At 44.3% G+C, this 130000-nt stretch overlaps 4 protein-coding genes and 1 long non-coding RNA gene across 7 annotated transcripts; all 5 read right to left on the reverse strand.

Annotated features, from left to right (window-relative positions):
* Nucleotides 1-33467: 33467 nt before the first annotated feature.
* sgpp1b (sphingosine-1-phosphate phosphatase 1b) lies at nt 33468-54206 on the reverse strand. The gene is made up of 3 exons (XM_023994419.2): nt 53019-54206; nt 50095-50184; nt 33468-38188 (listed from the first exon to the last, which is right to left on the reverse strand). The coding sequence occupies exons 1-3, from the start codon at nt 53883-53885 to the stop codon at nt 37637-37639; spliced, it is 1509 nt and encodes a 502-aa protein (XP_023850187.1). The 5' UTR covers nt 53886-54206; the 3' UTR covers nt 33468-37636.
* A 2375-nt stretch (nt 54207-56581) lies between these two features.
* On the reverse strand, nt 56582-58457 carry LOC111968338 (uncharacterized). Its single transcript, XR_002877871.2, has 4 exons — nt 58115-58457; nt 57237-57328; nt 56963-57081; nt 56582-56855 (listed from the first exon to the last, which is right to left on the reverse strand). It is a non-coding gene; the product is annotated as an uncharacterized lncRNA (long non-coding RNA).
* Nucleotides 58458-59075: 618 nt separating this feature from the next.
* syt16 (synaptotagmin XVI) lies at nt 59076-81828 on the reverse strand. 3 transcript variants are annotated; one of them, XM_023994421.2, is made up of 7 exons: nt 81572-81828; nt 73097-73333; nt 68107-68322; nt 66419-66681; nt 64746-65207; nt 64443-64632; nt 59076-63513 (listed from the first exon to the last, which is right to left on the reverse strand). In XM_023994421.2, exons 1-7 carry the CDS (start codon nt 81582-81584, stop codon nt 63200-63202), a joined length of 1695 nt encoding a protein of 564 aa, XP_023850189.1. In that variant the 5' UTR covers nt 81585-81828; the 3' UTR covers nt 59076-63199. The 3 variants fall into 3 exon arrangements, with proteins under 3 accessions (XP_023850189.1, XP_023850190.1, XP_023850188.1); XM_023994422.2 differs by having other exon boundaries at nt 73097-73276; nt 81572-81827; XM_023994420.2 differs by lacking the exons at nt 73097-73333; nt 81572-81828 and adding an exon at nt 72047-72565.
* A 1025-nt stretch (nt 81829-82853) lies between these two features.
* On the reverse strand, nt 82854-88720 carry snapc1b (small nuclear RNA activating complex, polypeptide 1b). Its single transcript, XM_023994424.1, has 10 exons — nt 88455-88720; nt 88107-88266; nt 87743-87883; nt 87426-87533; nt 87073-87228; nt 86907-86963; nt 86638-86700; nt 86113-86230; nt 85935-86000; nt 82854-83634 (listed from the first exon to the last, which is right to left on the reverse strand). The coding sequence occupies exons 1-10, from the start codon at nt 88583-88585 to the stop codon at nt 83594-83596; spliced, it is 1041 nt and encodes a 346-aa protein (XP_023850192.1). The 5' UTR covers nt 88586-88720; the 3' UTR covers nt 82854-83593.
* A 2679-nt stretch (nt 88721-91399) lies between these two features.
* Nucleotides 91400-115617, reverse strand: hif1ab (hypoxia inducible factor 1 subunit alpha b). The gene is made up of 14 exons (XM_023994425.1): nt 115248-115617; nt 99908-100101; nt 99445-99596; nt 99224-99308; nt 98596-98911; nt 98216-98322; nt 97898-98045; nt 97444-97727; nt 97123-97310; nt 96869-96991; nt 93113-93387; nt 92908-93004; nt 92664-92769; nt 91400-92545 (listed from the first exon to the last, which is right to left on the reverse strand). Exons 1-14 carry the CDS (start codon nt 115277-115279, stop codon nt 92382-92384), a joined length of 2271 nt encoding a protein of 756 aa, XP_023850193.1. The 5' UTR covers nt 115280-115617; the 3' UTR covers nt 91400-92381.
* Between the last annotated feature and the right edge of the window lie 14383 nt (nt 115618-130000).

Below are 130000 nucleotides of genomic sequence, written 5' to 3' on the forward strand. Positions count from 1 at the left end.
TGTGAAATGTCAGAATAATAGTACAGAGAATGATTATTTCAGCTTTTTTTTTTCATCACATTCCAGTTGGTCAGAAGTTTACATACACTCAATTAGTATTTGGTAGCATTGCTTTAAATTGTTTAACTTGGGTCAAACGTTTCAGGTAGCCTTCACAAGCTTCACAATAAGTTGGGTGAATTTGTGCCCATTCCTCCTGACAGAGCTGGTGGAACTGAGTCAGGTTTGTAGGCTTCCTTGCTCGCACACGCTTTTTCAGTCTGCTCACAAATTTCTATGGGTTTGAAGTCAGGGTTTGTGATGGCCTCTCCATCCTTGACTTTGTTGTCCTTAAGCCATTTTGCCCACACTTTGGTATGCTTGGGGTCATTGTCCATTTGAGACCCATTTGCGACCAAGCTTTAACTTCTGGCTGATGTCTTGAGATGTTGCTTCAAATATTCCACATAATTTTCCACCTCATAATGCCATCTATTTTGTGAAGTGCACCAGTCCCTCTGCAGCAAAGCACCCCATAACAGTGATGCGCACCCCGTGCTTCACGGTTGGGATGGTGTTCTTCGGCTTGCAAGCCTCCCTTTTTCCTCCAAACATAAAGATGGTCATTATGGCCAAACAGTTTCTATTTTTGTTTCATCAGACCAGAGGAACAGTTCTCCAAAAGTACGATCTTTGTCCGCATGTGCAGTTACAAACCGTAGTCTGGCTTTTTTTGGCGGTTTTGGAGCAGTGGCTTTTTCTTTGCTGATATAGGACTCGTTTTAGGATCGTTTTACTGTGGATGTAGATAATTTTAGTACCTGTTTCCTCCAACATCTTCAAAAGGTCCTTTGCTGTTGTTCTGGATTGATTTGCACTTTTCTCTCCAAAGTAATTCATCTGGTAGGAGCTGAACGCGTCTCCTTCCTGACGGTATGACGTCTGCGTGGTCCATGGTGTTTATACTTGCGTATATTGTTTATACAGATGGACGTGGTACCTTCAGGCGTTTGGAAATTGCTCCCAAGGATGAACCAGACTTGTAGAGGTCTACAATGTCTTTTCTGAGGTCTTGGCTGATTTCTTTTGATTTGGCCATGATGTCAAGCATAGAGGCACTCAGTTTGAAGGTAGGCTTGAAATACATCCACAGGTAACTCCCTTGACTCAAATTATGTCAATTGCCTACCAGAGAGCTTCTAAATCCATTACATCATTTTCTGGAATTTTCCAAGCTGTTTAAAAGCACAGTCAACTTAGTGTATGTAAACTTCTGACCCACTGGAATTGTGATACAGTGAATTATAAGTGATTTGTTTAAATAAAGTGGTGAACCTAACTGACCTAAGACAGGGAATTTTTACTAGGATTAAAAAACTGAGTTTAAATGTATTTGGCTAAGGTGTATGTAAACTTCCGCCTTCAACTGTACGTGTTCCTTTTATCCAGGTGGGAAAGGGCAGTGTAGAGTGCAATAGAGATTGCATCATCTGTGGATCTGTTGGGGCGGTGTGCAATTTGGAGTGGGTCTAGGGTTTCTGGGATAATAGTGTTGATGTGAGCCATGACCACCCTTTCAAAGCATTTCATGGCTACAGACGTGAGTGCTACGGGTCGGTAGTCATTTAGGCAGGTTACCTTAGTGTTCTTGGGCACAGGGACTATGGTGGTTTGCTTGAAACATGTTGATATTAAAGACTCAGACAGGGAGAGATTGAAAATGTCAGTGAAGACACTTGACAGTTGGTCAGCGCATGCTCGGAGTACACGTCCTGGTAATCCGTCTGGCCCAGCAACCTTGTGAATGTTGACCTGTTTAAAGGTCTTACTCACATCAACTGCGGAGAGTCATCAGTCATCCGGAACAGTTGATGCTCTCATGCATGTTTCAGTGTTACTTGCCTCAAACCGAGCATAGAAGTTATTTAGCTCGTCTGGTAGGCTTGTGTCACTGGCCAGCTCTCGTCCGTGCTTCCCTTTGTAGTCTGTAATAGTTTGCAAGCCCTGCCACATCCGACGATTTGATCTTAGTCCTGAATTGAAGCTTTGCCTGTTTGAAGGTTCGTCGGAGGGCATAGCAGAATTTCTTATAAGCTTCCGGGTTAGAGTCCCGCTCCTTGAAAGCGGCAGCTCTACCCTTTAGCTCAGTGCGAATGTTACCTGTAATCCATGGATTCTGGTTGGGGTATGTACGTACGGTCACTGTGGGGACGACGTCCTCAATGAACTTATTGATGAAGCCAGTGACTGATGTGGTGTACACCTCAATGCCATTGGAAGAATCCCGGAACATATTCCAGTCTGTGCTAGCAAAACAGTCCTGTAGTTTAGCATCTGCTTCATCTGACCACTTTTTATAGACCGAGTCACTGGTGCTTCCTGCTTTAATTTTTGCTTGTAAGCAGGAATCAGGAGGAGAGATATGGTTAAAAATTCTAATTAAATCTATAATCGGCTTCCTATTTCACAACACAGCATCCTTCTCTCATGCTGCCAAACATACCCTCATAAAGCTGACCATCCTCCCGATCCTCGACTTCGGCAATGTCATTTACAAAGAGCTCAACACTCTACTCAACAAAATTGGATGCCAGTCTATCACAGTGCCAGGCGTTTTGTCACCAAAGCCCCATATACTACCCACCACTGCGACCTGTATGCTCTCTTTGGCTGGCCCTCGCTTCATACTCACCGCCAAACCCACTGGCTCCGTCATCTACAAGTCTCTGCTAGGTAAAGCCCGCCTTATCTCAGCTCACTGGTCACCATAGCAGCACCTACCCGTAGCACGCGCCCAGCAGGTATATCTCACTGGTCACCGCCAAAGCCAATTCTCTCTTTGGCCGCCTTTCCTTCCAGTTCTCTGCTGCCAATGACTGGAACGAACTGCAAAAATCACTGAAGCTGGAGACTCATATCTCCCTCACTAGCTTTAAGCACCAGCTAGCAGAACAGCTCACAGATCACTGCACCTGTACATAGCCATCTATAAATGTGCCATCCAACTACCTCATCCTACAACACAGTCTCACATTCAATTCGCGCATATATGTACAAAATTATTTCAGCAGATTTCGTGCGTTTTTGTGCATTTTTGGGTGGTTCAATTCGTTTGAAATACACTAATTTCTGTGCTACTTAATTCGTGCGAAAAGACACGAATTTAACCAGTAGGCGACACACAAGCCGTTGCAACAACCATGTAGACGCGATAATTTGTATTTCATTTTTGTTCTTCTTAATGGCTAATTCAACGTCATGAATATACAAAATGTTGTCTTTGTTTAACCATGTTTTAAAATGTGTCGTTGTATGCCTATATGTACTGTTTAGACTTGCTAACAGAATTTTGAGAAAAGACGCACATTACGTGCGACTTAATTCGTTGGAAATATTGTTTATTAATGCCAATGCTGTTTCTTGTGCTGATTTCGCTTAATACTTTGGATACTGGTGCACTTGTAATCAGAACGCCTTTTTGTCATGTAGGCAACCATACACGATTTTCTTCATAACCCATTTCATATTTCGTGGAGCCTAAATTACACAATTTTCTTCATAATGCATGTATTACATGTTAAACAGGTTAATGTAAAATAATGAATTATGTTGGCTTACACTTATGGCCTTTCCAAGGCCTTTCCATACCTTAAGGGAACATTTTAGCACTCGCCATATGGTTAGTGAGAAACGCCACATTGCAAATGTACTAGACGTCCTGCTACGTTTCTAAAATTCGCGGACGGCGTCGGGCCGTGAGCGGGGAGAGATCTTTCAGGAAGTCATCAAACGAAATCTCTCAGACGTTCGGTTTCCGTTTTATAAAAATAACACATTTTGGTCATTTTTCCGCAGTCTCGGAAATTCCCACCAGAGGGAAAATAAATCATATTGCAAATGCACAAGTGTAACAGTATAACTTTAAACCGTCCCTTCGCCCCGACCTCGGGCGCGAACCAGGGACCCTCTGCACACATCAACAACGGTCACCCACGAAGCGTCGTTACCCATCGCTCCACAAAAGCCGCGGCCCTTGCAGAGCAAGGTGCAACACTACTTCTAGGTTTCAGAGCAAGTGACGTAACTGATTGAAACGCTAGTAGTGCATACCCGCTAACTAGCTAGCCATTTCACATCCGTTACACAAGCACATTGCAAATGCACGTGGCCTTTTCTCCTAAACTTATTTCGAAGACAAAACTTGGTAAGCGTAGGTTTGGCGTAATGGACAGTTGGCCCCGAACAAGATGGCGTCGAGGCCTCAACGCTTTTTGAGTTATGGCCATTTTTCTGGGACTAAAGGTCAAAAACGCAAAGTAGGGTGCTAATTTGACCGCTTCACGTCAAAGTACATAAGCATACGGTGTCAGGAAAAAAAGAACCAGCCGTTTATCTATCGTAATTTAAGAGAAATCGTACATTGACAAATTGGTAATGTTCACAAAAAGGAGTTAAAAAAAAAAAGGTTACAGATCCAGTTGCAGTGTGTTCAGATAAACATTTTTTAAGTGGGTCTCGAAGCTCTGCGAGAATTCTGTGATTTTATGTGATTTTATGAAATAACACACACTCATTTAACCCTCTGTAAATAAGTCAGTTCTTAACATAAAGACTTAAAACTCAATATTATATAAGAGCCTACCCCAAGGAGGATATGTGTTCACTTTCAGCTTCCTATGTCAACCCGAAGTACCTTAAAATGGTGCCATAGGGTCAGTTTCGAGGGTTAAAAAGGTCAGATCTTTTCAAAACTTCACTTGTGTGATTAGGCAACCCTCATGAACTGTAAATCAGTCCTTTCTCTCAACAGATGTCAAAGAAAAGCTCTCACACACACACACACACACACACAGCAAGGATGGAGTGAAAAAGTACGGTGCTTAAAGACACACAAAGCCTGCAATGGCATTACCATTATCTCCAGGCCGTGCCGAGTTCAACGAGATGCCCCGCTTGACCGTAGCTCGCTCGGTCTGAGTGCAGCGACAGGGACAAGAAGAAGGACCTAAATGACCCTTTGACCTCAATTTCATATTTTTTTGCTTTTGGGAGACAGAGAGAGAACCGTTAAGGTTAGAAGCACAATTTGACCTCAGGAACGTTCCAAAGGTCCTCCCGATCTGTGCAAGCCTAACATTGACCGTGTGGCATTAACCCTTAACAGTTAAAAGAAGGTGTTTACATCAAACAGTTTACAATGACATGTCTCCCCATAGGAATACATTGCCTGCTCCCCTAAATTCAACCTGAAGCCTATGTGGGTTAATAATGCCTTATGAACCTGTCTTCAATGACAATCCATCAGGCCACTATGAGGTCTACCTGTGTCGATTCTAAGCTTCCTGGAGCAACCGGAAGTGGTTCAATCACCCTAAAAGTGTTTGCCATACCCAACCTGCAGTTTGAGAGAAATAGTGCATTCAACCCTATGTAAATCAGTGAGTTCTTAACGTATAGACTTAAAACTCAGGATTCTGTAAAAGCCCACTACAATGAGGATATGTGTTTACTTTCAGCTTCCTGTGCCAACCGGAAGTGCCATAATTGGTGTCAAAAGGGCTGTTTCGAAGGGTTAAAAAAGTCAAATCTTTCCAAAACTTAATATATGTGAATAGGCAACCCTCATGAACTGTAAATCAGTCATTCATCCCATCAGATTTCAAGGAAAAATGTACACACCCACACAGAAAGGATGGAGTGACACACTGAGGGGCTTAGAGGCAGACAGTGCCTGCAATAGTTACTTTTGTTYGAACTTTTAAAGAACCGTCAGACCTAGAGTTCTGAAACTTTACAAACCTGTTCTAGAGCTCAGGTCGATTAAGCACGGTGAGTTGTGTGGCTCTAGAAGGTTCTTGGACCGATTAAAAAGCCTCGTGCATTTGCATTGACTTCAATTCATTTTGAGCATTACAAAATGGTGACATTTAGAAAAGTCCCAGAGTTGCAAGACTAGGTGCATTGAAACCGGCTCGGCCCATAGAGACGGACCACGACATTTCTGTCCGATAGCTCATTCAAGGACCCCGTAGCAAGGCATGGAAAAAAGTGGAATTTCAGCACCAATTAAGGTTTTGCTCGGGCACCGAATGACCTATCGAGCCGAAACTTGGGATTCGAGGTCGCCTCACATAGGGCTAAACATAATGTGARAACTGGACCCGCAGCTAGAACATAACTACGTATTATTTGTTTTATTATGGTTTAAATGGAAGGCGCTGTGAATTTTGGGCCTGCTCTGAAATATGTGATGAGTCGTGGCTCTAAACGAGTGGAAAAAGTGAGTTTGGAGTCAGATGGTATCAGTTTGGTGTCTGAAAATATCTAATTGGCTGATGGACACTGACTTGCTAGTTTGCTTTGTGCATTTGCAATATGTTTCAACAGTGAAAACCACCAAAATAGCATTCTGAAATCACCACTAAAAGACATCACCATAGTTCTCAGGCCGTGCCGAGTTCAACCGAATGCCCCGCTTGACCGTAGCTTCTCGGTCTGAGCGCAGCGACATTACAAGAAAGATGACCTTTGACCTACATTTCAATTTTGCTTTTGGGAGACAGAGAGAGAACGTTAAGGTTAGAAGCACAATTTACCTCAGGAAGTTTCTAAGGTCCTCCCGTCTGTGCAAGCCTAACCTTGACCTGTGGCATTAACCCTTAACAGTTAAAAGAAGGTGTTTACATCAAACATTTACAATGACATTCCCCATAGGAACCATTGCCTGACCCTCTAATTCAACCTGAAGCCTATGTGGGTTATGAATGTCTTATGAACCTGTCTTTAGACAATCCATCAGCCACATGAGGTCTACCTGTGTCGATTCTAAGCTTCCTGGAGCAACCGGAAGTGTAAATCACCCTAAAAGTGTTTCCATAGCCAACCGCAGTTTGGAAATAGTGCATTCACCCTTGTAAATCAGTCATTCTTAACGTATAGACTTAAAACTCAGGATTCTGTAACAGCATACCCGATAGATATGTTTTATTATAGCTTCCTGTGCACCGGAAGTGCCTAAACTGGGTTATAGGGTCTGTTCGAAGGGTTAAAAAATGTCAATCTTTCCAAAACTTTAAATGTGTGAAGGACAACCCTCATGAACTGTAAATCAGTCATTTCTCAAACAGATGTCAAAGAAAGCTCACACACACACACAGACACACACACACACACACACACACACACACACACACACACACACACACACACACACACACAACACACCACACACACACACACACACACACACACAACAACACACACCACACACACACACAGCAAGGATGGAGTGAAAAAGTATGGTGCTTAAAGACACACAGAGCCTTAAATGCTTTTAGGGGGGATCCAGACTTCCATACCCCGCTCTGGGAGCGCTATTACTACTGCCCCAAATCAATGGGTGCTGGCCTGAGTGATTTATGGAGGTTTTCAAAAAATATTTGAAGTCCAACTTTTCGTGCACCTGTATTTTTTTGGGTTACCAGGCGTCATTTTTCAAAACGGTTGAAATTGCTTTTAGGGGGCATCCAGAGTGTCACATGACCGGATGAGGTAAACTATTCTTGTTCTTCTTGTAACTTTCCGGTAGGCTAGAAGCTTCTGGTGTTTTGCTGCTCGACACAGGTTCGACGCAGGTATTGCACTTGATTTATCGTTATCGTAACCGTAGGTGCAGCCAAGTGGAAATACGAAGCTTTCTAGCTATTTCGCACTGACGGTAATTTGAACACCAAGAACGTTTCTAGTGAAAGGTGCTTACACTCAGAGCCATGTATTTTACACTCAGCCGACCCTAGCCCTTATTTACGGGTTAACGTTTTGGTTAATTTTGGTTGGCCAACAAAATGTAAGACTACAATGACTGCATACGTTTCCCCGCAAATGTTATACGAAAAAAAAATGTTTTGTTATTGATGGACAATGGCAAGGCTGCATTGATTTTCAGTTACATTCTGGTCAATAAAAATGTTTACACGTTTATTTTTTAAGATACATGGAACTACAACCGAATAAAACACCATTAACCATCATGCATTGCTTCATTCACTGTCTATACTGAAAAGTCTGTTCAGAAAAATCGAAAAACAGTACATATAGGCATAAAACACAATGTTTTAATAGGTATTAAAAAGACAATATATATATATAACCTCTTATGGTTATATGGTTAAAAAAAGACAAAATATCTATATATACGTTAAATTAATAAATACAGGCGATCGCGTCTATGGTTGTTGCAACAGCTTGTGTGTCGCCTACTGGTTAAATTCGTGTCTTTTCGCACGAATTAAGTAGCACAGAATTCGTGTATTTTCAAACGAATTGAACACACCCCAAAATGCACAAAAACGCACGAAATCTGCTGAAATACATTTTTGTACATATATGCGCGAACTGAATGTGAGGCTGGGCTGCATCTCATACTGTATTTATTTATTGATCGTGCTCTTTGCACCCCAGTATCTCTACTTGCACATTCATCTTCTGCACATCTACCATTCCAATGTTTAATTGCTATATTGTAATTACTTCGCCACCATGGCCTATTTATTGCTTACCTTCTTATCCTACCTCATCTTGCACACACTGTATATAGACTTTTTCTACTGTACTATTGACTGTATGTTTGTTTATTCCATGTGTAACTCTGTGTTGTTGTATGTGTCGAACTGCTTTGCTTTATCTTTGGCCAGGTCGCAGTTGTAAATGAGAACTTGTTCTCAACTAGCCCTACCTGGTTGAATAAAGGTGAAATAAAATAAAACATTTAAAAATAAATAAATGGTCAGATTTGCCAAATGGAGGGCAGGGAGAGCTTTGTACGCGTCTCTGTGGTGGAGTAGAGGTGGTCTAGAATATTTTTTACCTCTAGTTGCACATTTAACATGTTGATAGAAATTTGGTAAAACTGATTTGAGTTTCCCTGCATTAAAGTCACTGGCCACTAGGAACACGCCTCTGGAAGAGCGTTTTCCTGTTTGCTTATGGCGGAATACAGCTCATTTAGTGCGGTTTTAGTTCCAACCTCGCTCTGTGGTGGTATATAGACAGCTTTGAAAAAAACTGATAAACTCTCTGGGTAAATAGTGAGGTCTGCAGCTTATCATGATACTCCACCTTAGGCGAGCAACTTTGAGACTTCCTTAGACATCGTGCACCAACTGTTGTTTACATAAATGCTTTGCCCCCCCCCCCCCCCCCGTGTCTCACCAGAGGCTGCTGTTCTGTCTTGCCGACAGAGTATATAACACACCAGCTATATGTTCTTAATATCGTCGTTCATCTACGACTCGATGAAGCATAAAATATTACAGTTTTTAATGTCCCGTTGGTAGGATATACGTTCTTTCAGTTCGTCCAATTTATTTTCTAGCGATTTAACGTTAGCTAGCAGAACGGAGGGCAAGGGTAGATTAGCCACTCGTTGCCTGGTTCTCACAAGGCACCGTGATCTTTTGCCTCGGAATCGCAGTTTCCTTCTCCAGCAAATCATGGGGATCGGGGCCTGATCGGGTGTCAACAGTATATCCCTCGTGTCCGACTCATTGAAGAAAAACTCTTTGTCCAGTTTGAGGTGAGCAATCTCAATTCTGATGTTTAGAAGCTCTTTTCGGTCATAGGAGACAGTAGCAGCAACATTATGTACAAAACAAGTTACGAACAACGCAAAAAAACAAACAAAATAACATGATTGGTTGAGGGACGATAAGACGGCAGCCCTACCCACCGGCATCATCATGTTCTATAACTTACTTAGCTAGGCAAAGTATTTGTCATCTGCTCTCTTGGTGCTGGCATCAGCTGTAGCTGAGCTTCTAACGTTAACTAAATCCAACTCTTTGTTTAAAATCCTCTTCACTATATTCAGGTTAAAAAATGTATGGTTGAATGTCACCATGTAGCTATTAGATGCTCCATCGTCGAATTTGTGTTGATAAGAGGAATCACTTGAAACCATCGCGTCTGGTCAGTTCTTTCAGTTTTGCCCAAAGGATTGTTGTTAGTGTCCGCCTCCTTTTCAAAAAAGTCTGCCTTGGGGGAGGGACGGGTGCTAGAGCAGGAAGCAAAGCCCAACACAAGTTGTAGTCTATCAGAGACTGGAAAAACTGTTTCCTTGTACATTTAGCAATGAATCCGCCAATATGAACATTGCTGAAAGACGTGAAATGGCTCTATCGAACAAGGACAACCACATCTACACCCACAAAAACATGTAGTGCGATCAGTATTAACACAGAACCTTCGCGAAATGCCACTACCACCCCCAATTCCCCTTTAAATGATGAGTTATCCCGCTCTGTTGTTGGGATGACCTCTTTGGTACAGACTCTCCCATACATATTTTGGCAACCCGTTACGAAAACTAAAGAGAACGTTGGGTTATGGATGTAACCGTGGTTCTCTGAGTAGAGTAACGGGTCCCCAAGCTTTCATGTCGTTCCTCCGCCTTCGTGGGGTTCAAGTAAAGTAATAGCCAGTATGTCACGCCACACCGCCTTTCATAGTGATAGGTCATGTGGGTACAGTAAGAGTGTGACGTGACTGTAAACATCTTTGATATTAAGCATCTCAATCACATCGCATGAAGGGGAAGGAGTTCCCATAAGTCATTTGGAGAACCGTTACTTTACTCAGAGAACAATGGTTACATTCGTAACCCAATGTTAATGTTAGCTAGCTTGCAAGTGGAAAGTTGTTGAAGGGTTCACTCAGACAGTACACATTCTGTGGTTCACTTCTTGAAAGACCAAAATAAGTTTTTGCATTTTATTTAACCTTTATTTAACTAAGAAAGTCAGTTAAGAACCAATTCTTATTTACAATGACGACCTACCCCGACCAAGCCCTCCCCTAACCCGGACAACCCTGGGCCAATTGTGCGCTGCCTTATGGTACTCCCGATCACGGCCGGTGTGATCAAACCAGGATCTGTATTTACTCCTCTAGCACTGCCGTAGACCGCTGCGCCACTCGGGAGTAACATTTTAATTCAATGCCCAGTATGAACCACAAATACAAAAAACGGAAAATAATATCTGTAACATCTGCACTCTTGTGGACGTCACAGGACACATTCCCGGCGAAATAGTGTGAAGGATGGTTTTGTTATCTTTTTAACAAAAATATATGCCTTATAGAAATAGGACATGTTAATCACAAAACATAGCGTGACTGCAGAAAAGGCGGATATCTGGATCCTGTGTGCTGTGAGGCTGGGAGCAACCACGTATAAAATAAGATATCTGTACTATTTCAGTCAGTTCTCTGCTTTACCCTGCGTGGTGATACAGTGAACCCGTATATACGAAAATTGCATTTACCATTTATTGCTTATGTTAAATAAAAATACTTAAAGTATATTCGGTGACTTTGAATCACATTTTATCCTGATACCAGATTCGATTGACGCAACCTTTTACATGGTGACTCCGACGTGATCTGGTTGAAGGACTAGGCTGGAAACTGTCCGGTAGATTGGACATTACTGTTGTCGGATGGTGTTTCTCACAAAAAAGACCGGTCAACTAAAAAAAGGTAAGCAGAAACCTATTGTAAATAACTAAAGATCTGCACATTGGCATTATCCAAATTTATTTTGTGAGATACCTGTTTGATGTAAGTAACCAAATTGTATTAGTTTATATTGGTAAATGATCATAAGGAACACATAGTGGTGAATGCAATTTTGACTGGCCAGGTATTCTATGATATAACGAACAAATGTGATGTACTGGGTGAGATGCCAAGCGTGTATGAATAAGGGTGAGATGCCCAATGGGCTATATGTCCAAAAGCATGAGTGAGGGTGGGTATTAATACAACAGTGAATGAAGTGTGTTAAGGTGAGATGCCGAGTTTGTATGGTGTAAGTTGAAGCTTACTGGTGTGAATGAAGATTTAGAGACGCTCAAATCGTATGAAAGAAGTACACTTGATATTTCAGTAGGAGCTGGTATCAGTTTGAATGAGGTCAGGGACCTTCAGATGAGATGTCTACGTTGTATTAACTGAAACTGCCAAGTGACTGCAGTACATTAGATATTTCAGTTGGAGCTGGTATTGGTGAGAATGATTTTTAAAGGTCGCGGACCTACGGATGAGATGTCCGTAACAGAGTTATATCATTGAATATTGAGGTGTGCATGAAATACGAGAAAAGTGATACAGTAAAGTACGTTAGGATTGGCCCTGAATGTATACAATTTATACCCTCCATATTGTATGCGACTGTGATTAATTTGAATACATATTTGATAAACATCTCTTATATTAGGGATTGTTATTTTCATTTAGTAATAAGTACTATAGTTGAGGAGTTTTTAATTAAAGAGGGCAATGGTGTAAATGTAAATCTGTTGAAGGAATTCGTTACCTATATGTTCATTAACCAATTTAATTATACAAAGCAAACACTCTGTCCATTTATAAGAATTTGTAAAATCCTTATTTGCATAAAATAGACATAGACCCGTGGCCAAATGTAATCAGTAGTGTTTATTCTCGAAAGTGCTCAGACGTGCATATAAGAAAGGGCCGTTCTTTGTGTCCCTTCTTTTGCTAGCGCACATGCATACACACTAATCTTGATTGTCTCCTGAGGCTTTTTGCCAGTTTATTACCCCTTAGCTGACAGTTCCAGTCCCCCCCAGATACGGAAAACCCAGAGGTCTTGAACTATTCTCCCTTATCTCCACAGAATTGGAGCTGAGTCGGTTCAAACATAGGTTAACTATCAATTTCGTTTTCTTTAGAGACACACAGCCATTCCTTTCTACCCTCATAAAAGATCCAATACCTCTTCCTTATAAACTAACATTATTCATCCATATAGAAAAACAGTAATTCAATTAGTTATAGTTATAGCTGGATGGGTACATGGTTTGGTCATTTATTCATAAAATTCATAACAATATCCCTATGTAAACGCATATCCTGATTTGAACTGTACTAATCTATTAGAACATTAGACAATAATTACCAAATCTGTATATTTAACCACAACGTTGAATTTAGCATTGGGTATTGTGGGAAATTGACTTTTTAACTTAATTGATGAGTATTAAGTAAGGTACATATTAGATACGGGGAACGTGATACAATTTGTACATTCCCCACCGGGTGTGGCTGTGATTGACGGGTGGATTACCTTATTCTCCCGTGTCCAGTTAAATAATTACTGTTTCAGAGATATAAGTATATTAATAAAAATAATAGAAAAATTAGTTGAGCCCAATTTTAAGCCTTAAAAATATATTCCTATTTCAACATACTCCAGGAGATAAATAAAATCGTTACCATGGAACTCCAAAAAATTGAGAAGGTGTTGAAGACACTGAAATCCACATTAGAAATAAATGGTGGAAAAGAGGGAAAGGAATGGAAGTATACAGAGGAAAAAAACTATACAGAGAATGGACAGAGGAGGGCAGCATTGTCGCACCCTCCGGTCTCCCTGTTGAAGGAGAGCCGGGCAGAATACTAGACTCACTAAAAAGGAGAACATATAAAGCCGCATCTGAGTGGAAGCAACAGGGGGAACAGACGAAAGGGAAAGCAAAGGATGCGATGGAGAAGGCAAAATTGAAGGAACGCACCATCTGGATGCTCTTCTGGATGTCTATGTCACAGTCCAGACCTATGGACAACCAGGAAGTTAGAATCACAATCAACAACAAAAACATTGTCATTCTACAGTGATGACAGGCATTACAAGGATCATGGGACAAGGATTGACTATGTTGGAGAAACTCAAGAAAATGTGCACAGAAGATAACCCTCCAAAACCTCAGAGCGGTAGGTTGTATCCAGCGCTTCCTACAGAACCACCACCCTATGACGGTATGCGCATAATGGCTCCTGTGCTGGATCTCACAGCCACGGTGAACTACCACAAAAGACCAGATGATGGCAACAGTGTGCAGGCATGGTGCCCTGTAACTGAAGACAGAAAAGGAGAAGTACAGGCTCTAGTGGAAGCTGCCAGAGAGCTGAGCAGAGGGGTGACTGGGTTAAGTAAGATACAGATGGAAGGAGAAAATATGAGCATGGATGGGGGAAGTGAAAATGGATCCTCTGTCCATGGAGTCATATGGACTGAGACAAGCCTGACAAAAACACAAGAGGGAGAAGAGAGACAGAGAAGAGCATGGAAGGAACTCCAGGAAGATCTCAGAAAGGAAAGTGAAGAAGTGAAAATATTAGAACAGACCCTGAAAGATATGGAACAGGTTGAAAAAATATATAAAGGACTTGCCAAGCTGGAACAGTGCACAACAAAACCAGGAACCAGTGGTCATTTCATCAGGCTGGGTACACACAGCCAAGAAGCAGAGGAACATGAGGACGGTGTGCTGAGAGCACCCCTAGTTGGACCCCCACTGAGTGAACCTGAGCCAAAGTTCATATGTGGCATGTTTGAGGGAGACCTATGGGATCAACAGTCTGCCCCCGCACACCACACCAGAAGTAAGACCAGACAAGGTGGGGCTAGCATGATGCCGTTGAGACAACTACCTGGTGGACAGACAGTATACAAGCCCTGGGCTCACAGGGACTTGCAGACTCTAGTAGATGCCCTGCCTCTACCAGAAGAGTCCGGATGTAGATGGGTGAAAACATTTGAGAGCCTGACTGCAGCTGATGAACTGACAGTGGGAGACATGGTTGCTGCCATGAATAGGTGTATGGGGGACCAGGAGTGCCGAGAACTCATGAATGATGCAGGAATGCGAGGCAGGTTTGCAATACAAACCCCATTCGATCAATATCGTAATGGAATGTGGACTGCCATCAGGAGAAAATATCCAACTCAGCCCAGGCCTCAACTGATGAAGTCCCTAACCCTGGAGGACGATGAAACGGTGCCAGTATACATGAAGGAGGCCAGAATTTTGTGGAGACAAGCATGGAATGCTGAGCCTGACAAAAACGAGATGAAACACCTATTCCTAGAGCAGTGCCTGAAAGGTTTGCCTGAACATGTTCGCACTGAATGCAAAAAAGTTGTTGGTATCACTGCAAAAAATGTTATGGAATTCACTGAAATTGCTCAACACCATGTGGAGAGATAAAGGGAGGGTAAAAGAAAGGAGGAAGAGGCGCTGAAACAACTACAGAAGAAGGTGCTGAAGAAACAAACCTGCCAAACAGATTCCCCTCACTAGCATACCACAACCTCCTGCAGCTGATACCAACACCAATGACGCAGTTGCTGTGGTGGTGCAGACAATGGCTGGACTAATGGCGCCCCAGAGGAATGCCTATGGCAGACCTCCGCAAAACACAGGATGGACCCCCTACAACCAGGGGCCACCTGCATATGACATTTCAATGGTAAGATGTTATCGATGTGGAGGGAGTGATCACTATGCTAGGAACTGCAGTCAACCCCTTTCCTTCCAACAAGGCCCACAAAGGGGCGGGGGGATACTATGGACCCCGAAGGGGACGCGGTAACTGGGCACCAAGTGGGCGTGGAAATTGGGGCGGATATGGGGGTGGTCAGCAGGCCCAAACCCAACAACCATATTACCAACAGCAGTCACCCAACCCTGGGATGCCCACTGGACCCACAGTTCCGAATCCAAGCTTGATCCCAAGCATGGCCTGGCTGGGCCATGAAACTGGACCACACCAATGAAGCTGCCTAGAGACCCTAAACAGCACCAGTGCCACCATCTTCACTTTTCCACCAAGTGAAGAACCAGTAGTTAATTGTCAAATTGGAGTAAAACAGCAACGTATGTTGATTGACACGGGATGCACCTGGTCTTCTGTTCAAGCATCATACCCCCTAACTGACAAAACACAAGCTTTCTCAGGGGTCTCGGGAACAATTATGCGAAAGCCTTTTACTGTACCACTGGATGTTTACTGGGATGACCAGAAGGTCACCCATCAATTTTTAGGATTGATGGGGAGGGATCTGCTCTCAAAATTAGGATGCAGTATTTACTGCAATGGAAAAGGATTGCATGCCACCACTATTTCTCCATGTGAATTGATGCCTATACTCATGACTGAAAAGTTTTCAGACCCACCTAGGATGTTGTACTTAGGGGACACTCAGGAGGACCTGGAAGACGAAACCTATATCTACTGGCTGAAGCTGTTCCAAGATGGCGTAGCAGTCGGACGTGTGTTTGTCTTGTCCCGTGTAAATAGTCCTCGTTTTTTTTTCGTATGCATTTCGTATATATTTTAATTTCACTTTCCATTTAGGAACTGAATATACATTCCGCCTCACCCAATGTGGTACGGATCTGCTATTTCTTTTATACTTTAGAACCGTAACCCCAATCAGAAGCTAGCCAGATAACTAGCTACTAGCTAGTAGTCAGTTAGCCACTGCTGCGGTCTTCACCCTTAACTCGGACACCAGCCAGCTTCAGCTCGGGCCAATACCTGCCAGTCTGCAAGCGCGATATCAACCCAGAGCATATAGGACTGCTTTTTCACTACCACATCACCGGATTTTTTTTTCTTCTACTTCATCACCGGATTTCAGCCGCAGGCTCTGGACATTTGCACCTTGATTTCTGCAAACCGTGTGTCTATTGGCTTACGTCGATCCCGGAGCAAACGTAATTTATTCCGGAGCTAGCTGAGGGGCTCCATCAGCCATTCCTGGGCTACAGTCACCTATCCGGACCCGTTTTTATTTATTTTTATTTTTTTTGCTGCAGATACGGAGCCCCACCGGGCCTTCACGACTGACTGCCGACGTTATCTGCCCGAGGGAGTTATCCAACTGGCACCCGTCGAGTTACTGACGCTCATCTGGGGCCCGCTAATCGTTAGCTGTCTTATGGCTGCTATCTGAATAAGTATATCGCAATTATTATTATTATTATTATTATTATTTTTTTTTATTTGGGCCACTATATCTATTTTGCCAATTTGGATTGATCCCCTCTACCACACGGAACCCCACTAACCTACCGACGGAACGCACGAGGTTCTACAATTAGACTCTCATCCTATGCTATCTTGCTACCGATAGCTCTCCCCGGCCTACTGTTGGATCGCCGTGACCCCAACCAACCTCTACTCAGGACCCCTTATTGATCACTCGATTAAGCATGCCTCTCCTTAATGTAAATATGCCTTGTCCATTGTTGTTCTGGTTAGTGTTTATTGGCTTATTTCACTGTAGAGACTCTAGCCCTGCTCACTATACCATATCCAACCTCTCAGTTCCCCCACCACATATGCGATGACATCACCTGGTTTCAATTATGTTTCTAGAGACAATATCTCTCTCATCATCACTCAATACTAGTTTACCTCCACTGTATTCACATCCTAACATACCTTTGCTGTACATTATTCCTTTAAGCTATTTTATCGCCCCAGAAACTTCCTTTATCTCTCTGCTCTAGTAGCTCTAGACGACCAATCTCATAGCTTTTAGCCGTACCCTTATCCTACTCTCCTCTGTTCCTCTGGTGATGTAGAGGTGAATCCAGGCCCTGCAGTACCTAGCTCCACTCCTATTCCCAGGCGCTCTCTTTTGATGACTTCTGTAACCGTATAGGCCTTGGCTTCATGCATGTTAACATTAGAAGCCTCCTCCCTAAGTTTGTTTTGTTCACTGCTTTAGCACACTCTGCCAACCCGGATGTTTTAGCCGTGTCTGAATCCTGGCTTAGAAAGACCACAAAAATTCAGACATTTTCATCCCAATTACAAGATTTTCAGACAAGATAGAACGGCCAAAGGGGGCGGTGTGCTCAATCTATGCAAAGATTGCCTGCAGAGTTCTGTTTTACTATCCAGGTCTGTTCCCAACAATTTGAACTTCTACTTTTAAAATCCACCTCTCTAAAAACAAGTCTCTCACCGTTGCCGCTGCTATAGACCCCCTCTGCCAGACTGTGCTCTGGACACTATTATGTGAACTGATTGCCCCATCCAATCTTCAGAGCTCGTGCTGCTAGGCGACCTAAATTTGAACATGCTCAACAAGCCAGCCCTACAATCTAAGCTTGATGCCCTCAATCTCACACAAATTATCAATGAACTACCAGGTACCACCCCAATTCCGGTAAACACGGGTACCTCATGATATCATCCTAACAAACTTGCCCTCCAAATACACTCTGCTGTTTTCAAACAAGATCTAAGCGATCACTGCCTCATTGCCTGCATCCGTAATGGGTCAGAGGTCAAACGACCTCCATCATATTGTCAAACGCTCCCTGAAACACTTCAGCGAGCAGCCTTCTAAATCGACCTGGTCCGGGTATCTTGGCGAAGATATTGATCTCATCCCGTAGTCAGAGGGATGCTGGACTTATTTTTTAAATACCTTCCTCACCACTTGAATAGGCATTGCCCCATTGCAATAGAAATTTAGAAGCCAGGAACAGATTTACCCCCCCTTAGGTTCTCTCCTGACCTGACTGCCCTTAACCAACAGAAACATCATGCCTATGGGTCTGCATTAGCAGTCGAACAGACGCAGGAGCCTCGTGATATGCAACCTTAGGTATGGCCGTTACAAAATGCGAGCATGAGGTCAGTTAGAACAGCCAAGGCTAGTTTTTTCAAGCAGAAAATTTGCCCCCTTTCCTGCAACAGCCAAATCAAAAAAGTTACTGGAGACAGATCCGTAAGTCACTGGAGAAAATAGAGGCAACATATCTACTCAGCGTTTCCTACGCCGCATCTGAATGTAGATGAACAATCATGAACGTGCACGACCATGCGCATATCTCAACATATAGATGGTCGAGGATATGGGTATAGAATAAAATAAAATATGTCAAGGGCATCCTCATTATCTGATCTAGCGGCGTGAGTCCAGACTTACATAGCCTGGCTACCCTACCCCGCGAAGAAACAGCACTCGCGTCCATCTGCAGACTGTGCACGCTCCACAAACCTTGCCTAATTCTCTCTTGCTGTACATCCAAGCTTGGTCACGAGAGCAGCTGAGGGCTATCAGAACAGCTGGAGGAGAGAGGATGGGAACGCCTTGGGACAAATCAAGGTCGCTTCGTGTGGACCTCCTACACTAGATTATCGGATTCTGGAACGCGTTTCTTAATCGTAAAGACTAAAGCTGAATTCGTGGCCAGCCGATATTCACTACCTCTCAATCTCTCTCTTGAGATATCGTACTAGACACACAAGATTGTAAAGCGTGAGCGGTAGTGACCGCTCTGCAAGGAGGGCTCGACTCTTGACCCTAACAGCGTAATAAGTACACTATATATTGAGACGCTTACTCCCGCCTTTCTAAGGTCTTCGAAAGTACAGAAGCACAAACATGATTACCGAGCAGTTTCGATCCTCACCATACCTTTCCGTATGCAATCTGGTTTCAGAGCTGGTCAATGGTGCACCTCAGCCAGCTCAAGGTCATAAACGATATTTTAACGCATCGATAGGAAACAATATGTGCAGCCGTATTCATTGACCTGGCCAAGGCTTTTGACTCTGTCAATCACCACATCTCATCGGCAGACTCGACAGCCTTGGTTTTCTCTAATGATTGCCTCGCTGGTTCACCAACTACTTCCTGATCGAGTTCAGTGTGTCAAATCGGAGGGTCCTGTTGTCCGGGCCTCTGGCAGTCTCTATGGGGGTGCCACAGGGTTCAATTCTTGGACCGGACTCTCTTCTCTGTATACATCAATGATGTCGCTCTTTCTGCTGGTGATTCTCTGACCACCCCTCTACGCAGACGACACTATTCTGTATAACTTCTGGCCTTCTTTGAACTGTGTTAACAACCCTCACAGGCGAGCTTCAATGCCATCACAACTCTCCTTCGTGGCTCCAATTGCTCTTAAATACAAGTAACTAAATGCATGCTCTTCAACCGATGCGTGCCTGCACCTGCCCGCCTTGCCAACATCACTACTCGGACGGCTCTGACTTAGAATATGTGGACAACTACAAATACTAGGTGTCTGGTTAGACTGTAATCTCTCTTCCAGACTCACATACACATCTCCAATCCAAAGTCAAATCTAGAATTGGCTTCCTATTCCGCAACCAAGCATCCTTTACTCATGGCTGCAAACATACCTTGTAAAACTGACCATCCTACAATCCTCGACTTCGGTGATGTCATTTACAAATAGCCTCCAAAACCTACTCAATAAATTGAATGCAGTCTATCACAGTGCCATCCGTTTTGTCCACAAGCCCCATATACTACCCACCACTGCGACTGTAACTCTCGTTGCTGGCCCTCGCTTCATACTCGTCGCAAACCCACTGGTTCCAGGTCATCTACAAGACCCTGCTAGTAAAGTCCCCTTATCTCAGTCCGCTGGTCACCATAGCAGCACCTACCTGTAGCACGCGCTCCAGCAGGTATATCTCTCTAGTCACCCCCAAAACCAATTCTTCCTTTCGACGCCTCTCTTCCAGTTCTCTGCTGCCAATGACTGGAAGAACTACAAAATCTCTGAAACTGGAACACTTATCTCCTCACTAGCTTTAAGCACCAGCTGTCAGAGCAGCTCATAGATTACTGCACTGTACATAGCCATCTATAATTTAGCAAACAACTACCTCTTTACCTACTGTATTTATTTATTTATTTATTTTGCTCCTTTGCACCAATTATTTCTGTCTCTACTTTGCGCTTTCTTCCACTGCAAACCAACCATTCCAGTGTTTTTAGTTTTTATTTTACTTGCTGTGTTGTATTCACTTCGCCTCCATGGCTTTTATTATTTTTATTTATTTATACACATATTTGTTTGCCTTCACCTCCCTTATCTCACCTCACTTGCTCACATTGTATATAGACTTATTTTTTTCACTGTATTATTGACTATATGTTTGTTTTACTCCATGTGTAACTATGTGTTGTTGTATGTGTCGAACTGCTTTGCTTTATCTTGGCCAGGTCGCAATTGTAAATGAGAACGTGTTCTCAATTTGCCTACCTGGTTAAATAAAGGTTAAATAAATAAAATAAATAAATAAAAATAGACTGTGACCCTGATACCCCGAGAGTGTGTCGAACTTTCCAGAAGTGGAAACCATGGGAGAAGGATGAAATATATGATGAAGCATGGTATGAGGATATGGCAGACAGAAGGCCTATTGTACACAGCAATCATTTATATGTCCTTAAGGAAGGTGTGGCCACCAGCTGCGTGATGATGGACGGAGATGTGGATCTCAGAGTTAAATGGTTCACAATGGATTCTGACTCTACACCACATGTTACACTGATGGTGGGGTTTGGGTATGAGGCTCGTTCCCTTGGACCTGCTGTAAAAAAGGCTGAAGTCCTGACATGGACTAAGACCAACCTTCCCAATGTCTCCGCTGCCCAGATGGGTGAAACCCAAGTCTGGAGGATCAGGATCAATGAGGAGGACACCTCAATCCCGGAAGTCGTAAGAAGAGCCCGGTTCCATGGCAGGGAAATGACAGATCACCCAGACACTGAAAACATGCTTTCTCGGGCCCCTGACCACCTATGTACCACCAGTCCTGAAGATGTGGGCCTAGTTGATGTGCCGCCTATTCAAATCCAGATCAGGACCGATACATCGCACCGGTTACCTGTGTACAAGCATCAATACCCCCTGAGTGACGAAAAAGTGACGAAAAAGTCAGGGGTATTGAACCTACCATTCACGGTCTGCGAGGAAGTCAGGTATTGACGCTATCAACATCCCCATGGAACACACCTATCCTTCCTGTGAAAAAGGGGGATACTGGAAAATGGAGGATGATTCAGGATTTCAGACCCATCAATGATGTCACAGTTCCTGATGTCAGACCTGTTCCTGATCCCTACCTGGCACTACAGAATATCTCACCAACCCAAGACTGGTTCTCTGTCATTGATCTGGCAAATGCGTTTTTCTGCATACCACTCCATGAGGACTCACAGCCATTGTTCGCTTTCTCGTATCAAAATCAGCACCTTATGTACACGAGAATTCCACAGGGCTACAGGGACCCCCTGGGAATATTCAATTCCATCCTGAAAGAACATCTGGAAGAGCTCATCTTACCTGAAGGGGTAACCCTTCTCCAATACGTTGATGACTTGCTGTTGGCTGCTCCCACTGCTGAAACCTGTCTCCAAGCAACTGAACTCCTGCTTAAACATGTTGCAGATAAAGGTTACAAGGTAAAGAGGGAAAAAGTTCAATGCTGCCGCAGAACTGTACAGTTCCTGGGAAGAGTACTGTCAGGTAAAGGTCAGGCTGTATCCACAGCACAGCGTACCTCCATCTTGGAACATCCTAAACCCTCCACAGTTCAACACCTGTCTCTTATACACATCTAGATGTGTATAAGAGACAGGCTGAAACCTGTCTCCAAGCAACTGAACTCCTGCTTAAACATGTTGCAGATAAAGGTTACAAAGTAAAGAGGGAAAAAGTTCAATGCTGCCGCAGAACTGTACAGTTCCTTGGAAGAGTACTGTCAGGTAAAGGTCAGGCTGTATCCACAGCACAGCGTACCTCCATCTTGGAACATCCTAAACCCTCCACAGTTCAACACCTACTCTCCTTTCTGGGATTCACTGGTTACAGCAGGACTCACATCCCTGAGTATTGCCTTAAGGTTGACCCTTTGTGGGAAATACTGAGAGAAGCAGGAAACAGGAACCTTACTGCCAACCTCACCTGGACCACTGAGGGTGAGTCTGCATTCATCGCTCTGAAACAGACATTAGCACAGGCCGAAGCTCTGTCTCTGCCCGATTACACGCTGCCATTCAGGTTGGATGTTTCTGAGCAGGATGGTTATGTCCATTCCATCCTGTATCAGAAACAAATGGGGGAGAGGAGAGTACTACATTACTACAGTGCCCAATTGGATAACATTGAATGTGGACAAACTGATTGTGCGAGACACATTGCAGCCCTGTCCAAGGCAATTGGGAAAACTGCACATATTGTTATGAGACACCCTCTGGAAATCAACACAGATCATGGAGTAACAGCTTTCATTGGCTCTAAACTGTTTACTCTATCAAGCAAAAGAAAATCAAATATCACAAAAAGGATCACGGCCAAACACAGAGGTGACCAACATGACTGATGGGATGGGGAATGGAGAACCACACATCTGTGAGGACAGGGCAGCAAAACAAGTAAAGGTGAGAATGGACCTTGAGAATGTTCCACTGGAAGGAGCAGTGGAGACCCTTTTTACAGATGGATGCTGTTACAGATCAAAAGACCCAGGAGAAGGTAACATTGCTTCGTATGCAGTGGTGAAACAAGAAGGAATGACAGGAACGCACGAGGTGATGGAAGCAAAGAAATTGGACCCATCTGAGGCCTCAGCCCAGTTGGCTGAACTCAGAGCACTAAGGAGAGCTCTGGAACTGAGCAAAGGAAAAAGTGTGAACATCTACACAGACTCTGCATACGCACATGTTATTGCACACATAGATTGCCCACAGTGGATGAGGAGGGGCTATCTGACCAGTTCAAATGAACCCATAAAACACAAACAAGAAGTACAACGGTTGATTGAATCGATTCATCTACCAACAAGTGTGGCCATTATGAAATGCAAAGGGCACAATAAGGAAAACACAAAAGTGAGGGAAGGAAATTATATGGCGGATCAAGCAGCCAAAGAAGCAGGAGGATATACTGCACAGCAGATGGTACAGAGGACGGGAGAAATGCAAGATGAACTGACAATGGACACAGTCAGGCAGCTACAAGACGCCACAGACGTATATGAACAGACTGTTTGGAATAGACATGGAATCTGGAGATCACACATGGGAAAGACAGTAGCACCCATCAAACTGCTCAGGTCAATGATACGAGAAGAACATAACAAGGCACATGGGGGTTGGAAGAGCGTAGCTAAAGCTCTGGAAATTGTGTGGTGGCACCCCCACATGCAGGACATGACAAGAGAAGTTTCAGAAAGCTGTGAGATCTGCCAAGGATACAATAACAAGATCTCATTGGGAGCAGTAATAGGGAGTTTCCCTATACCTGATGCACCTTTCCAGGACATATGCATTGACTTTACTGACATGGGACAAGACAACCGAGTGGAAGGGAAAAGATACCTGTTGGTGATGGTGGATAGATTCACCAGATGGGTTGAGGCCATACCAACTGCCAAAGAAGATGCAAAAGCAGTCATCAAGTGGCTGAGAAGAGACCTTATCCCAAGGTTTGGAGTCCCTCGAATGGTCCGATCCGACAATGGCTCCCACTTCAAGAATGAACACCTGAAAGAGGTGGAACAAGCATTGGGGATCACCCACAAATTTGGGTCAGTGTATCACCCCCAATCTCAGGGCCTCGTAGAGAGAGCCAACCAGACTTTGAAACGAAAAATGGCCAAAATAATGGCAGGGACCAAGCTAAAATGGGTAGATGCGCTACCTCTAGCTTTAATGTCCATGAGAAACTCACCAGGGTCAGACACACACCTTACACCACATGAACTGTTGACAGGGAGAAGAATGCCAGGTCCACCTGCTGATAACATGAGTTTGCCTAGGCTAGACATTGCTAAAATCAGATACACAGACTACATGCAGGCACTAACCTCTCTTGTCGAAAGACTGTCCAAACAGGTGGTGGAGGTTCGTACTCCTGCAGTGGAGACCACAGACGAAAACAGGGACATCCTGGTTGGTGACTGGGTGAGAGTGAAGGTGCACTCCAGGAAGTGGACAGAGCCCAGGTGGAAAGGACCATTCCAGGTGAAAGAGGTAGCCAGTCACTCCTTGAGGGTAAGCACTGACCAAAAAGATACTTGGTACCACATGACCCACTGCACCAAGGACTCAGTCCCAGAGAGGAAGTTGGACCAGGTAGTAGTAGACCTGACTGAGGCTCAGCCCTAAATCATGACTTCCTGGGTAGTGGCATGGGTAGGTTTGATGTGGCTAACAACGGGGTGGGGAAAATCAATGGTAACAGTTAGATTACAAGAAGGAGATTCCAGTGTTGTAGTACTAAAAGCATGCGAAATCTGGGTCCAACAGGGCAGGAATCGAGATATCTGTGGAACTAGAAAGAATGACCCAAAATGTTTGGTACTGACATCATCCTATTAAAGGGAGCCAACGTATCTTTGCAATCAGGGAGGATGTCCATATTGGGATTACATGATAGCTAACGTGGGCCAAATGTGGGAATGGAGAAGAGGTTACCCATACAGTATAGGGCAGGGGTGTCAAACTCATTCCACGGAGGGCCTAGTGTCTGCAGGTTTTTGGTTTTTCCTTTCAATAAAGCCCTAGACAACCAGGTGTGGGGAGTTCCTAACTAATTAGTGATGTTAATTCATCAATCAAGTACAAGGGAGGAGCGAAAACCCGCAGACACTCGGCCCCCCGTGGAATGAGTTTGACACCTGTGGTATAGGGGATGTCTCCAAAGTAGATAGGATGTCCATAGTGTGGGGAGGGGCAAGTAGTATGCAACAACCCTGTAAAGGTGATGAAATCCTACTAACCATCCAATCCATCAAGCTCTCCGATGCAGGTACCTATACCCTAGGTTTGGAAAGAAACGGGGCTGACACGATGGGAATGTTTGCCATAGCAGCAGGGGCGAAAATCTGAGATCAACCTTGGAGGGGACAATTACATAACATTTTCTCAAGAGCAATTCCTGAGGGGGACACCAAAAGTAGTGCTGTAACACATAGCATACGTTGTTAAATGTATATTGAGGAACCATAATTCCTACAACTGGATAATTGATAGGTACAGTAGTTAACTGAAGGGTTTTCCCAACTTGTTCAAATGTTTAAATCATTATAATTCTACTACTAATAATAGTTATAGCAGTGCTCCTTACCAGTCCAGTATGTATGCAGGTATTCGTACTTACAACCAGCAATATCAAGAAAGGTCAGTAGGTGACAATGGTACTGTACACTGTATGGGTGTAGTTTTCATAAATACAATGAACATGGTGTGATCACATCTAAAAKAATCTCCATTGAGAACCATCACAAAGTTGGTCTCCGTATTGAATTGACCTTTTAATTTGACTTTTTCTGATACATTTATATAGTCATTAAATATGTGCACCTGGCCTGAGTCTACTACAATATCTTTGCAAAAACAAAAAGCTTAAAATAAGTACAGTTCTAAAAGCAAAATAACTACTTCAATGAAAAACCCAAATAAATCAAACAAAATATCCTTCAGTCAGTGTCTCAACTCTTCAAACAGCAGCTATGGACAAGTATGTCGCACAAAGTATGCAATTTTAAATAAAATAACATGAAATAAATCATTGTAAGTGTACTGAAAACTACTAAACAAAAGAACAACTATCAATTACACCATGGGTTCTCAAACAGGGTCATGGACTAATTGCAAGGGCCGTGAATAAAAAAGTGTAATGAATGTAGTCCGTACCACAAGGTTTCCAGTAAGTTTACAATTAATATAGAGGGGGTGGAGGTCCCTGAGGACGCTCAAAACCTTGCCTGCCTTGCCTCAAAATATGCAGGGGTTCCAGTACCCCAAAAAGGTTGAAACCACTGCTATACACACTACTGAACAAAGAACCGAGCATATGTTTGCGGTTCTCTCACAACACATCAGTTGGCACTTTCGCAATGCCCTCGCCTGTTGTCTCCGACACCCTGTATAGCCCAATAAACTCCTTGTGAGGACATGGTCATGGTCAACATAACGCAGACAGACTTCTCCTGTTCAGCACCAGAGACATCTTGAGTACCATCAACAATTAATGAAAATTGTACAATCGGAAGAGACCTAATCTCAGCTGCAATGCCTCGAATGACTATTGGCCATGATGTTCAGATTTCATTCTGTGCTTTGGGCCTGTGTACATTGTGGTACGCTCTGTTAACCACTTCAGTAAAATGGGTCATTCTTCTGCCCTAAGTTTCAAAATCTGTATAAATTCCACATGTCATCCGTGTGGCCTCTAAAGGCTTGTCCCTGTCTTACTACATGCGCACCGAACTAACAATTTTCATCAAGCAATGCTTGCGTCTCCTGCTGTTTACCCCACGCGCTGGACATAACTGGACACTGATTGGATTTAGCTGGTGTGCTGTTACAATTACAAAGTGGCGGTGGGTTTGGCAATTTTGATGTGCTGTGAATTTTTCAATGGCTTTTCTCCAGTTCCTAATCCTGCACTAATGAAGGCAAGCATCAGCTCTTTGGCAAAAGATGGCTGGTTGAAAACCCTTGGCTACAGTGAAAACACAACACTCCTTTTATTGTGGATTATAATGTAGCCAGGGAAATCGCGAAACAATCTCTCTGAAACGTCAACACTCTGTTGGCAAGAGTTTGCGGTTCTATAAATTGTGGGTGTGGTGTATATGGTTTTGTGCCATCACTGTGGTAACTGGACAATGCTGTGCCACTGTCCCCTATTACTGGTGCTGCCTGCAACAAGGGTGACACTTGGTCCTGCCGTGGCTGTGACACTGTCTCTGAAGTCTCTCTCCCTGGCTCTTTCCCTTTCACTACCCCTAACTGACTCAGTCTGTCTCCTAGAAAATAAATAAGGTGTTTGCCGTACTCCTAACTACCGTACCAAAACTACACAATTAATCACAACAGCAATACCATTGCCGTAAACAAATCTTAGTTTAGTCACACAGTTTAAGTTGAGAGTGGGGGTATCCATGGCATTTTCCAATTATGTCCCTATTTACAAGTCAAAAAAATTGAGAACCTTTCATATGTTGCCAACAAAGACTCAACAAACTTACCTGAGACTTCCCTGTCTGCCAGTCTGTCCTGCATACTGTCCCCAGCTCTGCTGTCTGTGTGCTCATCTGTTGCTGCTCTGCCTAATGACATCATTGTGAAACATTTCCATTAGCATTTCACTTCTTTCTTATGAACATTTTATCAACTAGTCTTTGAGATATAAGGATACTAGAGTTCTTACTTTGCGTTTTGGTGTACTGAAAAATACTCTTGATGTCCGTCTTCTTCTAAATGTTCGCCATTTTTCTACCTGGCTGGCTGGCTGGCCTAGCTGCACACACACACATTTACACAACACATGCTGCAACCTTTTGTAATTTAAATAGTTTGTTTGATATTGGCTGGCTTCCAACAATAGCTGAATTGTAAAGCTAGCGAGCACCAATTCCGTTTCTGTGTGTTTGCTATAATCTTTGCTACCTGGTTAAATAAAGGTTAAATAAAAATAAATTAAAAAAAGTTCACTAGCGACAATTTATCTTTTGCAACGAGACCATTATATATATTTAAGACAATGGTAGAAGAGAGTGTAGTTCTGTTCTGTTCAGTTTGGACTTCAGTTTATCGCTAACCTTATCACAGGGACGTCGAAGCACTACAGCTGCATGCTGATCTTGGAATAAACTGATGATAGCAAAGATTCCATCTTTGACGACGCCACATAAATGGAATAGGTACTAGCTAGCTTGATAGTTAATGTTTGCTTTAGTTTGCGCGCTAGCTCTGCAAATTCAGCTAGTGTGTGAACCCTGCCAACATAAAAATAAAATAAATAACATTGCTATGGACTGCTAATGGATTGACTGGATTAACCTCACGTCAGTTACGTACATGTCCCTTTCGGACAGTAGTTACGAACCCTCTATTACCTTGCCAGCTAAAGAACTGGCAGTGGATCAAACCATTGTGAGGCAAAGGGCGGGGGGGGTCGCAATCTTTTGAAACTTAAACGCGCTATTAAGTGTCTATAATCAGCACAAGTGCTTTCATTGCGTATTATTAATATTATTGAAATTACATAGTTATGTTTACAGTGATATATTGGGGGGGACAAATCATATTTTTCCCAAGATGGGGGGGTCGTGTCCCCCCCGTCCCCCCTGGGATTTCCGCCTATGCATAGCAGTACTACCAAAACCGCCACCAGCTCCCACCGGACAGGAACAGTCGAACGGTTCCACCACTCCAGGTCAACTCCAAATCCACCAACCAAAATATTGAACCCAGTACAGGTAATTAATGTAAAATATATTACGGAGAGTGATCAATTAGGCACTGAAACAGGATATGAAGGAAAGGAAAATATGTGGCTGGCATACATGCGCTACACAGCTAAGACACTTAACAGGAAGGACTGTTTTATTTTTGGTCATGCCAGGCCTGTTCTGGCAACACACCCATTTGCTCTAGGTAACGGGGAAGGTTGGATGTGTATACTGAAGGGATTTTATCATGTTAAACCTAACTCAACCCTGTGTCGAGCTTTGAGTCTTGTGTTCCCAGAATTTCATCCCCAGAAGGCCCCGTGGGGTGTTAAGGCATATGGGGGAAAGTACAGCTGTATCACTGGTACAGGTAGGGGTATAGACTATGGGCGGCTCCCTGAAGCTGATTGCATCAGTAATGTAACCATTAATGCTACCTGGCCGGTAGAAGGACTGAATCAAACTAGAGGCGTTGCTGATGGATTGGATATGTGGACCAAACAGGGCCTTAACACCTATTCTTAAAGGCGATTGGCAGGGTATATGCGCCTTAGCCAGTCTGATAATACCATTAACCATTATTGAAGTTACAGCTAACCAACTTCTAGGATCCACACAGGGGGGGCATGCACGTGACCCATCCATTAGGAGACAGATACGTAGTGCACCGTGGACTGAGGGGGTGGACAACATCCACACCAACCTGTTGGGGGTGCCGGTAGGTGTCCCACAGGAATTCCAAGCCTTGAGCAGAAATGATGGTTTATGGCATCTGTTACCCTTTATCGGTCCAGCAATTGTTGATGCTAGACAAACCTCCTGGATAAATTATATCTATTATAATCAGCAGAGATTTGTTAATTACACCGACACTGCACTCACAGGTATGGCTGAACAATTGGAGGCTACCTCTAGAACTGCCAGGCAGAATAGGCTAGCTTTGGACATGCTCCTTGCCAGTCAGGGAGGGGTCTGTAAAATGTTTGGGGAACAATGCTGTACTTTCATCCCTAATAACACCAGCCCTGATGGAAGCATTTCAAAAGCTCTAAGTGGTCTAGATAAACTATCTGTGGAAATGAAGGGCTTGGCTGGAGTGGAGGAGAGTGGACTGTTCTCCTGGTTGGGTGGCTGGTTTGGTAAGTACACTGCATTGATGGTTACTGGGTTTCTGACCCTCGTTGTTGTATTCCTTATGCTGATGTGCTGTGCTGCTTGCATCATACCCTGTTTGAAGAAATCTATTACAGATGTGGCACGGGCTTCAGGTATGATGCCATTGCTTGAGGCTCCGGAAGGAGATGCTGACACTGAGTCTAACTTCCGGAGAAAAATGGGGCTGACTGAGGATGACCCCTGGTTTGTTGTGGGTGAGGTTGTGGAATGACAGAAGTTAACAAACARCAGCGTGATGAAACTAACATACATGTTGTCCTCCCTTATATGAAGGTTTAAAGTTCCTGGGTGGCAAGGAGCCCACCTGGTACAGGATAGGTGTAGCAGGGAGAACCAGATGGTTTATAATGTTTTACTCTGTGTTTTCTAATATCAATAATGTGTTTTCTAATATCAATAATGTTTTATGTGTTTTCTAATATCAATAATGTTTTATAAAATTAATAATGTTGTTTTTGGTGAGTGACACCCTAGCGGGTGTCAAAAGGGGGAATCATAAAAACACCAATAAACTAGAGCTGTGTTCTGAATGGTCTTTAAGGGTTTAAAGTTCCCGGGTTTAACTACAACCTGGTATGTGTGTCTTGATCATTGAACGTGATGGTATCTTTTTCTTAGTATTTACACCCGCAAGGGGTGTAAAAAGAGGTATTGTGAAGGATGGTTTTGTTATCTTTTTAACAAAAATATATGCCTTATAGAAATAGGACATGTTAATCACAAAACATAGCGTGACTGCAGAAAAGGCGGATATCTGGATCCTGTGTGCTGTGAGACTGGGACCAGCCTGGGCACCACCGATAGACTAGCAAGTTTAAACCACGCTAAGCCTCTACTGTGACAGGCCAACTCTAAAGTTGGAACTACATCTGTCACAGTATAAAATAAGATGTCTGTACTATTTCAGTCAGTTCTCTGCTTTACCCTGCGTGGTGATACAGTGAACCCGTATATACGAAAATTGCATTTACCATTTATCGCTTATGTTAAATAAAAATACTTAAAGTATATTCGGTGACTTTGAATCACATTTTATCCTGATACCAGATTCGATTGACGCAACCTTTTACAATAGACAGGTTCTGATTTTCATGAGCACATTGTGACACGGTGTCGCCACAGATAGATATTTCACCAGATTTATAAATGTGAAGCATCCGGTTGGCTTTTTCAGTCCCTGAGAGGAGAGGAAACCCAGCGGCTGGCAGTGGGAGACGATGGTGTGAGATTTTATCAGACATTCTGCAAATTGTCTCATCGATTGAACATTTGATCTCCATACAGTTTTCTGTTTACAAAACTAGAATCTGTAACAAACAGAGTGGACTGCGTTTTGTAGACTTTACCCTTTGCCAAGTTTCAAAATATTGTAATGAATATTACACGCGCACTTCACAGAGTAGGCATTCCCTAGCGAAAATATGCAAATAAATGCTAGAGCACGCCAACAGGATCTCACTAGCTCGTGCTTAGCTCTGCCCTTCTCATTATTTGGTCTGCGCACTATGATTAATTTGCTACCATTGGAAACGAAAGGCTCTGCTCTATCTTGGGTTAGTTAAAAAAATATGTTAGGGAACGCCTACTCTGTGAAGTGCGCGTGTGCAATAACTCAATTCGCTCTTGCACTCCATCTGAACAATGTCGTTTTTTACAATTTTGGCGAAAGGTAAAGTCTACAAAACGCAGTCCATTCTGTTTGTTACAGATTCTAGTTTTGGAAACAGAAAACTGTATGGAGATCAAATGTTTTATCGATGAAAACATTTGCAGAATGTCAGCCAATATCCATCTCGCTCCATCTTCTCCCACTGACATTTCTGTGGCGATCTAGTGACAAGCTTAGGTGTGATCTTCATGGACTTGGCCACCTGGTGGGAGTAGACCCCTGCAATCTGGTTGCCTCTGCTGTTTACCAGTTTTGATAAACTCAACCAACGAATACAATGAATACTAGTTCTGATAATGATGTAAAAAAAAAAAAACACACAATGTGAGCTTTTGCTATACATCTTGTCTTTGTACACGTTTATATACATTTAACAATACTTTTAAACTGTTCACAGACCCCCCCCCCCAACAAATGTTCAAATAACATTTTACACATTTCTAGACAGGAAAGGTGGATGGCTGAATTAATTAAGAGCTACCACATGGGTGGAGTGCCCTACGAATCTTTAAGGGACAAGCAAGTGAGAGTCATACAGGCACACATAAACACACATGCACACACACAATTGTAAGAAGTCATTTGGTGAGTAAGTTAATGTTTGTGTGTGGGAGAAAATAATAGAGCCTTTTATCTGCATGGCTGTTCTCTGAGAGCCCTCATCTCTCCCACAGAGAGACAGATAGAGAGAGACAACGTTATTGTATGGGATGGTAGAAAGAAGAGGCTGTGGATAGTGACAAGGCTGTTATTGTCTTTTTCCTTTTTAGGCAAATGTACATCCTTTGTCCTCTCTCCTCTGTGACTCGGAAACTGATAAGTGGTCGAGGAGTGTCCATTTGTGAGTAGGCAAACAGAAGAGTGGATAGCCACCTTTCATTGAGGATAGTCATGTGTATCCTACCAGAGTCCTTTGCGGAAGAGTTTTGATAGGTGAGAGAGGCAGAGGAGAGGACACAGCAGTTGAGCAAACCAAATAAGAAAAAAGGCCGTTGTGAGCCACTTTTATTGTTGTTCCTCTAGCTGCCTGGTGAAATAGAAACAGAGGTGGTGTGTGTCAGTTGTGGCTGGTGTCACTTTATAGTAATGGTTGGAAGGGAATTAATGGATTGGTCTCAAACACATTAAACACCTGATTTTCCATGTGTTTGATACCATTCCATTCATTATGAGCCGTCCTCCCCTCACTACAAGTCTAAGTATTGTGCAGTTCTGGATATCAGATGAGGGTTTCCCAATGTGGGGCACAAATTATACAGCCTAGGTGCTATCCTACTGTCAATCTGTGACCCCGGCCCTCCCTCCCTTGGTTGCGTGATCGCATACTGCTGGTGAACTATGGACTGCTGTGAGGCTGGCTCGTAGCAGGTGGCCTAGCTGGCTGCTAGTGCAGTGTGAGTGTGTAAGCACTGCAGGCAAGGTACAGCAAGTGTTCCAAAACATTCAGCAAGGTTGACCAAGTCCCACATGCTTCGCTTGCATCAACATGCCTCACTGCAGAAGAAAATATATTTTATCTTGGGCCAGTGGTTTAAGCATGTTTTCACTGTTCCTGACAACCTTGGCAGCACATATTGGAAACTTTGCTGCATGTCTTCAGTGCTTAGAAAAACACATACCTCACCACGTCTACATAATATACAGAACCAACAGGGCTGAGGTAATGCAGAGAAAGGACACAAAAGAAAGACCCTTCAACATGGTAAAAACTAGAGCCATTTCAAAGTGAAACCACACAGACACTAAGTGACCAAAAATTACATCTCTTTATTGAAATTGTTAAAAATGGACTGGAGTGGACAGTCACTTTGTTTTGATTAGCTCACTAGATTATTTTGATTAATTCACTCATACAGTCTGACAGATCAGAGCCTCATATAATGAACATCCTCATCATAGATTGAACCCAACCATTAAAATGGACATACACATTTTTTTAGGTTGTAAAATAATTACCTACCATGTCAAAACTGCATAAAAAGGTCATTTCAAATAACATTTGATCAAACAAATAACTGAAAAATCAAGAGATTTTCCGGCGGACACATATAAATCTCAGTTTCACGAATATTTCTAATATTAAATACAGTTCAATATAAATATTTATTTGGTCTATAAAAAGATGATTCTGTAAAACAAGCAATTTGACATGGACATTTGTTGTAGCCATGTCAAAAATCATCACAAATACTGCATCTGTAAGATTTGGTCATGCAAATATCTTATATAATGCAGTTTGACAAATTAAGAACTAAGGACCAAATGCTTCAAATTAAAATGAGAAGCAAAAGGGAAACAAGTAACAGTGAAAAACATGGATAACTGTTTCAAACATCTGCTGTTTGAACAAAGTACTAAAGTAGTAATGACAATCAACCTAATCTGCAGTTACAAGTGCAAAGGCAAACACACAGTTTTTAATATAATTCAAATGGAATTGAAATAGGTTGAACCCAACAACACATTTTTTTACATGTCTCTCACCACTCTCCAATTCAATGGCTACAAAAAACATGAAAGGTTACAACTCCTTCCTGAAACACCGTAAAAGGCACTAGGGTAGTAAGAACAGAGTTCTACTAAAGCTACAGTACAGCTACATCACTGAACCCTTTTCATTTGGTAGAAAAGTTGAAAAGAAACGGTGATCAAATCACCATCCAAATGGAAAGTCATTGGGAGTATCTTGGAAAACGTCACATCTTCATGTTGAAACTAAATGCTTTGAAATAAGACATTGATAACACAACCCAACAGTTAACCATATAATTTCTTACATTTATCTAAAATATTTATTTAAAATAGTTTCTGATTAAGATTCACTTCAGAATTCGGCATTCAGTATAGAAATAACTACTGTAATCAGCATCAGGAAGTTGACCCCCCCCCCCCCCAATACACACGTAAATATTGGACTCCAAATTATACCTTCCTATATGATACTTACGCTAAAAAAATATACATACTCTACTGCTGTTTACTTTATGCTCGTAATCTTATATTTTCTTATTGTTGCATTGTCGAGAAGGAACACACATGCAAGTAAGCATTTTGATAGACGATGTATACCATGCGTATCCCGCACATACAACTAATAACACTTGAAACTTGAGTTATCTGCATCGATCTAATAAACTTATCGTTCCTCAATCTGCAGGGAGACTTCCTGGCCAAGATAAAATGGTAGTGCTAAATTAACTGACCGTCTAGGTCCAACCACACTGTTTATTAGAGGATCAGAATGATGTGCTCTATTTTAGTCCAAGTTTATTATCATATCAAAAATGACCTTCCTTCTCACTGAAATGGAAGGAGACAAGCACAAATAAAACACAAACTCGCACGCGTAAGACAAGGCCACAACATAGCTGTCTCCTGAGCGCTTCCGGTCAACAGTGGCCAGTAAGACACAGACAGACCAGCAAATGGACAGGACAACAACAGTGCATTGCGGAAACAGTGCATTCCCAGCTAGCACATAAAATTCTGAGATCCCCTACGTTTCTTAGAGCTTGGTGAGAGCGTGGTTGTCCTATGGTTATTTTGCATACAACCTTCCCACAACTTTCTGGGAATGGTGCAGGATAGTTGCTTGGCTTAGGAACATTCACAGCACATTTAAATAAGTTGACAAAAAAAGTTATTCTCTTGGTATTTCATTACTTTAACAGAACGTTTCCTAAGAGTTCAAACATGGTTACATTTAATTTTAATGTTGGTAATGTTCTAGGAATGTTCTGCAACTGGTTTGACATTGGGAATGTTCTCAAATAGTTCAGAGAACATTAAGAAACAATGTTCTTCTGTGGGAATTTCAGTACTTCAGCATAACATTTTCTACAAGTTTCCTCATGGTTCTATTTAAAGTGACGTTCTCAAATTGTTCCGAGAACTTTAAGAAAACTTTACATAAAAACCACAAGAAAACATTCAGAGAACGTTCTAAGAATGTTATTAAAAAACATACATTCCGTTTTCAGCATCAACAAAACTGTCTCTATCCTCCATCTTGTTAAGTTTGCTCAGGTGTGTTGGTTGCACCCACTAATTGACCACACCTGATCTTAATTAATGCTTGTTTCCTTTGAAATGGGGTCTGTTTGAATAGACTAAAATGAATAGCTTTATATACAAAAGAAAAAGGCATACTAGCTCCATCCTGGTGGCGCAGTGACTAAGTCAATGGATAGAGAACAGAATATTATAGGTTTGAATCTCACTAATGTGGTCAAAATAAAAATGTATTTGCATGATTAATGCCTCAGGATATTCCTTTCCATGTGTCTTATCTATGCTTGGAGTAAAAAAAAAAGTTAACCCACTACAAGCTAGCATTGTTAAGGAAGTTATTCAAAAAAACTCAAAATAGCATATAATTTCTGTTCTCAGAGCATTAATAAAACCTCCCAGGAAAACTTTCAAGGAACCAGCGTAAAACGTTTTCAGAACCTCCATGCAACCTAAAAATAAAAGTTCCCAGAACAGGCAAAATTTTCACTTCTGTTCTCAGAATGTTTAAAAAAAAACTTCCGTTTTAACAGTCAGGAAACATATGGCTTCGTTCCCAAAAACATACGTTCCCACCACTTACAAGGAACAAAATGTGCTAGCTGGGTTTCTATTAGGACAGTACTATAGACATCTATATATCATATGTATTCCATAACCACACTAGGATGTACAGTTTAGCTTTCTTATCAAGCCTCTGCCCCTGTGGGCCAAGATAAGATACAGTTCTGTTGTTTGACAGTTGGTCCAGGAACAATATTGTTTTTCCAATAATGGATGTATCTACAGTATATCTATATCAGTGTGATCAGCACAGCAACGGGCTCCAGTCCTTTCAGTCTTTTCTCTGCTAGTGGGAAACTGCTGGCAATCTTCCGGTCAGCACTCTTTTTTTGTTAAAAACAATCAAAAACAAACAAATCAATTAGCCAGACAATTTACAATACTATGATAGTATACCTATACTATATACCACATTAAAGCAGTGAAAGCCTTGGTCACTTCTGGAAAGAGATATAGTAAGAACACTGAGGTAAGAGTTGGGGTTGGTGTTATCTCCTCTAATCCTCCCTTGGCCCCTCCAAACACGAGACCCGCAGGAAGTGATTCCGTGCAGTCAGGTGCATCCCCTCCTATAAAACAGGAAGTTCCTCACTGTGTGTCTGAGCCAAGTCCTCCTGACGCTCAAAACAATCCCACTTTTAACCATCTGACTTATAGGGCTAATGTCCTGTCCTCTATATATCCCACAGTGACACCGCTGCATCACATGTGCCCAGCCCCAGTCATGGCTTTTCTCTCATCAGTACAAATCTATATATTCAAACCTCAACCGATCATCTTCAATAATAATAGATAAAAAGAGCCCTTTAGAAAAATAGATAAGAGAACACAACCAGGACGCAGGCTGAATTTATCAGATTAGAATTGAATCCTTATTTTCTCCCAAGTACAAAAAAGCAGAGAAAGTATTTTAAATAAATACTCAGGATAGACAATGTATGTACGGTTGGGGAAGGGGTGACTAATAAGAGAGAGAAAATTATTAGTCTGGTTAATCCATAACTTGCTCTGATGGCCAAAATCATTAGTGCATTTCCTTTAAAATTGAGACCATAAAATGGGAAATTAAGATAAACAGAGGTCAAATTCTGATTGACAAAAATAAATTGAAGTAAGATAAAGCGAATAGGATTTAGTAATCAGTGCTGACATCCTGTCAAATCAGTCTATAGGAGTTCCCTGATAAGAGGTTTCTGTCATTAGAACTGGCAGGGCCAAAGGTTAGTGGTATAGGGGGTGGATGTACAGGATATGTAAGGTGTGAATTTCCCATGTTCCTAAGGGCTTGGTTTTAGATGAGCAGGGGTGAGGACAGGGGACTGGGGGATCCACAGGGCTCTCTCATCAGGACAGCTGCAGGTAGGTGAAGAGCTGGGGCACCAGGAAGAGGGTGCTGAAGCCCACCGTGCTGTACACAATGTACCTGTAGGGCAGCTCCACCTCCATGTGCTGCCGGGCCTTCCTTACGTCTCCACTGGGGATGCCAGAGATACGGCAGGCCAGAGGGATGGTGATGGCCTTCATGAGGGCCCTGATGGCCAGCAGCACCAGGACGCCCAGGCACATCCTCAGCATGGCTACGGCTAGCAGGGCGGCGTTGAGAGCCGGGGGGGATAGGGGCAGCTGGTCCAGCGGGGGGTCGGGCATCAGGCCAAGGTAGTGGTTAAGGTGGGAGGCTAGGGCCACGCCAGCGCCAGTGCCCAGGATTTGAGCTGTATCGCCCCGCGAGGTGCTCCAGGTGTCCAGGGTGAAGGAGAAGAGGCCCATGCCCAGGTGCAGGGAGATGATGATGAGGGGGGCGTAGCGGTATGTCAGGTTGAAGTTGTCAATCAGGTCCAGCGCTGGCTGGAATACCACCAGGATCAGGAGGCTGTACAGGACGCCAGCAATGATGTCCTAGAAAAAACAACATCAACAACTTAGCAAAGTATACATTATACAGACAGCACTCCTTAATAAATGCATATAAATCTTAACAATGCTTTAATCATGTGAGTAATGTATGACAGATTTTCAAGTCTTGCTTAACCTGAGTTTTTTTTATTTGACATTGACACAATAGAGGAAGACATGGGGTTGTCACAGCAACAAAGTCAGAAGGTCTGCCTACCCGACCAATCAGTTGAGGGAGTGTGATGCCGGTTTGTGGAAAATGCCTAATTTTCGAAATGGCATATCTCGAGTTCAAGTTTGAGGACCAAATAACAATATAAATACATACAGGAACAAGAATTGCAAACGTCATTAAAAATGCATAACATTAAGAAATGACAAAAGTTTTTGGTAAAAGGGTAAGTTGTCCTTCCTAGTAGCTAACTTTCCCTATTCTTATCTAAAATGAGCTAGCTAGCTAGCATAAGGGGTTTCATTCCAAGCACAGAGGAGTAATTCTATTTGACAGAGCAACCTTCTTAGTTTCCCTACTAGTGTTTCATTCTAATAGTAATATCATATTCTTGACCTTCACTTTATATCATACACTTTTACAACATTCATTTCATTTTAATAATGAAGTACTAATTAACAATGGAATGTTCCTCAATAAAATTGAAGAAGGTGGGACCTTAAACGGGTGTCCCAACTCGGTGGTCACTAAAGATCCCATGTTTTCACTGGATGTGTATATCAAACTGTTTTCCTACCATGTAATACTGTGTATAAAAGTACCATATATGTGAAGTCTTTGAATAATGTATATGTAACAGAATATCTGTAAAAACCTTTTATTTTCATTTTAATTGTCCTCCGAAGGGGGGTGGATGGGCCAAAAACTAGCGAGGACCATAAAATGGTGGTGTGACATGTTGTGCAAAAAAAGTACTGGCTGAAGAGAACAACCCACCATTCTGAAAAGAATCAGGCCAGGGGTCATGAAGCAGGCTACTCTGTTTAACAGAGTAGCCTGTGCTCATGTGTGTGTTTTAGTGAAGTTGAAGTTCCAGATCACTTTATCATTTAGTGTGCGATTCCATGGAGGCCACCGAACAAAGACTATGCACACAAACAGCCTAATGTGACTCATGTCCAATAAACCTTAAAGCTCATTCTCTACAGTGATTATTTTCCTGGGAAAGTATGGGGAACGTATCAGCAGGGTCCAACTACATTTTTGTGAGACAGTGCTATAATCTACATTTGATTTTCACTTTAACCATGGTGAAACACCTCTTATCTACCTACGGTTCAGTAACCAGAGGGTTAAACTACGACGGAAGCTAGATCTACTCAGACTTTTATAAAGTTAGCTTCACATTCCAACTCAGGCTTCATCCATACTACGAAGGTGGATATTGATCATGCAGTTTCTGCTAACTCAAGCTGGCTTGTTACTGCCCGTGCATGTCGCACATGGCCAAACTATTAATTGAAACAATGCATAACCATCAATCCATGGTCTAGTTAGTGTCAGTTTCATTTTTCCCAGCAATCAACATGAAAGAAAAGTTATCTTGCAAATTCAGCAGGCTATGGTATGAAATAAGCTATTAGAAGTGCCGTCATTCATTTATTACGTATCGTTAATGCCGTCTTTGGTGTGCTTATCAATGCACAACCACCTTTCCCCCCCACTCCTATCCATACAATTATTTTATAAAGTCATACAAAGGTTTTACTGTGAGTGAACTTTCAATTGCATCCTGTCATTACTAAAGGTGTAATGTGGTAGAAATAGTATTATTAAAATATCTAACACAAAAAAAGTATATATTTAATCAAAGATGGTGGATAAATGAAGATGTCTCACTCAAGATGTTTACCATTGGAAAAAATAGGTCAGTTCTGGTCTGCTTAATGGGGTGGCTCTCCCATAGGCACCAAAGCAGTAGCGGCTGGGTCTGGTCTGCGTATTTCATTGACTGTATTTGAACCAGAAAAAAAAAGAAAAAAAAAGGAGTCGGATGTCTTGCGTACGCTTCCGTCTCTGATTTAATCGTCTTCCTGAAATGAAGGGGATGATGACGCAATCTTTGCAAGAGGGAGGGGAATCTGATTTCATTTGCTCAGTTATTTCATTCGGTGTAAGTAGAGTTAGCAGTGAGTTAGCCTGCCGCAGAGCAGGTCAGTTCTGAAGGATTCGTTGCCATAGAAACTTACCTGGCTAAAAGGTGAGCAACTTTCGTATGACCGGTTATCCCAAGTTGAACTCAGAGTTGACCCAGCCAGTTTCTTAGAGCTTGGTGAGAATGTGGTTGTCCTATGGTTATTTTGCATACAACGGTGCAGGATCATTTCTTAGCTTTGGAACATTCTCAGCACATTTAAGAAAATTTGATTTTATTGGCATTTCATTACTTTAACAGAACGTTTCCTAAAAGTTCAAATTCATTTCAATGTTGGTAATGTTCTAGGAACTGGTTTGCCATTGGGAACGTTCTCAAACAGTTCAGAGAACGTTAAGAAACAATGTTCTTCTGTGGGAATTTCAGTACTTCAGCATAACGTTTCCTACAGGTCACTCATGGTTTTATTTAGTCATGTTCTCAAATTGTTCTGAGAACATTAAGAAAACGTTCCACAAGAAAACTTTACTAATGTTCAGAGAACATTTTTAAAATGTCATTTAAAAACATACATTCCGTTCTCAGCATCAACAAAACCCTCTCTCTCCTCCATTTTGTTAAGTTTGTTCAGGTGTTTTTGCCATGCCCAGTAAATGGCCTCACCTGATCTTAATGAGTGCGTTCCTTTGAAATGGGGTCTGTTAGAATAGACTAAAATGAACAGTTTGTATGTGTCAAAAAACATGCATGCTAGCTCCATCTTGGTGGTGCAATCACCATCCTGGTGGCACAGTGGACTAATTTCATGGATAGAGAACAGAAGACTATAGGTTTGAATCTCACAATTTCTGTTTTCAGAGCGTTAATAAAAACTCCCAGGAAAACTTCAGGAACCAGAGTAAAACATTCTCAGAACCTCCCTACAACCTAAAAATAAATGTTCCCAGAACATGCAAAGTTTTCAATTCCGTTCTCAGAACATTTAAACAACTTTCAGTTTTACCGGTTAGGAAGCGTATGGCTTCGTTCCCAGAACCAATGGGAAATCAAAAACGTATGTTCCCACAACTTCCAAGGAACCAAACATGCTAGCTGGGGAACAAAGCTACCTCACTAACTCCTCATACAGTATCCGATTCATAGTATAGGGCTCAGGACAGTTAACTATTTACATTCCACCCACCGGACAAACTGGTTGAATCAACATTGTTTCCATGTAATTTCTACAAAAGAATTGTACATTGACTCAACGTGGAAAACTGATTGGATTTGCAAAAAGTCGTCAACATAAGGATATTTTGTCTTTTCACACCACTTTGAACCTAAATCCAATGACATGGCGACATTTGTTATGTTGATTTCACATTAGCTGACAACTCAACCAAAATTAAATAAAAAATAGATGTTGAAATGTCGTCTGTGCCCACTGGGCATAGATCATCCTACCTCTACCCCGCTCTCCATGCTGTCAGTCATTAACCCACCCCGGCCTACACGTGTCTACTATAGCCATGTCAAAGTCATTCCACGTTCACGTGTTGGCACTTGGCAGCCTCTCTGTATGACCTCAAGTGGTAAAATCACTACAAGGCCACATGTTACAATCAAAGGGACTTTCAGAGCTCCAGAGGCGAGATTGGCCAGAGGTACACAGTGAAATAGCTCTAAGAAGCACTTTCAGACCAGCTTCTATTTCCACTACTGACAGGGTTTCTGTTAGGAAAATGTGGCGCCGGACAACATGACCGGGAAGATTTTAAAGTTACCGCCATTTGAGAAATTTACCAGACCCATATGCATTGGCTGCATAACCCAGTAGGGTCCACCCACGGTGCCCAGAATTATAATCACATTTAGATAATGGTAATGCATCTAATGCATAAGCTTTTTGAAAAATCTTTCCAACAATCTACTCTCCCATAATCACCAATCCTCGGTGTGAAAGAGCAATGGAAGTTATAGGCCTACTGCTGCATTGGCCTGTAGGCTATGAGTTCCATGCCCTCATTTCTTTAGCCGCCAATCATTACCGTGTATCAATGTGTCCATATGGCAGATGCTGGTGATCTCTCATTAGTTCACTTTTAGGTTATCATTTTCATTCAGATTTTTAGAGTAACCAGTTGACAATGATTTTGAGAAACGAAAGCGTTATTAATGAAGTTAAATTGTTCCACGAAAATGCGCATTTGAAAATCATAACTGGCATGCAGAATGGTATTAATGGTAGGATAAATTGTTTGTTTCCCAAAACTTTAAACTCACGTGCCTTAATTAAGTAACCGGTTTTAAAAATGTATACTGCCTCCAGCTCACATTGTAAAGGGGTGGGTGATGTGCTAATAGCCTGTTGCCTACACTTGAATGGTGAATGGGAGACGCGCTTCAATTACAAGTTGAGAAGGAGGAAAAAATAGCTATTTTTAATCGTGCACCAACTGTTTTTAACACACTATTACATTTAGAATTGTTGTGCAATTAATGGTCTTATAAAAGCACATGTTTTACTCCAGCAGCAACCAGCTGAGGAGATGCAGGAGAAATCCAGCTCAAAATAGCTGTGTATGTGTGATAGTTGTGTTGGATAAATAAGAAACATGATGACTAACGAAAATACACACAGACCAATTTAATACCACAAATTGCAAGTGAACCTATAGTCCGATAAACATGACGGTGAAATGTATTTCCATTAATGAATAAAAAGCATTATTTTGGAATGGGATTATTTTTCTCCCAGTCATTTTGGCCGGCAACAGTTTTATTTCTCGGCCTTTCTTTCGTTCGTTTTTTGGCCCGGCTAACTGAAAACCTGTTACAGCCTCTCACAGTAACCTATGTACCAATACCGAATTGAATGTCAGAAGTGAAGGGGGAACTTGTCCATACAAGTTCAATATCTGTATTATTCACGATTGATTATATTACACTGTATTAATTTCAAATGCAGGGACTTAAAAATAAATCACAATATCCTTCAATGTCAATAACAGTGAAGGCTTTACCAGGCATGCCTCAGTACCAGGCTAGGAGAAAATGGGAGTCTTTGGCTCCTCTGGTCCAAAGTTTGACTGTTAACTGTGAAGTCAACAAAAATAAAAGTAGCAGGAAATATTCCATAGGTGGGGTCACGAGTTTATATCCTTATCAATGCCCTTGTAATGTTTTATCACCTTTTCTCTTTTAATCATTAAGAATTAGTCTCTCATTGTGAATGCTATCACTAGTCTGTCCCAACCGTTGTCTCCATTGGTCCAACTAGGCTAAACTCAGACACCCTGAAAATGTAGCTTGTGCTGACACTACACTAGAATTAATCTAGTGCTACTCAGTGCTCACTCCAACCCCAGCCAAACCAGCACTCATAAAGCCTATAGAGAAATACCGTGAACTGTGGCATACAACCCACAGAATCATTTATGACATAGGTCCTACATTGCCTACCATTACTGAAAGCCTGGGAGGAGGATAGAGAATAGACAACTCCTGGTCTCTTGTATTACCTCTTAGATCCTAAATGACTTAATAGGATCAGCTATCAAGCCTCATTAGTTCCAATGACCGTATATTCCCAGCTTAATGAGAGACAGGCCTGGAGGACCAGCCTTTGTTAGCCTCTCAGATGGTGGAGAAGATGGTGGTGGCATATCTACGCTAATTCCTTTAGCTACATTTCAAACCATTCCTGTGTAGGAAAAGAGGGGGAAGCGTATTCATTGAGCAAGATAAGATTTTAAGTTGATACAGAACACATTAAGCAGTGAAGCCTGGCAGTGGTCAGAGACCACAAATGGATGTTCTACACTCCAGCAGACCCCAGAATACAGTTTCTGATATAATTTCCCCAGACACAACATTTAGCCCCATTAACAGCGTTAGCTCTGCCATTAAAGAATTATATGAGCTGGAAACAAGCCCCCCCATGTCCTGTACAGAGAGACACAGATCAACAGTGTACATGAGGGGGTCAGTGAAGCTATAGAGAAGGAGGAGAGAGGCTACACAGGGTTACTGCCTGGGGCTGGGTAACTACTAACTCCCTTGCCTGTGCCTAGTTGACTGCACTGTATCAGTCCATCAGTCAACTCCCTGAGACATGATACAGGCATCACCAAAGCAACGGTTGCCCATGCGACCGGCAGTCAAACGCAACACTGCAGCCAACCAGGCCAATGACATCATACCAGTAAGCGACAACAACATCACCCCTTGGGACTTAATTGGAGCTGTGGAAACAAACGCACACGTTCTGAAAAACACAGACACTCTCACTCACAAACAGCCACTGAGTCAAACATGCACAGTTCTGTATCCCTGGTGCTTAGATGTAGAAATGGAGGCCAACAGGCATGTCCATATTAGGACAGACAGCATGCCTCATCGCTACTAGTCTGACTCTCCAGATGGGCCTACTGCCTGCCTGCCACATCTGAGCTGTGTGTTCTATTACATAAGAGAGAAAAACATTTTGGGATAAAAAGGTTGGAGAAAATACTAAAAATGGCCTTTACTTTCTTCTTCAAAGATGTGTGCTCTGGACACCATATGTGAACTGATTGCCCCCCATCTATCTTCAGAGCTCGTGCTGCTAGGCGACCTAAACTGGAACATGCTTAACTCCCCAGCCATCCTACAATCTAAGCTTGATGCCCTCAATCTCACACAAATTATCAATGAACCTACTAGGTACCACCCCAAAGCCGTAAACACGGGCACCCTCATATATCATCCTAAACAACTTGCCCTCTAAATACACCTCTGCTGTTTTCAACCAAGATCTCAGCGATCACTGCCTCATTGCCTGCATCCGTAATGGGTCAGCGGTCAAACGACCTCCACTCATCACTGTCAAACGCTCCCTGAAACACTTCAGCGAGCAGGCTTTTCTAATAGACCTGGCCCGGGTATCTTGGAAGGATATTGATCTCATCCCGTCAGTAGAGGATGCCTGGTTTTTTTTTTTTTTTTAAATGCCTTCCTCACCATCTTAAATAAGCATGCCCCATTCAAGAAATTTAGAACCAGGAACAGATATAACCCTTGGTTCTCTCCAGACCTGACTGCCCTTAACCAACACAAAAACATCCTATGGCGTTCTGCATTAGCATCGAACAGCCCCCGTGATATGCAACTTTTCAGGGAAGCTAGAAACCAATATACACAGGCAGTTAGAAAAGCCAAGGCTAGCTTTTTCAAGCAGAAATTTGCTTCCTGCAACACAAACTCAAAAAAGTTCTGGGACACCGTAAAGTCCATGGAGAATAAGAACACGTCCTCCCAGCTGCCCACTGCACTGAGGACAGGAAACACTGTCACCACCGATAAATCCACTATAATTGAGAATTTCAATAAGCATTTTTCTACGGCTAGCCATGCTTTCCACCTGGCTACCCCTACCCCGGTCAACAGCACTGCACCCCCCACAGCAACTCGCCCAAGCCTTCCCCATTTCTCCTTCTCCCAAATCCAGTCAGCTGATGTTCTGAAAGAGCTGCAAAATCTGGACCCCTACAACTCAGCCGGGCTAGAAAATCTGGACCCTTTCTTTCTAAAATGATCTGCAGAAATTGTTGCAACCCCTATTACTAGCCTCTTCAACCTCTCTTTCGTGTCGTCTGAGATTCCCAAAGATTGGAAAGCAGCTGCAGTCATCCCCCTCTTCAAAGGGGGGGACACTTGACCCAAACTGCTACAGACCTATATCTATCCTACCCTGCCTTTCTAAGGTCTTCGAAAGCCAAGTCAACAAACAGATTACCGACCATTCCGAATCCCACCATACCTTCTCCGCTATGCAATCTGGTTTCAGAGCTGGTCATGGGTGCACCTCAGCCACGCTCAAGGTCCTAAACGATATCCTAACTGCCATCGATAAGAAACAATACTGTGCAGCCGTATTCATTGACCTGGCCAAGGCTTTCGACTCTGTCAATCACCACATTCTTATCGGCAGACTTGATAGCCTTGGTTTCTCAAATGATTGCCTCGCCTGGTTCACCAACTATTTATCTGATCGATTTGACACACTGAACTCTGAGGGCCTGTTGTCCGGCCCTCTGGCAGTCTCTGGGGGTGCCACAGGGTTCAATTCTTGGACCGACTCTCTTCTCTGTATACATCAGTGATGTCGCTCTTGCTGCTGGTGAGTCTCTGATCCACCTCTACGCAGATGACACCATTCTGTATACTTCTGGCCCTTCTTTGGACACTGTGTTAACAACCCTCCAGATGAGCTTCAATGCCATACAACTCTCCTTCCGTGGCCTCCAATTGCTCTTAAATACAAGTAAAACTAAATGCATGCTCTTCAACCGATCGCTGCCTGCACCTGCCCGCCCGTCCAACATCACTACTCTGGACGGTTCTGACTTAGAATATGTGGACAACTACAAATACCTAGGTGTCTGGTTAGACTGTAAACTCTCCTTCCAGACTCACATCAAACATCTCCAATCCAAAGTTAAATATAGAATTGCCTTCCTATTTCGCAACAAAGCATCCTTCACTCATGCTGCCAAACATACCCTTGTAAAACTGACCATCCTACCGATCCTCGACGATGTCATTTACAAAATAGCCTCCAATACCCTACTCAATAAATTGGATGCAGTCTATCACAGTGCCATCCGTTTTGTCACCAAAGCCCCATATACTACCCACCACTGCGACCTGTACGCTCTCGTTGGCTGGCCCTCGCTTCATACTCGTCGCCAAACCCACTGGCTCCAGGTCATCTACAAGACCCTGCTAGGTAAAGTCCCCCTTATCTCAGCTCGCTGGTCACCATAGCAGCACCCACCTGTAGCACGCGCTCCAGCAGGTATATCTCTCTGGTCACTCCCAAAACCAATTCTTCCTTTGGCCGCCTCTCCTTCCAGTTCTCTGCTGCCAATGACTGGAATGAACTACAAAAATCTCTGAAACTGGAAACACTTATCTCCCTCACTAGCTTTAAGCACCAGCTGTCAGAGMAKCTCRCAGATWACTGCACCTGTACATAGCCCATCTATAATTTAGCCCAAACAACTACCTCTCCSCCTACTGTATTTATTTATTTATTTAGCTCCTTTGCACCCCATTATTTCTATCTTTACTTTGCACATTCTTCCACTGCAAATCTACCATTCCAGTGTTTTACTTGCTATATTGTATTTACTTCGCCACCATGGCCTTCTTTTTGCCTTTACCTCCCTTATCTCACCTCACTTGCTCACATTGTATATACTTAGTTATTTATTTTTCTACTGTTTTATTGACTGTATGTTTTTACTCCATGTGTAACTCTGTGTTGTTGTGTGTGTCGAACTGCTTTGCTTTATCTTGGCCAGTCGCAATTGTAAATGAGAACTTGTTCTCAACTTGCCTACCTGGTTAAATAAATGTGAAAAAATTAAAAATAAAATACTCTTCTCACACCCTGACGACAGCATTGCCGCTTATAGGACAGATGGGTCTGCACTGTAGACCTCAAGGCACTACACGAAGGCAAATATAAATCTGTAATGTTCACATTTCCCTAAAGCCCAGTGGCAGACAGACTAAACAAGTCTACTGTACAGTCATTTACAGTCTGCCCATGGAGTTGTGTGGTAGATGACACAGAGTGGAGTAGTGTTTATAAACTGTGCCTGAATGCATCCCATAGTAAGCCACTGTTTCAATCCAATGCATTTATTTTCGTATCTTTCTGGTGCTGGGACTAGTTATTTCTCCACTGGTTCCTGTTATGGGAGATTGGTGATAGTCCCTATGATCATAGAGGAGTAACCTAGAATATGTTAAATTACCAACAACAACCTCTCTCATGTTGTCCCAACTTCTAGCTGGAAGTAGTTGAGGGCCACCAGCACCAGCCTTTGTGGGTATGTGGTATAGAGAGACCACTTCCATAGACCAACATGTTGCCTGCCATGTGGGGGTCAGAACCCCTCTTCCGGCTTACCAGACCACCAGCTTCGTATCTGATAAGCCCTCTCTTCCCTAAAATGCCTATAATCATTTGATCTACTGCAGAATCACCCTCCCAAAGAAATCATCCTTTTTTGCAGTGTTGTAACTGTCCTATACAAGCCTCTACTGAGGTGTCTATAACCTACAGGCAGTCCGGGAGAAGACACTAGAGTAGAGCCAGCGCCTGACACCAAGCTCAGGACAAGGTGACATTACGGTTTAGATACTGTTTCACATAGGTTAGGTATCAAATTCAAGTGCTTTCAAGACATGCCAGCAGTGAACAGTCCTGAATCAACTAGCTGAGTGGTTGACAGTGGAGGTCGACCGATTCTGATTTTTCTGCGCCGATGCCGATTAAATCGAAGGACCAAAAAAAGCCGATGCCGAATAATCGGACGATTTTTATATAGATATTTGTAATAATGACAATTACAACAATACTGAATAAACACTTATTTTAAATTAATATAATAGATAAATAAAATGTATTTAGTCTGAATTAAATCATGAAACATGTTCAATTTGATTTAAATAATGCAAAACACAGTGTTGGAGAAGAAAGTAAAAGTGCAATATGTGCCATGTAAAAAAGCTAAAGTTTAAGTTCCTTGCTCAGAACATGAGAACATATGAAAACTGGTGGTTCAATATTCCCAGTTCTTCAATATTCTCAGTTAAGAAGTTTTAGGTTGTAGTTATTATAGGAATTATGACGCGTCAACTATTTCTCTCTATACCATTTGTATTTCATATACCTTTGACTATTGGATGTTCTTATAGGCACTTTAGTATTGCCAGCCTAATCTCGGGAGTTGATAGGCTTGAAGTCATAAACAGCGCTGTGCTTCAAGCATTGCTAAGAGCTGCTGGCAAACGCAGTAAAGTGCTGTTTGAATGAATGCATACGAGCATGCTGCTGCCTACCACCGCTCAGTCAGACTGCTCTATCAAATCATAGACTTAATTATAATATAATAAACACTGAAATACGAGCCATTGGTCATTAATATGGTCAAATCCAGAAAGTATCATTTCGAAAACAAAACGTTTATTCTTTCAGTGAAATACGGAACCGTTCCGTATTTTATCTAATGGGTGGCAACCCCATATTGCTGTTACATTGCACAACCTTCAATGTTATGTCATAATTATGTAAAAGTCTGGCAAATTAGTTCACAGTTCGCAACGAGCCAGGCGGCCCAAACTGTTGCATATACCCTGACTCTGCTTGCACTGAACGCAAGAGAAGTGACACAATTTCCCTAGTTAATATTGCCTGCTAAACATGAATTTCTTTTAACTAAATATGTAGGTAAAAAAATATATACTTCTGTGTAATGATTTTAAGAAAGGCATTGATGTTTATGATTAGGTACATTTGTGCAACGATTGTGCTTTTTTGCGAATGCACTTTTGTTAAATCATCACCCGTTTGGCGAAGTTGAAGTAGGCTGTGATTCAATGATAAATTAACAGGCACCGCATTGATTATATGCAACGCAGGTTAAGCTAGTTAACCTAGTAATATCATCAACCATGCGTAGTTAACTAATGATTATCTGAAGATTGATTGTTTTTTTATAAGTTTAATGCTAACTAGCAACTTACCTTGGCTCCTTGCAGCCACAAGGTCCTTTTGACACTGCACTCGCGTAACAGGTGGTCAGCCTGCCACGCAGTTTCCTCATGGATTGCAATGTAATCAGCATCCAAAAAGGCTGATTACCGATTGTTATGAAACCTTGAAATCGGCCCTAATTAAATCGGTCAACCTCTAGTTGACAGCCTGGTTGATATTAGTGTAAACGGCAGGTACCACCACAAATATGTGAAGTAAGGTAGACTTACCAGGATGGAGTGCATACCCATGTAGATGCGGCTTATGCAGACCAGCACACACCAGCACATTGCCAGAGTGAACCCAAACATGAAGGGGTACTGTAGAGAGAGAGAGTAAGAGAGGGATGAGGAAGGAGAAAGCATAGATGAAATTATACTTCAATAGAATACGTCAACCCCTGATCTATAGCAGGGATGTCAAACGCATGGTTTTTGTTTTTTCCTTTGAATTAAGACCTAGACAACCAAGTGAGGGGTTCCTTACTAATCAGTGAGTAAGTACAAAGGAGAAGCAAAAACCCATACACTCAGCCCTCTGTGGAATGAGTTTGAAACGTGATATATAGGCATATATACACTTCTCAGCAATGCTCATTGAAATTGATTTGACAGACCTTTGGGCTAGTACTCAAAAGAAGGGGGGCGAAACACACATCGTTCAGTCACACGAGGATTATGCATTTTTCTATACAGCATGCCACTTGAGTAATTTTCTTATCAGATGGAGTGCACTTGGTCCATAAAAAGAGAGAGATAGAGTGAATCATACTGGATTCACAGCGCACTACTGGTTCCTCTGCAGAACTGAACACACACATCATCATACTGGATTCACAGCGCACTACTGGTTCCTCTGCAGAACTGAACACACACATCATCATACTGGATTCACAGCWCACTACTGGTTCCTCTGCAGAACTGAACACACACATCATCATACTGGATTCACAGCGCACTACTGGTTCCTCTGCAGAACTGAACACACACATCATCATACTGGATTCACAGCRCACTACTGGTTCCTCTGCAGAACTGAACACACATATGGTCGGAGATTTCAGTGTCAAATGAAAGGTAATTAGTCCATCCAGTGAACAATGCCTCTCTGAAGGCTTTACACACAAGAGACTGAGAAACACTAGGGGAAACACTAGGGGAACAGAGAGCGAAAGAAGGAGGAAAAGCTCATTTGTGTGTGTAGTAGACACAAAGCCAGGCCACACACATAGCCTGCTGCCCTACTGCCTGCCCTCCTAAACTGTCCTGAGGTCAGTGTTTCTGTGGGAGCAGAGAGCAGGGGGTTGATGAAATCACAAGCCTTGTGGTGGAAGACTGTACAAACAGCCCTGTCAACACAAGGACTATCTGTTGAGGGGCCCCACAGGTCCACATCCATGTTAACATGCTCGTTTGGCTTGGAAGCCCACTGACAGACCTCTTATGCTCTGGTGTGTGGTCATACTGCGGCTAAGTCATGCAAACATTTATGGAGGTGGTGTGTGTACAGCACTATGCTGTGTGCAGCTTGTGGTTCACTGGCCGCTTGTCATTGAGAAGGATCTCTGCTGGGCTTGTAGCTCTGTGATCACTTGGTGGTGGTGGATCCCTACATTACTCAGTTGAGATGCTGACAGAGACGGGACTGGATTGTCAGTGCAAAGTCTACAGCAGCATTCTGTGTTATATCAACACAGCCAAAATAAAAGGTCACATCTGTAAACATGGTTTGAATGGTTGTCCTCCCGACCAGGCCTGTAGCAGCCTATTGCCAGGGAAATGTTTTTCTCCATGTATTAGATCTGTCCCACAGAGGACCTTGGTTGCCTCTCCCTCTGGCTGTCCTCTCACTGCCAGCTTCTTCATACAGAGAGACATCTGGCTCTAATTACTCGCGCAGGGCCGGAAAGACTGTGTTGGGAGGGGGTCTGCAGCACATCCCAAATACTTGCTCTGCTCAGGCAAGTCAGCGGCAGGCATTCCGCATGAAGACTACGGCATGCCAGAGCAAGTCAGAGAGAGAACTGTAAGGACGATACAAAAACAGCCTAATGAAAGAGCATGATAGGCCTATAATGTTGAGAGGACTGTCTTTTTGAGTCAAATCTGAAACAACACAATGGCTGGGCCCGTGGCATAACTCTAGTGCTGAGGCAAAAGATGTGAATGGCTTATCTGATGACCTGCAGGAGGCTTAGTTCCTCTCTTATCTCCAGGCAAACAGACCGTGAGCAGTGCACATACATCAATCCCTCCCCTGCACTCATGGCATGATTCAAACAGCATCATTGTCGCCTCTGAAATGATTCTCCAGCAGAGCTCTTTAGAACTCGGCTGCCAGAAGGAGGTCAAACTCTGAAACTCTTTTCCCAACATTGCTGTAAGTAAGAGTATGTTCTCTATCAGCTAACCTGGTAAATTAAAAGTAATAATAAGAGTAGGAACCATATGGCCAGCTGTATATGTAGACCTTACAGACTATTATGTCAACATTTGCATACTGTGCGAGGAAACAGGGAATGTATAGGAGGGATGTAGCCTACAGGCAGTGTAGGGGAAGAAGGCAGTGCACTGTCAAGGTAATGACAGTGGAGCCATGAAGCACGACTTTCTTTCCTTTGGCTCTTTCACGCTTCATGATGATTTGGTATGAGACAATGAGTAATAAGGCCAGGGGCTTACAAAAGACTATAAAAATTAGCACTGACTGTGGGAATAATGCAATAGCTTCTGCAACTGCACACGGAAAGGAATCATGTCTGAGACACTGTATAACTCTCTGATATAATTGGATAATTAACCCTTAGTGTAGCTAGGCTGCTTGGGGGAGATTGAAGTTCAATGTTTTGTCCCCCCAAAAATTACACTTCACAAGTGACAGTAACATCAATAAACAAATCCATAGAACAAGGGCTTCATATTTGCATGACTGTCAGCTGAAGCAGCCTTGAGGAAATTTGACCCTTACAACTGTAACAAGTTGATGACACCACTTATAGTGGGGTGACTAAGAGGAACTTGATGTTGAAACTTGATGTTTTCCTCAATAGCTGCCAGTTCCATGAAAACACTGCCAAGTGGGGAAGCAATTTGATCAAACTGTGCATTGATACTTCCTCCTCCTAACTGAAAACAATAACACAGCAAAACTTTACCTCCCAGCGGCCATAGGTCAGCAGTAACAGTGAGAATGGAATGGCCGTGCCTGACATGGCGTGTGTAGAGGGCATACTGTACTCAGAGTTGTAGAACATCTCCACCTTGACCACGGGCGGTGAGGCTGGCCTGGACAACCGAATGACATCCTTGGTGCTCTGGCCAAGGTACATGACCCAAACCCAGATGGCGATCAGTCGCCGGCTTACGTAAGCGTCCACGTTCCATATGATGAACGGGAAGAAAGTGATGTAAAACAGCTCGTTGCCCAGCTCAGTTCCTAAGGTGAACAGGTAGTACAAAAACTTGTTCTCGATTAAAAACTCCTGGCCCACATCACCTGTCAGGGAATTTTTGCGCAGCGGCTTGACAGTAGTCTTAGGACTGGGGTCCTCACTAATCCGTTCATCAGGTGTCTCAGAGGTACATTCCACCCTGGACCCGTTGACGCCACTTGAGCCGTGTTCTTTGAGGTCCCGCAGCCCGACATCACTGGATCTTGCGAGGCGGCAACCGCTCCCGATGTGCCCGGCCGTTTTCCCCGCAGGAGTGACCACTGACCCGTTCTGAGAAGAATTGTCTACTCCTTCCTGTTTCAAACTGTTCCCCGGCGAGGTGACTTTTCTCTGCCGAAGACTCTTGGTTTTCTCCCCTTCACCTCCGTTGACAGTACATTTCTCATTTTCACCCTGGAGATGGCTAATGCTGTTGTTGTGCAAGCGAGCTCGCTCCACTTCTTCGGTCTCTGCTGGGTTCCTTGAAAACGTCCCGCTCACACCGCAAATCTGCTGAAACCGTGCTACATGAATCGGGTCTTGGAGATAATTACAGAGTTGTCCAATTTGCGTTATAATATTGTGTGCCATGTTGATTCAATATAGAGCACTGTGTATTTACTATAAATTACCCGTTCCTAGCTAGCTAACGTTAGCCATATAGCAAGCTTCCTATGCTTTCAAGCAGCAGCTCGTGCATCATGAGTTATTGCTCATTCCATATAGCTTATTCCCATAAAATAAACACGTGTATCACGTTTTCCTGTCGAAGGCAGCAACAAGGCCGGTTAAAAGATCAGGTGATACATTACAATGCTCGGCAAACACGTTTTAGATGACAGAGGCTTTTTCTCGGAGCTAGTCGTCCTGGAACCTCCGCTATCTCAAGTAGTATCCGGTTAATGATAGATCTATGAAGTGCTCGCGAACGCGCACGCATGGGTGACGCACTCACGATTTCAACGGGACTGCGCTTGTATTCAGGTTAGTGCTTATCGATTCCTTTGGACGTCCCTACTCTAAAGCCTAACCCTAACATGAACCCCTACCCATAACGCGTACGTAACCATAACCCATACCTCAACAATTTAAAACGTAAACTTCAATGCGGTAGGGACGTAGATTGTGGATTCCAAGGACCCTTGTACTCGCGATTTCGCGGTGCTGTGGACGCGCTTCACAATTTAAATAGGGCAAATCATGGGTATTGACCCAAGCTTTTATCTAATCGTTTTAGCTTGTCACTTTAAATACATTTGCTTCCATAGAGTAGAAGATATACCTATGGATGAATGAAACATCATAATATCCCTGAATTGTCAGAGTCCCTCTTCTATCATAGTCTGACCAGTGGATGCTCTGTAGCTCATCAGAGTAACGTTACCAATAATCACTCCAACACGTAATGGAGGTGTCATTTTACACACTTTATTTTATAGCATTAGCAATCACCTGAAAAAAGACAGATTCATGGTGCTACTTAAGTCTTTTGGCAAAATAGCTTATCTTTAATAAGGAATAGGCCTATGTAAATTGTCTTCCAAATATACATTTCATACAGTAAAATATTGTGTTGAAAAGTAGCATTTAAAATTCTATTTTAGTCTGTAGTTTGTAAGACGTTTAACAATAATGGAAAAACAATCCTTACACTGAACACACTCAACTACCGATACTCAATTACAGAAAAAAATGGACAATAGCAAACGATATTCACATTGTTGCACAAATTTGAAAATAAAATAAAAACAAGATAATGAACAGTCAATCTATTCATAAATATGTTATTTACCTTAACATTGTTTGCCTGACACATAAAACTGAGAAATCTGCAGAAAAATATCAAAATTAGCTAGAAAAAACTGGGAATTGTTTGACATAGGCATAGTCAAAGAAAGCAATATGCCAATGTGCTCTTGCTGAATAAAGTTAGTGTATTCTTGGAGCATGAGTAACAAGCACTAAACAGGGTCATGTCTCTTTGAGAATGAAAATTATTTAATACATTAAAACTGGCACATTCAAGACGAGGCTGTGAAACGGCCTACTGTTCTGCTTTATTTTTCTTGGCCTGAATAGATTCAACCTCAAAACAGATGCTTGAGCTACAGAGAGCTAATTTAAACAGACAAGAAAATATAAATATTGATGTCAGAATGATGCACAGTACTGAATAGCCAGCCCCAAAATTCACACACTCAACTTGACCACTGGAGGGCAGCAAAATGTTGTAGGAAAGAACACAGAAACAGGAGGGGGTAAAAATGACATGCATCACTATGACAGAAATGTGTAACAATTGATTCGCCCAGAGAGTTGACTTACACCAAAACCTCTATATCAAATGCATAATGCTTAATTCTTCAACAAATATGCCATCATGAGATTCATTTGAATTAGTTTTTCCCATATGCATTTCAATCATGTTTTGCAAGCTTCTGATAAGTAGTCTATCATTTAACATTAGGGATATGTTTAGTGAAATATAATATTTTTCAAATACACAACAGAGTAGTTTGATTGTGGTCACACAAGCATACTAGCAGACATCCAAACCTCCAAACACAAACCTTGTCTGTTTCTCTACACTCTTAGAAAAAAGGGTTCCAAAAGGGTTCTTCGGATGTCCCCATAGGATAACCCTTTTTGGTTCCAGGTAGAACCCTCGGGTTCTACCTGGAACCCAAAAGTGTTCTACTTGGAATCCCCAAAAATATTTCAAAGGGTTCTCCTATGGGGACAGCTGAAGAACCATGTAAGGTTCTAGATAGCACCTTTTTTTCTTAGAGAGTAGTGTAGTGGCGGGGTGCATGAGTTGTACTATATGTATCCCTTAAGGTTCACATGTGCAAAGACCATTAAAACAAATTCCTGCAAGGAATTTCTGACTCTCACATCAGCTTGTAAAGGCAGTGACGCTGTAATAAAGATGCCCTTAGAAGACAGACCCTGATTTGGACTCTTGCTCTGTTGACCTAGTCAAAAATCACACAGGAGAAGCCGTAGCCTCCCTTTTGGATGTAGATAACGTCAGACTGCAGGATACAGAATGCAGCTCTGAGTGAATAGGGGGTTCTGTCACCGAACCACTCCCTGCCAATTACTTCGATGTGCATGGTCCATATCAATTTCTTCCCGTACTTTGGCAGCAAGTCACAGTCACCCATTATCATCCAGTTTGTAGAGCAGGACTTGAGCCCCGTGGCCAGGGGAGATGCTGGGACATGTGCCCAGGCCATAGAGGCATGTGGGGGAGGGGTAGGGAACCAGGTGGTAGTGGGGTATCTCCTCCAACCCAAAGGACTGAGAGCAGCAGTCTGCCACCACCACCTTCACACGTTTCCTTTCTGGGTAGAGCAGCCGCTGCCCGCCTGAGCCCCTGTCACAGGTCCCCTGCCTCTCCTCTTCCTCCTCCACCTCCTTCTCCTCATGGTGGATCTTCCTCAGAAGGTTGTTGATGAGCACAGAGCGTCGCAGGTACGCTTCAGGGTCCTCCAGGAATCTCAGCTTCTCCAAGGAGAGCTTGAGGATGCAGCTGCGGTCCTCCTGGCGTATCAGGTGCTGAAGAAAAAGAGGTTGTGATTATGAGACAGACACATCTAAAGTGTCATGTCATAGAACAACAAATTGATGTCTGAACATGTCAACACAAACAAAGCAGTTCGTACTTTTTGAAAATATCCATGTAGGTCGCCATGTAAATCCTCCTCTTCCGCATACTTCCTCTTGAAGTAGGCAACTTTCGACGTTGTTGAATGGTTTGATCTCTATTCAAGGGAATCGACTTCTTGAAGCACAATCAGGAAAAATGCAATTACAACCTCGATAAAGCTCTCCCTTTGAACACATTAGTGAGGAGAGATTATGTGGTTAAAGGAGTGACACAGAATTATATAACAGCCCCAGCAGTAGTGGAGTCATATCCACGCCACGGTACATTACCTGATGACAGCCCAGAGCCACAAATGAGTTGTCTGACTGGGGTCCTGATTGCTTGGGATGCTCTCTGAGCCTCACACATTGCCTTCAGGGGCCTATAGTGGAGGAGAATGAGATATAAAGAGAAAATAAGAGATTGGAGAGACACCTGTTTTATTAAAGTTGTAAATCACACACAACATGTTTTAATCTGTACCTCAAAATAACCATAAAAAAAATATTCTGCACAATTTGAAAATATGGGTTATGTTTTCTCAGCTGTCATCTCACTGCATAGGCTATTTACCATGGCCAGATTAAACACATTCTTTTTTAAATATCACAACAGCTTCTGGTCTTATTTCTGCAGCATGTCTTTGTAGGCGAAGCTGAAATCTTTACAGCCATTGCCATTTCCCCACACAAGGCTATTTACAAAGAAATTGGGTTGAGTACATGCGTGGGTAGTCTGTGTGTATCTGTGTGTGTGTGTGTGTGTGTGTGTGTGTGTGTGTGTGTGTGTGTGTGTGTGTGTGTGTGTGTGTGTGTGTGTGTGGTGTGTGTGTGTGATATTGCACTTATTAGTGAATTTTCAACTGAATGACACCTGCTATAACACGTTATTTTACTCCCACTGCAGTTAGGCACAGTGGAACTGTGATATTCCTATTCAAGGTATAAAACAAAATACCTGTAACACAAATAATGCATTCACCTGCTTGGACATGTGAAAAAAATATCATGCAACTGATTGATCTTTATGATTATGTTGATAATGAGGATACCATGCAATGATGATGTCTTAATACTACTTAGCTATCTCTATCAGTTTGGAATGTCACCTATTTGTAAGAATAACCCACACATTTGATCAAATATAATCAATCAAGAAGGAAAATTACCTTATGATGGCGATCTCCAACAATTCATAAAGCACTTCAGCAAATCAGCAGTCCTTTTATATGTAGGCAGCCTTTGAGGTAATGCGTTCTTCTGGATGTGTCTGTCCAATGTGTGACCGTCCGTTGCTGCGACATTTACCGTCTGTGCCAATTATCCCGCTCCAAGCTCTGGCTCCAAGCTCTGCCTTAAGTTTGCGCTTCACACCCAGTCACCGTATCTTCGTTTAAATAATCCCTTCAGAGTACGAAACACTCCTAGGGTCTTAAAATATCCTTTTCTGTGCAACAAGCAACAACACCATTCTCTCTACAACCTCATTGGTCTTCGCCGAAGCAGATGTTTCCTGTTGCTAGGAGAGTCACTAGGCAATGATGACGCTTCATCATCAGGCTCCATTATTTCTCACATCCTCTAAATGTGCTCCTTGGTTTCCAACCCCCCCCCCCCCCCCCCCCCCCCCCCCCCTCTTTATCTTATACCTAGGTGTCTCTCTCTCTCTACTTTGGTGTATGGGCAACCTATTGACTGGATGAGTAATTATTTGATGTCTGATTTAAATGTAGGCCTAACCTTTCTATTTTACAGCTGCTATGATAGCCCAGATATGACAAATAAACAATAGTGCCCTATTCAACTTGGCTTATGTACAAAACATAGAGCTCTCGTTTCCCCCTCTTAAACCTGGAATTATTAACTAAATCAAGCATCTGCTGGATTTCATTTATCTCATCCAAAAACACTTAGAAACCACAAGATTCTATTCCTAATCTTTCATAATCCTGCCTGTGAGCCTGATGATTTCCTTAGTGTTTTGGGCAAGGAGGTATTACAACTGAAAACCTTTCACACTATGGGACCAACTATGTACTGCTGATGACCATCATTAAGACACAGCCATTCTCAGAATTAAGGCATCTTAACAAACACGCTCAGAAGACTTAAAAACCAGATGGCAGACAGTTTTACTACAACATGGACCTTTATTTTATTAGCAAGAACAAAACTAATACGACCAGTATGTACAAAAGTACTATCTATGTCATTGTCATTCTTTGCATGCATGGTGCAGGCACTGTGTATATAGGCATGAGAACAAATCAACAGTCCGTGCATACAGCTGCATCTCACAGGAACATTAAACATGGTTGACTATACACTCATGCTCATTTTTATGCATCTATTTCTATTTTATGCATCTATCAATTTCACCCCATACAGGCATCAACTCTTACCCTTACGATACAGGCACTTCATTAGAATCTCACTGTGTGGAAGCTGAAAACTAGCATGCTGTGGTAGTAACATATACTTCAGAGGGCATCTTAAACATTTAAAATGTCAAAAATATAGAGGGATTATGTACAGCAACTCTTGACATGCATACAATACATCATAATTGGTTCAGCCGGTACAGTAAATAACATCTTATCACTGTAATGGTCATTCTGGAATCATTGGTCAAATCATTAACCATACAAACCTGTGTTATAAATATGACATGAACTGCACCTACCAGTCATATCAGGTTAGGTTAGAGTTCATCCACAGAGCAGAGGAAAGTCTCTCCAACTGTGGCATTCATAGTTTGTCATCTTGTAATGAAAAGCTCATCATCAAACGTAGTGCTATACTCTTCCCTGAATCAGTTACTTACTAAGTCAATGTTCTCGCTAAAAGTGAAAAAAAAGTGGTTTTAACCTTTGATACAAATGTAAACGTTTGACCAACCTGGGCAATTCTAAGACAGCCATTCAGTTCCAAGGAAGCTCAAATATATTTCTCCATCCATTCTTCTCATTGGAAGAATTCCATATGTGATGTAGGGGTGATTAGTTTGATTGGAGGAAATGGACAAGTTCATATGTAGCACAGCTCTCTAATTGAGTCAAACCCTGGTGTTTTGATTAAGACTATGATTCCCCTGTGCAACCCAAGGGACCTAATTACATCTGTTGTCTATCCAGGAAAACGGAGTGGTTGTGAAGGTTGCAGGTTCAATGCTCCATAACACCCCACAGGTCATGGACCATGGATAATTAACTCAAATGGCAGAGAATAATACTGATTTACATTCCACCTCAGTACTTCATTGAACAATCAATGACTGCTTAGATAGAGTTAATCAGACAGGCCCCATAGGAGTCCACAAGCCAGATACTGACTGAACTGTAGGTACACTAAGTTTGAAGACCAGTGGACTAGAAGGCCAGTAAACTGCTGTCCAGGGAGAGGTGCTTTGCAAAATATGCTTAGTAGGAATACAGTTGCTCTAAAGTGAAAATTTAATATTTTTTTAAAATCCATATCCTCCTTGGTGTGAGAAGCCCTCGACCTAGGGTGTGTAATAAGTGTAATCACCCAAAAGCAGCTACTGCCATAGGATATAATGAAGCTGATGCAGACTTGGCCATGAGCATCAGCATCATCATCATCACACTGTATGGTCCAAGGACTGTAACTACCAATTAGCAGAGAAAAATAATACACTGCCAGGGAGGGTCATTCATGGCATGATGTTATTAACAGATGCACTGGGATGTTTAAAGCCTATTTTCAGCTCAGCATGGATGGCTGTTGAACTTAACTTTACCCTGGGAAGTCACTAAGGGCCACTAAGTGAAGAGACTGAATCTGTCAGACAGAGTGGACAGATGTTCTCATCCAATAGAGTAATATAAAGAGTAATAAAGAGTCCTTTAGTTACTTGTCTGAGAGCAGGTCATGTCTTACAGTAGGAGAGGAGGAGTAAAAGTTGATGAAGATACAAACACGTGTGATAAAGAACAAAACGCATGCTCATTCAATGTGAAATTACCCTGAACTATACAGTTTCAAAACCTAGAAAAGTAGAAAGCAGGAAGAAATCTATCAAAACTGTTTTGAAATCCAAATGATTAAATGTATGTGTTTGGAATGATACAAAATAACAAAGATTTCAGTCTCCCTTTTCCCTCATAAAGGAAGAAATCATTCTAAAATATTTGTTTTCTTCACCTTGAAGTGTGGCTGAATAAAGTACGATAGTAATTCATCAAAAACCATTGTCCTTGGACAATCATAACAGTATACTCATTTTTGTATGATACAATGTTTGACATCTTCATATACATATACATATACAGAGAAGACCAACCAAACTTCTAGCTGTCTTTGACAACACAATGTAACTATAGTTGAAACCAATACTCAATAACCTTTTCTGAATTTAAACTTATAAAACCCCATCGAATAAATGCAACAATTTATCTTTTCTGTATATACATATCGGCATAATTGAAGCACTTTGTTTTTTGCTTTGTTTTGCTATGTAATATCCTTTTTTGCTCATCAATGGTGTAAACAGGTGTGTGGAGCTGTAGTTTGCAGATTGTAGTCATGATGGGGCCACAGTAGTTGTGTTGAGGCTCTCCTGCCTACATAGAGCAGGTGTCTGTCTGGGGACTGGGGACAGGATAACTCCCTCCACTTACCGGGAACAACCAGCTTAGTAACTAGGGGCCCGATTCCAACCCGAGTTAAGAGTGCATAAATGGAACGGAAATCCCTTTTTATGCACTTTTCTCTCTATGCGTATTCTGACCTTGAAATTAAGCATGAGAATAGCGTGCTATTCACCTGCTATTCGTTCAGGGTGGAGATTGACTAAATTAAGGCGTGGCTGAGGTGTGTCTACTGATACGCGATATTCTGACCTTGACTTAATTCCCTATAATAATTTAATCAACTTTGCGCGCAAGGAAACTATGAATCAGGTCTAGCGAACCTGCTGGTTCCAAGTGGAAAAAGCTACTTCATTTTTTCCAAAAGAAATAACACCATTTTCCATGTACTTTAATTTACAACTTGATAAGAGCTATTGATAAGAGCTAGGTATATGAGCAAACTGTTTGGATAAGGAAATTGTAAATATAAACTACACTTGTTTTAGATCTATTTTACCTTATAATCGCTGGGGGAAAAATGTGAAACCAGTCATATGGCAGCAAACTGAAGCATATCAACATATCAACTTTCCCACTGTAAAGTTTATGAAATGCTGTGCCATTATGCAGAATTTCAATTGTACTGCCTTTTAACTTGCAGGGATGGGCACTCTCGAATGTCTTAATTATGGGCTACCTCAACTTTCTCTGTCTCCTATTTCTATCATGTTAAATATTAGACACTATCAGCATTGACTGTCAGTAGAACTAATAACAACAACACACATTCTCCTGCCAATTTACTGTTAGTTCCCTCAATTGGTATAGCCTACATTATCATTCCATTTAATTACATTGTTTCGTTTACCTTCACCTGCTTCCTCTGTAAACGCTGCCACGGCCATGTGGTTGTTGCTGAGGATCATTAGTAACAGTTGATAATATAAAAATATATATGTAGGCTAATTAAATCATTACGGAGCAGGGCGCAGACCAAGCCGTAAGTCGCATGGCGCAATACCTGGCCGTGTCATCACACAGTTCCATGGTTAGTGCAGGCAATAAACATGGGTATAGCCTACTATTGTACACTATTCTCCCTATTATAATTCTATGTACACTAATCTTCCAACATTACCACGGGTTAACAATTTTAAGAATGAATCAAACCACCGTTTTCTTTCTTTCGTGCATAAAGGCTCTCCAAACCTGTTTTTTATGATTCATAAATACTTTCCTAACCCTAAATAATCTACAAGATCAGAGTATTTTTAAATCTACCAATTGGTGCTGAAACAGAGACGAATATGCATATATTTAGATGGTGCATATTTAGATGGCTTTCTTTCATTGATCCCTAATATTCTGAACCGTTCTCACTATATATTCTAGTGAGTCTGTCGACAAAATTCAAACTTAAAGGTACACCGTATTTAAAAGGATGGTTTAAGATAAATGTACAGAAAACCCTATTGAATGAAAACGTGCAAGGGAACCAAACCTGCAAATCCCTGTTCCCACCTTCATAAGGTAAGTCTGAATACCAACTACTGAGAAGTGCGTAGGAAAGCGGTGAGTAAGAAAGGCATAATAAGTCGGAATTGGGCCCTAAGTGACTGGGTAAGTGTTGGGGATTGCTTCCCATCCTCTCCATCCTGGCTTCTAGGCTTCCAGGAGGACGTGCCAGCGACAGACCTGCTGGCCTTTACACTCCTTCATGTCCAGCCAGTGCAGCTGCTCCTCCTCCCCGCTGCTGTTCTGGCCCAGGGCGAGCCAGCCTACCATCTCCTTACGCTTCATGCTGCGGCGGTTGTAGATGGACACCATGAGGGTGACGTCACACAGCTGGAACAGGGCAACCTGGAACACAAAGGTCTCCTTGTAGACGGGGTTGGGCTGCCCCCGCCGCACTGATGTCTTACACCTGGAGATCTCCTGGCCCACTGAGTTGAGCAGAGTCAGCTTCCCATAGGTGTCTGAGGAAAACAGAAAGAAAGGAGAAAGGCAAAGATAGAGGTAATGAAGTCAAGAGGGATAAACAAAAAAAGTATGATTGACTAAGTCATGATTGCATGGGGGTGCATTCTGTTTAAGGGCCATTTTGATAGGGTGTATGTCACAGGAGGTTGGTGGTACCTTAATTTGGGAGGACGGGCTTGTGGTAATGGCTGGAGCGGTATGAGTGGAATGGTATCAAATACCGCAAACAAATGGTTTGATGCCATTCCATTCGCTATGTTCCAGCCATTATTATGAGCCTTCCTCCCTGAGCCTTCCTCCCCTCAGCAGCCTCCTCTGGTGTATGTTTGTATAGTTTTGTCTGTTTTGGACTGTCATTTCTCACCACTAGAGAGCAGTCTCACTGAGGTTATGGGTCATGTGGTGGGTCAGGTGTATAAGGTCACCGGTAACCAGGTAGTGGTCATGCATGGGTGAACAGGAGATTCTTTTACCGCTATTCACAAGATTGCCTTTAACACAGATTACTGAACCACAAACCATCAAGGTGAATCATCAAGTATAATGTGTCATCATACTCTTTTATTCATTACATCACCCAACAATATATCTAAGTCTGGACATTACATAATTTAGTCCAAATAAAATAAAATAATTAGCGGCAGAGGAGGCTGGTGGGGGGAGCTATAGGAGGACGGGCTCCTTGTCATGGCTGGAATGGAGTAAATGGAATGGTATATGGAAACCATGTTTGACTCCATTCCATGAATTCCATTCCAGCCATTACAATGAGCCCGTCCTCCTATAGCTCCTACCACCAGTCTCTTCTGTTTAGGGCATCAGAAACATCACTCATGCATCAAGTGGTGAATTGGAACTGCCCTTACAATCTGATAGTCTGTATGTATAATGGTAAACATGGGTGTGTGTGAGGGTGTTTGCTCACCGGGCGGCCTGTTAATGGCCAGGTTGCGGAAGTGGCTTCCCTTGATGAGCTCCACAGAGAGGCGTCCGGTGGTGGCGTTATAGGACAGGCCCACCAGCAGCTCAGGGACGCCCCCGTGGGTTAGAGACTGGGTGGAGGACGCACTGTCACTCTGGGACACCCCAGCTAGACTGACCTGAGAGTCAACACTCTGGAGCACAGGAGAAAGATACACACATACAGTATAAGTTTACATCGTATACAGTAACATGTTAGCAGTGTTTTGTTGTGTCTTTGGGTGATGTTAGGTGTCTATTCTCTCACCTTCATGTTGCTGCGGGGCTCCAGCACCAGCGTGGTGTCCATATCTCCCCCCTCTGGGCTCAGCCCCTCAAGGCGGACCACCTTCTCACCCATCATGCGCTCGCGGGACATCCGGCCCCCCAGGGCGTAGAGCCGGAAGCGCAGGGCAGAGGTACCCAGCTCTGAAGGCTCCAGGTGTGAAAAGCGGAAGGTCTCGTTGAATTCGGGCACGGACCCCTTCTGGACGGAGGTCTTATGACGCTGCTTCTTTGCCGGGAGCAGGACCACGTGCACCTGCCACGAGTCCATCCCACTGCGCCCTTTGTCTGGGATGTCCCGCGCGGTCACAACGGTAACAAACAGCTTCTGAGAGGCGGCCTTGTAGTCCAGGGTGACCTCGAGGTCACCACATTTGGTGATAGGGGGGCGTGAGGTGGAGCTGGGGGGGCAAGGGAGGACCTCCTCTACAGGAAGATGCTCCTGCTGAGAGGAGGGGAAGCAGAAAACACAGACAGTTGCTGATATATGCTCCTTGCGAGAAGCCAACATATGAAATAGTCATCAATGTCATAATTCTAATCACATACTGTATTTGCTGTGTGTGTATCAGGCAAAGATAGAGGATGGTGTTGAAGAGAAAATTGACGCCAGCCAAGCAGCGCTCATGCGGTCAGTAAACACAGCATCGATTGGGTCACCATGTTGACAGAGCAGGCGGAGTGTTTGTGTTGGCACGGCAACCAGAGCTAAGATAATCGTAGTGGCGGCTACAATATACTGCACAGATTAGGCGACATGAGCTTCTTCAAGCTATATCCCTCCCCAACACTCCCTTCATTTACTGACACGACAACCTGACGCTCAAGGTTAGCCACGACTCAAATGATCCAAAACAAACAATATACAATGATGCTAACAATTTGCTTTCCTTCACGTATATCTGTATGTGTTGTTCCATTCACATCCATATATATATATATATATATATATACTGTATATCTCTTTCAATACATGTCGAAGGTATCTATTAGCTACCATCCACATACCAGGTTCTATTTGACAAAGTGAGTTGGATAAAAGGTGAAACAAAGTTAGTGGGATACTCATGCACAGATTGCTCCCCATTTCTCTCACACACACACACACACACACACACACACGCACACGCACACGCACACGCACACACACACAAGCTGTCGCAAAAGCACGTCTGGGCCTGGGCAGACAGTGAAATGGAAGCCTGCAGTGCTAGCCAGCATCACTTGCCCACTCGCTCTCACCTCACTCCAACTGGGCGCCTAAATCAAACATGACACATTAGTGCTTTAGCACAGTAGCACACAAACACAACGCTTATGCAAGTATTAGCAATACTCAGTAACGCTTTACAGCAACAGGTTGTGCCACATTTCATCAATATTTATGAGGCATAAGGAAGGAGTTATGTACTGTTTCCAATGTGCCCCTGGGCCTCATGTCAGCCTTTTCTTGGTATGCCCAAAATTCATCTGACAAGAAAAAACTGTGGGACAAATACAAAAGATCTTCTCCTTGTCAGGTTCCTCATCAGTGTGGCATGATGGACATAGCTGCCTCTTATTGCCAACCAACATTTCCCTTGAGAAAAAACCCTGATCAGGAAACCTTGGTTCACCAGGCCCAAGGTGACAGCGAGAGCTCGTTGGCTGCAGTACCTCTGGGCTCCATGTGGAGGAGCTGTCTGTAGGGTCGTTGTTGTCGTCACCCTGGTTGTCCACGGCTGTCTCCATCTCAAGGCTCCCCTCGGTGGCCTGGCGACTCATGTTGGGGGCCGGGCTGCCCCCTGTGTCCAGCGAGCCCTCCCGTGGTGGGCCGTCCAGACCCTCAGCCATTTCCTGGGACCCCAGGGAGCCCAGCTTCTCATCCCCGTACGACAGGGGGTTCTGGTAACTCAGCCTGCTCACGTCTCCGTCCACGTCTGGGGACGATCACAGCAGGGCTTCATAAAGACACAATATCACATGGAAACATACAGCACACACTCACACTGAGATATTTTGTATGGTATGCAGTCTGAAATGGAACAGGCTTCCCTTAATAAACATATCTGACAGAACAGACTTCTGCAATTAAACATTGTCATGAAACATCCTTGGGATATGAAATACAAGCCAGCCCTGTGTGTATAACATAGTAATTGAATGCATTTTATAAACATAAGCAATATAAAGCCTCCTATTTGAACAGAAATTGCATAACTTTTCAGAAACCTGTTCCTTCAATTAGTGTGGCTGGTATGGGGCTGCACCATGAGCTGATCAATGGCAATTACCTCCAATTCCGTATCATTAAGGGCAGACCGACAGTTATATCAACGACTACAGAGAGTGATCACCATGGCAACAGGGCACAGTGTGACTCATCAGTGTGTGTTGTGTGTTCCCAGGGTCGATCAGACCACTAGTTATATCATAACACCACCAGTCACATGCTCGCTGGAGGAAGGAAATGTGGTAGTTATTATGAATCACAGGTAGTTATTATGAGTCAAAGGTAGTTATTGTGAGTCACAGGTAGTTATTGTGAATCACTGAGGCATTGTGAACCCCCATGACAGGATGTCAGTCATACAAACAAATGGATTCTTTGTTCAATAAAATAATTGAATTCAATAACAGGGGCTTGATGAACACTTAGACTTTAACTGTATTCTTTATGTACCAGTAACTAGTGGTGGGAGAGGGGGTTGGGTGGGTAAATCCCCCCTTATCTTCCAGGGCCATGACATCTGTATAATGCCTGGGTCTGCTGTCACCACTTACACTGCTAATTCTTATAGCCTGACTTGAGTCCAAACAAGTCACTAATTAATCTAAAGACCCAGAGCGCTCTCTCACCATCTCTGTGTTGATCCCTCACAGAGTGGGCCAATCAAGCTCAGCCTGAGATGTTTACAGACAGCAGTCTGTGATGAAATGTTATTTTTGGGCTCTGGAGCAGTGGGTTGATTCATTTACATCCCATTGGATCAGATTAGAGGACATGTTTTGAGTGTGTGTACAGATGTAGGATCTAATTTTGAGCCAGTTTGCTACAGCAGGAAGATAATTCTGCAGCTACAGGAAATGTGAATTATTATGTGGATTATAATTAATGGACATTTTTGTAGGGCTTGATACATTTCCGTAAGAGAAAATCAAGTCTGAAATGTGGAAATTACAAACTTTAGAAGCCTTTCTAAACCTCAAATACACTACAAGTTTCAAATGTCCTGCGTTGCAAGAAAGCTCTCCTGCAACAGGGTGATCCAATTTAGATCCTCCAATTAATCTGTACTCTGTACTGTGTCAGAATGTGTGTCTCTGTGTGCGTTATGTATGTGTGTGTGTGTGTGTATGTGTACCTTCGCAGTCTGAGGGCTCTGTGCTGCCCTCCTCCTGGTCAGAGAGTAGGCGGGTGAACTTGTGGCGTTTTCCCGGTGCAGCCTGGGCTACAACCTCGGTGGTCCCTGTAGAGCGGAAGCTCTGAGAGCGAGACACTGAGATCTCAAACTGCTTCACTATCTCGTCCTCGCTATCCGATGAGCTGGACTGATCCTCACCATCCCCGTAACTGTTCACTGGATGGACCAGAGATCACACAAACACACACACGGAATACAGAGTTCACAAAGAGAAGGAGAAAAGGTGCAGGCAGGAGAGCTACTATAGAACCTAACGATTATAGTAGGATTATAGTAGGATTATAGTAGGAGAGGAAGAGGAGAGGAGAGGAGAGGAGAGGAGAGGAGAGAAACACATCAATAATAACAATGTGAATATGATCACATCAATATGTGTGCTTTTTAAAACTACTGCTGAGGGCAAGACAAACACAGGAATTAATTCAAAGAACATTTGATAAAATGATCACAAGCATGACCCGCATATCCAAATTAGATTGTCCTTGGCAGGTGAGTGTTGGATCACTGGGACTTTAGTGTCAACCAGTGATCTACCATGCTATGAAACCAGAACAAGGAGAGCAGGAGAGAAGTGCCAGCTGTACATCCCCATAGCGTTACAAAACAAATTAGCTGTCACCTGTTATCCTTTCATACACTCTCTCTCTTTCTCTCTCTCTCTCCCTCCCTCTCTCCCTCTCCACCCTCTCTCTCCCTCTCCCCCTATCTCAAAAAAGCATTTAATCTGAACACCATTAGTTCCACCAGTGATGGCCAGAAAGACAGTGAGTAACTTGGTTATGTAAGTGTCTGTTGACATATTGATTGAGGCTGTAATGGAGATGTATCACATGTCTCTGGCCCCGTCTCCCTCGTCAGTGTAGGTCACCCAGTACACCACCCTCTTTACCTGAACCATCCATCACCATGGTAACCCGGGATGGCTCTAGTGAGTGGGCGAGAGGCCGCTGATTGATTTACTGTGGCCCTGCCCACCTCGTGTTCAATGCGTCGCCAGGGCTGCAGTACCGAGAGCCATCTAACCCTTAGCCTTCTAATCACACAGGAGGGTTGAATGGCGGAAACCGGTTACCGTGATTTACCGCCCAAAACCACAGACAGGTCTACATCATCCATCACATCATGGTAACTTTTTTTCTTGTGACAGGTAGGCCTATACTTGCTGCAGCGTAGCCTATGTTGCAGTAATATGAAGACCGAATGTGCATCTAATTTACCCATCTCCATCTGGCTTTCGGGAGTCACATTTTTTTTTAAATTTTTGTAAAGATTTTTTTATATTTTTTATTGCAGCTGCAGAGTTTTAAAATAGCCTATCACTCGAATATCGTTGCTTTAAATCAGTGTACACGCGAGCACTCTCGCAGCCATTCTCTCTCTCCATCAACTCTATTCAAATTGCATCCAAAATAGATAATCCTGTTCTAGATTGATATATATAGCCCTCTATATATAGATTTCCTAGCCTACCTCTTCCAGGTAATAAATTCAATGCAGTTTTAGCCTAATATTTAGCTAACTAATGATGGGTTATGCATAACAAGCGTATAATTTATAGTCTCTGTCTCTTGCGCAATACACAAACACCTGTGCTCCTCTGGCCTCTCTTTAAAAAATGCTTCTTAGCTCTTGGAGTCCCATGCAGGAAAAGCTAGACTAGAATAGCTTGCTGGACATTATTTCTTTGCATTTCTTATACCAATAGACTATTCTAAGATGGATGCAAGCTCTTGTTTGCTGAATGTTAAATACAGCAGCCAATAGAACTCACGGGTAGTTTGAAAGAAGAGCAAACGCGCGATGGCGGTAGGCTATAGCATTCATTTATTCAGACCCATAACCATTCAATCTTCGTGAAGAGAAGTGAAAGCCGTCTGCATCTAATTCTAGTACTATATATTATATTAAGCATGTCATTAAAATGATGAAGATGAGGACAAACTTATTTCATTTAACTGTTGTAAGCAAGGAACGAATGAAAAAACAATAGAGAGAAAGAGAGAGTAGGCTATATATAACAACATTAGGGGAAATATTATAAAAGGTACATATGAGTCAGCCTACCACTAATTATACAAATAGGCCCTATTATATTTCAAATGTAAAATCTAATTAGCTAACCTACACTTGTAGCTTTGTAGGCCGCAAGTGCTGCACCCGAATCACATGTTCTCTTCTGCTTTATCATGGTTTGAATGATGTAAGTAGTACTAAATCCAGTCCATATAATAAAGTATAATACAATACAGTAATACAGTTCACACTAAAAAAGACTAGCCTACTGGAGCTAGTTTCATTTATTTACCCAAGAGAGCATATAGCTAGCTACATCTATCTGTCACACCCTGATCTGTTTCACCTGTCCTCGTTATTGTCTCCACCACCTCCAGGTGTCGCTTGTTTTCGCCAGTGTATTTATCCCTGTGTTTCCTGTCTCTCTGTGCCAGTTCGTCTTGTATGTCCAAGCCTACGAGTGTTTTCCTGCTTTGCCTTTTCTCCTTTTTCTAGTTGTCCCGGTTTTGACCCTTGCCTGTTCTGGACTCTGTACCCGCCTGCATGACCATTCTGACTGCCCTGACCTCGAGCGTGCCTGCCACTCTGTACCTCCTGGACTCTGATCTGGTTATGACCTTTTGCCTGTCCACGACCGTTCTCTTGCCTATTCCCTGTGGATTTATTAAACATCTTAAACTCCAACCATCTGCCTCATGTGTCTGCATTTGGGTCTCGCCTAGTGTCATGATACTATCGGCTTTTATATTTTTCTGTCGTGCGTAATGTGCAGTAGCCTATATCATATTATGTATTGGATAATGGCACAATAATTTGGGCTTTTTTGGGCTTGGGCTCATAAAATGTATTTAATGTAGGATTCATAAAATGTATTTAATTATGGCTCAACAGACTCAGGTAGCATCAGGTTTGAATTTTCATGCTGATCAAAGCTCTTATCAAATCAAATGCATTATAATGCTTTTGAATGACACTTCCGGTTTTGGCGGGAAATGCCGGGTTACCCGGGAGAAAAGTGATTTATCCTCTGGATGGAACGTTTGTAAAATACCGGTAAAATATTCAACCCTATCACAAAGTCATCACTACTGGAACATACTGACCGCAGCTCCCTGCCACTCCAACCTCAGTACTCCACCATTACATCAATCACTCCAAGGCTTATCATTCCTGTGCCCAGGACCTTTACCACATCCTAATAGTTATTCTTGCAGAGCTCTCATCACTTCACTAAAGCCTAGTGAGTGCACAGAAGAACCCTCAAAGCAGGTTTCCATTTTAAAAAACATATTTGATTCATGCTCATTTGACCGCACTAAAAGATGGGAGAGAAAATAAAGTGAGAAGGTTCATCTCCACAATGCTGAGAAGACCTGTAGGTGCAGGCACAGAGAGCTGCACAAGCACATCCATCAAGGTATGCAAATTAATATGGTGGAGGGCCACTCCTAAAGTGAATGACCTTGAGAGTATTTGTCAGTCCTCTCAGTCTCCATGTGACAGCCGTAGCACATGTTGGAGAGCTCATTTAGACGGCCACTCTCAGAGCCCACGTCTAAAAGTAGGCCACTCTCAAGTGCCTACAGTATAGCAGAGATCCATACAACTCTCACTCAACAGTGTGTGGGTGTGTGTGTGTGTGCATCCCTCAGAGGTCTGTGTATCTGTCACCCACGCACTTACACACGTATTCTAACCATCCTTCCTGTAAAACACACATCAGTACAGTACAATGAGGATTCACATAAGAGTCTCTCTATTCACAATCTTCAAGGTGATGTGTGACATCACAGTATGTCACAGCATAACAGACTGAATCTACTTCTGATATTGACCCACCCAGTGTGATGAAAGATAAACGCTTTACCTGCTGTGCCAGCCTTACTGGAGTGCCATGAGGCTGCCCAGCTCACCCTGCTCCCCACCACCTCACTCTCCTCGGGTATGATAGACAGACACTCTGCAGATGGGGAAGCCCCAGAACAGGAGCTGCTAGGCCTACTCATGCCCCGTAGAGCCAGCTGAGCCTGGAGGGCCTGTAGCCTCTGCTGGGGGTCCATGGAGGACACAACAGCCCTGGAGGTCTGGGACCCTAAGTCCTCCTGGAGCTCTGAGGGATCAGACACCTCCTGGGTCTCTCCTGGTGAGGGTGCTGGGTCAGCAGACACTCCCTGAGACTCCCTAGTCTGGCCCGGTCCCTGGCCCGAGGGTAGGAGGGCCGCAGACAAAGACTCCGATACCTGGACGAACCATCCTTTCAAAGAAAGGATCTCCGATACAGGATCATCTCGCTTCATCTCGTAGCAGCCACTGTAAACGACTGTTACTTCAGAGTGACATGACTGCAACGGCTGACTTGAGTACAGTATCAGCCGAAACTCTGCCTATCCAAGCAGGAGATGTTTGCTCAAGGGACTGAACGACCAGGAAATACCGGAGCCAAGAACACCGCCCTCTCCAACCACAGAGAGCCTAACGTTTACCTGGGGATTATGGGAAATGTTTGCAGTGTTTGACTAATGAAGAACAAAGCACAGCCTCCTCCCTGACTGAATGATTAGCATTAAAGGGTACCATTGTTCTACTACCGTATGTTTCAAGATAAAGTGACAGCATTTCTACAATTTGTGAGAAGAAAGAAAGAGAGTGAATTACATGAATATAACATATTTTCCCCAGCCAGCCACTCTCTGGCCTCCTACCTGTCTCCCTGCATTAGGCCCGCTCCCTCCCCACTGACAGTCTCTCACCTCCAGTCTCCATCCCAGGGCCCACCCCTCCAACTGGTCACCCAATACCAGAAACCCTACCTCAGGACCCAGAGTGCAGACAGACCACACCCCTCTGTCTCCCGTATTCCCCTGCCCCAGGCTCATAACCCCTAGGCCCTAGTCAGGCACCATGCCAGTCCACTCACCCAGCCCCTGGCGGACTCCGGGCCTGCTGCGGGAGCGTTTCCCGCGGCCGTGCTGCTCCAGACAGGGCAGACCCCCAACGCGGGAGAAACACAGCTTCTTATTGATGAAGAGGAAGAGGACGGCCAGAAACACCACAAAGACACCCACCGCAGACAGGAAGCCGATGGCCTCTGGGGTGACTGTGAAGGAGAGAGGACACACAAAGACACACTGATCAGACCACATAAACAGACAGCCTGAACACACACACACACACACACACAGTCATACACACAGGATACACACACAGACAGAATGGGCAACACTTTAGTAAGAGTTTCAGTTTAATTAAGCTAACAAGGCAGAAGTTACATATTCTGGTTGTGGTATCTGCCTATTGAATTTTAGCGCAAATATACATACATTTGTACATGTTTCAAATAATAATACATTTGTCTGCAATACATAAGCTTATGAAACCTTCTTGGGATTTAGCATTGCATATTGAACATTCTGATTCTGATTCAGGGTTGTAAGTGTTACGTAACTTGCCATGTATTACACAACTATTTTGAAACCACTCTAATAAATAGTCAAATAGAAGGAGTAGTTAAATATCCCCCTCTGCCTGAGCTCAGGTTCAGAATCCTGTCCTTCTATGGGCATGTTTAGTGAGCTGTCTTGTGAAGGCCATGAGGAGGACTTGTGTACTAACAGCCTCTTTACACTACACTAATTTGACAACACAAAACCAGGTCCAGGAGAGATACCTGTGAAGTGTAAAGAGACAGACCTAGATTCAAATCTCTTGTTAAGAGATTTTTCCCACACAACCTCCTTCTGAGTCACACATGAAGCAGGAATGTGGCTTTGGCCACACGACATCCAAGGCTAGTGTGAACAGAAAAGTTGCACATCGGATGTTGAAGATAGGTAGATCTCAGTGAACATATTTTACTGATGTAAATGGCCCCTAAGAGAAAGACAGAAAAATAGAGTACTCCACTCCACTCTCAATGACTCCTCCAACCAATGAATACAAGTACAGTACAAGAGAGAGCCATGTCTTTCTTTGTGGTTTCCATGACAACCTCCAAAGTGCAATGGAATCCATAAAAGGAGAAGTAGAGCTTTGCCATGACTCTATGCCCTGGAGAAACACCCTCTACAGATGATATGAAGTCAACACTACTGGGAGGATTACTGTAGGTGTGCGTGGGTGAGTGTGTGTACGAGACGCTGAAGCATGTAATACAATTCCTTCATCTATTTCATTTCTCCATTATTCAATGATGCCTCTCGTCATTCTCTGTTCTGTTGTACTACTCTTCTCGCACTGAGCCTCTGGATCTGCTATTTCCCCAAGGTCTCTCACTGTGGTCTGTTACACATCCACATACAACAACCAGAGGAGATTTGTGGTGAGACCCAAAACAAGATAACTGGGGTTTCCTTCTCTGCTGCACACAAAGGCTCCACTATGTTTCTCTGAGAGCCCCCTGTGTCCTCATACAGATGGACAGGAAATGGACCAGGGTCAGGGGGTTGGGGCGACACCTGCTCCTCCCACAGAGCCCTCAGCAGGGCAATCTGCCTCTACCACACACACACACACAGACACACACACACACACACACACACACACACACACACACACACACACACACACACACACACACACACACACACACACACACACACACACACACACACACACACACACACACACACACACACACACACACACACACATCTCTTATACACATCTAGATGTGTATAAGAGACAGCACACACACACACACACACACACACACACACACACACACACACACACACACACACACACACAATCAGAGCCAACACTACTGACAATATCATCTGAGTCTGGACTAGGAAAACAAACCAATACCAATTCAAAAGCTGCATTTGAAACAGCAGGGAGATGAATGATACCTAGAGTAGTGCCGAGCCAAGCAGAGAGGAAACCTAATTATCCCTGTTTGACTTTACACCAGACTGAAAGACAGTGTGAAGTTCATTTGTTCAGCTCCACTATAAGGTAATCTAAACACCACTGTGATCATTCTCACACTAATAAGAAGCTCTATGGACTGATCTCATCATCATGTAGTTGAGGTGCAATTTTACCATGCTTTCAGTCATCCGTCGAATCTAACCCTGACTTCAAAGTGTTCTCTCCTCTCTCTGGTTTCATTTCAACGCTGGGTGGGCAGCATAATAATCAAGCTAATGTTTTAATATTCACGCAGAACCACATTGACACTCCAGCAGGCATGCTCTTACTGAATAATCAAACAGGATCATGCACAGACAGACATTAACATTCAAACGCATCTCCCCACTCACATCAAAATAAATCTCACATACCCAGCTAGTTCACAGCCCTCCAGCAGAATGAACAGAATGAACCAAAGCAACATCACTCAACTAGACGACTACAGTAGAATCAGATCGTCTCGCTACAAAGGAAAAGTCTTGAAGATATGGATGTATTCTCTGCTAATGAACTTGTTTCAGGAGAGTGAGACTTGGAGTAGACAGGTGTGTAATAGAGAGAGGGGCAGGGCAGTGAACAAACACTGGTACTGTATGCTGTCTATTGGCTGTGTGATTGTGTGAGTGGTCCTATTGTTTGGGGTAGCAGCTGTAGTTGTGCCAAGGTACAGGACTGTGTGTGTGTGTCCAGTCTCCAAGCCTGATCTTTATTATAAAATGTACTGCTGACTATGTAGATTGGCGCATTGATGTTGAGGTGAGGACACCAACATGTGTTTGTGGTACACACTGTGCCTGGGAGAGAGAGATTCAGTTTCTGGGCAGGGGGTTGAAGAACCCAACCCTTATATACCACATTATGTTTTCTTCATATCCACTATGTTTTCTCCTTAGTTCAAACCCTATGACCACAACGCCTATCTCACAGCTCAGAAACACCTGAGCATCACAGCAGTAGTTGGTTTCCTTGGAAACAGCCCAATGGCTCTGTTGAGGATAATGTGATGAGTGTCTTTGCCCACACACAGAGAAAGGACCCATGTTACCATGGCACTGCCAGTCAGTCTTGCCATGATTGGTCAGGAGGACAAGAGCTCTTCAGTGATGAGGTGAGTGTGTTAGTAGGGATCAGAGACAAAGGGCAAGGCCCAGAGAGAGTGGGGACCAGGAAGCACAACAATAGTCAGGGGGTTGTGATTGATAACAGTCATGAACATGTGGGCTATAGCTACTGTATTGTATGTGCTGTGTTATTCTGTCTAGCCATGCATATGAGAAGAAGGTAATACTAACGTCAACATAGAATAATCTTGACGCAGGGAAATAAGTAAGACTGAACATTCACATGAATGATCAAGGTCTTCAGTCCTGTTTCAATAACCAATATCAAGAGCACTGTCACAATGTTGATGTGCAGATGCCCTCTGCTGGTTCCATGAGGTTGTGCATGAATATTCTGCAGACTGAGCAATTTCATGTAGCATATGCAACATCTTGAAAGACAATACAATACAAAGTTACACAGAGCCACCGACTGGAATGAGGTCACAATCTACGTGAATTCAAATAGAGGAAATATCTGTCTTCCCCAAACTGCTCTGTCTTTGATGATTTAGAAAGAGAAGGTCCTAAACCCATGAGACTAAAGAGGATAGCGCCATCTGTTGGACAATTTAGTCATGGCATTCAACAGAACAACCAATTTATCAAATGACTCCCAGAGGTCTGCGGAAATTAACCTTCTACAACGGGAACCTTTCATTTTGTTACATTACTATCAATGTAAGAAAAATATCTGCTGTTTCCTCTGATACAAACGGTATAGAGGTCCAAAGAAAGTGTAAATGTCAAGTTCTCTCATCTTCAAACATTTGAAAATCAATCAATCAAGATTTTTTTTCCTAATCAGCCGATATCATGTTCATACATCTCCCTATCAGCCGGCACAAACTAGACTGAGGATATACTGATGAAATGAAAGCAGCTCAAAGGTCCTGGCTGAGTGGAGTAGAGCAGGTTCTGTCCCTGTAGAGGGGAACTGTGAGTCTCTAGGTCCTCTCTCACCCTTCATGTCTCACACTGAGCTTCCAGTTAGAGTTAAATCTAGCACTCCTGCCCCCAGTCTCAGTTCAGTTATGTAGCACTATATTGCATCACTCCAATATGGTATCCTTCCGCGTGGCAAGATAGGATTTCATATTGGAGTTGTGTACCGGTTAGTGTTGATGCTACTGCTGACCCCCTTAAATAGCTGCCGCCACACTACTTCCAGCTCTTCCTTTTCTTGGTTCATTCCAGAGAGGATTTGCTTGGTAAGAGCTCTACGTTAGCATGTATTAGCGCAGAAGTATACCCGCAGCTATTCAATAGCTTAGAGCAGCTAGCTAGCCTCTCCATCTAGATGGTCTGCTGTCCCCCCACCCAGTTTGGCTTGTGCCATCTTGTTTGGGTTTTGTCTTTGTTTTTATTTCTTGTGACAGCGTACAAACCTAGTCGATACTCGGTTTGGTCGACCAGTATAGCGGCGCTGAGAGTTTGTCTTAGTTGTCTGTTTGACTTGTCCGTACACCGGAACCCTCACGGTTTTAGTATTGGGGTTCAGGGACCACGCCTACCCTGCAAGATCAAGAAACTATGTAAGCTAGGTTTCGCGGCGCACCACGTTTTCATCTCTCACAGGGTGCAGCCATCTTGCCTAGACTTTTGTGTGTTCCACGGTGAACAAGTTTTCAAAGTAGCTAGCTTAACAAGAGGTGACCATTGCAGGACTAAGCACAGTAATAAACACACTTTCCTTAAAGTCCCACAGAAGGTGATCTTCCTCGGGATGTCCATAGACTCGACTCTCATGAGGACACATCTCCCAAAGGTGAGAGTAACAAAATCCTATCCTACCTCAACCKTTTCTGGCTCGGATGAGCCATGTCGGTGTTAGAGTGCCAACAGTTACTCGGCCTACTGATGGTGGCTACCCTGTTGGTTCCTTCAGGCCACTCCAGCAATGGTTCAACTCCCACGTCCGTTACCCAAAACAACACAGACACCGTCAACTGCTGGTGATGAGTGCATGTTTGAGTGGCTATCCTGCTCCTTCCTGTAAAAGGGGGTGGGCCTGATCAGAGTCCACCGCAGAGAGCTGGTGTGCGCTGACGCCTCTCTGATGTGTTGGGGAGCCGTGTTCAGTGGCATGGCAGCCAGCGGCCGCTGGAGCCCCCATGGTGCCTCAATGTGCTGGAGCTCAGGTTGGTTTGCCTAGCTCTCCAACAGTTCCAGCCCTACCTGGTAGGACAGCATTTCCTGGTTCAATGGCTTGGGAGCTCTTGCCATGGGCCCAAACCCGCTTGGCATCGCTGCAAGCAGAACATACAGTATCCCCTGGGTCCTGAACAATGCAGCGGACATGCTCTCTCGGCCTGTCGGAGGGGAACTAGAGTCTACACCCTCAGGTGGTGCTAGTGCTTTGGTACAGGTTCGTGAGAGCACAGGTGAACCTGTTTGCAGCTCAGGAGAACACTGATTTCCCCAGCTCTTTCTCGATGTCAGACCCTACAGGCCCTCTGGGTCTGGATGCCCTAGCTCACGATTGGCCGGCAACGACGCTTTACGTGTTCCCACCATTTCCCATACACTAGACAGGGTCATCTTGATGGGCCACCAGCTGCTCTTGATAGCTTCATGCTGGCCGAGACCACCATGATTCAGCCTCATGTTGTCCCTCCTCTCATGGACTCCATGACAGCTGCCCCTAAGGCCCGACCTGCTCTTTCAGGCTGGGGGGACACTGTAGCATACGCACTCGCACCGTTTCCAGCTTCGGGCTTGGCCTCTGAGAGGCGTTAGTGGACCAGTCTAGGCCTTCAGGACAATGTGGTGAACACTTTGCGGAGCGCCATGGCTTCTTCCACCAATGCATCATATCAAATGTGGCGGGGCATATTCTGTACCTGGTGAGAGAGTCATATGTGCAAACGGTTTTACGGTTTTCACAGTCACAGCTCGATGCGGCATCCACATTGAGAGTGTATCTAGCCGCAATATAGGCATGCCATGATGACGGCCAAGAGGTACTATCGAGTCAATGTTGCCCCCGCCAATGAGGTCAGGACGGCTTTGCTGGATGCTGCCTCCGCTTCCCTGAGTCGGGACGGAGGAACACCGCGACTATGTCTGCCCTGAGCTCAGTCCTACAGGACTTTGCTCTCTGCCTGGCCCTTACCTAGTTCACAGATTAATCTGGTATTGTGATACCATAATGGAGTGATCCAAGATAGTGCTACATAACAAAGGTTACGTATGTAACCATGGTTATGTGAGCTATTGGATCACTTCAATCCTCTTTGTCTGTGATCTACTGCGCCTCGAAAAAGGACAAGGTGGAAGTAGAGCGGCGGAAGCTATTTAAGGGGGTCAGCCACAGCCTCAGCACTACACGATACACTGGACTAATCTGAAATCCTTACTCAGAATGTATACTGCCGCGAGGGAGTATACCATATTGGAGTGAACTAATTATGTAGCTCACATAACTGTGGTTACATACGTAACCTTTGTTCTGTTCTCAACCTATTTCCTTCTCCCTCCCTGTGTTCTGTCTGACTCTACAAGAACTAGCTCCCTCAATCTCTCCTAATGTTCTTCCTGTCCAACTGGGCTAGGCCAAACACCCTTCCTGAATAATGCTCTCAGATGCAATAACATGGAGCGAGGTGATGACATCGATCAAAAAGTCTAGACTGCCTTTCCACTGGTGTAAGGTTCAAACACATCTAAGATGAAAAAGTGTTGGCCCAATTTTTTTTTGATGATTACCAAAATAATTAAACAAGTCGTGTCTGTGAACATCTGACTTTTCATGAAACTATATAGATGAATATGCTATATTCTGAACAGAGTTTACAGACTACAGTAAACAGGAAATACTGTACATGAATAACACATGCACACACACATGCACACACGCACACACACTGTCAGTTCCAGGCCAGCCCTGTCTGCCCAACATGGAGAGAAATGTATGAATTACGCATGGCCCTGTAACTAGGCCACCATTAGCAGCAGCAGCAGACACAACAGAGTGCTCTGTACTTATTCAACCATATTCTCCAGCTCAGAGGAGCTCCTGCACAACACAAAGCTCTGAAACATACAGAGATAAGAGATCAGAGAGCATCACTTCAGTCTCTCCATTGTGGGAACTGAGAAAGGAGGTTGGTTACGACTGAGTTAGTATACAGTACAGTATGTCTAGGTTTTCCCAGGCTTTGTTTTGCAGTTTGGTGAGATATGGTTCCAAACCAGTTGTTCAGGGATAGAATGTCCATTGGAGAGAGTGGCCACCTCTAGGGATATGACCCAGAAAATGGATCTAAAAGTATGGATGCATGTACAGACTTTCTAGTCTCACAGTAAATCCGCATATAGGGTGTCTCGACTCCACCCACACCGTTCCATGAGTTTATATAAACACGATTAGGCATTCTTAATGAATATACTATGAATGAAAAAGCAGGCACACCCCTCATGAATGTCCATGCTGGCAACTAGAAATTACTATGTCTTTCTAAATGTCTATGTTTGGCAAGTGAGGGTGAGTCCAACTGCTGGTGAGTTACTCCAACAGGTTATCTGTTACTTCATCACGACAATGCAGGGCCATTCAGCTTTGGTACAACAGGCTATTGAAATAATGTGACAGAATAGTAAAGATAGGTCAGTTGTTAGATAACTTTACACATTTAATAAGGCGCTTATAGCGTGTGTGTGTGTGTGTGTGTGTGTGTGTGTGTGTGTGTGTGTGTGTGTGTAGTCAGTTAGGGGATTCTACCATTCATTGAAGTCCATACAGGCTCCTGTCAGCCATTATTCAACCTCACAAGTGGTATCCTATTCATGGCCTGATTTGTATAAACTAATGTTGTACCTTGTCAAATGTTGACCTAGATTAACCATTCCATTGGAGATGGCAGGCTATATCAAACATATAACTTATGTGTGCCATAGCCTACATAAAATGCAAGTACTGATCTGGGCGCAGGCCTATCCTTTATTTCAACACTGAATCGAGTTCTAATCATTTGCGTCATAATTTAACACAAATAGCCCTCAGAAAAGTCAATAATAATGACTGAAATGGCAGGTCGTCACAGGAAATATGGCAAAGGGGAATTCTCAACATATGCCAACATACAATTGCAGAGCACAACATGCGTGTTCAAGTCGTAGCTGAAATAGCGGAATTATAGCCTATTATGTCAGCCGACGCAGCCAACACAATTATATATTATATCACTGTATCAAGCAGTGTAAAATGGAAACATTGTAGCCAGACGCACCAAAAAAAAAGACAGCTTCAATCTCAACCGCATAGCATCTGCAACAGCAGATTGTGAAATTAAATAATTGTACTAGCCTATCTCTTGCCTTTCCTCTGCTATAAAAAAACAAACAAATTTATTCATTTTCTCTATTGGGATACTTACTATCTGTGGCCATGGTTGAGTCTGTTTAAAGTCCGATTTAGATGTGAATAGGATTAACGTTGCAGTGGCATTCCCGGTGGCTCACATTGTCCATAGATTGCCGCACGGATAGCGGCGGGAAGGGGTATACTGGCTGCCGTGGGCCGTTTCCTCGCCTCCTTCCGCAGTTGCCCAGCTCTCTAGCCGCATTCACGGTTTAGACTCTTCCTACCACCCTGACGTTTCGCCAACACACCGTCCCTCCTAGCCTCAAAACAATGACGTGCTCGCCCCCATACCTCTCCCTCCCGTCTCTCTCTCATCTTCTCACGAGTGACCTTATGTGCACCTACCTGGCTTTGACCAACAGAGCACAAATTATTTTCTTTCAAATTAAATAAACACTTTCGTGACACAAATGTACTTGGACCAGGTCGGTCTTGCTAAAGACACGTTGGCCAAGTGAGTGACCTAGATAGATTATAGGATAAATAAATGACTCGAAACAATTCGACATAATTGAAAAACGATAGGCTACTACTTACCGCGACTGGGAGTGACAATAGTAATGATCGAATTCCTTATTTAAGTGTACAAAACCCACAGTTACTGGCTGATACTTATGGTGTGTCCTGCCTGTCCTCTTCTCCCGCCTCTGCACCTCCAATGCCAGACTAGTTCTCCATCCTCAGTTAGCAATTTACTGCCAGACTAGTATGTTACAGCACCCTACAACCCAGTTAACTCCATTTGATGGAAATATTAGCATAATTGCAAATTGTAGTCTAAAACGTTATTTCCAATTCATCTGAAATAAATATTGGAATTGAAAAAAATAAGCATGTAGTGAGTGTGTGTGTGTGGTAGGCTGCCCTAAGGTTGGTAGCACATTGGTTATCCAGGTCAGGCATTGTGGTGGTGACACGCATCAGCATGTAATGCAGAGATTGATAAAACAACTGAGTGTAAATCTGATTTGGGGATTAGATTAGTGGTTCGTATTCTCATTGACATAATATAGTACTAAAAAACACACACACACACATCCGCTTGACAGAGTCACCCATGTGTAGAAGTCAATCATGCATGTGCAAACACACTAACAGAGAGGAGAGCAGTCCATACTGACCTCAGAGGTTATACTGCCAGTGCCATCCAGCTAAATTGCCTGGATGCCCATTCAATCAAAGATACAAACACACACACAGAAACATATACACAAACGCAACGTAAGATGGTGGGCAAGAGAATAAAGACCGGAATGCAGGAACCAGAACAGCATAAAAAGGAGAAACCACAAACATTCTGTAAACATACATTTTTAGAAAAAAGTGACGTCATATAAACAGAGACCTCAGAACTCATACTGCTTGTACCTAGCCTTGTTACTGTTTCTTATTGTGTTACTATTTCCTTATTTCAAATATTTGTCTTACTTTTTAACTGCAATGTTGGGAATGGGCTTGTAAGTAAGCATTTCACTGTAAAGTCCACACCTGTTGTATTCGGCACGTAAACAATACTTTTTGATAGAGACTTACATATCTGTGACAACATTATGTTCTCTGAACTCATAACTCCATAACAGTAATAACATTTGATGATCCAACAACAGTATCAAAAACATCATAGGCATTTGAAAAGGGAACTTGGTTTTCGATGTAATTGAACTGTTTCTCAATATTTTCAAGCATCAAGTAGTGAATAAAATTGTCAGTGACAGAAACAAATTATCCATATCATTGACTGATACCAGCACAATACAATTCTTAAATGTTTTACTGCGACATGAACAAAATCTTTGCATGTCTTCGAAGCCTTCATAAATGAAGGATAACACCTAGAGAGACTAACTTCCTTATGTGCCAGACTTTAAAAGCATTGCATTTTGAGTGATTAACAACACCTATGGTGAAACCAGATGTATGCTGGATAAAATTAGTTGTACCAAAGATGATGATTGTGGTTGTACACAGGGATTGATGTCTGACTGACTCTCTAAACCAAACCAACTCTTCGGTAACTTTTTCCTCTTCTGTGACGTCACCATTTGAATTTCCTTTTCTTTTTCTTTTTCGTTGTTTCTAAAATGGGACAAGCAGAGAACAAAATTCATAGCATTACACTTCTATTCCTGGGGCAGCAGTAATCGGGCATTGGGCCAGTAATCGGGAATTGCTGGATCGAATACCTGAGCTGACAAGGTAAAAATCTGTCATCCTGCCCCTAAACATGGCAGTTAACCCACTGTTCCCCGGTAGGCCGTCATTGTAAACAAGAATTTGTTCTTAACTGACTTGCCTAGTTAAATAAAGGTTACATTTAAATAATAAATAAAATATTCCAAACTTCATAGTGATGGGGGGAAAAAATAGATAGTTACATATCGGAATATTATTTTTCACAATATATCGTATCGTTTTTACAATATCACAATATTATTTTTGCACTAGTTGGCTGTACCTGCACCAAAACTCCAGTATTTTTCCTTCATAGCTTGTTCTCCATGTTATATTTAAATAGGGAGCCAATTTGTTTTTAGCACTTATTTCCATGACTGATCAAAACTCGTTTTCTCATGGGTCTCTCTTGTCCCTCTGCAGCAGACAAGTGACCAATATGTTTTGAACATCGAATTGCAATACATATCGTATTGGAACCTACACTACCGGTCAAAAGTTTTAAAACACTTACTCATTCAAGGGTTTTTCTTTATTTTTAGTATTTTCTACATTGTAGAATAATAGTGAAGACATCAAAACTATTAAATAACACATATGGAATCATGAAAAAAAAGAAGAGTTAAACAAATCAAAATAGATTTTATATTTGAGATTCTTCAAATAGCCACCCTTTGCCTTGATGAAAGCTTTGCACTCTTGGAATTCTTTCAATTAACAGGTGTGCCTTCTTAAAAGTTAATTTGTGGAATTTCTTTCCTTCTTAATGTGTTTGAGCCAACCAGTTGTGCTGTAACAAGGTAGGGGTGGTATACAGAAGATAACCCTATTTGGTAAAAGACCAAGTCCATATTATGGCAAGAACAGCTCAAATAAGCAAAGAGAAATGACAGTCCATTATTACTTTAAGACATGAAGGTCAGTCAATATGGAACATTTCAAGAACTTTGAAAGTTTTTTCAAGTGCTGTCGCAAAAGCCATCAAGCGCTATGATGAAACTGGCTCTCATGAGGACTGCCACAGGAATGGAAGCCCGAGAGTTACCTCTGCTGCAGAGGATAAGTTCATTAGAGTTACAAGCCTCAGAAATGGCAGCCCAAATAAATGCTTCACACAGTTCAAGTAGCAGACATCTCAACATCAACTGTTCACAGGAGACTGTGTGAATCAGGCCTTCATGGTCAAATTGCTGCAAAGAAACCACTACTAATGGACACCAATAGGAAGAGACTTGCTTGGGCCAAGAAACACAACCAATGGACATTAGACTGGTGGAAATTTGTCCATTGGTCTGGAGTCCAAATTGGAGATTTTTGGTTCCAACTGCCATGTCTTTGTGAGACGCGGTGTGGGTGAACGGATAATCTCCACATGTGTGGTTCCCATCGTAAAGCATGAGGAGGTGTTATAGTGTGGGGGTGCTTTGCTAGTGACCCTGTCTGTGATTGATTTAGAATTCAAGGCACACTTAACCAGCATGGCTACCATAGCATTCTGCAGCGATACGCCATCCCATCTGGTTTGGGCTTAGTGGGACTATCATTTATTTTTCAACAGGACAATGACCCAACACAACTCCAGGCTGTGTAAGGGCTATTTGACCAAGAAGGAGTGCTGTATCAGATGACCTGGCCTCCACAATCACCCAACCTCAAACAAATTGAGATGGTTTGGGATGAGTCTGACCACAGAGTGAAGGAAAAGCAGCCAGCAAGTGCTCAGCATATGTGGGAACTTCTTCAAGACTGTTGGAAAAGCATTCCAAGTGAAGCTGATTGAGAGAATGCCAAGAGTGTGCAAAGCTGTCATCAATGCAAAGGGTAGTTACTTTGAAGAATCTCAAATATATTTTGATTTGTTGAACACTTTTTTGGTTACTACATTATTCCATATGTGTTATTTCACAGTTTTGATGTCTTCACTGTTATTCTACAATGTAGAAAATAATAAAAATAAAGAAAAGCACTTGAATGAGTAGGTGTTCTAAAACTTTTGAGCGGTAGTGTAAGTATCATGATAATATTGTATAGTGAGGTCCGTGGCAATTCCCAGCCCTAATCATTCATATCAAATACATTACAGCATAATTGTATTATCCAATCAAATTCATCTCTAGAACTACCACAATCTGATTCAAAACTGTCTGAGCAGATACTTGAGTGTACCACATCCATTCACCCCGTGTGTCAAAGCCCTTACATACCTTGAGCTTCAAGTTGACTCATGCACCACAGGCTGGTGGTTTTCAGAGCTTCTTCCCTTGCAGTGCCTGTTGGACATACAGATTGTTAGTTGGACACACAGACTGTCAGTTGATCAGGACCATTTTAAGGTGATGTGAGGAACAGGCCTTACTGGCAGGCAGGTACATAGGGACTTGCCTTGGGTCAGATGACTGGTCCTTTGTTTGAGTGACTTGAGTCTCTTATGGTGTGAGGTCTCCTTAGCAAGCACTACCTCATCCCTCTCAACCTGCCGGTGTCGCCGGGCCTTGGAGGCCTATGGGGAGAAACGTAACCACCATTCCAGTCATTACAGAGATTATAATTAACCGGAACCAATTAACTTGTGATGATACAAAAACTGGGTCCCACTTTATTTGAAGTGCATCTTAGGCTTCATAAAGCATTCATATAGGCTTCATAAGCACTACATAAATGGGTCACTAACAATCTATAACCATATATGCTCTATAAAGGATTAATAAATGTGAACAAATAAAATGGATGGTTATGCCACATTATGAATCTTTATAGAGCATGATATACGGTTATAGATGATTTGTGAAGTATTTATGTAGTGCTTATGAAGCCTATATGAAACCTTTATGAAGCTTTCATAAGATGCACTTCAAATGAAGCGGGATCAAAAACGGTATGTTGGTACATAGGAAAAACTTTACAAACCTCAACTATCTGACCATATGATTTAGACTTGATGGATGCAATAAGCTGAGCTCGCTGGGAACTCTGGGAAGAGAATAAAAGAGAAAACATGTTGACCACAGTGCCACCCTCTGGCCAAAGTCATTACTGCAAGACAAGTGTATTGAGGGCAGTGGAGAAAATCTGTGGACACGACACACAAATAATAATCAGTCTTAATTCAACATAGGGGTGAATTTGGAACAAAGAAATCTTCTGATAGTTGTTTATTTTGGTATATTAAAACTCACCTCTTGCTTATTTGAAGTTCCCTCGCCGCTATCTCCATCTACTCTATCTTCCGAACCCTAAACATAATTTAACATAAAGCACACAATCTTAGTATAACGGTAGGGGTATCACACACTTTCTTTCTCTCTCTCTCACACAAACACACACGATGAGCAGATCTCTAACCTGAGCCTTCTGCCAGTTGTAGAATACCACGACAGTTTTGCGTAGCAGTGGCACCAAGTTCTTGCGGATCAGATTGATGGATGGGTCTGACTGGCCTGGCTTGGCTGAAATTGATGCCTTCACCTGCTCATAGTGCTCATGTACGTTCGCCAGCTCCTGTGTTCATCCATAGAATACACACATACACCACAACATCAGAGCCTGTAATACACACAGTAACATGTAGGCCCTAATACAGCAGTGACACTAGTAGTGCCTCTTAAACTACACGTACCCCGGTTTATAATCTCTGACCATTCCAACCAGCTGCTTGTGTGTGTGTGTAGGAATACATGGTCATTCTACTAGCTCACCTTAAGCATATCCATGCTGACCAGATCCTGTGGCCGGGCCGCTCGCTCAAGGAAATCCTCACACACGGTTCTTGAGTTCTTGTTGCTCTTCTTCACATTGAAAATCAGCTGCACAAGGAGAAAGATGTCATGTAGATGGATTCAAATAAAACAACAACAAATGTTCCTCACAGCCTTCTTATAAAACAATGATGTTGAGGCTATAGCACAAATGTTCAAGCATTTGTTAGTATTTTTAACACATCTAACCCTTTACTCATGTGCAATCATTCAACTAGGGATGATTCTGTATTAACTCTACAGACTGGAGATCTTACTGGCGTGGGCATGACAGTGAAGTAGAAGGCTTTTTGTGAGATGAGCTGTCTGATGATGTAGACCACATCAAAGTGCTGGGCACTAACTGCATCCTGCTGGAACTTCCTCACTTCCTCCCAGTCCTTCAGGGCTAGCCTTATCTGTAGACAAGAGAAAAATAACAGCTTATGTTAAAAAGCATGCATTATATGTGAATAATGAATGAACACAAATGCAAGTGTATACAGATAATAATTGAATGTGTTTGTGTATGAATATGTTGTCCAAGACTGACTTTAGAAATTGTATCTCAAACATTGAATGGTAGTTCTGCTATATAGTGGGTGGTGAAATCTGTATTTCAGTGAAACCAGAGTATCTAACCTTTTCCTTTGGTGTGGACAGTTGGCAGTGGTATAGCCCATAGAGCAGGTACAAGGCCCCAACTCTAATCTGAAAGGTGTATGGTGGCAGAAAGTATGTGTACGCTGTAGCCAGGACTTCACGGCTGAACAGCCTCTTTAGATTGTTTTCAATTTTTCCACTGTAAAAGACATAAGACCGACGCAAATATGAAACCATTTACATGACAACGTTACACTCATCGCAACACTCAGGATTGGAACACGTGATGCTAATGAAATTCACTGAGAAGTTGAGACAGACGATAGACTATATTTTACAGGTGGAAGAGCAGTAGATTTTAGTCTAACAAAAAAAAGAGACTCTTACTAGAAAATACTTTGGAACTTCATCTCTTTCCATATCGTCAAAAATAGATCGTATCGCACCGATTCTGTCTGCTGAAATCTACTCAGCAACAGCTCACAGTCTGCTTTAAGTCGGTCTTTGCAGTAATCCATTATCAACAACTTTTCGGCAATGGGTTTGCTGCTTGGTTAAATAAAGCAAGGAAAATTGTACCAACACATTGCAATTAACCAGCTAGTTCGACTCATCAACGACCACAAGCGCATTCCTGATGACGTCATGTGTTTTGCTACAGGGCGGGTGTCAGGACAAAATTGTTTGAGCGCAACCACTAAGCCGTATGAGCACAACGCATTGGAAGATATACTACATGACCAAAAGTATGTGGACACCTGCTAGTTGAACATCTAATTCCAAAATCATGGGCATTCATATGGAATTGGTCCCCCCTTTGCTGCTATAACAGCCTCCACTCTTCTCGGGAAGGCTTTCCACGAGATGTTGTTACATTGCTGCAGGGACTTGCTTCCATTCAGCCACAAGAGCATTAGTGAGGTCGGCACTGATGTTAGGCAATTAGGCCTGGTGTTCGATGGAGTTGAGGTCAGGGCTCTGTGCAGGCCAGTCCAGTTCTTCCACACCAATCTCGACAAACCATTTCTGTATGGACCTCGCTTTGTGCACGGTGGCATTGTCATGCTGAAACAATAAAGGGCCTTCCACAAACTGTTGCCATGAAGTTGCAAGCACAGAACCATCTATAATATCATTGTATGCTGTAGCGTTAAGATTTCCCTTCACTGGAACTAAGGGGCCTAGCCCAAACCATGAAAAACAGCCCTAGACCATTATTCCTCCAACTTTACAGTTGGCACTATGCATTCGGGCAGGTAGCCTTCTCCTGGCATCTGCCAAACCCAGATTCATCCATCGAACTGCCAGATGGTGAAGCGTAATTCATCACTACAGAGAATGCCTTTCCACTGCTCCAGAGTCCAATGGTGGCAAACTTTACACCACTCCAGCCGGCTTGGCATTGCGCATGGTGATCTTAGGCTTGTGTGTGGCTGCTCAGCCATGGAAACCCATTTCATGAAGCACCCGACAAACAGTTATTGTGCTGACGTTGCTTCCAGAGGCAGTTTGGAACTCTGTAGTGAATGCTGCAACCAAGGACAGATGATTCTTCCACTTCACAATAACAGCACTTATAGTTGACCGGGGGAGCTCTAGTGTGTGAAATAGGACAAATGTAAGCACCTAATAAACTATTAACAGTTTTGTTAGTGGGCCTAACAACACTGCTCAAAAAAATAAAGGGAACACTTAAACAACACAATGTAACTCCAGGTCAATCACACTTCTGTGAAATCAAACTGTCCACTTAGGAAGCAACACTGATTGACAATACATTTCACATGCTGTTGTGCAAATGGAATAGACCACAGGTGGAAATTATAGGCAATTAGCAAGACACCCCCAATAAAGGAGTGGTTCTGCAGGTGGTGACCACAGACCACTTCTCAGTTCCTATGCTTCCTGCTGATGTTTTGGTCACTTTTGAATGCTGGCGGTGCTTTCACTCTAGTGTAGCATGAGACGGAGTCTACAACCCACACAAGTGGCTCAAGTAGTGCAGCTCATCCAGGATGGCACATCAATGCGAGCTGTGGCAAGAAGGTTTGCTGTGTCTGTCAGCGTAGTGTCCAGAGCATGGAGCCGCTACCAGGAGACAGGCAAGTACATCAGGAGACGTGGAGGAGGCCGTAGGAGGGCAACAACCCAGCAGCAGGACCGCTACCTCCGCCTTTCGAGCAGAAGGGAGCACTGCCAGAGCCCTGCAAAATGACCTCCAGCAGGCCACAAATGTGCATGTGTCTGCTCAAACGGTCAGAAACAGACTCCACGAGGGTGGTATGAGGGCCCGACGTCCACAGGTGGGGGTTGTGCTTACAGCCCAACACCGTGCAGGACGTATTGGCATTTGCCAGAGAACACCAAAATTGGCAAATTCGTCACTGGCGCCCTGTGCTCTTCACAGATGAAAGCAGGTTCACACTGAGCACGTGACAGACGTGACAGAGTCTGGAGACGCCGTGGAGAATGTTCTGCTGCCTGCAACATCCTCCAGCATGACCGGTTTGGTGGTGTGTCAGTCATGGTGTGGGGTGGCATTTCTTTGGGGGCCGCACAGCCCTCCAGTGCTCGCCAGAGGTAGCCTGACTGCCATTAGGTACCGAGATGAGATCCTCAGACCCCTTGTGAGACCATATGCTCGTGCGGTTGGCCCTGGGTTCCTCCTAATGCAAGACAATGCTAGACCTCATGTGGCTGGAGTGTGTCAGCAGTTCCTGCAAGAGGAAGGCATTGATGCTATGSACTGGCCCGCCCGTTCCCCAGACCTGAATCCAATTGAGCACATCTGGGACATCATGTCTCGCTCCATCCACCAACGCCACGTTGCACCACAGACTGTCCAGGAGTTGGCGGATGCTTTAGTCCAGGTCTGGGAGGAGATCCCTCAGGAGACCATCCGCCACCTCATCAGGAGCATGCCCAGGCGTTGTAGGGAGGTCATACAGGCACATGGAGGCCTCACACACTACTGAGCCTCATTTTGACTTGTTTTAAGGACATTACATCAAAGTTGGATCAGCCTGTAGYGTGGTTTTCCACTTTAATTTTGAGTGTGACTCCAAATCCAGACCTCCATGGGTTGATAAATTTGATTTCCATTGATAATTTGTGTGATTTTGTTGTCAGCACATTCAACTATGTAAAGAAAAAAGTATTTAATAAGAATATTTCATTCATTCAGATCTAGGATGTGTTATTTTAGTGTTCCCTTTATTTTTTTGAGCAGTGTATATATTAATTGCTTGTGTAATACAATAATGACATGACGATATTCCATGTTCACATTAAAGAGTTGAAATATTTAAGAAGAAAAACAACCAAGGCTATGATAATTTTTTGGGAGTAAATTTATGTTAGACAGCAACAGGAAGCATGAAAGAAACCCAAAACTGCAGTATGTGGACCAATACCATAAAAGAGATAACTGAGAAAACAGGTATGCAAGAGTAACACTTGCTACTAATAAATGAGATAATTATACTGGTAAAACATGATCATATGATGGTGCTAAAGAAGTACATGTTACTTCAATCTAAATAAACCATTTGGGTCTGACAACTAAAAATGAATAGATTACATGATCAAACTGAGGGGCAAATCCTCCAATCTTAAAAACAAATGGATTTAGATCTAATTATACCGCTCACATGTATTTATTAGTCATGGCAAGACGTTAAAGCAATCACTGAACGTTCCCCTGGTCTATGCACAGTAACAAACACACACTTACAGTAGTAAAGTAATAAAGTGACAAGTACTGAATGACTACACATTTAATGCATTTGCCTAAAATACTGGTAACCAGTAATGGGGATATAACATTCAAAAATACCTCCTGGACCAAATAGTATTGTTATATACGACTTAAGAATGCAGAGGAAAAAGTAAAATAAAATGGTTGAAATTCCATTAAAACTACTTTTTAAAAGGCTTAATATAGATTGCTGGTAATCTTTTTTCTTTTTAAGAAAATATAAATTGTGCGACTGAAGCTTACAATACACTGCTGGCAGTAGCACCGCCGGTTTTCATGGAGACCTGATACAACAGAGCCATTCATGGAGGTGCCATACGTTTGCTGTCAGACTCCAGAGAAAGAAACAATTAGGTGCCTCTACCTGCAAACACTACAACATCCCCAACACCAACTCTAACGCTGCAGATATCACTTGGTGGATGCAGACAGCAGCCAAACTATAAGATCACTGATACAGAGAGAGACAAATAAAGGGGCAGCGGGTGGGGACAGAGTGAGTGAGGAGAAGTTGTAGTGTCTGGTCTGGTCCAGCAGGGGGCAGGCTAAGCGTTGACTCAGTTGACTTGGTCCAGGGCACTCAGCAGCTCCTCGCCCTGCAGCAGGAGCTGGCGACCTCCCACGGGGGCGTTGACCTCACAGTCATATCGGGTCAGCTGAGGAAGGGTGAAGGGTGAGCCGCTGCCCTCCGATGAGATGCCAAGCAGACGGCTTGCCAGGTCTAAGAGAAACAAGAGAATATATGAGTCATTAGTGTCATTGTTTCATGTAAACGATGTGTAAAACATGCAGAGGCATAATACCAGGCCTTGGCTGTTTTGTGTTCCAGGAGAAACTACCTGTAGGCAGGAGCAGTATGGTCCTGTTGGAGGGAGCATCCGAGTGGCCCAGCTCAGACACTTTGAGCTTTTTACCTGGACCAGGACGGTCCTGGAGCAATCCCCCCTGGGAAAAACAGATTCAAATTAGCACTCAATATGAGCCAAAATGTTTTTGAACACAATATCTCAACTAAAATGAAAAACATTTTACACATAATGAATTGATATAAGAACTTTTAAAACTTTGATCCTACACACTTACTATTCCGACAGCCTGAGACAGAGACATCTTCCTCTTGCGTTGTGCATTCTGGGAGGCCAGTGACCTAAGGGGGATCTCCCCGTCTATCTGAGGCACCCTGGAGCACAAAAAGTCAGTCACACACCATGTCAGCACAGTGTTTTGTTTTGAGGAGAGGCTCAGTTTGAGGGAGTGTGTCTGTTTTATGTGTGTGTGGGGGGCTTACGTCTTGGTGAGTAAGGAAGCAGGGCAAGGGCTATCTGCTGGCTCCGGGGCTGCCAGGGCTGGGGAAGCTGCCAGGCTGCCTGAGGCATTGAAGGGGGAGCCAGGGTAGCTGTGGACCTCCTGGGTGAGGTGCACAGAAGAGCACAGAGAAGAGCTCTCTAGGGGTTGGGCTGGGCCATAAGACAGAGGCTCCTCTGGGGACAGAGTGCGCAGCTGGAAGTCATCATCCATGGGGATGTACGGAGCCAACATCTCCAGGTCCAGGTCCTCCATGGCCTACAGGTGGAAACAAGCACATATCAGATAAGCTCTTCCCTGAATCAAGTTATATCTCTTCCTCATACCAGCTGATTTACATTGACATTTTAGTCATTTAGCAGACGCTCTTATCCAGAGAAACTTATAGTTAGTGCATTCATCTTAAGATAACTAGGTGGGACCACATATCAGTCATAAGTAAGATGTTCCTCAATAAAGTAGCTATCAGCAAAGTCAGCACTAGTAGGGGGGGCGAGAGGCCCAAGAGACCAGAGGTGGCAGAAGACTGCTAGAATCCCAAACAGATATACAATTTGACTAAAACATTATAATTTCAATACATTTGTAGACGATCACGTGTCTCTATCATGCGTGGGAATACTTGGAAACAGATTCCCAAAAATAAAAATAAATTGGAGCTGATTTCCAGGTGTTTTTAAAGTATTTCATGTCCGACAATGAAAATTTGAAAGAATTACATGTATTTTTGCTCAGAAAACTTCAGCCCATGGGCTGCCAGTCGGGGAACCCTGGTGTAGGGTTTCAGCACAGCCTGAAGGTATGGAAGGTATGCTGCTCCGTAGGCAAGTACCATGATCTTGTAGTGGATGCAAGCTTCGACTGGAGGAGCATGGGAGAATCTGGGAAGGTTAAACACCAGCCGGGCTGCAGCATTCTGGATAAGTTGCAGGGGTTTGACCGCACAAGCGGGGAGCCCAGCGAACAGTTGCCCAGACTGGAGATGACAAGTAGCTGGATTTGGACATGCGCCGCTTCTCGTGAGAGGTAGGGTCATCCACAGATGTTATAGAGCATGAACCTGCAGGAGTGAGTCACTGCTTTGATGTTTGCTGAAAACGACAGGGTGTTGTCCAGAGTCACGCCAACGTTCTTGCACTCTCAAAGGGGTACAACATGGAGTTTTCAAACGCGATGGCGAGGTCTTGGCCTTACCCGGGACGAAAAGCAGCTCCGTCTTGCCGAAGTTGAGGTGGTAGGACCACATCCAAGCGGAGATATCTGCCAGACATGCAGAGATGCGTGTCGCCACCTGAGTGTCAGAAGGGGGGGGAAAGAAAAAAAGTAGTTGAAAGTCATCCAAATAGCAACGATAGGAGAGACCATGTGAGGATGACAGAGCAGAGTGGCTTGGTGTATAGAGATGAGGGCCAAGAACCAAGCCCTGGGGGACACCAGTAGTGAGAGTACTTGGTGCAGACACAGATCCTCTCCATGTCAGTGGTAGGAGCGGCCTGCCAGGTAGGATGCAATCCAAGAGTGTGCAGAGCCTGAAACGTCCAGCCCTGAGAGGGTGGGGAGGAGGATCTGATGGTTTACGGTGTCGAAGTCAGAGGATAGATTTAGGAGGATGAGAACAGAGGAGAGAGTCAGCTTTGGCAGTGAGGAGAGACTGACACAGAGAAGAGCCGTCTTGGTTAGGGTCAAGAAGATTGTTCTGAGAGGAAGCGATGGAGTTGGTCAGAGACACCACGCTCTAGTGTTATGGAAATAAAAGAAAGGACACCAGTCCGTAGTTTTTGACGTCAGAAGGGTTGGTTTCTTGAGGAGGGGAGTGACTCTGGCCATTTTGAAGTCAGAGGGGACGCAGTGGTCATGGATGAGTTGATGAGGGAAGTGAGAAGTTCCCAGAGATGCTCTGGGGAAGGCAGGAGGGGCTGGGACGAGCGGGCAGGTTGTCGGGCGGCTGGACCTCATTAGTCACATGACTTCATCTGGAGAGGGGAGAAAGGGGTCAAGGCGTAGGTTAGTTCTGAGTGAGTGGGACCAGTGGACTCAATAGGCTGAGTGAATGAGGAGCGGATGTCGTCAACATTCTTTTCAAAGTGGCTGACAAAGCCATCTGCAGAGAAGGAGGTGGAGGATTAGGGAGGGAGGGAGAAGGGTTAGAGGCAGAAGCTTGAAATTTACAGTCATAGAAAGTGGCTTTAGCAGAAGATACAGAGCAAGAGCAGGTAGAGAGTAGGGAGTGAGAGGATGATAGGTCCTCCGGAAGTTTAGTTTTCCTGCCCGCAGCCCTGTTCTGTAAGCTCGCAAAGAGTCACTCAGTCAGGGAGCAGGTGGGGAGGGCCGAGCCGGACGGGAGGAAAGGAGATAGTGCGAGTCACGGAATGCGGAAATGGAGAAGAGGGTCGAAGAGGCAGAATCAGAAGGGAGAATTATTTAGCAGAAGGGAGATGATAGGATAGAAGAGGAGAGTAGCGAGAAAGAGAGAGAAGATTTTGGCTGCGCATGACCATCTGGGTAGGGGCTGAGTGGTTTGGGTTGGAGGAGAGGGAGACAGAAAATGAAACAAAGTAGTAATCAGAGACCTGGAGGGGGGTTGCAATGTAATTAGTAGGTAAACAGCCTCTAGTTAAGATGAGGTGAAGCGTATTACCTGCCTTGTGATTGGGAGGGGACTGGGAAAACGTGAGGTCAAAAGAGGCAAGGTGGGGAGAGTTGGAAATAAATTAGGGCAGACGTCGAGAGGTTGAAGTCGGTAAGTACAAAGGGAGGTGAGCCATTGTCAGGAAATTAGTTTATTAAGGTGTCGAGCTCATTGAGGAACTCTAAGAGCACCTGGTGGGCAATAGATGACAATGTTAAGCTTGAGCAGACAAGTGAGTGACAGCATGGAATTCAAATGAGGAGATGGACAGGTGAGTAGAGAAATTTAGAAAATCTCCACTTTAGGAGAAATGAGTAGCCCTGTTCCACCACCGCGACAACCAGATGCTTTCGGACTAGGAGAGAAAACGTAGTCAGATGGAGAGCAGCTGGAGTAGCAGTGTTCTCAGGGGTGATCCATGTCTCTGTCAGGGCCAAAAAGTCAAGGGACCGAAGGGCAGCATAAGCTGAGATGAACTCTGTGTTCTTGACCACAGATCGGCATTTCCAATCGCTGCCAGAGACCAGGAATCCACATGGGTTGTGCCCACAGAGTAAACTAAATTAAAAGGGTTGTAGCCAAGGGGTGGGGAATGTCTGTAAAGCCTACAGGGAGTGGCACAAACTGGTATAGAAAACACACAGTTGACAAAGCTACAAAAGAGAAAAATTAGGTCTGAAAATAACTAGGTAAGATACTCAAGTGAGAGTGGTGTGATTCTTGTGTTTCATTCGGGTCTACCATTGTATTGAGATGATGGTGAAGTCCATTATGGTCCGTAAGTGACCATATGCATACGATTGACCAAAGAATTCAAACTCACATTCAAGTCATACACTGAGTGTACAAGACATTAAGAACACCTTCCTAATACTGAGTGGAACCCCCTCCCCCCCTTATAGGCTCAATTCATCAACACAAGGTGTCGAAAGTGTTCCACAGGGATGCTGGCCCATATTGACTCCAATGCTGAGTGTGTAACTCAAACTTGTGAAATGTTTCTGATCATCACACATGGATATTGTAGCAAACTTACAAATAGTGAGGATTTTTTTAAATATCAATACAGCTAGTCTACCCACAATGTCTCACCATAGATAGGTACCGTACCTGTAAGGTGAAAGGAGTCTTTGGCTCTGTGTCGATGGCAAACAGTCTTTCCACCATGTCCAGTTTAAACTCAGCACTGATGTCAGACTCCATTGGGAAACAGAAGTCCAATGGGCTGTCAGGCTGCAGATGACATTACATTGGTTAAAGACTAGTATTTGAGAACAGAAGTATTTTTGACATATAAACTTTCCATTGATTTCCTGATAGGCAGTTTCAAAAGGTGTCTGTCTGGACGTGATATCCCTGCTCACCTCAGTGAAGCTGTGGCTGCCTGGGGTGCTGGAGGAGTCTGGACCAGCCTTGGTGTCCACTGAGGTGCTGGGCACCAGGTGCTGATCACTGGGGGGCAGCAGAGAGAGTGGCAGGGCCAGCTTGTCACTGGTGGAGGGCAGCATCACATCCTTGTAGAGAGGCACCTCCTTCTGCAGGATGTCAGAGTCTGCAGGGACAGGAAAGAGGGGGTCAGAGAGTCTGTTTTGGGACCAGTAAAGTGTGAGTTCTATCACTAATTATCCTGTTCATTTTTCCATTCAAAAGTAACCATCACACAGAGCTTCAGGCAGGGTACTGACCGGGGATGCTGAAGTCCAGGGAGATGATGGTGTCTCCAGCGGCCGGGGCCAGAAGGGTGAGGGCCTCTGGTTCCTCCTTCAGTCTGTCATACAGGCTGGACAGGGGCTGGGCCTCCAACGCCCGGGTGAACAGCTTGATCACATCCAGCTCTGGGCTCTTCTCCTTCAGGAGCACAGGGGACACCTCTGCCTCAGAGCTCTCCTCCTCCTCCAGCTCCTTCTTCACAGGCCTCATATCCTCCGTCTGCTCCAGAGACAGCATCATCTTCTCCTCCTCAATGCCACTGTAGCAAGAGGGAGCCAAAAACAGTTACATATCAATGTATTACTCCCCCTTACAAAGTGAAAATCTGATTGGTTGAGTCAAAACCTAGTGAAGTCAGTCCCCCAGACAGTTTAAACCCCCCCATCAAAATAGCCTATTTAAAACACATTGTGGGGTCCATAACTATACCTGAGCACATAGTTGACACACACAACACACTGGGGCTGGGAGTTCTTGTTGTTGTAGATAACAGTGGCCTGAGTCTCCACCCACACAAAGCCTCCTCTCTTAGCCAGCATGCGGTACTGGCCTGTGCTCACCTGGCCCTTCGCAAACACTGGAGACGAAGAAAGAAGAGGGTGAGAAAAGAACTATGAGAAAAGAGACAGCAAGTAGCTTGAACATTGTATTATGTACTGAAGCCTATTGCCAACATTGGACATTTCCAGCCTGTCTGCTTTCCGGGGGGATATCTTTGCATGGTCATATTTTGGTAGGGGTGCTTACAGTTGTGATGGGTCTTCATGAGGTGGTCTGAGTCCAGGGCGTGGTAGTACTCATACACAGAGCGATTTAACAGGTCCTCTGGATCATAGCCCATCAGCTCTGTGATCCTTGACAACACAGAGATAGGGGACAGGTTAATCCTACTGTTTATTGGACACCAGGTGGCTCTGTGGCACTACATTCAGGAGCTACCTATTATTTTCCTCACATATTTGTGTGCGAATACAAGTCATTTTCCTTTTCAGGGAAAACATTTTTATGCAACATATATTCTTACAGCAATAGCCCTGATATGGAATAAAGATTTGTGCAAGATTCAGTATTATTCTACTACATTATGCTGGTGCTGCAGTCAGTGGAATGGTAGGTCTCAGTCTCACCTCTCGTCACAGTAGGTGAACTTCATGTCCAGTGTGTGGCGGCTGAGGAAAGTCTTGGTGTCCAGCGGCGCCTCGATGTTGGAGGGGTGGGGGATGGGGTCACAGACCAGCACCAGGTAGGGGACGGACGGCTCCTTGTGCCCACCGGGGCTCTGCTCAGCTGGGTCTTCATGGACCCGCACATGGCCTGAGCAGTGGAGAACCTTCCAGGTGGCTGATTTGACATTGACAGTGCGACCCCTGTTGGTGAGGGTACATTTCATCCGCAAGAAGAAGCTGCGTTCTGTGTTTGGTTCCTTTGACTTTTTAGAGGTCCCTGAACAGACAGAGAGAGGTGAGACCGAGGTTAAGAAAAAAAAAATACATTTAGTGTTGGTGTGATGTGCAAAAAGGAATGTAGCAGTTTACCAGTGAAGCAGAGTGAATGCCATGGGAAGACTGTAGCCCACTAATCACTGACCTCAGGGATGGTGGGGGAAATGATAACCGGTTCTGATTTGGTTTTGCTCTGAGCTGCTAAACTTCAGCGCTGCACTATTTGTTACTCTGATATCCCAGAGTGCTGTGTGTAACACAGTTGTTTCAGTAGAAACCTTAGTTTGTGTGTTTTCATAGGGGCGTGTCTCACCTGTTCTGTGTACCAGCATCTCCCTCAGCTCCTCATGGTCACAGGGGTGTGTGTACTCAAACACACTAAGTCCTGTCAGGTCAATCTGCCCATGGACAGAGAGGAAAGACATTTAGAAACATACAACATATTCAAGCAAAGGGAAGAATAGCAAAAAGATCTGCATTCTTTATCGGTCTGTCCTAGTCAGTTGTCTCTGACTAATGGAGCAGAAAACCTACCTGTGCCAGACCCAAGCACTTGTTGACATTCTCAGAGAGATAGATCATGTCCCCGTCCTCAGACAGCACCATGAGGAAGCCCTCTAGAGCCTTCAGACAGGAGCCATTCAGCTGGGAGTCCAGCTCACTCTCCTCCTGCTCCTCCTCATCGTCTAGAGAGAAAAAAGAAGGAGGTAGCAGAAGGGACCGCGTGGTGACCGGGATATATGATTACTAGCCAACGCACATGCTTTTGGGGCAGGGCACTACGACATACACAGAAAGAGTGCACAGAGGGAGGAGGACAAAAGGATCTATATCCTCCTGTCTGCAAGTTCATAGATCTCCCAGAGCTGCCCTGGCTAACAAAGGCTGCTCACCTCTTCACCACCTCTCTCTTTCTTACACCCACCCCTTAACCTCAAAGGTAATTTGGACACTACAAACCTATATATCCTCCCCCTCCTTTCCCTGGGGTACGGACCTGTGCTCAGCAGATTCCTCATGTGCAAGTAACTGATGGCCAGTCTCATGATGGAGGCCTTGTCCAGGTTGGAAGTGACGCTGTGGGGCAGGGGCAGCTCCTGGGCCAGCTCGTAGAACACCTCCGACTCCTTCCCCCTCCTGCATCGCGCCGCATCCCGGGACTTCTCCTTCCTCCGGTCCGAGCTCACCCTGCTGTTGGAGACAGAACAATCAAGGCAAGTCAGAGTCTGGGTCCAGACCAAACACACACACACACACACCACCAGGGCTTGTATTGTTGTTGTGTCTGCCTGCTCTACTCTGTGAGCTGCTCACTCAGCCACTGGCCAGACACAGTGGGGAAGGATGCAGGGTCAGCAACAAGCTCTCAGTCCAGCCATCTCACCACAGCAGGCTCATTTACATACGCTGGCTCAGTCTGACGTCTTATTGGCTGCGAACAAAAGGAAGCGCAGCGATCACCCATGGAGTGATTGGCAAGGAGACAGGGCTTGGTTGTGTGTGATGTGCAGTACTCCCTCCACTCTGCCTGCTTGGTGCACCGCCTATCATCCTAACATTTGCTGCCAACACTCCCATCTCCCACTACTGAGACAGCAAGGAGGGACAGACAGGGCTCTTTTGGGACACATACACTTACAGAGGCAGCTGGTGGGAGGAGCTATAGGAGGACAGGCTCATTGTAAGGGCTGGAATGGAATCAATGGAATGGTAACAAACACAAACACATGAAAACAAAAGTGTTTGACTCCATTCCATTAAAATCATTCCAGCCATTACAATGAGCACTATGCATATAGCGCCTTTCACCAGTCTACTTCGATGATTTTTTTTTTTTTAAAGACAGACTACTGGGCAGATTGCCTCCTAAACGTGTACACTGCATGCAACAACGACCATTGCAGGAACAAAGGAGCCTCTTCTGAAGAGTGAAAAAAAACTAAGAATGCAGGCTAGACCTCGGATTCTCTAAGATCGGTCCCTCAAAGGTCCGAATACAAAGATCAATTCTCTACAAAAATAGGCCAGTGTGATTCTCCATTAAGTGAGGGAATGTTAAAACATGTAGGCTAGTGTAATAGAGCTCAATTACAAGGCAAAATAAATATCCCCTGGAGACAGGCTTCAAACAGTGCATCAAAAATATTCAGACCCCTTACACATTTTATTACACAATAAAAAAAATATCTACACACAATACCCCATAATGGAACGATAACGGCACCGCCCACAACCGCAGGGCTCTCCAGATGGTGGAGTGTTCTGCACAACGCATCACCGGGGGCAAACTACCTGCCCTCCAGGACACCTACAGCACTCGGTCACAGGAAGGGCAAAAAGATAATTAAGGACAACAACCTGCCGAGCCACTGCCTGTTCACCCCGCTACCATCCAGAAGGCGAGGTCAGTACAGGTGCATCAAAGCTGGGACCGAAAGACAGCTTCTATCTCAAGGCCATCAGACTGTTAAACAGCCACCACTAGGATATACAAGCTGCTGCCTACATACAGACTCAATCATTGGCCACTTTAATAAATGGAACACTAGTCACTTTAATAACGCCACTAATAATGTTTACATATGTTTACATATGTTGAGACAAGATTGTGTTGAGGCAGAGATCTGGGGAAGGATATCAAAAAATGTCTGCAACATTGAAGGGCCCCAAGATAACAGTAGCCTCTAGCCTCCATCATTCTTAAATGGAAGACGTTTGGAACCACCAAGACTCTTTCTAAAGCTGGCCGCCCAGCTCAACTGAGCAATCGGGGGAGAAGGGCCATGCTCAAGGTGACATAGAACCTGATGGTCACTCTGACAGAGCTCCAGAGTTCCTCTGTGGAGATGGAAGAACCTTCCAGAAGGACAACCATCTCTGCAGCACTCCACCAATCAGGCAGTAATGGTAGAGTGGCCAGACTGAAGCCATTCCTCAGTAAAAGGCATGACGGCACACTTGGTGTGTGCCAAAAGGCACTTAAAGGACTCTGACCATGAGAAACAAGATTCTCTGGTCTGATGAAGCCAAGATTGAACTCTTAGCCAGAAAGCCAAGCTTCACGTCTGGAGGAAACCTGGCACCATCCCTACAGTGAAGCATGGTGATGGCAGCATCATGCTGTTGGGGTGTTTTTCAGCGGCAGGGACTGGGAAAATAGACAGGATCGAGGGAGAGATGAACAGATCCTTGATGAAAGCCTGCTCCAGAGCGCTCAGCGAAAACTGAAAATAGCTGTGCAGTGACACTCCCCATCCAACTTGACATCTGCAGAGACAAATGGGAGAAACTCCCCAAATACAGGTGTGCCAAGCTCATAGCGTCATTCCCAAGAAGACGAGGCTGTAATCACTGCCAAAGGTGCTTCAACTGAGTAAAGGGTCTGAATACATATGTATATGTGAGCTAATTAATACATTTGCAAAAAAGTATAAAAACTTGTTTTTTCTTTGTCATTATGGGGTAGTGTGTAGTGATGAGGTGAAAAAACAATAATTCATTTTAGAATAAGGCTGTAACGTAACAAAATGTGAAAAAGGTCAAGGGTCTGAATACTTTCTGAAGGCACTGTACTTTAGAAAAACTCCAAGGGAATTGAAAGGCTTTATTGATGTTGAAAAAAGGCCTGCTGAAAACAAAGACAAAACATCTTTCAATCCCTTTCAGAGTTTTAATTTTTATCTCGCAAATGTGATCACATACTTTGCTTATTGTCGGTCTTGTGCGGCTGTATAGAGGCATGTTGAGATTATAGACACCAATACAGACCAGGGGATGCTGCTGAGTTGTACTCTTAACCCTACATTAAGAAGCGTAAATCAAACAGTGTGCAGCCTTCCCCACAAAAATAAAGACATCAATATAAAAGCCCTCCGAAACGTGAAACGTAAATCGATCTGTTACGGAGTTACAGTAACATAATTACGTTTTGAGGCTGTCTGTAAATGCATCAGACAATTGAATTGACATTGTTTTTATATAAAAATGCACTATTAGCCTGACCATTTCAGAAACACGTCCCTACTAAACAGTTAATGACAGAAGCTTATCCACCTGTGTGTAGGCCTACATGTTGTCCTACATGAGTAGCCTAGATGAAGACCTGCTTTGTGACCAAAATATTTGGAATTATTCAGGGGTCAACGCTGACCTTTTGTACAAGGAGCATGTGTGCGCCTAAGTTGAAAAAATGTAGGCGCAAACAAAGATATGTAGGAGCAATGAAAAAATGTCAGCTATTAAAGCTAGAATCTTAAACTAAAAGTCTAGGTCACATAGTTAGGCGCATATGCGAAAATAATGGTTGCGCTGTAGAGCCCTGTGCTCAGTGAATATGTCTGCAGGTTTTGCATAATGTGCATGATGAGACAAAGGACATTTGACCAGCAGCATTTTAACAGACATACGAAAAATTTCCCGGACCCATATGCTGATTAGGGATTAGGGAGTCCACCCACAGTGCTCAGAATGACAGAAATCACATTTAGATTATGCTAATTCATATAAAACAGAACATGCAAGTCGAGGAAGCAACGATGTGCGGTCCTTCTTAAATAATTCTGATGCGCAATTTGAAGATGTTAGAAATAAACTGTCCACATTTACTTTTCAAGACGAGTAACGAACGACAAAATCACTAGCCTATGTCAATCTACTATCCCCCATAGTAGAAAAGTTGACCTATTCTAGACTACATAAAAATACAATAAAAAGTTTAAAATGTATGAGTGATGCCACAGAACAGAATGTTTTGCTTAAAATGTTGCTAAACTATGATTTATTCACATTATAAGCGCAGCAATGCACACAGGGCAGTAGGCTACACGTGAATGTTTGTTCTATAATGCAATTAGTAGGAAAACACTTGTCAAAAGAGCACTGCACATGCAAGCAGTTTTACGGGGCAGATGAAAATATCTGTTCAAAATGTAGAAAGAGGTGAGATCTAATATGCAACAAACTAGCATGGGTTACTAATATGACTACGATTGTGCCATTTGGCTACTTACTGGAAAATGAAAGTTAGTTGATAAATAATTGCCTCCATGGATATGGTCTGATTTTGACTAGGCTACTTTGAAGCAAGGTAAGACATGCCTCATAATATGTAAGAAAACATTCAAGTTTCAAACAATTAAGTATATGCCTTCAAAATGCATACTGCCTCCAGCTCATTGCAAAGTGGTGTGACGTGCTGACGAAGCCTGCCTTCCATTGCCTATGCATTGGCTGTTGAGATTTACATTTACATTTAAGTCATTTAGCAGACGCTCTTATCCAGAGCGACTTACAAATTGGTGCATTCACCTTATGATATCCAGTGGAACAACCACTTTACAATAGTGCATCTAACTCTTTTAAGGGGGGGGGTTAGAAGGATTACTTTATCCTATCCTAGGTATTCCTTAAAGAGGTGGGGTTTCAGGTGTCTCCGGAAGGTGGTGATTGACTCCGCTGACCTGGCGTCGTGAGGGAGTTTGTTCCACCATTGGGGTGCCAGAGCAGCGAACAGTTTTGACTGGGCTGAGCGGGAACTGTACTTCCTCAGAGGTAGGGAGGCGAGCAGGCCAGAGGTGATGAACGCAGTGCCCTTGTTTGGGTGTAGGGCCTGATCAGAGCCTGAAGGTACGGAGGTGCCGTTCCCCTCACAGCTCCGTAGGCAAGCACCATGGTTTTGTAGCGGATGCGAGCTTCAACTGGAAGCCAGTGGAGAGAGCGGAGGAGCGGGTGACGTGAGAGAACTTGGGAAAGTTGAACACCAGACGGGCTGCGGCGTTCTGGATGAGTTGTAGGGGTTTAATGGCACAGGCAGGGAGCCCAGCCAACAGCGAGTTGCAGTAATCCAGACGGGAGATGACAAGTGCCTGGATTAGGACCTGCGCCGCTTCCTGCGTGAGGCAGGGTCGTACTCTGCGAATGTTGTAGAGCATGAACCTACAGGAACGGGTCACCGCCTTGATGTTAGTTGAGAACGACAGGGTGTTGTCCAGGATCACGCCAAGGTTCTTAGCACTCTGGGAGGAGGACACAATGGAGTTGTCAACCGTGATGGCGAGATCATGGAACGGGCAGTCCTTCCCCGGGAGAAGAGCAGCTCCGTCTTGCCGAGGTTCAGCTTGAGGTGGTGATCCGTCATCCACACTGATATGTCTGCCAGACATGCAGAGATGCGATTCACCACCTGGTTATCAGAGGGGGGAAAGGAGAAGATTAATTGTGTGTCGTCTGCATCAGCAATGATAGAGAGACCATCGTGCAGATAGATATCCAGAGCCAAGTGACTTGGTGGTATAAGCAAGAATAGAGCAGAGTGAGACAGAGCCGCAGGGGACTCTCGTCGTCTGAGAGCAGTGCAGAGAGACAGATTTCGCCTATCGCCACCAATGGTAGGGCACCCTGTCACGAGAACGCAATCCATAGCGGTGGGCCCGCCTGGCGAGTCCTAGCCTCTGATGAGAGGGGTGAGAGGAGGATCTGAGTGTTCACAGTTATCTGAGAGGCAGCACGATAGTCTAGAAGGACGAGAGCAGCAGAGGAGAGAGTTAGCCTTTAGCAGTGCGCGAGCGGAGCGGCCTCCGTGACAGACAGAGGAAACAGTCCAGCTTGACTCATGACGTGTCTTGAAACCTGACTTGATTTGGATCCAAGAAGGTCATTCTGAGAGGTAGCAGCGTGGCGGGGGAGGGGGGCGTTGTGGGGAGGCGGCGTGGCTGGTGGGGGTGGAGGGGGGTGAGACCCGAAGCCGCAGTCCAGGACTGCAGAGCGTTGGCCAAGGATGGCAGTTCAAGAGGATTTGGAGAGGCCAAAAAGAAAGAAGGGATACTGGTGTGTGACATGGAGGGAGTCGAGTGTAGGTTTTTTAGAAGCGAACTCGTCGACTCTCTTAAAACGCGGAAGCGGACGTAGCACGGTACAGGCTAGAGCTAGTATGAGGAGTTTTGAGTAAAGATGGTGAGAGTCAACAATTGAAAGGCCGGAAATGGCTCGGGAAGACGGAGGCGAAGGGATGGCCACGTGCAGGTTTTGGCGGACCGCCCAGCCCGGCCGTCACAAGACGCGAGATTTCATCTGGAGAGAGAGGGAGAGAAAGAGGTCAAAGCACAGGGTAGGCAGTGTGAGCAGAACCAGCGTGTCGTTTGACTTAGCAAACGAGGATCGGATGTCGTCGACCTTCTTTCAAAATGGTTGACGAAGTCATCAGCAGAGAGGAGGAGGGGGGAGGAGGGGAGGAGGATTCAGGAGGGAGGAGAAGGTGGCAAAGAGCTTCCTAGGGTTAGAGGCAGATGCTTGGAATTTAGAGTGGTAGAAATTGGCTTTAGCAGCAGAGACAGAAGAGAGGGAATGTAGAGAGGAGGAGTGAAAGGATGCCAGGTCCGCAGGGAGGCGAGTTTTCCTCCATTTCCGCTCGGCTGCCCGGAGCCCTGTTCTGTGAGCTCGCAATGAGTCGTCGAGCCACGGAGCAGGAGGGAGGACCGAGCGGCCTGGAGGATAGGGGACATAGAGAGTCAAAGGATGCAGAAAGGGAGGAGAGAGGGTTGAGGAGCAGAATCAGGAGATAGGTTGGAGAAGGTTTGAGCAGAGGGAAGAGATGATAGGATGGAAGAGGAGAGAGTAGCGGGGGAGAGAGAGCGAAGGTTGGGACGGCGCGATACCATCCGAGTAGGGCAGTGTGGGAAGTGTTGGATGAGAGCGAGAGGGAAAAAGGATACAAGGTAGTGGTCGGAGACTTGGAGGGAGTTGCAATGAGATTAGTGGAAGAACAGCATCTAGTAAAGATGAGGTCAAGCGTATTGCCTGCCTTGTGAGTAGGGGGGAAGGTGAGAGGGTGAGGTCAAAAGAGGAGAGGAGTGGAAAGAAGGAGGCAGAGAGGAATGAGTCAAAGGTAGACGTGGGAGGTTAAAGTCACCCAAACTGTGAGAGGTGAGCCATCCTCAGGAAAGGAACTTATCAGGCGTCAAGCTCATTGATGAACTCTCCAAGGGAACCTGGAGGGCGATAAATGATAAGGATGTTAAGCTTGAAAGGGCTGGTAACTGTGACAGCATGGAATTCAAAGGAGGCGATAGACAGATGGGTCAGGGAGAGAAAGAGAGAATGTCCACTTGGAGAGATGAGGATCCCAGTGCCACACCCCGCTGACCAGAAGCTCTCGGGGTGTGCGAGAACACGTGGGCAGACGAGGAGAGAGCAGTAGGAGTAGCAGTGTTATCAGTGGTAATCCATGGTTCCGTCAGTGCCAAGAAGTCGAGGGACTGGAGGGAAGCATAGGCTGAGATGAACTCTGCCTTGTTGGCCGCAGATCGGCAGTTCCAGAGGCTGCCTGAGACCTGGAACTCCACGTGGTCGTGCGCGCTGGGACCACCAGGTTAGAGTAGCAGCGGCCACGCGGTGTGGAAGCGTTTGTATGGTCTGTGCAGAGAGAGAGAACAGGGATAGACAGACACATAGTGACAGGGTACAGAAGAGGCTGCTAATGCAAAGGAGATTGGAATGACAAGTGGACTACACGTCTCGAATGTTCAGAAAGTTAAGCTTACGTTGCAAAAAATCTTATTGACTAAAATGATATGTACTGCTGGCTGGTGAAATAGGCTAGCTAGCAGTGGCTGCGTTGTTGACTTTGTTTGAAAGTGTAGCTGGCTAGGTAACTTTAACTGGCTAGGTAACCTCGACAATTACTCTAGACTACACAATTATCTTGGATACAAAGACGGCTATGTAGCCAGCTAAGATCAAACAAATCAAACTGTTGTACTGTAATGAAATGAAATGTAATACTACCTGTAATACTACCTGTGGAGCAAAGCGGAATGCAACTACTCGCTCCAAACCAAACCGGAAGTGCGTATCGTAGAGGGAGAGGCCATAGAAGTGTTGTTTCTTGTATTATTGTCTTTTGTGTCTTTAGAGGACTGCTTCACCTTAATGTCCCCTTTCCCTTTTATTCTGTCCTTATTTTGTCCCACTTTGTCCCTTCTTTGTCCCTTCTTCTCTTCTGCCAACTAGACACTCCTTGTTAGCTAGCTAGCTTCTTTCAGGAATCCCTAGCAACTGCCTAGCAACAGGTAAACAACTTAGCTAGCTAAGAAAACGGTATAATTTTATGAAAAATTGTTACTTTTTCAAAAGCCTTTCTTCTTTGTTTGCTGCTTGTTTGGTCTCCTATTCAGTTTGCAGTTTTTTCTTTGATTTTTTTTCAATGTACTTTACTCTAAAAAAACATTTAAATTTCAATATTTGTAGGAGCTCATCTTTTCAGCTGCTGCTGCTTAATTTGGAACTCCGGAACACATGCTATGACATGCTATGACGGAATGAGATGCTATGACAGTAGCTCTCACACTCCCTGACAGAGTTTCCACTCAAAGGCTCTGTGTCGGTATGCTGCACGATGTGATAAGATACACAACGAATATACTGTATACACGAACCAATTTCATTCCACTTAGTTAAGCTAATTAACCTATAGACCGATAAGCATGACCAGTCAAATGTATTTCCCCTCGACTGATATTTCCATCAATGAATAAGCTAAAAAGCATTATTTCACAATGCCATTTTTTCCTTCTCCCGGACAATTGGTAGGCGCCAATTTAATAAAAATAAAAATAAATTAATAAAATCCGACAAAAGCTGGCTATTACAGGCTAATGGAAACCCTGGATGAGACTAACCCATCATTCCCTCAGCCTGAAGTCAAACAGACAGGCTGGCAGTCAGTCAGTCTGTTCCTCAAGCTGACTGTGCAGGTCAGGAGCTCAGTCAGCAGAGGCCAAATATTTATACCAGGGATAAAATCAACCAGATTCAGCTGCTGGCCAATTTTTTTGTTGAGCGGATGGTCGGGTGGCCGGAACATAATTACAAATAATTAGTGGACTGCACATTGACCACAAGATGCTCAAACGGTTGAAATTGTTTTAGTCAAACATTATAACTCTTGCCTACATTTGTATATGATCAAGTGTCCCTCGTGTAAGAATACTTGGGAACATATTTCTTAAATTAAAATGATTTGGGGCTGATTTCCTGGTGTTTTTACATTTCTAACAATTCAAAAGTATATATTATTTTTTTGCTCAGAAAGCTTGGGGGGACAAATAAAACCAACCATGGGCCCAATTCTTCCCGCAGGCCGCCAGTTGGGGAACCCGGATTTACGCTCTCCTATGTCAGCTCTGCCAGACTACATCAGGACCTGACTGTCTGCCTCTCTGGGGTCTGAGTTTGAAAGCTGATCCTGTGTGTTACGCAACCAGTTCTGCATAGCATAAACACACTTCTCACCCTCCGGCCCCTGTTACAGAGTCCTGGCCTCTGGCCATAGCCCAGAGCAATATCTTCCAACTAACCAACCACTGCTGCTAAGAGGCAGATCAACATAAAAAACATCTATCGAGCATCTAGGTCTCCACCTGTGGAAATCAGCCACATGAAAATCTAACCTAGCATTTAGAAAAATATCTCTGTGCTTAGTATTTGTAAGGATTCTATTCAGATTTGACTGACAACTTTGGATTATGCAGAGACATGAATTCTCTGGACAACTATTTGAAAAGGTGCTGGTTTAGGTTGGAGGTCAAATTCTACAAAGTGAACTCTGTGCAGTACAAACAAAGGCTAGTACAGCATACAGGAATCTTCTGCTGCAGTTTTAATTGTGCATTGCCCCATCCACAGTACAGTTGGGAGGCTGTTTTTTCCTTTCGCTAAAAGCAGGGAAAGCACTGCATTGATCCTCATCCTTCATCAGAATCACAAGTATGGGCTGAAAACAAAGGCTAAGAGAGGCCACCATTACAAAACATCCCTATGCACATACATGCCTAACAGTGTCCTACATGCCATTTTGGCTCGCAGATATAGCACAGGCCTAACCAGCACATCTGTTGTATAATGTTAGTCTTAATTGCCCTGTTATATAATAATAACAAATATATTATATAACACTTGAGGATAAAGCTCAGTCATGCAAACAGGTGGACATGGGTCAAAAGACAAGTCTCACATTCAGTGCTATAGAAAGGCATTATCAATTTTATTGTAACCCCATTCCCTGACTGAATTAATAAAATGGACTGACCTGCTTTTACTTGGAACTGTTTGGGGTGATCTGTCACTAGCGTCCAGTGTGAAGGAAAACATAGCCTCGTCTGTTGTGTTACGTAACCTCTTTCAGGCTGTAAAGTGCCCCAGTGGACAGTAGAGCACTGTGCAAAACAAACGTTACAAGCTGTTCTAACCTCTTTTCAATTGACCAGTGATAAATTACTCATTTCTGATTCCTCCAAATTGTATTACAGCCTGCATGTATCTCACAAAACCAAATTGCTCAATCTCAGACACAATCGCTCCAGGCTATGGGTTGAGGCTCTTGTGTAAAATTGTAATGGCGTAATGGCCTTTCTCTTCATTTGGCCAATGTACACAGAAAGTGCCAATTAAATTCACCCAGTGAATTGTCACACACACTTCGTGCCAGGAACTCCCATTGACGTCAGGCTCTCAGTGATTAAGAAATTAGATGGAAATAAGATCACAACAACCTGTGTAGACTGCCACACACAAAATCAATGTACCATAACCTTGCTATGGTTTTGCTTTCCGTTTATATAAAACCTGTGGGCAAAGCAGTGTTGTGAAAGTAGAGCGCAAAATAGGATGTTCCTGAATTCATTTTAGCAGTTCTAAGTAAAATAAGAACTAAATTGTATATAAAAAGGTAACAAGTTTAGCCCCCTGTACGAGTCAAACCTCACAACATACCTAAATATATTCCCTACATGTCTAAATTCTGCCCACCTACACCCAGAGAATGTTATACTCAACACTAACAAAACCATTTTCCAGCCTACCTCGGTTCACTCTAAGTTGGCCAATGGCAACTAAACCACTGAAATTATAGATGGGCCAAAGAACAGCTTTGAATTTGGAATATTTTAAAGAAAAATCACTAACAGCAGTATCTTCCAATAGATTAACCTCTTTACAATGACAAATTGTTCATATTATTTCAGACAAGATAACAGAGTTGACATATCAAATATTATTAGTCACATGCTTACTTACGAGCCCCTAACCAACAATGCAGTTTAAAAAAAATATAAGAATAGGAAATAAAAGTAACAAAAGAATAACAATAGCGAGACTATACACGGGGGGGGGGGGCACCGGTTAGTTGAGGTAATATGTACATGTAGGTAGAGTTATTAAAGTGACTATGGATAGATGATAGAGTAGCAGCAGGGTAAAAGAGGGGGCAATGCAAATAGTCTGGGTAGCCATTTGATTGTATGTTCAGGAGTCTTATGGCTTGGGGGTAGAAGCTGTTTAGAAGCCTCTTGGACCTAGAGACTTGGCGCTCTGGTACCGCATACTATGCAGTTGCAGAGAGAACAGTCTATGACTAGGGTGGCTGGAGTCTGACAAATTTTAGGGTTTTCCTCTGACACCGCCTGCTATAGAGGTCCTGGATGGCAGGAAGCATGGCCCCAGTGATGTACTGGTCCGTTCACACTACCCTTTGTAGTGCCTTGCGGTCGGAGGCCGAGCAGTTACCATACCAGGCAGTGATGCAACCAGTCAGGATGCTCTCGATTGTGCAGCTGCAGAACCTTTTGAGGATCTGAGGACGCATGGCAAATCTTTTCAGTCTCCTGAGGGGGAATAGGTTTTGTTGTGCCCTCTTCACGACTGTCTTGGTGTGCTTGGACCACGTTAGTTTGTTGGTGAATTGGACACCAAGAAACTTGAAGCTCTCAACCTCCTCCTCTACAGCCCCGTCGATGAGAATGGGGGCGTGCGCCGTCCTCCTTTTCCTGTAGTCCACAATCATCTCCTTTGTCCAGACCACATTGAGGGAGAGGTTGTTGTCCCTGCACCACACGGCCAGGTCTCTGACCTCCTCCCTATAGGCTGTCTCGTTGTTGATCAGGCCTACCACTGTTGTGTCATCAGCAAATTTAATGACGGTGTTGGAGTTGTGCCTGGCCGTGCAGTCATGAGTGAACAGGGAGTACAGGAGAGGACTGAGCACGCATCCGAGGGGCTCCCGTGTTGAGGATCAGCGTGGCAGATGTGTTGTTACCTACCCTTACCACCTGGGGGCAGCCCGTCAGGAAGTCTAGGATCCAGTTGCAGAGGGAGCTGTTTAGTCCTAGGATCCTTAGCTTAGTGATGAGCTTTGAGGGCACTATGGTGTTGAAAGCTGAGCTGTAGTCAATGATTAGCATTCTCACGTAGGTGATCATTTTGTCCAGATGGAATCAAATCAAGTTTATTTTATATAGCCCTTCGTACATCAGCTAATATCGAAGTGCTGTTTAATTTTTGATTGTTAGCAGGAATCAGGAGGATAGAATTATGGTCAGATTTGCCAAATGAAGGTCGAGGGAGAGCTTTGTATGCGTCTCTGTGTGTGGAGTATAGGTGTTCCAGAGTTATTTTTCCTCTGGTTGCACATTTAGCGGGCTGAGAGAAATTTGGTAAAACTAATTTAAGTTTCCCTGCATTAAAGTCCCCGGCTACTAGGAGCTCCACCTCTAGCTGAGCATTTTCTTGTTTCCTTATGGAGGAATTCAGCTCATTCAATGCTGTCTTAGTGCCAGCCTCTGACTGTGGAGGTATGTTAACAGCTACGAAGAATACAGATGAAAACTTTCTCGGTAGGTAGTGTGGTCTACAGCTTATCATGAGGCTATCAATAGCTCGAGACTTCCTTAGATATCGTGCACCAGCTGTTATTTACAAAAATACATAGTCTGCCGCCCCATGTCTTACCAGACGCCGCTGTTCTATCCTGCCGGTATATCGCATAACCAGCCAGCCGTATGTTGATTTTGTTGTCGTTCAGCCACGACTCCGTGAAGCATAAGATGTTACAGTTTTTAATGTCCCGTTGGTAGTTTAATCTTCCGCGTAACTTGTAGATTTTATTCTCCAAGGATTGCACGTTTGCTAGCAGAATGGAGGGAAGTGGGTGTTTATTCGATCGCCTACGAATTCTCTGAAGACAGCCCGCCCTCTGGCCCCTTGCTCTGCCTTCTCTTCACGCAAATGACGGGGATCTGGGCCTGTTCCCAGGAGAGGAGTATACGATTCACGTCGGGCTCGTCAGACTTGTTAAAGGAAAAAAAGGATTCTGACAGTCAGTGGTGAGTAATAGCAGTTCTGATGCCCAGAAGATCTTTTCAGTCATAAGAGATGGTAGCAGCAACATCATGTACAAAGTAAGTAAAAAAAAAAAATTACAAACACAAAAGAAACTAACAAAAAAAACTATTGGTTAGGAATACGTAAAACGTCAGCCTTGTTCTCCGGCGCCATCTTGTCATTGTAGGACTTGTCAAAACTAATGTAGGACTACATCAAATTACACTGAACAAACATAGAAACGCAACATGTAATGCTTTGGTCCCATGTTTCATGAGCTGAAATAAACCCCAGAAATGTTCCATACTCACAAAAAGCTTATTCCTCTCAACTGTTGTGCACAAATTTGTTTACATCCCTATTGGTGAGCATTCCTCCATTGCAAATATAATTCATCCACCTGACAGGTGTGGCATATCAACATTCCTGTGTATACCTTGGTCAAACATGTCACATTTGTCTTCTCAGGACCAAGAAGGTCAAGGTAGCCAACAAGGTAAGGGCTCGATTCAATCCGTATCGCTGAAGTTCAGCGCTACAGTGCGACAGAAATTTAAAGGCAATGTTCCCGCGTTGAGACTGCATTCACTGTAAACGCTGCATACACTACATGGCAAAAAGTACTCACACCCCATTCCAAAATCACGAGTTGGTCCCTCCCTTTGCTGCTATAACAGCCTCCACTTTTCTCAGAAGGCTTTACACAAGATGTTGTTACACTGCTGCAGGGACTTGCTTCCATTCAGCCACAACAGCATTAGTGAGGTCGGGCACTGCTGTTGGGCGATAAGGCCTGGCTCGCAGTCTGCGTTCCAATTCATCCCAAACGTGTTCGATGGCGTTGAGGTCAGGGCTCTGTGCAGGCCAGTCTAGTTCTTCCACACCGATCTCAAAAAAATATTTCTGTATGGACCTCGCTTTGTGCACGGGGACATTGTCATGCTGAAACAGGAAAGGGCCTTCACTAAACTGTTGCCACGAAGTTGGAAGCACAGAATCGTCTAGAATGTTATTGTATGCTGTAGCGTTACGTTTTCCCCTCATTGGAACTAAGGGGCCTAGCCCGAACCACAAAAAATATCCCCAGACCATTGTTGCTCCATCAAACTTTAGAGTTGGCACTAAGCATTGGGGCAGGTAGCATTCTCCTGGCATCCGTCAAACCCAGATTGGTCCGTCGGACTGCCAGACGGTGCGTGATTCATCACTCCATAGAACGCGTTTCCACAGCTCCAGAGTACACCACTCCAGCATACACTTGGCATTGCGAATGGTGATCTTAGGCTTGTGTGCGTGCGGCTGCTCGGCCATGGAAACCCATTTCATGAAGCTCCCGACAAACAGTTATTGTGCTGACGTTGCCTCCAGAGGCAGTTTGGAACTCGGTAGTGAGTGTTGCAACCGAGGACAGACAATTTTTATGCGCTCTGCGGTCCCATTTTGTGAGCTTGTGTAGCCTACGACCTTGCAGCTGAGCCGTTGTTGCTCCTAGACGTTTCCACTTCACAATAACAGCACATACTGTTTAACAGGGCAGCTCTAGCAGGGCAGAAATTTGACGAACTGACTTGTGGAAAGGTGGATTACTATGATAGTATGCCACGTTGAAAGACTTCTGTACAGGCCATTCTACTGACAATGTTTGTCTATGGAGATTGCATGGCTGTGTGCTCGATTTTATACACCTATAGCCGAATCCATTAATTTGAAGGAGTGTCCACATATACTACATGGACAAAAGTGTCACCTCAAACAAAAATGACCTTGACGTTTTAATCGCGCCATAACTCTGAGCTTCAGCGATACAGATTGAATCACATACCCATATCGTGCGACCTCTTGGCTGTAAACTGTCACTTACGGGAGAGAAGAACCTAGCAAGTTAACGTTTGCTTATTAAAACATAATGAAGCTTAGTTAGCTATCAGACAGCTAACAAGCTAGCTGGTAGTTACTAGCTAACTAACGTTAAGTGTATACATATATATTTTAAGTATAGTTGTCTATCTAGCTAGTTGGCTAGGCTAGCTTTAACTTATTATCTATATAGTTAGCTACTGTAGTAACGTTAGCTACGCAAACGCATCAAAACCTAACGTTAAAAAAAATCAAACAGAAGCTAGCTATCTATTTATTTAAGTTAAAAAAAAAACATTGGCTTGCTAGTAAACTAGAGGTTAACGTACCTTTTCTTTTCGGGGACAACTCCTGTGTCCATTTCAGGACGAGGACAACTGACTTTCTGAGCACAAACTCGAACAATCAGTAGCTACTGTACTGTGACGTTAGCTAACCTTAGCTATCAAACTGTGTTTGTCGGGCCCGTACGGAAATGAGCGAAAAAAATCCACGTAAATATTAAAACAATTAAATCCGTAAATTGTGTTTTCCTTAAGTGTTGTTGATCAATGCAGTTCGGAGAGGTCAAGCCTCCATCGCGGAAAGTCAAAACATGAGTGCAGAAGAATGTGTTTTAATTCCTTCGAAATGGCATGAGGTGCCACGCTGGAGAGGTTGCTTGGAACAATGTTGTAGCTAGTTAGCATAGCAGCTAGCTGATCAGCTGCTTATCCCCTCCCACTTCTTCGTTGCCTTTTCGGGAGCGCGCGCTAATGCCACCTGTCCCTGCTATCCGGGATCCTTGGGACGTCCCGATCAAATTGAAGTTGACATGTAAAAATGGGTAGGGGTAAGGGTTTAGAGTGAACCTGTACCTGTGCTTGTGGAGACAATGAATATGAGATATTTGAAGCCCATGATCCTTCAATTCAAAGTCCCATTAGTCTAGCTCTGCAAACATTATGTAAAAATATGTTCAGTACTAGCCTATACATATAGAATCGCATACACAGATTTCAGATGTTATCGCAGCGAAATTCTTATGTTTCTATCTCCAATAGTGCAGTGATTTCTAGTAATACAATAACAATAAACACATGATTCAAACGTAAAAAATAAAATAACAAGACATTAAGACAGAGCGAGCAATATCAGAATGAGCAATGTCAGAGTCCGGGGTAGAAATATATATAAATGGTGTGTATATTAATAGAACAGGTGTGTAGCCTACAGCAGTATGTATATTGGATATCTACCTGGACTATTGCATTGACGCTTTATTACACTGACTCTGTTACACCGACTCTGCACTTTCACTGGACTCTACCCACACACTCACACATACAGTGCATTCAGAAAGTATTCAGATACAGCCTTATTCTAAAATGGATTAAATAGTTTCCCCTCATCAATCTACACACAATATCCCACAATGACGACGTGAAAACAGTTTTTTTTAAATGTCTGCACATTTATAAAAAATAAAAAAACAGAAATAATGTATTTATTTAAGTATTCATACCCTTTGCTATGAGACTCGAAATTGAGCTCAGCTGCATCCTGTTTCCATTGATCATCCTTGAGATGTTTCTACAACATGATTGAAGTCCACCTGTGGTAAATTCAATTGGATTGGACATGATTTGGAAAGGCAATCGGGGGAGAAGTGCCTTGGTCAGGGAGGTGACCAAGAACCCTATGGTCACTCTGACAGAGCTCCAGAGTTCCTCTGTGGAGATGGGAGAACCTTCCAAAAGGACCACCATCTCTGCAGCACTCCATCAACCAGGCCTTTATGGTAGAGTGGCCAGACGGAAGCCACTCAGTAAAAGGCACATGACAGCCCGCTTGGACAGCCCGTTTGCCAAAAGGCACCTAAAGGACTCTCAAACCATGAGAAACAAAATTCTGTGGTCTGATGAAACCAAGATTGAACTCTTTGGCCATCATGCAGGATGTTTTTCAACGGCAGGGACTGGGAGACTAGTCAGGATCAAGGGAAAGATGAACAGAGAAAAGTACATAGAGATCCTTGATGAAAACCTGCTCCAGTGCACTCAGGACCTCAGACTGGGGCGAAGGTTCACCTTCCAACAGAACAACGACCCTAAGCAGACAGCCAAGACAACGCAGGAACGGCTTTGGGACAAGTCTCTGAATGTCCTTGAGTGGCCCAGCCAGATCCCAGACTTGAACCCAATTGAACATCTCTGGAGAGACCTGAAAATAGCTGTGCAGCTATGCTCCCCATCCAACCTGACAGAGCTTGAGAGGATCTGCAGAGAAGAATGTAATTGCTGCCAAAGGTGCTTCAACAAAGTACTGAGTAAAGGGTCTGAATACTTATGTAAATGTGATATTTCAGTTTAACTTTTTAATACATTTGCAAAATTGTCTAAACCTATTTTTGCTTTGTCATTATGGGGTATTGTGTGTAGATTGATGAGGGGGGGGGGGGGAATAATTGAATACAATTTAGAATAAGGCTGTAACTTAAGAAAATGTGGAAAAAGTCAAGGGGTACTTTCCGAATGCACTGTACTTACACTGACACTCCAACACACACACACACACACACACACACACCACTTTCACACTCCACATACTATCCTGATTGCCTAGTCACTTTTACACCTACCTACATGTACATATTACCTTAACTACAATACATCGTACCCATGCACATTGACTCGGTATCGGTACTCCTTGTATATAGCCTCAATATTAGTTATTGTGTTATTTGCAAATGTTCTTACTTTTTAACTCTGCATCATTGGGAAAGGGCTTTTACGAAATGTAGACAGTGAAGTCTACAGTTGTATTCAAAGCACGTGACAAATAACATCAGAGAAACTTTAAGCTTTTGACCCTCTCCACTGTGGCCCTGTCAATGTGGATGGGGGAGTGCTCTCTCTGCTGTCTCCTGTAGTCCACGATCAGCTCCTTCGTTTTGTTGACGGTGAGGGAGAGGTTTTTTTCCTGGCACCACTTCGCCAGGACTCTCACCTCCTTGTAGGCAAGTGCCAAACTCATTCCACGAGGGCAGAGTGTCTGCGGGTTTTCACTCCTCCCTTGTAATTGATTGATGAATTCACCTGGTTGTCTAGGTCTTAATTGAAAGGAAAAAACTAAAACCTGTCAACGCTAGGCCCCCCCTGGAATGAGTTTTGACACCCCTGCAGTAGGCTGTCAGTGCTCACCTGCTGGGGGGGGAAAGGGTGGGGGGCCTGCCTGCAAAGCTGCAGATGTGTTTCCTGGAATACGTTGGCTCAACTGGGTGACACAAGACCAGAATGACAGGCAAGTCTGCTAGCAAGAGACATTCAGCAAAATTGACGCTCAAACATTGTCAGTGGCTCCAAACATAAACATAGTCCTGTTTCAACCAAGTCATTTTCTGTGTGGGGTAGATGCCAAATCGAGGCCTGTGACATAATGCTTTTAGACAGTTTGAATAGTCCCCTCCAGGTCATCAATCAGCCAGGACAGAGGAGGTAAACTGAGATCCAATCAGCCACTGCAGAGTCACTGCCAGTAGCAACCAGAACTGGTGTATAATGGCAGTTTGGACAGTATGTCTATCCACCCATAACAGGCCTCAGGAAAAGCTGCCAGACAGAGGCATAGGGAGGTAAACAAATAGAGGCAAAGATGCAAGTGGTTTAGCTCAATGCCCACACCAGTACTCACATTGCACAGGGGTTCAATCTTTGGCAAGGACTGAATAAAGCAGATGAGTAGGCTGCACTGGTGACTCCAGAGGTCAATGTATTTGTGTTTAATGTATTTAACCTTGAGCTAAATTGATGCTCCAGTAAATAATAGAATAAAGAAGATAGAGGTGGGATTATGTGAGTTTAGTGCTTGCAGGGTTTTACTGAAATATTATGGGATAGAACGTTTCATTCATCCAAATCTTTCTGCAACTTTACATTTAGAGCCGTGCAAGGCATTCTTTTCCAACTAAGGCCTATGTGTCTTTGTAGCACAGGCTAGTGGAACAACAATGTACAAAATGTTCATTGTACCATCTTTTCCATTACTTCTCACTGGGCACAGACGTGATTTCAACCTAGTTTTGATTTACATTTGGTTAGTTGTCAACTAACAAATTAAACCTGAAATCAACAAAAATCTCAGCCTATGCCTCCCTCCAGTCCCTCGACTTCTTGGCACTGACGGAAACATGGATCACCACAGATAACACTGCTACTCCTACTGCTCTCTCTTCGTCCGCSCACGTGTTCTCGCACACCCCGAGASCTTCTGGTCAGCGGGGTGGTGGCACCGGGATCCTCATCTCTCCCAAGTGGTCATTCTCTCTTTCTCCCCTTACCCATCTGTCTATCGCCTCCTTTGAATTCCATGCTGTCACAGTTACCAGCCCTTTCAAGCTTAACATCCTTATCATTTATCGCCCTCCAGTTACCTCGGAGAGTTCATCAATGAGCTTGATGCCTTGATAAGCTCCTTTCCTGAGGACGGCTCACCTCTCACAGTTCTGGGCGACTTTAACTCCCACGTCTACCTTTGACTCATTCCTCTCTGCCTCCTTCTTTCCACTCCTCTCCTCTTTTGACCTCACCTCTCACCTTCCCCCCCTACTCACAAGGCAGGCAATACGCTCGACCTCATCTTTACTAGATGCTGTTCTTCCACTAACCTCATTGCAACTCCCCTCCAAGTCTCCGACCACTACCTTGTATCCTTTTCCCTCTCGCTCTCAATCCAACACTTCCACACTGCCCTACTCGGGATGGTATCGCGCCGTCCCAACCTTCGCTCTCTCTCCCCCCTACTCTCTCCTCTTTCCATCCTATCATCTCTTCCCTCTGCTCAACTTCTCAACCTACTCCTGATTCTGCCTCCTCAACCCTCCTTCCCCCCTTTCTGCATCCTTTGACTCTCTATCTCTCTATCTCTCAGCCGGCTCGGTCCTCCCCTCCCGCTCCGTGGCTCGACGACTCATTGCGAGCTCACAGAACAGGGCCCCGGGCAGCCGAGCGGGAAATGGAGGAAAACTTCTCCTCTCTGGCATCCTTTCACTCCCTCCTCTCTACTTCTCCTCTTCTGTCTCTGCTGCTAAAGCCACTTTCTACCACTCTAAATTCAGCAATCTGCCTCTAACCCTAGGAAGCTCTTTGCCACCTTCTCCTCCTCCTGAATCTCCTCCCCCTCCCCCCCCCTCCTCCTCTCTGCAATGACTTCGTCAACCATTTGAAAAGAAGTCGACGACATCCGATCCTCGTTTGCTAAGTCAAACGACACCGCTGGTTCTGCTCACACTGCCCTACCCTGTGCTCTGACCTCTTCTCCCCTCTCTCTCCAGATGAATCTCGCATCTTGTGACGGCCGGCCGCCAACACCTGCCCGCTTGACCCTCCCCTCCTCTCTTCTCCAGACCATTTCCGGAGACCTTCTCCTTACTCACCTCGCTCATCAACTCATCCCTGACCGCTGCTACGTCCTTCCGTCTTCAAGAGAGCGAGAGTTGCACCCTTCTGAAAAAACCTACACTCGATCCCTCCGATGTCAACAACTACAGACCAGTATCCCTTCTTTCTTTTCTCTCCAAAACTCTTGAACGTGCCGTCCTTGGCCAGCTCTCCCGCTATCTCTCTCAGAATGACCTTCTTGATCCAAATCAGTCAGGTTTCAAGACTAGTCATTCAATGAGACTGCTCTTCTCTGTATCACGGAGGCGCTCCGCACTGCTAAGCTAACTCTCTCTCCTCTCTCTCATCCTTCTAGACCTATCGGCTGCTTCGATACTGTGAACCATCAGATCCTCCTCTCCACCCTCTCCGAGTTGGCATCTCCGGCGCGGCCCACGCTTGGATTGCGTCCTACCTGACAGGTCGCTCCTACCAGGTGGCGTGGCGGAGAATCTTCTCCTCACCACGTGCTCTCACCACTGGTGCCCCCAGGGCTCTGTTCTAGGCCCTCTCCTATTCTCGCTATACACCAAGTCACTTGGCTCTGTCATAACCTCACATGGTCTCTCCTATCTTGCTTGCAGACGACACACAACTAATCTTCTCCTTTCCCCTTCTGATGACCAGGGGGCGAATCGCATCTCTGCATGTCTGGCAGACATATCAGTGTGGATGACGGATCACCACCTCAAGCTGACCTCGGCAAGACGGAGCTGCTCTTCCTCCCGGAAGGACTGCCCGTTCCATGATCTCGCCATCACGGTTGACAACTCCATTGTGTCCTCCTCCCAGAGCGCTAAGAACCTTGGCGTGATCCTGGACAACACCCTGTCGTTCTCAACTAACATCAAGGCGGTGGCCCGTTCCTGTAGGTTCATGCTCTACAACATCCGCAGAGTACGACCCTGCCTCACGCAGGAAGCGGCGCAGGTCCTAATCCAGGCACTTGTCATCTCCCGTCTGGATTACTGCAACTCGCTGTTGGCTGGGCTCCCTGCCTGTGCCATTAAACCCCTACAACTCATCCAGAACGCCGCAGCCCGTCTGGTGTTCAACCTTCCCAAGTTCTCTCACGTCACCCCGCTCTCTCGCTCTCTCCACTGGCTTTCAGTTGAAGCTCGCATCCGCTACAAGACCATGGTGCTTGCCTACGGAGCTGTGAGGGGAACGGCACCTCAGTACCTCCAGGCTCTGATCAGGCCCTAACACCAAACAAGGGCACTGCGTTCATCCACCTCTGGCCTGCTCGCCTCCCTACCACTGAGGAAGTACAGTTCCGCTCAGCCCAGTCAAAACTGTTCGCTGCTCTGGCCCCCAATGGTGGAACAAACTCCCTCACGACGCCAGGACAGCGGAGTCAATCACCACCTTCGGAGACACCTGAAACCCCACCTCTTTAAGGAATACCTAGGATAGGATAAAGTAATCCTTCTCACCCCCCCCCCCCCTTAAAAGATTTAGATGCACTATTGTAAAGTGGCTGTTCCACTGGATGTCATAAGGTGAATGCACCAATTTGTAAGTCGTTCTGGATAAGAGCGTCTTCTAAATGACTTAAATGTAATGTAAATGTAAAAATGATCACGTCATTGGAATTAGTTTTTTACACTAATACACTTTTCCCTTAAGTTCATGACTTTTGCAAATCCAATCAGTTTCCCACATTGATTCAACAACATCACATATACTTTTATGTGGAAAGAACCTTGATTCTAACAGTTTTTGCCAAGTGGGTTGTGCTCTGTTTAGGGGAGGGACATTGTCTGGCATTGTTTTCAGACAATGCTATTTTTTTATACTTACTGTAATAATTTCTTCCAGCACAACACCCACAGGAAAGATCAGTGACTCTAGTAAGGAGTCTGAAGACTTTCTCAGTGCTAAAATGGGAGGAAGTTCCCATACTATCTGAACATATTAGTGCACATCTCAGGGTCAAGAACATCCAGATCTGAGCAGGTTCAACACAGGGCAGCACATTATTTCTACTGACTAATGTCATTTCCTTCAAGGACAGAGAAGTGTTGTTTTCAAACCCATCTTCCATCTCCTGGACCAGTTGCTTATTAGCACAATGCTTGGCCAACATCGGAGTCTCTTTCAACGAACAGAAACCTCACCTTCCTGTAGCTATCAGATGCGACATTCGTGACACTCTGTGGTTTCCTGTTTATCGTCTGTGACGACAGTAAGAATGTAAGATATTCAGTACATGATGACTCAAACAGATGGATGTCTGTTATGGGTAGGGTTGCATTTTCGTTCTCCCTCTCTCAGGAGATCCATGAAGCAACATAGACAGTATAATCGGATGAATTCGCCGATATATTTGAATAGGTCATGTATAGTGTTAGCTCTAGGCAGGTGGTATTCACACCCTTTAACTTTTTCCACATTTTGTTTTGTTACAGCCTGAATTTAAAGTTGATCAAATTTAGATTGTTTTGTGACTGGACTACACACAACACCCCATAATGTCAAAGTAGAATTATGTTTTTCAATTTAAAAAAACAAACAATTTAATTACACATGAAAAGCTGAACTTTCTTGAGTCAATAAGTATTCAACCCCTTTGTTATGGTAGCCTAAAAAAGTTCAGGAATAAAATTTGCTTAACAAGTCACATAATAAGTTGCATGGACTCACTCTGTATGCAATAATAGTGTTTAACATGAATTTTGAATGCCAACCTCATCTCTGTACCCCACACACAGATAATTGATTAAAAGGTCCCTCAGTTGAGCAGTGAATTTCAAACACAAAATGCCTCGCAAAGAAGAGTCCTTATTGGTAGATGGGTAAAAATAAAAAAGCAGACATTGAATATCCCTTTCAGCATGGTGTAGTTATTAATTACACTTTGGATGGTGTATCAATACACCCAGTCACTACAAAGATACAGGCGTCATTCCTAACTCAGTGGCCGAAGCGGAAGGAAACCGCTCAGGAATTTCACCATGAGGCCAATGGTGACTTTAAAACAGTTACAGAGTTTAATGGCTGTGATAGGAGAATACTGAGGATGGATCAGCAATATTGTAGTTACACCACAATACTAACCTAATTGACAGAGTGAAAAGAAGGAAGCCTGTACAGAATACAAATATTCCAAAACATGCATCCTGTTAGCAACAACACACTAAAGTAATACTGCAAAAAAATGCGGCAAAGCAATTCACCTTTTGTACTTATATTTGGGGCAAATCCAATAAAACACATTACTGAGTACCTCTCTCCATATTTTCAAGCATAGTGGAGGCTGCATCATGTTATGGGTATGCTTGAGGACTGGGGAGTTTTTGGGGATAAAAAAATAAATGGGAAGGAGCTAAGCAAAGGCAAAATCCTAGAGAAAAACCTGGTTCATTCTCCTTTCCCCCAGACACTGTGTCACGATGTAACGGCTGTCTTCCTCCTCTTCGTCTAATGTGTAGCAGGGATCGGACCAAGACGCAGCGTAGTACGTGTTCAACATGTTTAATAAAAGACGATAAACGTGAACACTACACAAATACAAAATAACAAACGTGGCAAAACCGAAACAGTCCTATCTGGTGCAGAGAACACAAAGACATAAGACAACCACCCACAAACCCCAACAAAACAAGCTACCTAAATATGGTTCCCAATCAGAGACAATGACTAACACCTGCCTCTGATTGAGAACCATATCAGGCCATACATAGAAACGGACAAACTAGACACACAACATAGAATGCCCACCCAGCTCACATCCTGACCAACACTAAAACAAAGAAAACACAAAAGAACTAAGGTCAGAACCTGACACACGACTTCTGCCGAAGTCGGTTCCTCTCCTTGTTCGGGTGGTGTTCGGCGGTCGACGTCACCAGTCTTCTAGCCATCGCCATCGCCGATCCATTTTTCATTTTCCATTTGCTTTGTCTTGTTTTCCCACACACCTGGTTTTCATTCCCTCATTACGTGTTGTGTATTTAACCCTCTGTTACCCCCATGTCTTTGTGCGGAATTGTTTGTTGTAAGTGCTTGTGCACATTGTTGTCTGGTGCGCGACGGGTTTTGTACCCATACGTTGTTATTCTGGATGCCGGTGGTTTTGTATATTAAACTGCTCCGGTTATTACCCAGTTCTGCTCTACTGCGTCTGACTTCTCTGCCACCAGTTACGCACCCCTTACAGAATTCCGCACCGAATCTATGGAGTCAGCATTAGCAGGTGCTCCTGGTATGGGGGTCGAGGAGCGAGTCCAGGAACACAGGGTGATGCTCCACCATCTCGGTGCCGCCATGGACCGCGTCATCCAAGCTATGGACCGCTGGGAGAGACAAGGAGTTCCTTCGGCACCTCCACCAGCACAACAGGGGCATCCACTACTCGCTTCCTCTGCACCCGGTTCCAGTGGGATTCGCCTCGTCCTCCCCGGGGAGTACGATGGGACGGCTGCTCGCTGCCAGGGTTTCCTGCTTCAGTTGGAATTATACCTGGCCACCGTCCACCCGGCTCCTTCGGGCCGTGAAAGGGTGTCCGCCCTCGTCTCATGCCTCTCGGGGAAAGCCCTGGAGTGGGCCAAAGCCATATGGGTGGAAAGAGATGCGGTGCTGGACCACTTTGAGGAGTTCACCCGTCGTTTCCGGGCAGTCTTCGACCACCGGCAGGTGAACGTCTTTTCCACCTGCGGCAGGGGACGAGGAGCGCACAGGAGTTTGCTTTGGGCTTTCGGACCCTGGCCGCCGGAGCAGGATGGAACGACAGGGCCCTGATTGACCACTATCGTTGCAGTTTGCGTGAGGACGTCCGTTGAGAGTTGGCCTGCAGGGACACCACCCTCACCTTCGACCAGCTGGTGGACCTGTCCATTCGGCTGGATAACCTGCTGGTTACCCGCGGACGTCCAGAGCGCGGGTCTGTTGGTTCCATCCCCCAGCAACACCGCTCCGATGCCCATGGAGTTGGGAGGTGCTGCGCTCAGGGAGACTGGAGGAGGTTCCATCTCGTGCACCGTCTGTGGCCGCAGATGTCACACTGCCGGTCGGTGCCGGGTTGGTTCCTCTGGGGGTCGAGGCAGCAGGCAGGGCACTCTGGCGTCACCCCAGGTGAGAAGGCACCATTCTCACCCAGAACTCTCTGTTGCACACATGTTTTTGTTTGTTACTTTTCCTGAGTTTTCCCCGCATTCCCAGCATAAGGTGCTCGTCGATTCAGGCGCGGCTGTGAATTTTATAGACAGATCATTTGCACATAGTTTAGGGATCCCCATCGTTCCTGTGGCTATGCCCCTCCCAGTTCACGCTTTAGACAGTCGACCATTAGGGTAAAGGGTAATTAGGGAGGCCACCGCTCCTCTGGGCATGGTGACGCAGGGGGGTCACACGGAGAGAATCAGTCTCTTTGACTCTCTTCTCATTGACTCTCCTGCGTTTCCCGTGGTGCTAGGCCTACCCTGGTTAGCTTGTCATGACCCCACTGTTTCATGGCAACGGAGGGCTCTAACGGGGTGGTCGCGAGAGTGCTCGGGAGGTGTTTAGGGGTTTCCGTAGGTGCTACTACGGTGGAAAGTCCAGATCAGGTCTCCACCGTGCGCATTCCCCCCGAATATGCCGATTTGGCTCTCGCCTTCTCCAAAAAGAAGGCGACTCAATTACCACCCCATCGACGGGGGGATTGTGCGATAAATCTTCTGGTAGACGCCGCACTTCCCAGGAGTCACATGTTATCCCCTGTCACAGGCGGAGACGGCGGCTATGGAAACATATGTCTCCGAATCCCTGCGTCAGGGGTACATTCGGTCCTCCACTTCACCCGCCTCCTCGAGTTTCTTTTTTGTGAAGAAGAAGGAGGGAGGTCTGCGCCCGTGTATTGACTATTGAGGCCTAAATCAGATAACTGAGTTACAGTTACCCGCTACCTCTTATCGCCACGGCGATTGAGTCAATGCACGGGGCGCGCATCTTCACCAAACTAGATCTCAGGAGTGCTTACAACCTGGTGCGTATCCGGGAGGGAGACGAGTGGAAGACGACATTCAGTAGGACCTCAGGGCATTATGAGTACTCGTCATGCCGTACGGGTTGATGAATGCTCCATCAGTCTTCCAAGCCTTTGTAGACGAGGATTTTCAGGGACCTGCACGGTCAGGGTGTAGTGGTGTATGTTGATGACATTCTGATATACTCCGCTACACGCGCCGAGTATGTGTCCCTGGTGCGCAAGGTGCTTGGTCGACTGTTGGAGCATGACCTGTACGCCAAGGCTGAGAAATGCCTGTTCATCCAACAGTCCGTCTCCTTCCTAGGGTACCGCATTTCCACCTCAGGGGTGGAGATGGAGAGTGACCGCATCTCAGCCGTGCGTAATTGGCCGACTCCCACCACGGTAAAGGAGTAGCAGCGGTTTCTAGGGTTTGCCAATTACTACCTAAGGTTTATCTGGGGTTTTGGTCAGGTAGCGGCTCCCATTACCTCACTGCTGAAGGGGGGACCGGTACGTTTGCAGTGGTCGGCTGAGGTGGACAGGGCTTTTGGTCACCTGATGGCTCTGTTTACCTCGGCTTCCGTGCGGGCCCATCCGGATCCCTCTTTGGCATTCATAGTGGAGGTGGACGCGTCCGAGGCTGGGATAGGAGCCGTGCTCTCTCAGCACTCAGGTACGCCACCGAAGCTCCGCCCATGTGCCTTCTCGAGGAAGCTCAGCCCGGCGGAGCGAAACTATGACGAGGGGGACTGGGAGCTGTTGGCTGTCGTCAAGGCTTTGAAGGCGTGGAGACATTGGCTTGAGGGGGCTAAACACCCCTTTCTCATCTGGACTGACCACCGCAATCTGGAGTACATCCGGGCGGCGAGGAGACTGAACCCTCGCCAGGCAAGGTGGGCCATGTTTTTCACCCGTTTTGTTTTCACCTTTTCTTACAGACCAGGTTTCCAGAACGTGAAGGCAGACCCACTGTCCCGGCTGTATTACACAGAGGAGCGGCCCATGGATCCCACTCCCATACTCCCGACCTCCTGCCTGGTGGCGCCGGTAGTGTGGGAGCTGGACGCGGACATTGAGCAGGCGCTACGTGCAGAGCCCACTCCCCTCCAGTGTCCCGCTGGGCGTCTGTACGTTCCGTCTGCTGTCCGTGACCGGCTGATCTATTGGGCCCACACGTCACCCTCCTCTGGTCATCCAGGCATCGGTCTGACGGTGCGCTGTCTGAGTGGGAAGTACTGGTGGCCCACTTTGGCTAAGGACGTAAGGGTTTATGTTTCCTCCTGCTCGGTGTGCGCTCAGTGTAAGGCTCCTAGGCACCTGCCCAGAGGTAAGTTAGAGGTAAGTTACACCCTTTCCCGTTCCACAACGGCCTTGGTCGCACCTGTCGGTGGACTTCCTTACCGAGCTACCTCCCTCACAGGGTAACACCACGATCCTGGTCATTGTGGACCGTTTTTCTAAGTCCTGCCGTCTCCTCCCGCTGCCCGGTCTCCCTACGGCCCTACAGACTGTGGAGGCCTTGTTTACACACGTCTTCTGGCACTACGGTGTGCCTGAGGACAGTGTCTGATCGGGGTCGCCAGTTCACTTCGAGGGTCTGGAGGGCGTTCATGGAACGTCTGGGGGTCTCGATCAGCCTTACCTTGGGTTTTCACCCCGAGAGTAACGGGCAGGTAGAGAGAGTTAACCAGGATGTGGGTAGGTTTCTGAGGTCTTCTTGCCAGGACCGGCCGGGGGAGTGGGCAGCGTTCGTGCCCTGGGCAGAGATGGCCCAGAACTCGCTCCGCCACTCCTCCACTAACCTCTCCCCCTTCCAGTGCGTACTGGGGTATCAGCCGGTTCTGGCTCCTTGGCATCAGAGTCCGACCGAGGCTCCTGCGGTGGATGACTGGTTCCGGTGCGCGGAGCAAACATGGGACGCCGCCCATGTTCACCTTCAGCGTGCCGTGCTGCGCCAGAAAGCCAGCGCAGACTGTCACCGCAGTGAGGCCCCAATGTTCGCACCCTGCCCCTCTGCCTGCCCTGCCGGAAGCTGGGTCCGCGGTTTGTGGGGCCATTTAAAGTCCTGAGGAGACTGAACGAGGTGAGTTACAGGTTACAGCTTCCCCCCGATTACCGTATTAACCCCTCGTTCCTTATGTCTCTCCTCAGGCCGGTGGTGGCTGGCCCACTCCAGGAGTCTGAGGTGCAGGAGGTTCCTCCGCCCCCTCTGGACATCGAGGGGGCCCCGGCGTACTCCGTTCGCTCCATACTGGATTCGAGGCGTTCGGCGAGGGGCCTTCAGTACCTACGTGTTGGACCCTTCAATGCTGTGGGAGTTCCACCGTCTCCGTCCGGATCGCCCTGCACCTCGCCCTCCGGGTCATCCCCGAGGCCGGTGTCAGCGCGCTGCTGGAGCCGCGTGTCATCTACAGATGTCGGTTCCTCTCCTTGTTCGGGCGGTGTTTGGCGGTCGACGTCACCGGTCTTCTAGCCATCGCCAATCCATTTTACATTTTTCATTTGTTTTGTCTTGTTTTCATTCCCTCATTACGTGTTGTGTATTTAACCCTCTGTTACCCCCATGTCTTTGTGCGGAATTGTTTGTTGTAAGTGCTTGTGCACATTATTGTCTGGTGTGCGACGGGTTTTGTACCCATAAGTTGTTATTCTGGATGCCGGTGGTTTTGTATATTAAACTGCTCCAGTTATTACGCAGTACTGCTCTCCTGCGTCTGACTTCTCTGCCACCAGTTACGCACCCCTTACACACTGGATGATGAATTCACCTTTCAGCAGGATAATAACCTAAAACACAAGGTCAAATCTACACTGGAGTTGCTTACCAAGAAGAAAGTGAATCTTCCTCAGTGGCCGAGTTACAGTATTGACTTAAATTTCCTTGAAAATCTATGGCAAGACTATAAAATGGTTGTCTAGCGATAATCAACAACAAATTTGTCAGAGCTTGAAGAAATTAGAAAATAATAAAAATGGGCAAATATTGCACAATCCAGGTGTGCAAAGCTCTTGGAGACTTACCCAGAAACACTCACAGCTGTAATCACTGCCAAAGGTGATTCTACATAGTATTGACTTATGGGTGTGTATACTTATGTAAATTAGATTTTTCTGTATTTCATTTTTTTAATGCTACAACTTAGTCATTATGGAGCATTGTGTGTAGATGGGTGAGAAAAAACATACATTTACACATTTTTCAATTCAGGCTAGAACACAAAAAAAATTGGAATAAGTCAAGGGGTATGAATACTTTCTGAAGGCACTGTAAGTCAACGGACATTGGAGAGAATTTTCCATCACCTTCATGGTTTTACAGCCTTGAAAACAGCTTTCACTGTGCTGGCAGCCTGCAGCCTGTCTACCAGCATGTCTGCCCACAAACAAGGAATGTCTCATTGCAGATAAATTCCGTGTGTGTGTGAGAAAGGGTGGGTCTGGGGGGGAAATGAATAAATGGTATTCATTTAACTGTTGAAGGACTGATCACAAAGAACTGGATAACATAGAAAGAGAGAATTGAGCTATTGGCAGTTATTAAAGCATACCTTAATCCATATAAAACTAAAATATGCTTTTGTTTTGACCATTGGCATGTTCGTAATTGGTTTTCTTGATTGTCTGACATCTGCTATACCTTCTCAATTTGCCTGACTCTTCACCACATGTGCAGGCAGATGCAACAGAGAAAAACCTTCTGAAATTTCACAAC

This window comes from Salvelinus sp. IW2-2015, linkage group LG9 (genome assembly GCF_002910315.2).
Source record: "Salvelinus sp. IW2-2015 linkage group LG9, ASM291031v2, whole genome shotgun sequence".
Classification (NCBI taxonomy): domain Eukaryota; kingdom Metazoa; phylum Chordata; class Actinopteri; order Salmoniformes; family Salmonidae; genus Salvelinus; species Salvelinus sp. IW2-2015.

Bases quoted from the DNA above. Each gene is read 5' to 3' on its own strand.
- sgpp1b (XM_023994419.2), bottom strand. From the start codon at position 53,885: ATGGCACACAATATTATAACGCAAATTGGACAACTCTGTAATTATCTC. The intron at 50,185-53,018 runs GTAAAGTTTTGC...CTCTCTCTACAG, and splicing joins TGACCTATGGCCGCTGGGAG to TACCCCTTCATGTTTGGGTT. The intron at 38,189-50,094 runs GTAAGTCTACCT...TGTTTTTTCTAG, and splicing joins TGGGTATGCACTCCATCCTG to GACATCATTGCTGGCGTCCT.
- snapc1b (XM_023994424.1), bottom strand. From the start codon at position 88,585: ATGGATTACTGCAAAGACCGACTTAAAGCAGACTGTGAGCTGTTGCTG. The intron at 87,534-87,742 runs GTAAGATCTCCA...CTCCTTGTGCAG, and splicing joins TCACTGTCATGCCCACGCCA to CTGATTTTCAATGTGAAGAA. The intron at 86,964-87,072 runs GTTAGAGATCTG...AATTATGTTTAG, and splicing joins ACAACTGGCAGAAGGCTCAG to GGTTCGGAAGATAGAGTAGA.
- hif1ab (XM_023994425.1), bottom strand. From the start codon at position 115,279: ATGGACACAGGAGTTGTCCCCGAAAAGAAAAG. The intron at 98,323-98,595 runs GTGAGACTGAGA...TGTGTTGTCAAG, and splicing joins TTCACCTACTGTGACGAGAG to GATCACAGAGCTGATGGGCT. The intron at 92,770-92,907 runs GTAAGTGTGTAG...TGTTTTTCCCAG, and splicing joins TGTCTCAGGCTGTCGGAATA to GGGGGATTGCTCCAGGACCG.
- syt16 (XM_023994420.2), bottom strand. From the start codon at position 72,476: ATGAAGCGAGATGATCCTGTATCGGAGATCCTTTCTTTGAAAGGATGG. The intron at 65,208-66,418 runs GTACTGCAGCCA...CCCTCCTCTCAG, and splicing joins CCTCCACATGGAGCCCAGAG to CAGGAGCATCTTCCTGTAGA. The intron at 63,514-64,442 runs GTGAGCAAACAC...TGTTTTCCTCAG, and splicing joins GGCCATTAACAGGCCGCCCG to ACACCTATGGGAAGCTGACT.